This window comes from Caretta caretta, chromosome 3 (genome assembly GCF_965140235.1).
Source record: "Caretta caretta isolate rCarCar2 chromosome 3, rCarCar1.hap1, whole genome shotgun sequence".
Taxonomy (NCBI): domain Eukaryota; kingdom Metazoa; phylum Chordata; order Testudines; family Cheloniidae; genus Caretta; species Caretta caretta.
The window spans coordinates 889,427-1,026,041 of record NC_134208.1 but is presented as its reverse complement, the minus strand read 5'-3'; the positions used below and the strand labels follow the sequence as shown (position 1 = coordinate 1,026,041).

At 58.6% G+C, this 136,615-nt stretch overlaps 3 protein-coding genes and 1 non-coding gene across 5 annotated transcripts; 1 reads left to right on the top strand and 3 right to left on the bottom strand.

Moving 5' to 3' along the window:
• Positions 1-4,917: 4,917 nt before the first annotated feature.
• LOC142071673 (U2 spliceosomal RNA) lies at positions 4,918-5,105 on the bottom strand. The gene has a single exon (XR_012667906.1). It is a non-coding gene; the product is annotated as a U2 spliceosomal RNA (small nuclear RNA).
• An 18,761-nt stretch (positions 5,106-23,866) lies between these two features.
• Positions 23,867-59,635, top strand: SLC30A3 (solute carrier family 30 member 3). Its single transcript, XM_048846147.2, has 8 exons — positions 23,867-24,132; positions 37,445-37,653; positions 38,059-38,205; positions 39,342-39,495; positions 41,273-41,474; positions 45,594-45,699; positions 58,676-58,810; positions 59,232-59,635. Exons 1-8 carry the CDS (start codon positions 24,041-24,043, stop codon positions 59,375-59,377), a joined length of 1,191 nt encoding a protein of 396 aa, XP_048702104.2. The 5' UTR covers positions 23,867-24,040; the 3' UTR covers positions 59,378-59,635.
• Positions 59,636-64,939: 5,304 nt separating this feature from the next.
• On the bottom strand, positions 64,940-95,352 carry GTF3C2 (general transcription factor IIIC subunit 2). Of its 2 annotated transcripts, XM_075126244.1 has the most exons (19): positions 95,172-95,352; positions 92,925-93,306; positions 88,706-89,015; positions 84,552-84,646; positions 83,991-84,068; positions 83,568-83,666; positions 82,919-83,146; positions 81,922-82,033; positions 81,515-81,632; positions 73,205-73,236; positions 72,665-72,794; positions 69,598-69,729; positions 68,861-69,005; positions 68,461-68,622; positions 68,269-68,356; positions 67,790-67,918; positions 66,522-66,644; positions 65,943-66,050; positions 64,940-65,236 (listed from the first exon to the last, which is right to left on the bottom strand). In XM_075126244.1, the coding sequence occupies exons 1-19, from the start codon at positions 95,335-95,337 to the stop codon at positions 65,030-65,032; spliced, it is 2,844 nt and encodes a 947-aa protein (XP_074982345.1). In that variant the 5' UTR covers positions 95,338-95,352; the 3' UTR covers positions 64,940-65,029. The 2 variants fall into 2 exon arrangements, with proteins under 2 accessions (XP_074982345.1, XP_074982346.1); XM_075126245.1 differs by lacking the exon at positions 69,598-69,729.
• Positions 95,353-96,156: 804 nt separating this feature from the next.
• Positions 96,157-119,266, bottom strand: EIF2B4 (eukaryotic translation initiation factor 2B subunit delta). Its single transcript, XM_075126246.1, has 13 exons — positions 119,195-119,266; positions 118,592-118,635; positions 117,242-117,374; positions 116,538-116,747; positions 115,878-115,960; positions 114,637-114,728; positions 113,212-113,326; positions 111,664-111,740; positions 111,206-111,308; positions 98,616-98,743; positions 96,980-97,157; positions 96,697-96,877; positions 96,157-96,404 (listed from the first exon to the last, which is right to left on the bottom strand). The coding sequence occupies exons 1-13, from the start codon at positions 119,217-119,219 to the stop codon at positions 96,205-96,207; spliced, it is 1,569 nt and encodes a 522-aa protein (XP_074982347.1). The 5' UTR covers positions 119,220-119,266; the 3' UTR covers positions 96,157-96,204.
• Between the last annotated feature and the right edge of the window lie 17,349 nt (positions 119,267-136,615).

The following is a 136,615-nucleotide window of genomic DNA, read 5'->3' as shown; positions in this document are numbered from 1 at the left end:
GCAGCAGTCGGGGTCGGTGAGGGGGGGGATGGCGGGAAGGCCAAGGGGGGGCTCCACTGTGAGCTGAGACTGTGGGGGGAGCGGGGAGCGGGTGGCGGCTGGGGCAAGCAACTGATACTTTGGCGGGGGTGGCGGGAATGTGGATCTGGACCAAGAACTGAAACAGAAACAGCGTTTCCCGCGGAGACTCATCTGTTCTATGGCATCCTGTTAAGTCCTAATATTTCCTCCTCTGCGGGAGTTCATAGAATCATAGAATCATAGAATATCAGGGTTGGAAGGGACCCCAGAAGGTCATCTAGTCCAACCCCCTGCTCGAAGCAGGACCAATTCCCAGTTAAATCATCCCAGCCAGGGCTTTGTCAAGCCTGACCTTAAAAACCTCTAAGGAAGGAGATTCTACCACCTCCCTAGGTAACGCATTCCAGTGTTTCACCACCCTCTTAGTGAAAAAGTTTTTCCTAATATCCAATCTAAACCTCCCCCACTGCAACTTGAGACCATTACTCCTCGTTCTGTCATCTGCTACCATTGAGAACAGTCTAGAGCCATCCTCTTTGGAACCCCCTTTCAGGTAGTTGAAAGCAGCTATCAAATCCCCCCTCATTCTTCTCTTCTGCAGGCTAAACAATCCCAGCTCCCTCAGCCTCTCCTCATAACTCATGTGTTCCAGTCCCCTAATCATTTTTGTTGCCCTTCGCTGGACTCTCTCCAATTTATCCACATCCTTCTTGAAGTGTGGGGCCCAAAACTGGACACAGTACTCCAGATGAGGCCTCACCAATGTCGAATAGAGGGGAACGATCACGTCCCTCGATCTGCTCGCTATGCCCCTACTTATACATCCCAAAATGCCATTGGCCTTCTTGGCAACAAGGGCACACTGCTGACTCATATCCAGCTTCTCGTCCACTGTCACCCCTAGGTCCTTTTCCGCAGAACTGCTGCCTAGCCATTCGGTCCCTAGTCTGTAGCTGTGCATTGGGTTCTTCCGTCCTAAGTGCAGGACCCTGCACTTATCCTTATTGAACCTCATCAGATTTCTTTTGGCCCAATCCTCCAATTTGTCTAGGTCCTTCTGTATCCTATCCCTCCCCTCCAGCATATCTACCACTCCTCCTAGTTTAGTATCATCCGCAAATTTGCTGAGAGTGCAATCCACACCATCCTCCAGATCATTTATGAAGATATTGAACAAAACCGGCCCCAGGACCGACCCTTGGGGCACTCCACTTGATACCGGCTGCCAACTAGACATGGAACCATTGATCACTACCCGTTGAGCCCGACAATCTAGCCAGCTTTCTACCCACCTTGTAGTGCATTCATCCAGCCCATACTTCCTTAACTTGCTGACAAGAATACTGTGGGAGACCGTGTCAAAAGCTTTGCTAAAGTCAAGAAACAATACATCCACTGTTTTCCCTTCATCCACAGAACCAGTAATCTCATCATAAAAGGCGATTAGATTAGTCAGGCATGACCTTCCCTTGGTGAATCCATGCTGGCTGTTTCTGATCACTTTCCTCTCATGCAAGTGCTTCAGGATTGATTCTTTGAGGACCTGCTCCATGATTTTTCCAGGGACTGAGGTGAGGCTGACTGGCCTGTAGTTCCCAGGATCCTCCTTCTTCCTGGATTGGCACTACATTAGCCTTTTTCCAGTCATCCGGGACTTCCCCCGTTTGCCACGAGTTTTCAAAGATAATGGCCAATGGCTCTGCAATCACAGCCGCCAATTCCTTCAGCACTCTCGGATGCAACTCGTCCGGCCCCATGGACTTGTGCACGTCCAGCTTTTCTAAATAGTCCCTAACCACCTCTATCTCCACAGAGGGCTGGCCATCTCTTCCCCATTTTGCGATGCCCATCGCAGCAGTCTGGGAGCTGACCTTGTTAGTGAAAACAGAGGCAAAAAAAGCATTGAGTACATTAGCTTTTTCCACATCCTCTGTCACTAGTTTGCCTCCCTCATTCAGTAAGGGGCCCACACTTTCCTTGGTTTCTTCTTGTTGCCAACATACCTGAAGAAACCCTTCTTGTTACTCTTGACATCTCTGGCTAGCTGCAGCTCCAGGTGCGATTTGGCCCTCCTGATATCATTCCTACATGCCCGAGCAATATTTTTATGCTCTACCCTGGTCATATGTCCAATCTTCCACTTCTTGTAAGCCTCTTTTTTATGTTTAAGATCCGCTAGGATTTCACCATTAAGCCAAGCTGGTCGCCTGCCATATTTACTATTCTTTCGACTCATCGGGATGGTTTGTCCCTGTAACCTCAACAGGGATTCCTTGAAATACAGCCAGCTCTCCTGGACTCCTTTCCCCTTCAAGTTAGTCCCCCAGGGGATCCTGGCCATCCGTTCCCTGAGGGAGTCGAAGTCTGCTTTCCTGAAGTCCAGGGTTCGTATCCTGCTGCTTACCTTTCTTCCCTGCGTCAGGATCCTGAACTCAACCAACTCATGGTCACTGCCTCCCAGATTTCCATCCACTTTTGCTTCCCCCACTAATTCTACCCGGTTTGTGAGCAGCAGGTCAAGAAAAGCGCCCCCCCTAGTTGGCTCCTCTAGCACTTGCGCCAGGAAATTGTCCCCTACGCTTTCCAAAAACTTCCTGGATTGTCTATGCACCGCTGTATTGCTCTCCCAGCAGATATCAGGAAAATTAAAGTCACCCATGAGAATCAGGGCATGCGATCTAGTAGCTTCCGTGAGCTGCCGGAAGAAAGCCTCATCTACCTCATCCCCCTGGTCCGGTGGTCTATAGCAGACTCCCACCACTACATCACTCTTGTTGCACACACTTCTAAACTTAATCCAGAATTCTAAACTTAATCCAGTTCCTGAGACCTGTGCCAGTGGGGGGCTGCGGCCGGACTTCCCCTGAATGCTGTAAGCAAGGACAGGGCTGGGGGGCTGGGGGAGGTGCTTGCTGGTCTCCTGCCCTGGTGCCTTGATTCTTTGCTGCCCTTTGCAGGGTTTCTGCCAAGGGGCCCGGGCGTGGAGCTGCACCATCGCCAGACTGAGGGGAGCCCCAGGACTGCTCTGCCTGCGAGCCTGGCCAGTGGTCCTTGCCCTCTGGCTGCCCAGCACCTCCATGGGCCGCCCCTGCCCATGTGCCCACCCGCCAGGGCACGCTGCACAGGGCCGGTGGAACGTCCAGGGCTCCCCACAGCGGCCTGGACTGACCTGCTCTAGCCCGGGCTCCTGGGCCCCACCTCCTATGGGTCCTGCTCCCGAGGGCTCTGCTGGCCCCAGAACTGGGTTCCTCGCTCGGGCAGCTTTTATGGGCTGCGAGCAGTGGGGAGCTGAGGAGCATCTGCAGCCCCGGCGCCCCAAGCACCAGCAGCAGGAGAAGATGAGCGAGTGCCAAGGCTGCCGGTAACAGCATCCCCCTGCACTGCCTGGCTCTGCCTCTGACCTGGCCAGGGGGTGGGACCTCCGGGGGAGAGGAGACAGGGCTGGCACTTGCTGGGGGAGGAGCAGGGGCGGGGTCACAGACAGGAGCAGGGCCTTGTGGGAGGTGCACACCTCCAATTTGCTGTCTGGCCCACCTCAACCCCCCAACCAGGAAGAGCCTGGCACCGCCCCGGTCTCTCGCCATCACAGGGAATCCCATAATACAATCCCACTCATAAATGGCTCAAGCTCTGTTTTACTCTAATGTAGTGACTGTCCCAACTGCTCCACTCTTTGGAACAAATTGTGCGCACCCCCCCAACTGGCCTCAGTAGGACACCCCTACATCTCCTACTCCTGGGAGAATTCTGTGCCAAAAAATGTAAAATTCTGCAACGAAAAATGTTAAATTCTGCGCCTTCATACCTTAACAGATCTTGTGGTCATTGGGCGGTTTGGAGAGGTCTGCCGTGCCAGCTGTCTTCACAGAGCTCGGGCAACACACAGGGAGAGCACAAACATACAGCCGAACATCTAACCACAGGCTTCAGTTGTACCAGCAGACCCGTTAGATGGTTCTAGTGGCTCTGGGAGAGCAGTATGGAGAGGTTCGGCTGGGCAGGCATCTAGTGAGGTGTTGAAGTCCCACTGGGTGGTTTCTGCGGAGATGCTGGTCTCGCCGGTTGAGGTATCTTCCAGCACAGCAGGACAACGACCAACGTCAAGATCCTGGGCAGTGGAGGAGGTGGGAGAAATTCTCCTTGGAGCGTCCTTCTCCTGAGCAGCAGGCGAGATGATGTTTGTCATGGCTGTGATGTCCCAGAAGGCCGTCCTCGAGGTGCAGGATCTCCCTGCAGCAGCATCTCCACGGGTTTTCTTCAAAGAAGTGCTGTTTGTCCCAGCGACGCTGCTCATCTGTGACCTCCTAGAAGCACTGAGGGTCTTCTAGCGGCTGTTCCCCGATGGGCGTTCCACGGAGCAGCTGCGGTCCGAGCAGCAGTTGAAGGTGTCTGTGGAAGCAGTATGAAGATCTTCTTTTGAAGCAGGAGCAGTACAGTTCATTGTCAAAGCTGCAGTCTTCCTCAGGATAGCAGGTCGAGTCTTCCAGTAGCTGCAGTTTCTGCTGCAGTAATAAACTGAGAACAGATTTTAAAATGTTTTTAAAGTTAATGTTAAAATTATATAATACACAGGCTATATACGTGTGACCTTCAGAGTGATAAAAGAATAAGTATCATCCCCGTGACAGACCCTCAGTCCGGCATACATTCCTCATGCTGCTGAAAACATTCACAGCACAAAGCGGATCCCAGCTTTTTAAACAATCCATCAGGAACACACAGCAGCTCACATCTGTATACTCACACAGAATTACAACAGAAGCTTATAACAATATTTCATCATAAATAAACCAGAACTATAAAGATTTCAGAACAAAACGGTAATATCAAATCAATCCTGTCAGACAAACAGAGCTAAATCAATTCTGGTTTTTTAACCAGTTTATTCTCCCCAAGGGGAGGTGCACCATTCCCAGAAGCACTGCAATATCAGGTGAATGTGTGGAGTGGACAGACCAAGCTCCTCTTCCATCTCCCTGCTCCAAAAATCCATTTAATACGGAGTTCTCAGCTAGCAAAGGTGTCAGATATTAAATTGATCACAACAGATTGGAAAATTTTATTAAAGCTAATGTTAAAATTATATAATACACAGGTTAAGGGAAGAGCATCTGTACATCTGGGGGTAGTGCTTAGATTATCCACAAATACAAAGTTTGTTTTTAAAAATCATATGATACATATAGTGCATAATCAGCAATAACCCAAATGTAGGTGAATAGATTTAACTATTCAGTTTAGGTATCAGGAGCCGAATACTCGGGTACATCACTCATGAGTAGTTGTACAGAGAGTTGGTTGTGGAAAGCAATTAGAGGCATGAGTGGAGATTGTCCCTCAGTAATTGAGAATTAGGTAGGTTTGTCCATTTAGAAAATACAATCCATGAGGGAAGTCTTTCCGTTACTTTCCTGACTGCGCTTCTCATCGGCCTCCAGCTCCCTTCTGATATTGCCGATGTTGGGTGATGTGTTCTAGGTAGATGTCCCTCGACCACCTGATGGTGTCCAACACCATGAGTTGCTGCATCAGCCGAGCGTAGAGCTGACCGATTCCGCATTCTCTCAGCACTCTTTCATTACCAGGGTCCCATGCACCCATGGCTCCGACGATCAGTGCGTGTGTCTGGACCTGGTTACCACTAGCTCCCAGGGTGTCGGCAGAGGGGCGTATTTCTCCACCTTTCGAGCTTGGGCGTCGTGGAAGGCGGGGTCCTGTTCTCGACGGCACTGTGACATCCACCGTGGTGATAGTCTTCTGGTCCTCCTTGGTGATGACGATGTCCGGTCATGGCTGTCCGTTCCGGGGATGGCAGAGTTCATGGCCACCTTCCCCACGGGTGGCAGGATGGCTCTGACCTAGTCGATCTTGGATGGTGTTGTGTCGCAGCTGCCAGGCTCTGGAATGGTGCTTGTAGCTACAAAGGACGTGGGGTAGTGTCTTGTTGGCATAGCCGCACTTCCTGCATCGCTTGTCCTGATTCCCGTTTTGATATTGCACTCCATGTGTTTTATGGAAATATGCTAATGAGTGTAAATACGATGTAACTGGGACATGCTTCATGCAAAAGGTCTCTTGTAACGTATCATTACAAAGCTTATAACCTACTGAATGTGTTCATCCTATTTGTATGAATGCACCATTCTTGTATCTGAAACTAACTATGTGAAGTATAACTCTGAAGTCCTTTTGTAAGTATGCAAAGTGTGGGCCATTAATGATGGCTTGGAATCTTGATGGCTCCCATTACCCAGGACAATTGGTTGTAAATGCTCTGTTTACTTGTAAGCCTTCCTGTGTTCCTGTGAGTCAGGCCAGGAAGAATGGAGGCTTGGGGTCTCGCAGGATATGTGACCATATCACCTGGTACTGGAATCCATCTTAAACCTGGTGCTTTTCCATTTAAAAGGAGGGGTGGGGACCCAGAGAGACAAAAGATCCCCCCCCCCTTGTGCCAAAGCTATAAAAGGGGGTGGAACAGAACAAAGGGGCTGCCAGTCATGAGAAATCCCCTAGCTGCCACCTGAGCTGGAACTAACCAGGACCGTACCAGGGGAAAGGATTGGGCCCAAACTAGGAAGGAGTCTAGTCTGTGAAAGAAGTTTATTGGAACATCTCTGAGGGTGAGATTTACCTGTATTCAGTTTCTTAATGTATTAGGCTTAGACTTGTGTGTTTTGTTTTATTTTACTTGGTAACTTACTTTGTTCTGTCTGTTATTACTTGAAACCACTTACATTCTACTTTTATACTTATTACAATCACTTTTGTTTATTAACAAACCCAGAGCAAGTGATTAATACCTTGGGGAGCAAACAGCTGTGCATATCTCTCTATCAGTGTTATAGAGGGTGAACAATTTATGAGTTTACCCTGTATAAGCTTTATACAGAGTAAAACTGATTTATTTGGGGTTTGGATCCCATTGGGAACTGGGTGTCTGGGTGCTGGAGATAGGTGACCTGCTGAGTGGTTTTCAGTTAAAGCCTGCAGCTTTGGGGGTGTAGTTCAGACCTGGGTCTGTGTTGCAGCAGGCTAGTGTGTCTGGCTCAACAAGGCAGGGTTCTGGAGTCCCAAGCCATCAGGGAAAACTGGCTAAGAGATAATTCCAGCACATCAGATGACAGTCCCAAAGGGGTCTCTGTGACTAAACCCATCACACCTATGGCAGACGGCTCCATTCAGCGGGACACAATTGAGCTGGGCCCTGTGGATGAACCTCCAATCAGCAAATCGGGTGAAGCTTCCCCCGGGGAGGAAGTGGTTGCTGGCATCCCACTTGCATATTACTTTGAACGTCTTGCCCTGGTCTGGCTACTGCACCTGATCTCAGGCACAGAGGCCGAGAAGTGATACTTCTACACTGCAACACTACGCAGCCCTATCGCCCCCACAGCTTTCCACATCACCAGGAGGAGACCGCAGACACCATTAACAAGACTTGCAGAACCATTTCACTGAGTGAAAGTCACCGCCCCGCAATGACTCCCAGGCCAGAATCCACAGCAAGGTCCCTGTGCACAGAATCTGGATCAGAGACAGAAAATACTCTCCACCCAGTTAGTTTGGTGCCTCTCGCTGGTCTCCCTGGTTGCCCAGACATGGCTAATGTGCATAACTCCATCCACTTCCCTGTGATGTGCTCTGTCCCCGGGAGCTCTCACAGCAACACAGGGAGCAGACAGGTGTGCAAGGGGCACAGCAGCCCAGGCTAGTGTCTGCTCACACACATCTAGCTCTGGCACACAGCAGACACGTCCCATGTCTGTGAGCACCAGGCCAGGCCCTGGCTCTCCTGTGTCTAACCAGGGCATGTTTGACCTGTCCTGAGCTGGTTCGCAGCTGTCAGGAAAGCAAGAGTGGGGAGATTACCCCTAGGGGAATTCTGCACCACTGCACACATGCATAGTTAATGAGCCACGCATATTTTTAATTTTTTGCGCAAAAAAAAGTTTCTGCCAGAAAGTTGATGCAGTTCTGGGTTTTGCCCACCAGAGGGTGCTGTGGTGATAGAACAGAGCATTAGCACCCAGCCAGCTAAGGAAGAGAGAGAGCCTGCCTTCTTCACAGAGCCTGTCAGGTCAGGTCAGGAGACAGGGGCTATGGGGAGACAGACAACTTAGAGTGATGGGGGGTCAGAAAGGGGCTCATAAAGGCTAGTGGGGGAGGACAGACTGCAGCCGGGGCTGAATAGGAGTGGAGGCACAGTGCCACAGGGGGGTGGGAGATGCAAGGTCACATGGGGATGGTGGAGGGGGTGCAGGGCCACATGGGGATGGGGGGAGTGGGTGTCTGAGTGGGGGTGGAGGGTCACATGGGGAGAGGGGCAGGTGTGTCTGACTGAACGGGAGAGACTAGGAGTCTGCCAGGGTCTGCATGTGGGAATACCTCCCCCCCCAAAAAACCTGTTCCATACTTTTCTCACCCACACCCAACATCCCTCCAGGTTCACTCCCAGGCTCCTTCCCAGCAATTTACTTCCCTCTCCTTTAGCTCCTCCGTTACCCTGACCTGCCCAAGCCCCGTGCCTTTGCACTGCTTCTGAGGGGTGCAGGAAATACGGTTCTGTGTTGTAGTTTAAATGAATTATTACTCAGAGTTCTGTATTAATATGCCAGATAAGGAATCTATTTGTCAAAAAACATTTCCTGGCATCTTTTTTGTTGTCAGCATTGTTACAGACACTTCCTGACACGTATTTTGAAATAAATGACCAAAAATAATTGAAACTGGAGTGATTATATTGTGTTATTTTAACAAATAAAATATGCAGAATTTGAAAATATTGTGTGCAGAATTTTTAAATTTTTGTTGCAGATCCCAGGGTCCTGGGCCACGCTCCTGTCTGTGACCCCACCCCCTGCTCCTCCTCCAGCAAGTGCTAGCCCCACCTCCTCCTCTCCCCCACCCTGAGGCCCTGTCCCCTGGCCAGCTCAGAGGCAGAGCCAGGGAGTGAAGGGGGCTGCTGTTCTGGCTGGTGCCATGGTGCAGACAGCCGCAGCACTCCCGTCTTCTCCTCCTGCTGCTGGTGCCTGGGGCCCCGGGGCTGCAGATGCTCCTCAGCTCCCCACTTCCCTTCAACTGCTTGCAGCCCGTAAGAGCTGCCTGGGCGAGGAAGCCGGTTCTGGGGCCGGCAGAGCCCTCGGGAGCAGCACCCATAGGGGCAGGGCCCAGGAGCCCAGGCTAGAGCAGATCAGTCCAGGCCGCTGTGGGGAGCCCTGGACGTTCCACCCGCCCTGTGCAACGTGCCCTGGCGGGTGGGCACATGGGCAGGGGCTGCTCATACAGGTGCTGCCCATAGGCACTGACTAAAAATTAGCGGGTGCTTAGCACCCACCAGCAGCAGCAACCTCCCATGCCCCAGCGCCCCTCCCCAACCAGCAGCCCCACTGATCAACTCTGGCTCTGGATGAGCTGGCGGGGATGCAGTAGCTGGAGTATCTGGGGAGTGGGAAGCTGGAGTTGGAGCATGTGGAGTATCTGCATTCGAAGCAGGGATGGGATGGCAACCTAAGTTCCCTCTAAGCTGAGTGGCCGTGTGGCTGTGCAGCTGCCTATTACTCCCCACGCACGGGCTCAGGGATGCAGTGGGGAGAGGCACCTCTCCCTCCCCGGTCCCAGCACAGATCCGCCGGAGCTGCCAGGGAGGGGACCCCCTCCCTCGCCCAGCCCAGTCCGGTTGGAGCTTCCCCGGCCAGGCAGAGGCGCCTCGCCCCCAGCCCCGAGCTGCTGCGGTAAGAGGGAGCTCGCGGGAATCCTCTCTCTCCCCCCCACAGCCCCGGGGCAGCCTGCACCCCAAACCTCTCATCCCTGGCCCCACCCCAGAGCCCGCACCCCCCCTCCGCAGCCCAGAGCCTGCACCCCCAGCCAGAGCCCTCAGCTCCCCCGCACCCCAACCCGCTGCCCCAGCCCTGAGCCCCCTTCCACACCCCAAACCCCTCATCCCCTGCCCCAGCCCACCCCCACCCCCACAGCCCAGAGCCTGCACCCCCAGCCAGAGCCCTCACGCCCCCGCACCCTCTGTGCCAGCCCTGGGCTGCCTCCCACATCCCAAACCCCTCGGTCTCACCCCCGCCACACATCGCCTCCATATTGGTGCAGAGAAGAAAATTCATTCCGCACATGGATGTAAAAAATTAGTCTGGTAGAGTTGGCCTCTTCCGGTGCGAGATGTCCTTTGCAGGTGACTTGATACAACTTACATTTCTTCTGCATCTTGAAAGGCAGGTTGCAGAGGGCACACCGGAAGGCAATCCGCTTGCTATGGATTCTCTTGAGGTGTCTGCTGAGACCGCCAATGTGCTGGAATCCTCGGACCGGATGGCAGAGGGGGCAGAGGAGTGTGTCCGTGGGGAGGGGACACTGGAGATTGATGCAATCCTTCTCCCTTTCTTCTCCCTCCATTGGATGACAATATGTAATAGAGATGTTTTAATCAAACCAACATGTACAAGGTGATGGGTAATAATCTAGCCATGGAGCCACTCATTTGAGCGATCTCCAGCGGTCTAGGTGGTTTCAATCTATACGAAAACAGTGTGAATATCCTGGCCTACGCAGACAATCTGGTCCTGATCACAGACAACCCCGAGAGTCTCCAAGAAAAGCTGGACATCACCAGCCAGGCTGCCAACTGGATGGGACTCTGCTTCAATGCTAGGAAGTGCGCTTCCCTGCATATTGATGGCAGTAGGAGGGATTCGGTCCAGGAGACGCCATTTCAGGTCCAGAGTGAAACCATGATCTTCCTCCAGGATGGGCAAGCGTACCAACATCTCGGCACGCTGACAGGTTTCTGCATCCAGCAGACACCTGAGGATACCATTGCGGAGATCCTACGAGATGTGGCCAGGATCGACTCCTCCCTACTGGCACCATGGCAGAAGATCAATGCCTTGAACACCTGCCTGATCCCCTGTACTCATTTTTCCTGAGGGGATCTGCTGTGGCAAAGGTACCTCTGAACAAAGCTGACAACACCACCGGCAGCTGGTGAAGAAGTAGATGTTTCTTCCTCAGAGGGCCAGCAATGAACTGGTGTACATCTCGCACCAGCAGGATGGTGCCAACATCCCTCGAATGGGTGACCTGTGTGACATTGCCGGGATCACTCACGCCTTACGCCTTCTGATGTGCCCAGACGTCACGGTGAGGAACATCGTGGAGAGTGCTCTGCAGGATGCCGTCAAGAAGCGAATTGCCAGGACCCTCCTCCAACCAAGATGTCGCCACCTACCTGAGCAGCTTGCTGAAAGGTGAATTTGGAAGAGACGGGGGAGACTTTGCTTCGCTCTGGACTCGTGCCCGCAATGCTACGCAACGACTGGAGAAGCCTGTCAGCGCCACTGGATGTGGTGCGAGGAACGCCAGGAGCTGGGAGTCCTGGTGCCACCGGAGAAGAACACGGAGCCCACAATCCTCCGTCCGAGAGTTAGAACCACGCGGGAGAGGACCCTGAAAGGAGCCATCCTCTGCCAATATGTGGAAAACCAGAAGCTGGACCAGGGCAAGGCCTCTGAGTGCAAGTGGGACGCCAGCAACCACTTTCTCCCCGGGGGCAGCTTCACCCAATTTGCTGACTGGAGGTTCATCTACAGGGCCTGGCTCAACTGTGTCCTGCCGAATGGAGCCATCTGCCATGGGAATCGGGACAAGCGATGCAGGAAGTGCGGCTATGCCAACAAGACGCTACCTCACGTCCTGTGTAGCTGGAAGTGCCACTCCAGAGCCTGGCAGCTGCGACACAACGCCATCCAAGACCACCTGGCCAGAGCCATCCTGCCACCCGTGGGGAAGGTGGCCGTGAACTCCACCATGCCCAGAACCCACAGCCAACTGCGACCAGACAGCATCATTACCATGGAGGACCAGAAGAAGATCATCATGGTGGATGTCACGGTGCTGTTCAAGAACAGGACCCGGCCTTCCACGACGCCCGAGCTCGAAAGCTGGAGAAATACGCCCCTCTGGCCAACAACCGGAGAGCTACAGGGTTACCAGGTCCAGACACACGCACTGATCATCAAAGCCCTGGGTGCATGGGACCCTGGTAACGAGCGAGTGCTGAGAGAATGCGGAATTGGTTAGCTCTACGCTCGGCAATTCATGGTGTCGGACACCATCAGGTGGTTGAGGGACATCTACCTAGAACACATCACCAGACAGGGCCATCCTTAGGCATACACAGCATACGCAGCTGCGTAGGGCACCATGAAATTTGGGGCACCAAATTGCCCCAAATTTCATGGTGCCCTAGGCAGCTGCATGCTGCCTACGCGGCAGCACCAGCCCCGGCAACTGTAGAACTGATCAATTAAATTGTTTTTAATTGTTCACTTTATTAATATAACTTCATAAGTAAAGTTTTATGAATGAAACAACAACATTCATTCATAAAACCGGTTACTCCAATAACTGGCTAATTGAGTTTCACTTTCAATCCAATTGCTGCTTAAATCACTGAAACTTGCACTGCTCCAACATGACATCAGCCACTCGATCAGGGGCTCGTTAACGTGCACATCCACCAACGTGATAGACGCCATCATGGGCCAGCAATGGCCCTCTGCCATGTACATTGGACAGGGATGGCCCTGTCACTGGACATCGGGAATACCAGGAAGGATGAGCTGGAGGCCGATGTGAAGCGCAGTCAGGAAAGTAACGGAAAGACTTCCCTCGTGGATTGTATTTTCTAAATGGACAAACCTACCTCTCAATTACTGAGGGACAATCTCCACTCATGCCTCTAATTGCTTTCCACAACCAACTCTCTGTACAACTACTCATGAGTGATGTACCCAAGTATACGGCTCCTAATATTTAAACTGTATCGTTAAATCTATTCACCTACATTTGGGTTATTGCTGATTATGCACTATATGTATCATATGACTTTTAAAAACAAACTTTGTATCTGTGGATAATCTAAGCACTACCCCCAGATGTACAGATGCTCTTCCCTTAACCTATGTATTATATAATTTTAACATTAGCTTTTATAAAATTTTCCAATCTGTTCTGATCAGTTTAATCAGTCAGCCTCACCTCAGGCCCTAGAAAAATCATGGAGCAGGTCCTCAAGGAATCAATTCTGAAGCACTTAGAGGAGAGGAAAGTGATCAGGAACAGTCAGCATGGATTCACCAAGGGCAAGTCATGCCTGACTAATCTAATTGCCTTCTATGATGAGATAACTGGTTCTGTGGATGAGGGGAAAGTGGTGGACATGTTGTTACTTGACTTTAGCAAAGCTTTTGACACAGTCTCCCACAGTATTCTTGCCAGCAAGTTAAAGAAATATGGGCTGATGAATGGACAATAAGGTGGATAGAAAGTTGGCTAGATTGTCGGGCTCAACGGGTAGTGATTGTCACGGAGTGTGGGGGAGTCCAGGCCCTGCACCCCTCTTCCTGGGATTCACTGAGACTCTCAGCCAGCCAGTAAAACAGAAGGTTTATTGGACAACAGGAACACCGTCCAAAACAGAGCTTGTGGGTACACCCAGGACCCCTCAGTCAAGTCCTTCTGGGGGAGCAGGGAGCTTAGACCCCAGCCCTGGGGTTCCCTGCATTCCTCCACCCAGCCCAAAACTGAAACTAAACCCCCCCAGCAGGCTCTCTCCTGCAGCCTGTCTTCACATTCCTGGGCAGAGGTGTCACCTCCCCCGCCCCTTCCTGGCTCAGGTGACAGGCTCTCAGGTCTCCCCTCCCCAGGGCACATTCCCAGGTCAACACTCCCCTCTCCCTGCTGCGTCACATCATCACATCTCTCCCCCTTCGAGACCGAACTGAGTGGGGTCACTGAAACCAGTGACCTGGGGAAGTTCGGGGCCCCCTCTCCGGGACAGGGGACTGGAACACATGAGTTATGAGGAGAGGCTGAGGGAGCTGGGATGTTTAGTCTGCAGAAGAGAAGAATGAGGGGGGATTTGATAGCTGCTTTCAACTACCTGAAAGGGGGTTCCAAAGAGGATGGCTCTAGACTGTTCTCAATGGTAGCAGATGACAGAACGAGGAGTAATGGTCTCAAGTTGCAGTGGGGGAGCTTTAGGTTGGATATTAGGAAAAACTTTTTCACTAAGAGGGTGGTGAAACACTGGAATGCGTTACCTAGGGAGGTGGTAGAATCTCCTTCCTTAGAGGTTTTTAAGGTCAGGCTTGACAAAGCCCTGGCTGGGATGATTTAACTGGGAATTGGTCCTGCTTCGAGCAGGGGGTTGGACTAGATGACCTTCTGGGGTCCCTTCCAACCCTGATATTCTATGATTCTATGACAGCGCGTCCGCTATCAGGTTGGCCCTTCCCTTCATGTGGACCACGTCCACGTCATAATCCTGCAGGAGCAGGCTCCACCTCAGGAGTTTGGCGTTGGCTCCTTTCATCTGGTGCAGCCAGGTCAGGGGAGAGGGGTCGGTGTAGACGGTGAAGTGTTGCCTGAAGAGATAGGGCTCTAGTTTCTTGAGGGCCCACACCATGGCCAGGCACTCCTTCTCGATGGCCGCGTAGTGTTGCTCCCGGGGTAGCAACTTCTTGCTCAGGTACACGATGGAGTGTCTCTCCCCCTTTTCATCCTCCTGCATTAACACCGCCCCCAGTCCCGTGTCTGAGGCGTCGGTGAACACCACAAAGGGCTTGTCAAAGTCTGGGTTTGCCAGGACTGGGACACTGACCAGAGCCTCCTTCAGCGCCCGGAAAGCCTCCTGGCACTGCTCGGTCCAGACCACCTTGTCTGGCTTCCCCTTCTTGCATAGCTGAGTGATGGGGGTGGCTATGGCGCTAAAGTGGGGCACAAATCTTCGGTAGTATCCTGCCATCCCAATAAAGGCTTGGACCTGCTTTTTGGTGTGGGGAGCGGGCCAGTCTCTGATCCCAGTCTCCACCTTGGCTGGTTCCGGCTTTAGGCGGCCGCTCCCCACCCGATGGCCCAGGTAGGATACTTCCGCCATCCCCACCTTGCACTTCTCCGCTTTTACAGTCAGCCCAGCCCCCTGGAGTCGGTCCAGCACTTGAATAACCTGGGACACATGGTCCTCCCAGGTCTGGCTAAAGACACAGATGTCATCAATATACGCCACGGCAAAACTCTCCATCCCCCTCAGGAGCTGGTCCACCAGGCGCTGGAAGGTGGCCGGCCCTCCCTTGAGGCCGAAAGGCAGGGTCAGGAACTCACAGAGCCCCAGAGGGGTGATAAAGGCCGATTTCAGTCGGGCATCTGCATCCAGCGGCACTTGCCAGTAGCCCTTTGTAAGGTCCATGGTGGTAAGGTACCGAGCTCCTCCCAGTTTGTCTAGGAGCTCGTCCGGCCTGGGCATGGGGTAGGCATCAGATACAGTGATGGCACTGAGCTTCCGATAGTCCACACAGAACCGGACCGACCCGTCCTTTTTGGGGACCAGCACCACCGGCGAGGCCCAAGGGCTGGCAGATGGCTGGATCACCCCCAAAGCCAGCATGTCCTGGACCTGAGCAGTTTTCTCTGTGACTCAGAACGGGGAGCATCTTATCGGCGGGTGCGACCCTGTCTGCACCCGGTGGACAGACAGATTAGTGCATCCAGGATGGTTGGAAAACAGCTGTCGGTACGGATGCAGCACCCCCCTGACGTCAGCTTGCTGGGCAGGGGTTAGCTGATCCGAGAGGGGAATTGTTTCCAGGGGGGAACCAGCTCTGGTCCCAGGGAGCAGATCTACTAAAGGGTCATCTCCCTGCTCCTTCCACTGTCCACACATGGCCAACACCACATTCCCCCTGGCATAATATGGCTTTATCATATTCACATGGTACACCCGGCGGTGGTGGGCCCGGTTCAACAGCTCCACCACGTAGTTTACCTCATTGAGCTGCTTGACAACCTTGAAAGGGCCCTCCCAGGCGGCCTGTAGTTTGTTCTTTCTCATGGGGATGAGAACCATCACCGGATCCCCGGTGGCGTAGGCACGGGCCCGCGCTGTGCGGTCATACCAGACCTTCTGCTTCCTCTGGGCTCTGGCCAGATTCTTCCTGGCCAGGCCCATGAGTTCAGCAAGTCTCTCTCGGAAGATCAGGACATACTCCACCACTGACTCTCCATCGGGAGTGGCCTTCCCCTCCCACTCGTCTCTCATCAGGTCCAGGGGGCCCCTCACCCTCCTGCCATATAACAGTTCGAAAGGCGAAAATCTGGTAGACTCTTGGGGCACCTCCCTGTACGCGAACAGCAGGTGAGGTAAGTACTTGTCCCAATCCTGCGGGTGCTGGTTCATAAAGGTTTTCAGCATCATCTTTAGCTTCCCGTTGAACCTCTCCACCAGCCCATTGGACTGGGGGTGATAAGCTGAGGCCCAGTCGTGCCGGATCCCACATTTCTCCCACAAGCACCGGAGCAGGGCCGACATGAAGTTGGAGCCTTGGTCTGCCAAGAATTCCTTGGGGAACCCCACTTGGCTGAAAATGGTCAGGAGCGCATCGGCCACGGTGTCTGCTTCAATGGAAGCTAAGGGCACTGCCTCGGGGTAGCGGGTGGCAAAATCTACTACCCCCAGAATGTATTTCTTCCCCGACCGGGTCGTCTTGCTGACAGGCCCCATGATGTCCATGGCCACCTTCTGGAAAGGCTCCTCTATGATGGGCAAAGGTCTCAAAGCCGCTTTCCCCTTGTCCCGGGCCTTCCCCACCCTCTGACAGGGGTCACAGGATCGGCAATACTGCCGGACCGTGGTAAAGAACCCGGGCCAGTAAAAGTTCTGTAGCAACCTCTGCCGGGTGCGCCGGATTCCCTGGTGCCCTGCGAGGGGGATGTCATGGGCCAGGGACAGGAGCTTGCGGCGATACTTCTGGGGGACCACCAGCTGCCTCCTGATCCCACAGGACTCCACTTCCCTTGTGGGAGCCCATTCTCGGTACAGGAACCCCTTCTCCCACAGGAACCTCTCCTGGCAGCCTCTCCTCACGTCCGTACCACACTGAGGTTGGCCAGGTCCCTGAGCTTCCGCAAGGAGGGATCTTTCCTCAACTCGGCCTGGAACTCAGCGGCTGGGGAAGGGATGGGGACCGGTTCCCCCTCAGTGGCCAGGTCTGAGGCCACAGCCTCTCTGAGCCGTGCCCCTTGGCCCTCCCTTCCCACCAGGGTAGGGTCCTGTGCCTCTGGTGTGGTACCCTCCCCGAGGTCAGGGTGCAGTGCCCCTCACCGGCTCTGGCTACGGGTCACAACATGGGCAGTCTGGGGCTTGCTTGGCCAGTCCTCTAGGTCCCCCCCATCAAAACCTCAGTGGGCAAATGGTGGTGTACCCCCACATCTTTGGGGCCCTCCTTGGCCCCCCATTTCAGTTGTACGCTTGCCACGGGCACCTTAAATGGGGTCCTGCCCACCCCCGTCAGGGTCAGGTAGGTGTTGGGCACCACCCGATCTGGGGCCACCACCTCGGGCCGGGCCAGCGTCACCTCCGCGCCCGTAACCCAGTATCCATTGACCTTCCTCCCATCCACCTCCAGGGGAACAAGGCACTCACTCCGGAGGGACAGCCCCGCGCCCACCCTGTAAACCGAGCACCCTGAGTCCAGAGCATCCAGCCCTCTGGCGGAGCTGGCATGGGGTACTCTTCCCTCCTGAGCAGGTGGTAAACTGGCAGCCCCCCTTTCCTGGGTCGTCTGCCCCTCGGCCAGCTGGGTCCCTACCCAGTTAACCCTGGGTAGGTTCGGTCTGCTCAGTTTGTCCCTGAGCCTGGGGCACTGGGTCCGTACGTGGCCTCTCTGGCCACAGTGGTAGCAGCTCACGTTGGTCCCCTCGAGTGGGTCGGAGGGTCCTGACGCCAGGCGTTCCCCTTTGGAGGGGGTTCTCCCTATTTCCCTGCTGGGAGGCCCCCTGGTGACTCTCTCTGTGCATCGGGGGGGACCTGGTCTTTTGGGGCTCCTCCCAGCTACCCCCTGACTGACTGTTCAACAAAATCATCGGCCAGCTGCCCTGCGTGCTGGGGGTTCTCGAGCTTTTTGTCCACCAGCCACAGCCTCAGGTCGGAAGGGCACTGTTCATACAGTTGCTCCAGTACGATTAGGTCAAGCAGGTCCTCTTTAGCTCGGGCCCCAGCTGTCCACTTGCGGGCATACCCCTGCATCCGGTTGGCCAGTTGTAGGTAGGTGACCTCAGGCGTTTTACGCTGACTCCGGAACCTTCTCCGGTACATCTCGGAGGTCAGCCCAAACTCACGGAGCAGGGCCTGTTTGAACAGTTCATAGTCCCCTGCCTCCGCCCCGTCATTCGGCTGTACACCTCCACGGCTTTGGGGTCCAGTAAGGGGGTGAGGAACTGGAGCCTGTCTGCAGGGTCAACCCTGTGCATCTCGCAGGCATTCTCAAAGGCCGTCAGGAAGCTATCTATGTCCTCCCCCTCCTTACGCTGGGCCAGGAAGCACTTATCAAAGCTCCTTGCCGTCTTGGGTCCCCCCGCACTCACCGCAGCTGGGGCCCCACTGCTCCTCAGCCTGGCCAGCTCCAGTTCATGCTGTCTTTGTTTCTCCTTCTCCTGACGCTCCCTCTCCTTCTCCTGACATTCATGCTGACACTGCTTTCCATGATCCTCCAGCTCCCTCATTTTCATCTCCCTCTCCCATTCCAGCCGCATCCGCTCCAGGGATGGGGAGCTCCGCCGGGAGGATCCCCTGCTGGGTGCCGGGGTCAGGGTGCCCTCGGTATTCACTGGGCTTCCCCCAACCCCTTCCCCAGGCATAGGTAGGAAGGGTCTCGGGATGTCCTCAGCAGCAGTCTGACCCCTCCCAGCCCGGTCAGGTCCCAGGGCCCATGCTGCGTCCACTGGGAGGCTTCCCTCAGGGACAGGGATCGGGTCATCCAAGTGATCCCTCTCCTCCATCTGGGCAATCAGCTGTTCCTTGGTGGACCTCCCAATGCGCAGCCCCCTCTGCCTGCACAGCTCCACCAGGTCGCTCTTAAGGCGTTTAGCGTACATCTCCCTGCTGGCCACTCGCAGGCCAGGCAGCTTTCCACGGTTTCCAGGAAGAACCCCTCGTGTGCCAGCCCTTCTTGAGGTCACCACCTCTTTGCCAGGGTCGAGCTGCAGACTCCTCCGCCCCTGGGACCGCTCGCTGCAATCCCCCGGGGGACCCTGTTACTGCAAAAGTCCTTCTCTCTAGTCACACACTCCCAGGGGTTAACTGCCCCCTGGAACCGTCTCTCTCTGAATCTTCAGCACGCCTGGTCACCATCAATCCCTCTTCGTTTTACTGTTCCCCAGTCACTTACTGCAGGAAGCGCCGTTCACGGGGTGCAGTACATCCCACTACTACCACCAGTTGTCACAGAGTGTGGGGGAGTCTAGGCCCTGCACCCCTCTTCCTGGGATTCACTGAGGCTCTCAGCCAGCCAGTAAAACAGAAGGTTTATTGGACAACAGGAACACAGTCCAAAACAGAGTTTGTGGGGTACACCCAGGACCCCTCAGTCAAGTCCTTCTGGGGGAGCAGGGAGCTTAGACCCCAGCGGTGGGGTTCCCAGTAATTTGTTCCTCCACCAAGCACCAAACTGAAACTAAACTCCCCCAGCAGGCTCTCTCCTGCAGCCTGTCTTCACATTCCTGGGCAGAGGTGTTACCTCCCCCTCCCCCTCCTGGCTCAGGTGACAGGCTCTCAGGTCTCCCATCCCCAGGGCACATTCCCAGGTCTACACTCCCCCCTCCCTGCTGTGTCACATTGTCACAGTGATCAATGGCTTCAAGTCTAGTTGGCAGCCAGTATCAAGTGGAGTGCCCCAAGGGTTGGTCCTTGGCCTGGTTTTGTTCAATATCTTCATAAATGATCTGGAGGATGGTGTGGATTGCACTCTCAGCAAGTTTGCAGATGACACTAAACTGGGAGGAGTGGTAGATACGCTGGAGGGCAGGGATAGGATACAGAGGGACCTAGACAAATTAGAGGATTGGGCCAAAAGAAATCTGATGAGGTTCAACAAGGACAAGTGCAGAGTCCTGCACTTAGGACGGAAGAACCCAATGCACAGCTACAGATTAAATGGCTAGGCAGCAGTTCTGCGGAAAAGGACCTAGGGGTGACAGTGCACGAGAAGCTGAATATGAGTCAACAGTGTGCCCTTGTTGCCAAGAAGGCCAATGGCATTTTGGGATGTATAAGTAGGGGCATTGCCAGCAGATCGAGGGACGTGATCGTTCCCCTCTATTCGACACTGGTGAGGCCTCATCTGGAGTACTGTGTCCAGTTTTGGGCCCCACACTACAAGAAGGATGTAGAATAATTGGAAAGAGTCCAGCGGAGGGCAACAAAAATGATTAGGGGACTGGAGCACATGACTTATGAGGAGAGGCTGAGGGAACTGGGATTGTTTAGTCTGCAGAAGAGAAGAATGAGGGGGGATTTGATAGCTGCTTTCAACTACCTGAGAGGTGGTTCCAGAGAGGATGGTTCTAGACTATTCTCAGTGGTAGAAGAGGACAGGATAAGGAGTAATGGTCTCAAGTTGCAGTGGGGGAGGTTTAGGTTGGAAATTAGGAAAAACTTTTTCACTAGGAGGGTGGTGAAACACTGGAATGCGTTACCTAGGGAGGTGGTAGAATCTCCTTCCTTAGAGGTTTTTAAGGTCAGGCTTGACAAAGCCCTGGCTGGGATGATTTAACTGGGAATTGGTCCTGCTTCGAGCAGGGGGTTGGACTAGATGACCTCCTGAGGTCCCTTCCAACCCTGATATTCTATGATTCTATGAATATCTGACACCTTTGCTAGCTAAGAACTCTGTATTAAATGGATTTTTGGAGCAGGAAGATGGAAGAGGAGCTTGGTCTGTCCACTCCACACATTCACCCGATACTGTAGCTCTTCTGGGAATGGTGCACCTCTTGGGGAGAATAAACTGGTTAAAAAAACAGAACAAACGTTTTAAGTTATGAATGGTGCTGTTTTGTTTGCAATGTTAGTAGATTTATGGCTCATTCATAGCTCTTTTGCACCATGAGCTGAGAATGTGGGGCGAGGGGGAGGCTTCAGGCTTCTCCATTGAATGGCAGGCTCCTGACACCTGGGATTCCCCTGCCCAGTGGTGACAGCGGAGTTGGGGGGGGGGGTTGTCTTGCTCAGCAAAGACAGACAAAACCAGGAAAGTGCAGGTTTCCATTGTCTTCTTAGATACGCCCCTGATAGGGGGCCTGAGGCCCAGATGGCTGGGTGACATCCACACTGACATCCCTGTGAGCAGACAGGCCTTCCCTACACCAAGCAGCAATGCAAAATACAGGAGAAACCAAGGCACACACAGGAGCAATAAAAAGAACAGGAGTCCTTGTGGCACCTTAGAGACTAAGAAATTTATTTGAGCGTAAGCTTTCGTGAGCTGCAGCTCACTTCATCGGATGCATCCGATGCTCAAATAAATGTCAGGTTTCAGAGTAACAGATAAATGTGTTAGTCTCTAAGGTGCCACAAGTCCTCCTGTTCTTTTTGTGGATACAGACTAAGAGACGGCTGCTACTCTGAAACAGGAAACATAAAAGCACCAGGAAATTCTGACTTCATCTTGTGGGACAAAGAGGGGATTTTCTGTAACAGGTTTATAATGCCTATGTGTGCCTCAGTTTCCCCTGTATTTTGCATTGCTACCTAATATATTAAAAGGGTTAATGCTGAGCCAGGCAGCACATGTGCCACTCGCTGTCTGTGGGGAGTGATGGGGTCACTAAAGAACTGGCTGAAATCGACCCAGATCAACAAAGGATCTGGAGAGACTATGAGAAACCCCAACAATTGCCAGGAGCCCCCAGCAGACTGGCCTTGTGATGGAGCTGGAGAGCAAAGGGGAACAGCAGGCTGGAATAAGGGCTGTGTTTGGTGGGACTCCGCACCTCTCACTGGGGACCTAATGACAAGGAGACAGAGACTCAGAGACCGAGATGGGTCCGGTCCAGCTTGGTTGGCTCCTCACACTGGCTTGGCCGGGCTGGCCCATGGCTCCACCTTGGCCTCTCAGCGCTAGGGGCTGGCAGACACTGTAGCCAGGTGGCTGATCCACGGCTCCCCTGTTTGGGCAGGTGGCCGGTGTCGCTGCAGATCTGCCCCAGGAGCATCACACTCAGATGGGGCAAGGGACAAGCCTCCTGCAGGGGCCTGGCCGGGCTGGACTCGCTGCAGGAGCCACGCAGACAGATGGGGGTTGCTGTGGCCCAAGGCCCAGTCTCAGAGGCCACGGGCCTGCTCCTGTACAGCTGTGGGGGTCCCTGGGACCAAGCCCACCAAAGAGGTCGCTCCCAAAGGACTGGTCACAGGCTGGGCAGAGACCAGACCCTGTGAATCCAAGACACCGCCCACTGCCCAGCCTGCCACGTGACCCCTCACCCCCCAATGCGCGGCAGCTCCTCATCACCCCCCACTGCCCAGCCTGCCACGTGACCCCTCACCCCCCAATGCGCAGCAGCTCCTCATCACCCCCCACTGCCCAGCCTGCCACGTGACCCCTCAGCCCCCATTGCCCAACGGCTCCTCATCACCCCCCACTGCCCAGCCTGCCACGTGACCCCTCACCCCCCAATGCGCGGCAGCTCCTCATCACCCCCCCACTGCCCAGCCTGCCACATGGCCCCTCAGCCCCCATTGCCCAACGGCTCCTCATCACCCCCCACTGCCCAGCCTGCCACGTGACCCCTCAGCCCCCATTGCCCAACGGCTCCTCATCACCCCCCCTCGCCCAGCCTGCCACATGGCCCCTCAGCCCCCAATGCGCAGCAGCTCCTCATCACCCCCCACTGCCCAGCCTGCCACATGGCCCCTCAGCCCCCATTGCCCAACGGCTCCTCATCACCCCCCACTGCCCAGCCTGCCACGTGACCCCTCAGCCCCCAATGCGCAGCAGCTCCTCATCACCCCCCACTGCCCAGCCTGCCACATGGCCCCTCAGCCCCCATTGCCCAACGGCTCCTCATCACCCCCCACTGCCCAGCCTGCCACGTGACCCCTCAGCCCCCAATGCGCAGCAGCTCCTCATCACCCCCCACTGCCCAGCCTGCCACATGGCCCCTCAGCCCCCATTGCCCAACGGCTCCTCATCACCCCCCACTGCCCAGCCTGCCACATGGCCCCTCAGCCCCCATTGCCCAACGGCTCCTCATCACCCCCCACTGCCCAGCCTGCCACGTGACCCCTCAGCCCCCATTGCCCAACGGCTCCTCATCACCCCCCACTGCCCAGCCTGCCATGTGGCCCCTCACCCCTCACTAGCACTGTGCCCCCCAACCGCTTCCCCTCTCTGTCCAGCCGGAGGGCAACAAGCCCAAGCCACCAGCCAGGGGGCAGTGTCTCCCACTCCCTGCCCCCCCCAGTGACACTGTGTCTCCCACTGACAACTAAGGGGTACCTGCTTCCCCCACTAACCAACTAGGGAGCACTGTGCTCCTCATGCCCATCCAGGGGGGACTTTCCCCCCACCTCTGACACCTACCCCCTTCGGTCCCCTCATGTCCCCCCCAACAAATCCTGGGTCTGGCTCTCTGGGCGGGGCCCCAGCACTGTCTGGGGCGCGGTACTAGCTCTGGGGGCGGGCCCCAGTGCTGGGGACGGAAGGTGTGTTGGGTAGGGCATCTCGTTCCAGCACTGGGGGCGGGGCTCTGACTCTATGGGCGGGGTTTCAGAACTGGGGGCGGGGCTCTGGCTGTAAGGCGTGTGGCCAGGCCCTAGAGAGTTGCTTGGACTTAGGTGTGGGGCTGGCTCCGCGGCTCTGATGCTGCTCCTCCTGGAGGGGACGGGGACGTGACTCCCGATGTGGGGGCGGAGCTTTGGCTTGGGAGGCGGGGCCAGGCCACGGGGGCGGGGCTCTGTGTGAAGGGGCGGGGCTCTGCGGGCACTGCTGCCCGCACTCCGCTGCCCGCACACACCTGGTCCGGAGCCGCGCGGTGCCGGCTGCCCAGGGTCCCGCAGCCGGGGCCGGGGCCGCTCGCAGCCCCCTGGGGAGCCCGACCCGCCGGAGCTGGCGGGACTCGACCCGCACGAGCCGCGGGCTCAGCCCCGCACTGCCAGGGCGCAGCATCCGGAGCCGAGATGGACCCCGCGTCTGGGGCGAGGGACCTGGAGACCGCTCGCCTGGTGAGCGCCCTGGGCAGCCGCAGCGCCGGCACCCGGCGCCTCAAGAGGTAAAGGGGCCGCCAGCCCTTCTGAGATGCGCCCCACGGCCTGCCGCCCGGGGCCCCTCCATCCCTCCCTCTGTCCCCCCTCCATCCACCCGTCCCCTCTTAAATCCCCCTCCATCCCTCTCTCTATCCCCCCTCCATCCATCCCCTCTTAAATCCCCCTCCATCCCTCTCTCTATCCGCCCTCCATCCGTCCCCTCTTAAATCCCCCTCCATCCCTCCCTCTATCCCCCCTCCATCCATCCCTCCCCCTATCCCCCTCCATCCATCCCCTCTTAAATCCCCCTCCATCCCTCCCCCTATCCCCCTCCATCCATCCCCTCTTAAATCCCCCTCCATTCCTCCCCCTATCCCCCTCCATCCATCCCCTCTTAAATTCCCCTCCATTCCTCCCTCTATCCCCCTCCATCCATCCCCTCTTAAATTCCCCTCCATTCCTCCCCCTATCCCCCTCCATCCATCCCCTCTTAAATTCCCCTCCATTCCTCCCTCTATCCCCCTCCATCCATCCCCTCTTAAATTCCCCTCCATTCCTCCCCCTATCCCCCCTCCATCCATCCGTCCCCTCTTAAATCCCCCTTCATCCCTCCCCCTATCCCCCCATCCATCCCCTCTTAAATCCCCCTCCATCCCTCCCTCTATCCCCCCTCCATCCATCCCTCCCCCTATCCCCCCTCCATCCATCCCTCCCCCTATCCCCCTCCATTCCTCCCTCTATCCCCCTCCATCCATCCCCTCTTAAATCCCCCTCCATCCCTCCCTCTATCCCCCCTCCATCCATCCCTCCCCCTATCCCCCTCCATCCCTCCCCCTATCCCCCTCCATCCATCCCCTCTTAAATCCCCCTCCATCCCTGCCCCTATCCCCCTCCATCCATCCCCTCTTAAATCCCCCTCCATTCCTCCCCCTATCCCCCTCCATCCATCCCCTCTTAAATTCCCCTCCATTCCTCCCTCTATCCCCCTCCATCCATCCCCTCTTAAATTCCCCTCCATTCCTCCCCCTATCCCCCTCCATCCATCCCCTCTTAAATTCCCCTCCATTCCTCCCCCTATCACCCTCCATCCATCCCCTCTTAAATCCCCCTCCATCCCTCCCCCTATCCCCCTCCATCCATCCCTCCCCCCTTCCTCCATCCCTCCCCATCCCCCCTTCATCCATCCCCCTATCCCCCATCCATCCATCCATCCCCCCTTAAATTCCCCTCCACCCACCCCGTCCATCCACCAATCCGTCTGCACCCCCCACATCCACCCCTCCATCCATCCCCCCTGCCCCCTACATGCCCCCTTAAATCTCCCTACACCCTTCACCCCCCCCTTCCATCCCCCTACATGTCTCCCTCCATCCACCCCCAGCCCCTCCATCTCTCTGTCCTCCAGCCCCGTCCTATCCCCCGCCAGCCGCTCCGTCCGCTGCCCCATCACCCCCGCCAGCGCGGGGAGCCGGGCACGGGGCCAGGGCTGCAGGGACCCCGCCATCGGGGCTGCCTGTCCAGGCGCGGCTCTGCCATGAGACCGGGCGGAGGCGGGGATGCTGCCCCTGGACGTGACCCTTCTCCTGGGCAGGGAACCGGGAGCGCCCCGGGAGAAAGAAACCTGCGGCCCTCCCCGCTGCTGCCCCCCTGCTGTGCCCCGGCCCCGGTCCTCCCCCTGCATCCCCTCCCCACTGCGCCCCAGACCCGGTCCTCCCCCCCCCCCGCCTTCCCCCCCGCGCTGCGTCCCGGACCCCCGCCTCTCCCCCCATGCTGCGCCCCGGACGCAGTCCTCCCCCCCAAGCTCGCTGCGCCCCGGACCCCCGCCTCCCCCCTGCTTCTCCCCTGCTGCGGCCCGGAGCTCCCCCATCCCCCCTCCTTTCAGACACGAGCTCGGTTCCAGCCCAGCGCCCAGGACACGTTCCCTACAGAGACCCAGAGCCCGCAGCGGGCCCCACGGGGGGGGGGCACCACCCAGCCTCCTGCAGGGGCTGAAATGCCCAGGAGCCACCCCCCAGTGTGTGTCTGTAGGGGAGAGTCGGTCCCTCTGCCCCCTGTGTGTGTCTGGGGGGGTTTGGGCCATCTGCCACCCCCCCATGCGTCTGGGGGGGTCAGTCCCTCTGCCCCCCCGTGTGTGTTGTGGCAGGAGGGTCAGCCCCTTTGCTCCCCCCCAGTGAGTGTCTGTGGGGTCCTGTCTCTTGGTCCCCCTTTCCCCATGCCCTATGGTAAATGATTGTAGGCGATTGGCCTGCGTGGTTTGTGGGGTGGGGGGAGTGTCGGGGCTCCCAGGCTGTGAGGGCCGCTGGGGACTTTAGGGCTCTATGAAGGCCATGGTGCAGGGGTCAGAGCCCTGCTCTTCGGTGGGGAGGGGGGACTGGGCTCCGTGGGATCTCTGCAGGCGGCAGGAAAATGGGGGTGCGGCAGGAGCCGGGGACTGTCTGGGCGACTCCCCCCCAGGCCGCAGTAACCACGGGGTGTGATCCTGCTCTCAGGCTCGCTGCTGCGGTCGGCTTTGCTGGGCCACTGCACCAAACGCATGTGACTCCTGGCGCTGGGCTGAGAGCAGGATCCTGGTGGGTGGAAGCTGGGCCCTGGGGAGCAGCGGGCACATGCTCCTCACCCCCAGCCCCCAGCTACATCTGTATCAGCAAAGAGACCACGCTGCAGCTTCCGCAGGGCCAGGGGCGGGGCAAGGGGTGCCGGGAGGAAGGGGGGACATTAACCAGGGAACTGGTAAGGTAAGCACTAACAAAAGCTCCTGGAGCAGGCCAGGGGTGCAGCTGGGGAGGAAGGTTGGGGCAGGGCAGGGAGACGCAGGGGATTTTCCCCTCTCTGGATCCTACCGCAGGAGGTGGGTGCCACTGGGCGGTCGGCAGTACCCGTCTGGGAACCTGGCTGGTACTGCCAGTAAGATCTGCAGCCTCAGGGCATGGGGCCTTTGGCACAGACCCTCCCTGGCTGGTAGAAGGGCCCAAATACCCCGCATGGTAAGAGCCACTGAAATCCTGGGCTGTGGGTGACTCCAGCCCTGCACGGGTGAGGCAATGGCCACCTGGCGCCGGGACATTTCGTTTCTCCATGGGGGGCGCACAGATAGCCAGCCCCGCCAGGGCCCCTCCCAGCCCAGCCAGACTCATCACTCTTCCTGTCCCCGCGGGGCCTGGGCCCAGAGATAAGCCCTGGAGGCGAAGGGGAGGGGGGACTGGTGAGCTGATGCATGGGGCTGGAGATCAATGGGTCCATCCCGTGGGGGAGGGAGGCTGTCGCCTATCTCTGCAGCAATGGCTAGCACGGCACACGGCGGCCAGGCCACGAGCCCGAGAACGTGGCCAGTGCCACATCCTCACCGCTGCTGGTACCCACAGAAGCTAGACTGACCCTTGCTGCAGGCACCCCTCGGACAGCCGTGCAGAGCCCCCGGGGGCCAACAGCCAAGCCGGGCTGCCTGGGGGCTGCCCCCGGGCTGGGTGCGGTGCAGGGAGCTCTGTGCTAGGCCTGCACAGGGCTCAGCACCCGCCCCCCCACCGACACAGGGAGGAGGCCGGACAGCAGCTGCTGAATGGCCCCTACTCCTAGTGAAGACAGGCTTTACCATCGCGGGCACCTGTGTGAGCCCTGTCATGGGCCCACAGGGCCGGGCTACAGCCCAGCCTGGGAACAGTCCCTGGGAGGGGCCTGCAGTGACCCAGACCCCCGGGGTCTCGCTCTTCCCCCAGGGGAGCCACATGGTCTCACCACCTCCTGAGACTGGGCCCCTGGGGCTGCAGCCCCCTGCCCCACCCCGGGAGCTCCGGGCAGCGAGTCCAGGACAGATCCTGGGGGAGACGTGTCCTCTCCTCAGGGATCAGTGCCCCTCACCCAGCGTCTGCAGGGCCACTCGCCCAGCGCTGTGAAACCAGGCGGGTTTATTGGTCTCCTGGCACATGGCCCAGGCAGCCCCTTGGGCGGCCCAGAGAACTGACAGTTACAGCCCAGCCCAGCTGCAGTGACCCCCATGGTTCAAGCTCTGTCCCCCCGTCTGTCCGATCTCCTTTGTCAGACTCCCGGGGTGCCCCTGACTGCTCCCCACAGCCCACACTTAGCCCCCTCCACCCCCGGGCCTTTGTTCCCGAGCTGGGGGATGGGGCTCAGCCCCCTGCAGAGAGGCAGGGAATCCCCGTCTCTCTGGGTCGCTGGTCACCAGGTGTCCACGTCCTGGCCATGGATCTGCCCTTCTCTTCTCAAGAGCTGCATGGAGATGGGACCTAAGGGCCCAGGCCACCAAGCGCCATCCACACCTGTGTCTTTGCCTGCCCTGATAGCAAAGAGTCCCTTCCCCCCACTAGGGAACAATGCAGCATACAGGGGAAACTGAGGCATGTACAGGACTCATAAACATCTTACAGAAAATTCCCACTTCGTCACAAGCCTCTGCTGAGAGCTGGGGCGTCCGCACCCAGAGCTGTGCTTTCAGACCAGCACTGCCTCCCTCACACCTGACCCAGGAGAAGTGGAGGGACCTGCCCCCACCCGCCCCACTTGGCCTTGATCCGTATGCCCTGGGGCATGGCCCAGGCTTTGGGAGGTGCTGGTTTAAAGAGCGGGGTGGGAGCGCGGGGAAGGGGGGTTATGGGAGCAGGGGGAGTGCGGGTAAGGGGGGTGATGGGAGCGGGGAGGATGGGGGAATGACAGGGTCGGTTTTCAACTGGAACGCCTGGTGGAAAAGGGACCCTGCCAACCGGGCCGTTAAGTCTGCTTGGCGGCGCAGCGGGGCCCTGGGGCTAAGGCAGGCTCTCTGCCTGTCCTGGCTCCCCGCGGCTCCCGGAAGCAGCCACCAGGTCCCTGCAGGCCCTAGGCGCTCGGGCAGCCAGGGAGGCTCCGCGAACTTCCCCCGCCCCTAGTGCTGGCTCCACATCTCCCATTGGCCAGGATCCATGACCAATGGGAGCTGCAGGGGCGGTGCCAGAGTGGTAGGCAGGGAGATGGGAGAAATTGGAGAGCGGGGGGGGGGGAGCCCGCGGGCAGGCGGTGCAGGAGAACCATGTGGGGGAAGCCCACAGACTCTGGGTGGGGCTGGGGTGAGGGGGTTGGGGTGAGGGAAGGGCTCTGGGCTGGAGCAGGGGGTTGGAGTGTGTGTGGGGGGGGTCAGGGCTCTGGCTCGGGGTGTGGGCTCTGGGGTGGGGCTGGGGATGAGGTGTTTGGGGTGCAGGAGAGGCTGGGGCAGGAGGTTGGGATGTTGGGGGTGTGTGACAATGGTGCCCGTGGGAGCCAGCTAAGGTCATTCAGTCAGGGTGAACTGCAAACAGAACAGGGCGGACAACCCCAAACGCTGGTGGATATTCCACTCCTTAGATTAACCCAGCCAGCCCAAACCAGCTTCTATAGCCCCTCCCTGGGTACTCAGACATCCAAACAACGCAGTGCCCTTAAAGTGCCCAGCCTCCGGCCTCCATCCAGACACACATGTCAAACATAGGATGCTAAATTCTGAAAATCTTATTTCATCACAGAAAAGAAAAGATTCTCCTGACCCCAAAGGACCAAGCCCCAGACCCAGGTCAAATGATAACTCAGATCTTACCCCAAATACACGCTTACAGTCAATCCTTAGTAACTAAACTAAAATCTATTAAAAAAGAAAAGAGAGCGCATGCTGGTTAAAAGATCAATATACAGACAGACTTGGGTTCAGTTCCTGAGGTTCAGATACAGAGCAAAGCTGAGTTTGTAGTTGCCAAAAGTCCTTTTAGAAATAGTCCACGGGTTACAGTCCAATGTACATGTTCAGGGTGACTCCAGTCAGTGACTGGGGATCTCAATCCTTATGGCTCAGGGTTTCCCCTTCTTGAAACCCAAAGCAGATCGGAGATGAAGAAGGATCGTGTCCCAAGGTCTTTATATATTTCCTGCAGCCATTTGGCCTGAGAAAACAATCGGCTTCACTTTCCTTCTCCTAAACATCCTGACAATTAGCCCAGGGTAATTTATCCATTAAACAGTTCAGACACAGGTTATCACAACCTTCAAAGAGCCATATAGACAATCACACTATGTCACTCAAGTGTCTTCCTAAATGTTAATATTCCTTTTTTGATCTTTGACTCAAAGCCATGGTAATAGACAAGACTTGTTTGTTGACATCACAAGACCTGAGCGAACATCTCCCCTTCTCTCTCTGACAATGCCGGCTGCATTTCAAAGCTGTGTTCATTTACAGATCTTCCTAACCCTCTTTAGTATCTTCCTAACTAGTCTTTAAAGCTCGCCATGGGTCGGGTCAGTCTGGGAGTTCATTAACTCTTTCTGGCCCTGTCACCTTTCAATGAGATATTAAATTACACTCATAACGTTACAGGGGGTGAGGGCTCTGGGAGGAAGTTTGGGTGTGGGAGGGGGCTCCAGGCTGGGGCAGGGAGTTGGGGTGCAGGGGCCCCACAGCACTTATCGTGGCTCCCGGAAAGCAGCCGCCAGGTCTCTGCAGCCCCTAGATGGACGGGTGGCCAGGGAGGTGCCTCCTCAGGGAGCGTCTCCCGGCCATGCCCAGCCCTCGGCCCCATGGTTCTACCCACTAGCCACAGCTGCCTTGAGCAGCCAGGGTGGGGCCTGGCCCATGGGGCTCCTGGCTCTGGCCTGGGACTCAGGTGCCCTGCCCGAGCTCCAACCAGCCCAGGGATGCCAGTGCTGCCAGATCTGGGGGGCAGCTCTGTGGGCTCCCCGCTGGATCCCCAGTCCTGGGACAGAGCCCCCCTTCCCCAAGCCCCCAGGTGGCCAGCGACAGGCCCCGGGGGGAGGGAGAATGGGACGAGGGGCGTTTTAGGGGTCGGGAGGGACGTGGAGCTAGGGCTGCAGTGTGGGGCGAGGGGTGGGGGAGGGGAGCGTGGGAAGTGACACTGTTCTGCTGCCAGAATCACCAGCTGCTTTGTAGCTGGAGCCATTTGTGGGGTGCTGAGGCGTGAAATAACTAACCGCTCTCAGGGGAGCAGGAGCAAGATCGGCCGCCTCAAGACCCCTCTCCTGTCTGCAGTGCCGCTTGCCCCCGATGCACAGCTCCGTGCCCCCCAGCTCTGCCGGTGCCCCTCACTCCCAACCCGCAGCCCCCCTCCCCCGCCCTGGGTCTCCCATCCCCAGCTCTGCCGGTGCAGCTGTGGATGTGAGGATGTGACGCAGCAGGGAGGGGGGAGTGTAGACCTGGGAATGTGCCCTGGGGATGGGAGACCTGAGAGCCTGTCACCTGAGCCAGGAGCGGGAGGGGGAGGTGACACCTCTACCCAGGAATGTGGACAGAGGCTGCAGCAAGGAACCTGCTGGGGGGGTTTAGTTTCAGTTTGGGGCTGGGTGGAGGAACGCAGGGAACCCCAGGGCTGGGGTCTAAGCTCCCTGCTCCCCCAGAAGGACTTGACTGAGGGGTCCTGGGTGCACCCCACAAGCTCTGTTTTGGACTGTGTTCCTGTTGTCCAATAAACCTTCTGTTTTACTGGCTGGCTGAGAGTCTCAGTGAATCCCAGGAAGAGGGGGGCAGGGCCTGGACTCCCCCACACTCCGTGACAACTGGTGGTAGCGGTGGGATGTACTGCACCCCGTGAACGGCGCTTCCTGCAGTGAGTGACTGGGGGGCAGTAAAACGAAGGGGGATTGACGGGGACCAGGCGTGCTGAAGATTCAGAGAGAGACAGTTTCAGGGGGTGGTTAACCCCTGGGAATGTGTGACCAAAGAGAAGGACTTTTTCAGTAACAGGGTCCCCCGGGGGATTGCAGCGAGCGGTCCCAGGGGCGGAGGAGTCTGCAGCTCGACCCTGGCAAAGAGGTGGTGACCTCAAGAAGGGCTGGCACACTAGGGGCTTTTCTTGGAAACCGTGGGAAGCTGCCCGGCCTGCGAGTGGCCAGCAGGGAGATGTACGCTAAATGCCTGAAGAGCGACCTGGTGGAGCTGTGCAGGCAGAGGGGGCTGCGCATCGGGAGGTCCACCAAGGAACAGCTGATTGCCCAGCTGGAGGAGAGGGATCGCTTGGATGACCCGATCCCTGTCCCTGAGGGGAGCCGCCCGGCGGACGCAGCGTGGGCCCTGGGGCCTGACCGGGCTGGGAGGGGTCAGACTGCTGCCCAGGACATCCCGAGACCCTTCCTACCTAGGCCTGGGGGAAGGGTTGGGGGAAGCCCAGTGAATACCGAGGGCACCCTGACCCCGGCAGCCAGCAGGGGATCCTCCCGGCGGAGCTCCCCATCCCTGGAGCGGATGCGGCTGGAATGGGAGAGGGAGATGAAAATGAGGGAGCTGGAGGATCATGGAAAACAACGTCAACATGAGGAGAAACAACGTCGACATGAGCAGGAGGAGAAGGAGAAACAACGTCAACATGAGCAGGAGGAGAAGAAGAGGGAGTGTCAGGAGAAGGAGAAACAAAGACAGCATGAACTGAAGCTGGCCAGGCTGAGGAGCAGTGGGACCCCGGCTGCGGTGAGTGCGGGGGGACCCAAGACTGCAAGGAGCTTTGATAAGTGCTTCCTGGCCCAGCGGAAGGAGGGGGAGGACATAGATGCTTCCTGACGGCCTTTGAGAATGCCTGTGAGCTGCACAGGGTTGACCCTGCAGACAGGCTCCAGTTCCTCACCCCCTTACTGGACCCCAAAGCCGTGGAGGTGTAAAGCCGAATGACGGGGCGGAGGCAGGGGACTATGAACTGTTCAAACAGGCCCTGCTCCGTGAGTTTGGGCTGGTCCCCGAGATGTACCAGAGAAGGTTCCGGAGTCAGCGTAAAACGCCTGAGCTCACCTACCTACAACTGGTCAACCGGATGCAGGGATATGCCCGCAAGTGGACAGCTGGGGCCCAAGCTAAAGAGGACCTGCTTGACCTAATCGTACTGGAGCAGCTGTATGAACAGTGCCCTTCCGACCTGAGGCTGTGGCTGGTGGACAAAAAGCTCGAGAACCCCCAGCACGCAGGGCAGCTGGCCGACGAGTTTGTGAACAGTCGGTCAGGGGGTAGCCGGGAGGAGTCCCAAAAGAACAGGCCCTCCCCCCCCCCCCCCCCGCGATGCAGAGAGAGAGTCACCAGGGGGCCTCCCAGCGGGGAAATAGGGAGAACCCCCTCCAAAGGGGAACGCCTGGCATCAGGCCCCTCCGACCTGCTCGAGGGGACCAACATGACCTGAGCTGCTATCACTGTGGCCAGAGAGGCCACGTATGGACCCAGTGCCCCGGGCTCAGGGACAAATTGAGCAGACCCAACCTACCCAGGGTTAACTGGGTAGGGACTCAGCTGGACGAGGGGCAGACAACCCAGGCAAGGGGGGCTACCAGTTTACCACCTGCTCAGGAGGGAAGAGTACCTCAGGCCAGCTTCACCAGAGGGCTGGAGGCTCTGGACTCAGGGTGCTCAGTTTACAGGGTGGGCGCGGGGCTGTCCCTCCGGAGAGAGTGCCTTGTTCCCCTGGAGGTGGATGGGAGGAAGGTCAGTGGATACTGGGATACGGGCGCGGAGGTGACGCTGGCCCGGCCCGAGGTGGTGGCCCCAGATTGGGTGGTGCCCAACACCTACCTGAGCCTGACAGGAGTGGGTGGGACCCCATTTAAGGTGCCCGTGGCAAGCATACACCTGAAATGGGGGGGCCAAGGAGGGCCTGAAGGATGTGGGGGTACAACACCATTTGCCCACTGAAGTTTTGATGGGGGGAGACCTAGAGGACTGGCTAAGCAAGCCCCAGACCGCCCTGGTTGTGACCCGTAGCCAGAGCCGGTGAGGGGCTCTGCGCCCTGACCTTGGGGAGGGTACCGCACCGGAGGCGCAGGACCCTACCCTGGTGGGAAGGGAGGGCCGAGGGGCACGGCTCAGAGAGGCTGAGGCCTCAGACCCGGCCAGTGAGAGAGAACCGGGCCCCATCCCTTCCCCAGCCGCTGAGTTCCAGGCTGAGTTGAGGAAAGATCTCTCCTTGCGGAAGCTCAGGGACCTGGCCGACCTCAGTGTGGGACGGACCATGAGGAGAGGCTGCCAGGAGAGGTTCCTGTGGGAGAAGGGGTTCCTGTACCGAGAATGGGCTCCCCCAGGGGAAGTGGAGTCCTGTGGGATCAGGAGGCAGCTGGTGGTCCCCCAGAAGCAGACACCATGGCCGATGCGCTCCTGACCATTTTCAGCCGAGTGGGGTTCCCCAAGGAAGTCTTGACAGACCAAGGCTCCAACTTCATGTCGGCCCTGCTCCGGTGCTTGTGGGAGAAATGTGGGGTCTGGCACGACTGGGCCTCCGCTTATCACCCCCAGTCCAACGGGCTGGTGGAGAGGTTTAACGGGACGCTAAAGATGATGCTGAAAACCTTTATGAACCAGCACCCGCAGGATTGGGACAAGTACTTACCTCACTTGCGGTTCTCGTACAGGGAGGTGCCCCAGGAGTCTACCGGATTTTCGCCTTTCGAACTGTTATATGGCAGGAGGGTGAGGGGCCCCCTGGACCTGATGAGAGACGAGTGGGAAGGGAAGGCCACACCCGATGGAGAGTCAGTAGTGGAGAATGTCCTGATCTTCCGAGAGAGGCTGGCTGAACTCATGGGCCTGGCCAGGGAGAATCTAGCCAGAGCCCAGAGGAAGCAGAAGGTCTGGTATGACCGCACGGCAAGGGCCCGTGCCTACGCCACCGGGGATCCGGTGATGGTTCTCATCCCCGTGAGAAAGAACAAACTACAGGCCGCCTGGGAGGGCCCTTTCAAGGTCGTCAAGCAGCTCAAGGAGGTAAACTATGTGGTGGAGCTGTCGAACTGGGCGCACCACCGCCGGGTGTACCATGTGAATATGATGAAGCCATATTATGCCAGGGGGAATGTGGTGTTGGCCATGTGTGGACAGTGGGAGGAGCAGGGAGATGACCCTTTAGTAGATCTATTCCCTGGGACCAGAGCTGGTTCCCCCCTGGAAACAATCCCCCTCTCGGATCAGCTAACCCCTGCCCAGCAAGCTGAGGTCAGGGAGGTGCTGCATCCGTACTGACAGCTGTTTTCCAACCAGCCTGGACGCACTAATCTGACTGTCCACCGGGTGCAGACAGGGTCGCACCCACCGATAAGATGCTCCCCCTTCCGAGTCACAGGGAAAACTGCTCAGGACCTGGAAAGAGAGGTCCGGGACATGCTGGCTTTGGGGGTGATCCAGCCATCTGCCAGCCCTTGGGCCTCGCCGGTGGTGCTGGTCCAAAAAAAGGACGGGTCGGACCGGTTCTGTGTGAACTATCGGAAGCTCAATGCCATCACTGTATCTGATGCCTACCCCATGCCCAGGCCGGACGAACTCCTAGACAAGCTGGGAGGAGCTCGGTACCCCACCACCATGGACCTTACAAAGGGCTACTGGCAAGTGCCGCTGGATGCAGATGCCCGGCTGAAATCGGCCTTTATCACCCCTCTGGGGCTCTATGAGTTCCTGACCCTGCCTTTCGGCCTCAAGGGAGCGCCGGCCACCTTCCAGCGCCTGGTGGACCAGCTCCTGAGGGGGATGGAGAGTTTTGCCGTGGCGTATATTGATGACATCTGTGTCTTTAGCCAGACCTGGGAGGACCACGTGTCCCAGGTTAGACAAGTGCTGGACCGACTCCAGGGGGCTTGGCTGACGGTAAAAGCAGAGAAGTGCAAGGTGGGGATGGCTGAAGTATCTTACCTGGGCCATCGGGTGGGGAGCGGCCGCCTAAAGCCGGAACCAGCCAAGGTGGAGGTGATCAGAGACCGGCCCGCTCCCCACACCAAAAAGCAGGTCCAAGCCTTTATTGGGATGGCAGGATACTACCGAAGATTTGTGCCCCACTTTAGCGCCATAGCCACCCCCATTACGGAGCTATGCAAGAAGGGGAAGCCAGACAAGGTGGTCTGGACCGAGCAGTGCCAGGAGGCTTTCCGGGCGCTGAAGGAGGCTCTGGTCAGTGTCCCAGTCCTGGCAAACCCAGACTTTGACAAGCCCTTTGTGGTGTTCACCGACGCCTCAGACACGGGACTGGGGGCGGTGTTAATGCAGGAGGATGAAAAGGGGGAGAGACACCCCATCGTGTACCTGAGCAAGAAGTTGCTACCCCGGGAGCAACACTACGCGGCCATCGAGAAGGAGTGCCTGGCCATGGTGTGGGCCCTCAAGAAACTAGAACCCTATCTCTTCAGGCGACACTTCACCGTGTACACCGACCACTCTCCCCTGACCCGGCTGCACCAGATGAAAGGAGCCAACGCCAAACTCCTGAGATGGAGCCTGCTCCTGCAGGATTACGACATGGACGTGGTCCACATGAAGGGAAGTGCCAACCTGATAGCGGATGCGCTGTCCCGGAGAGGGGGCCCCGAACTTCCCCAGGTGTCTGGTCACAGTGACCCCGCTCAGTTCAGTGTTGAAGGGGGGAGAGATGTGAGGATGTGACGCAGCAGGGAGGGGGGAGTGTTAACCTGGGAATGTGCCCTGGGGAGGGGGAGACCTGAGAGCCTGTCACCTGAGCCAGGAGGGGGCGGGGGAGGTGACACCTCTGCCCGGGAATGTGAAGACAGGCTGCAGGAGGGAGCCTGCTGGGGGGGTTTGGATTCATTTCGGGGCTGGGTGGAGGAACGCAGGGAACCCCAGGGCTGGAGTCTAAGCTCCCTGATCCCCCAGAAGGACTTGACTGAGGGGTCCTGGGTGTACCCCACAAGCTCTGTTTTGGGCTGTGTTCCTGTTGTCCAATAAACCTTCTGTTTTACTGGCTGGCTGAAGAGTCTCAGTGAATCCCAGGAAGAGGGGTGCAGGGCCTGGACTCCCCCACACTCCGTGACAGCCCCTCACTCCCGACCCGCAGCCCCTGATAGCCCAGCCCTGGGTCCCCCATCCCCAGCTCTGCCGGTGCCCCCACTCCCGACCCGCAGCCCCTGTGAGCCCAGCCCTGGGGCCTGGAGCTCTGCTGGTGCCTTCAATCCCAACCTGCCCCCCATATCCCAGCCATAGGCCCCCTCCCTCCCAGCTCTGCCCCTCAGTCCTGACCAGCAGTCACCCCCAAACTGTTCCAGCTTTGGGCACCTCTGTGGAATCCAGGCTTGGGGTGATGTCCCAGGGCCACCAGTTCCCACACTTGCCAAGTCTCCTTTCCCTTTCTCCTGTGGCAGGCCCAGGCACCTGGGCAGTCAGGAGGACCCCAGCCGGGCTGGCGAGGTGGCAGCAGGTGCACTGGACTCACTCCCTTGCTACCTAGCAGCAGAGCTGGGTGGAGCCAGGGCCCCCAAAGATGAGGGCAGCCCCTCCTGGTTCCCAGCCCTGCTCTGGGCCCAGCGAGGCAGGGGGGCGAGGAGCCGGGCCGCCTTGTTCCGGCCAGGTGTCCCATGGGCTGCTGGAACGGGGGTGGCCTTTGCACTGACCTCCTTGGGTCTCAGTCTCTTCACAGGCTCCCAGAAGCCCTTCCCCGGCCTGCCCCCGGAGACCAGCCCTGCGGCTCCGTCCCTGGAGCTGGACGGGTGCCTGGCCAGGCACTGCCACCATGGACCCCGCTCCCCCAGCCAGAGCCGTGCGGAGCTGCAGGCCTGCCGGAAGCTGGGCATCGCCTGCGCCATCTGCTTCGTCTTCATGATCGGCGAGGTCGTCGGTAAGGTGGCAGCGGGGCCCCAGCCCGGCTTGTTCCTGGCCCTGCTCAGCCCGTGCTGCAGGACGTCCTGCTCTGCACGTTGCTCAAGTGCTGGCTGGCAGGCGCCCCCCAGATCTCTGGGGGCCAGGAGCCCAGTGCGGGCCCAGCGCTCACTGGTGCAGGCCCTGGGCCCTCAGCTCCGCGGGATGGGGCAGCTCCCCTCCCCCACTGCCAGAGTCCCCACATTCCTGGGAGTCACCTGGCTGGATCCCCCCGCCATGGCAGGCTCCTTGGCAGCACAAGGGGACGCTGTGTCAGGGCCCAGCGCCCTGTGGAAGGAGCCAGCCCCTGGCAGGCCGGGGCGGCCTGGGGCTGTGGGGGGGCCCTGCCGGGAGCTGGCGCTGAGCTGGCTAATCTCTGCTGCAGGCGGGTACCTGGCGCACAGCCTGGCCATCATGACTGATGCTGCCCATCTGCTAGCGGACGTGGGCAGCATGGTGGTCAGCCTGTTCTCCCTGTGGGTCTCCGCCAAGCCGCCCACCAAGTCCATGAGCTTCGGCTGGCACCGCTCAGGTAAGGGCCCTGCCGGGACTCGCTGCCCCCGCCCAGCCCCACAGACCTCCACCCCAACTCCCTGCCATGCCGGGGCCCGGGCTGGGGAGACCTGGGTGCTTATTTCACTGAGCCCGGGCAGCCCAGCAGGGCAGGGCCCAGCCTGTGTGTGTGGGAGTGCCCGTGGGGAGCTGGGGGGTGCAGAGCCTTCACCCCCAGGCCACAGGCAGACCCTCACCGCTGGCCACCTTGGTGCAACGCATTACCCATGATGCCTTGCCCCAAACAGGCTTCATGGACCCCCAGGGTCTGTGCTGTGCCCCGGCTAAGCGCCCCGTCCTTGTGCCAGACCCCCAGGGGGTCCCGCTCTCCCTCCGGGGGTCAGCCACGTGGCCTCACTGCCTCCAATCCAGAGCCCCTGAGCTCCAGCCCCCTGCCTCAGCCCGTAGCTCTGCCCAGCAAGTCCCGCCGAGCCAGACGCCCGGGAGAGACGTGGCCGCTCTGCAGGGCCCCCTGCGCCCGCCAGTGCCTGCAGAGACGCCAGGCAGCCTTTCCCCCAGAGCCGGTCTCGGCCCCCTGGGCGCGGCGTGGGGGGCCCTCGGCTTGCCCAGAGAAGTCGGGGTTAAGTCCCTGCTGGCCGACGCCAGGGCCCCTGTCAGTCTGTCTGTCTGTCAGTCCCAGCAGGTGAGAGCTGCCGTGTCTCTGGTGAGCCCAGCTCTGGTCCCGGCTCCTGTCACCTCTGCTCCATGGCCCTTCTCCTGCAGTGCCCTGCTGAGTTCCCAGCTCCGCAATCGGGCCCTCCCGTAGCCAGGTCACTGCTCCAGGCCTTCGGGTCCCACAGTCTGTCTAGAGCCTCTCTGATGGGCTGGTTCTAGCCAGGCCGAACAACCCCTGGGGCTGGCCCTAGGCTGCCCTGTGGCACCCCGTCTCCTCCCCTTGGCACCGTGTGCACAGCAGTGCCAGGCACGGAGGGAAACTGAGGCATACGCGGGCCCCACACAGACATTGCCAGCGTCCCTGCAGCAATGGGCACCAGAGGCAGGTCTTTAATCCTTTCCTCCCTGAGGGGCATGGATGGGTCCCAGCTGGGCTGCCCCCGGCCTCTCCCCTCCGCCCCACAGCTGCGGGCGGCGCTGACTACTGCCCCATGCCTGCAGAGACGCTGGGCGCCCTGGCCTCGGTGCTGTCCATCTGGGTCGTGACCGGAGTCCTGGTGTACCTGGCCTCAGCCCGCATCATCAGCAACGACTACGAGATCGACGCACGCGTCATGCTGGCCACCTCCACCTGCGCCGTGGGCATCAACGTCATGTACGTGGGCTCCCTGCCCCCCAGATCCCTGCCCGTGCCCCCCAACCCCAGATCCCTGCCTCCTAGATCCCAGCCCCCCATATCCCTGCCTGCCATCCCCCCATCCCCCTGGATCCCTGTCCCCCAGATCCCTGCCCCCTGGATTCCCAGCCCCCTGGATCCCTGCCCGCTGCCCCCACACCTCCAGCCCCCAGCCCCCTGGATCCCTGACCGCCCCCCCAACCCCAGATCCCTGCCTCCCAGATCCCAGCCCCCCAGATCCCTGCCTGCCGTCCCCTCATCCCCAGATCCCAGCCCCCCTAGATCCCTGTCCCCTGGATTCCCAGCCCCCTGGATCTCTGTCCGCTGCCCTCGCACCTCCTGCCCCCTGGATCCCAGCCCCCTGCATCCCTGCCCACTGCCCCCCAACCCCCAGATTCCTGCCCTCCGGATCCCTGCCTGCCCCCCCTAAACCCCAGATTACTGCCTCCCGGATCCCAGCCCCCCATGTCCCTGCCTGCCGTCCCCCCATCCCCAGATCTCAGCCCCCCAGATCCCAGCCCTCTGCCCCCTGGTTCCCTGCCCACTGCCCCCCCCAGATCCCAGCCCCCCAGATCCATGCAGCGACCACGTGCTCGGCTGCCCCAGTGGGTGTGGCTCTGTGCTCAGCTGGGTTCCCTTGGGCACTACAGGGCCGGCCGTGCCAGTGGGTGGGTTGGTTCTAGCCCGGACGCTCCAGGCAGCTCTGTCTCAAATCCCCACCTGATGGGCCAGAGCCTAGGGAGAAAAATCACACCCTCCCCGGGCATGATGCCACGGGGATCGGGCCAGTGCCACAGGGCGCTCATAAACACAAACACCCACATTTCTCACCCAGCCCAGCTGCTTAGCCCCCGCTCACACCTCCTGCTGCTTCAGGTAGAATAAACAAACAAACTTATTAACTATAAAGATCAATTTTAAGTGATTATAAATCAAAGCACAACAAGTCAGATCTGGTCAAATGAAACAAAAGCAAAATGCATTCTAAGCTGATCTTAACACTTTTCGTGCCCTTACAAACTTAGATGCTTCTCACCACAGGCTGGCTGGTTGCCCCTCAGCCAGGCTCTCCCCTTTGATCAGCGCTTCAGTCGCTTGGTGTCTGTAGATGTAGGTGGAAGCGAGAGAGAGCATGGCAAACATCTCTCCCTTTTATCATGTCCTTTCTTCCCTCTTGGCTTTGCCCCCCTCACCTTCAGAGTCAGGTGAGCATTACCTCATCGCAGTCCCAAACTGACCAAGGGAAGGGGGGGTGACTCCCTCGAGAGTCCAACAGATCCTTTATTGCTGCCTAGGCCAGTGTGATGCCTCATGGCATCGTGAGCCTTCCGAAGACACCCGACATGACAAACTTTGCATTGGATCCCACACAATCATTTTACAAGGATGAACATGGGGGGTGCTGGGTATTTCCCCGAAGTACAGAGCATCCCTGCCCCCCAATCACAGCCCCCTCACTTCTCCCATTCCTGCCTGTGCCCAGCCCCTGATCACAGCCCCCCAGACCTCTCCCATTCCTGCCTCTGCCCACCCCTCCCATCCACACCCTCCACCTGGCCTGTTCCTTCTCTGCCCAGCCCCGCAGTCAATGCCCATCCACCTTGCCCATTCCCCCCTGTGCCTGCCCTGGTGATGCCACACATCTGGCCTGGGGTAGGGAGCGGGCGGGCGGAGGGGCTCTGGGATCTGTTGGTGCCGCGGCCCCCGGGGCTCTGTGTCCGCCCGCGGTTGGCTCAGGCTCCCCACTTCCCTCCAGCATGGCCTACATCCTGCACCAGTCGGTCACGGGCCACAGCCACGCCCGGGGGTATGAGAAGATGGAGGAGAGTCCTGGCTGCGCACCCCCTGGAAGCCCCCTGCCCGGCAGCACCAGCGTGCGTGCCGCCTTCGTACATGTGGTGGGGGACCTGCTGCAAAGTCTCGGGGTGCTGACAGCTGCCACCATCATCTACGTGGAGGTACGACGTGAACAACCTCAGGCCTGCTTCTACTGCGTCCCTCCCTGCGCCGCCTGGCATCCCACTAACCGCGTCCCTCCCTCCGCTGCCTTCCCTCTCCTGTCCCCACTAACCGCATCTCTCCCTTCGCTGCCTTGCGCCCCCGCTAACCGCGTCCCTCCCTCCGCTGCCTTCCCTCTCCTGCCCCCACTAACCGCATCTCTTCCTTCGCTGCCTCGAGCCCCCGCTAACCGCATCTCTCCCTCCGCTGCCTTCCCTCTCCTGCCCCCGTAACCGCATCTCTCCCTCCGCTGCCTTCCCTCTCCTGCCCCCGTAACCGCATCTCTTCCTTCGCTGCCTCGTGCCCCCGTTAACCGCGTCCCTCCCTCCGCTGCCTTCCCTCTCCTGTCCCCGTAACCGCATCTCTCCCTCCGCTGCCTTCCCTCTCCTGCCCCCGTAACCGCATCTCTCCCTCCGCTGCCTTCCCTCTCCTGCCCCCGTAACCGCATCTCTCCCTCCGCTGCCTTCCCTCTCCTGCCCCCGTAACTGCATCTCTCCCTTCGCTGCCTCGCGCCCCCGTTAACCACGTCCCTCCCTCCGCTGCCTTCCCTCTCCTGTCCCCGTAACCGCATCTCTCCCTCCGCTGCCTTCCCTCTCCTGCCCCCGTAACCGCATCTCTCCCTCCGCTGCCTCGCGCCCCCGCTAACCGCGTCCCTCCCTCCACTGCCTTCCCTCTCTTGCCCCCGTAACCGCATCTCTCCCTCCGCTTCCTTCCCTCTCCTGCCCCCGCTAACAGCATCTCTCCCTCCGCTGCCTCGTGCCCCCGTTAACCGCGTCCCTCCCTCCGCTGCCTTCCCTCTCCTGTCCCCGTAACCGCATCTCTCCCTCCGCTGCCTTCCCTCTCCTGCCCCCGTAACCGCATCTCTCCCTCCGCTGCCTTCCCTCTCCTGCCCCCGTAACCGCATCTCTCCCTCCGCTGCCTTCCCTCTCCTGCCCCCGTAACCGCATCTCTCCCTTCGCTGCCTTCCCTCTCCTGCCCCCGTAACCGCATCTCTCCCTTCGCTGCCTCGCGCCCCCGTTAACCACGTCCCTCCCTCCGCTGCCTTCCCTCTCCTGTCCCCGTAACCGCATCTCTCCCTTCGCTGCCTTCCCTCTCCTGCCCCCGTAACCGCATCTCTCCCTCCGCTGCCTTCCCTCTCCTGCCCCCGTAACCGCATCTCTCCCTCCGCTGCCTTCCCTCTCCTGCCCCCGTAACCGCATCTCTCCCTCCGCTGCCTTCCCTCTCCTGCCCCCGTAACCGCATCTCTCCCTTCGCTGCCTCGCGCCCCCGTTAACCACGTCCCTCCCTCCGCTGCCTTCCCTCTCCTGTCCCCGTAACTGCATCTCTCCCTTCGCTGCCTTCCCTCTCTTGCCCCCGTAACCGCATCTCTCCCTTCGCTGCCTTGCGCCCCCGTTAACCGCGTCCCTCCCTCCGCTGCCTTCCCTCTCCTGCCCCCGTAACCGCATCTCTCCCTTCGCTGCCTTCCCTCTCTTGCCCCCGTAACCGCATCTCTCCCTCCGCTGCCTCGCGCCCCCGCTAACCGCGTCCCTCCCTCCGCTGCCTTCCCTCTCCTGCCCCCGTAACCGCATCTCTCCCTCCGCTGCCTTCCCTCTCTTGCCCCCGTAACCGCATCTCTCCCTCCGCTGCCTTCCCTCTCCTGTCCCCGTAACCGCATCTCTCCCTTCGCTGCCTTCCCTCTCCTGCCCCCGTAACCGCATCTCTCCCTCCGCTGCCTCGCGCCCCCGCTAACCGCGTCCCTCCCTCCGCTGCCTTCCCTCTCCTGCCCCCGTAACCGCATCTCTCCCTCCGCTGCCTCACGCCCCCGCTAACCGCGTCCCTCCCTCCGCTGCCTTCCCTCTCCTGCCCCCGTAACCGCATCTCTCCCTCCGCTGCCTTCCCTCTCCTGCCCCCGTAACCACGTCCCTCCCTGCGCCGCCTGGCGTCCCCACTAACCACGTCCCGCCCTGCGCCGCCTGGCGCCCCCGCTAACCGCGTCCCTCCCTCCCCTGCCTCGCGCTCCCGCTAACCGCGTCCCTCCCCCCGCTGCCTTCCCTCTCCTGCCCCCGTAACCACGTCCCTCCCTGCGCCACCTGGCGTCCCCGCTAACCGCGTCCCTCCCTCCCCTGCCTCGCGCTCCCGCTAACCGCGTCCCTCCCCCCGCTGCCTTCCCTCTCCTGCCCCCGTAACCACGTCCCTCCCTGCGCCACCTGGCGTCCCCTGCCTCGCATCCCTGCTAACCGCGTCCCTCCCTCCCCTGCCTCGCGCCCCCGCTAACCGCAGCCTTCCCTCTCCTGCCCCTCTTCCCAGGTCCCTCCCTCTGTGGGGCCACCTACCCCTCCTGCGTGGGCCCACTTCGCACAGACACTTGTGTGCCCTGCTCAGTGGCCCGAGGCTCTGGCCAGCCCCTGTCTCTAGCCCTGCCCTGCCCTGAGCTCCTGGAGTGGGAGCTGCTCTGTCCCAGGTGGCAGCAGGCCAGTGACCCTGCACTGCACCTTGGAAGGATGGTGCCTCTGGCAGGACACGAAGGAGAGTGTCACGTCAGGACAAATCGCTTAGAGCAGGGCAGTCACAGCCCCAGGCTGGGGTTTCTCCACCTCTAAGGCACCGAACCAGCCAGCCAGGGAGGACTTTGGTCTCACCCCACTGGCTAACCACAAGTCTGTGACGGAGCAGGGAGTGGGGAGTTTTGACCTGGGAATGTTGCGTGGGAGGTTTACTGGGACTGTCTGCATTGGTGCTGGATGGTGCTGGGATAGCAGGGGGTGACTTCACTTGAGGGATGATACCTGAGCCTCTCACCTGAGCCCAGGAGACAGTTGGGGCCAATAAGTCACACAAGCAATTCCCTTAGACACTCAGTTTCCCAGTATCTCCACCAGTGCCCCTCATTAAGGGGATAAATGGTGATGGAAACCAATACCCCAGTAAAAGGAAAAAGGTTCTCTCGATCCCAAAGGACCAAGCCCCGGACCCAGGTCAATATACAAGTCAGATCTTACCCACAAATCACACTGTTGCCAATCCTTTAGAATCTAAAATCTAAAGGTTTATTCATAAAAGAGAGAGACGGGAGCTAGAGTTGGTGAAATGGAATCACTGACACACAGCGATGGCCAAGTGCTTGGCTCAGGCTTGCAGCAGCGATGGAATAAACGGCAGGTTCAAATCCAGTCTCTGGAGAACATCCCCAGCTGGGAGGGGTCCTTCGGTCCTTGATTCAGAGCTTCAGTGTAGCCAAGTCCCTCCAGAGGTCGGAAGCAGGACTGAAGACCAGATGGAGGAGCTGCAGCAGGTTTTTACAGTCTCTTGCCGTGTGGTCTTTCTTTCTGTGTCCCAAGGACCAGCTGCCCATCCCATGGCCTGGAAACACCTCAGAGTTCAGTCCCTAGGCAGGGCCCTGCCTACCTGGCTGAGTCCCCAGGCGTGTCTGCCTTCTCTCAGAGGGTCAGTTGTGTCCCTGATGGTCCTTACTGGGCCGTCCAGCAGGCTAGGCAGAGCTGAGGCCAACGTGTCTGGGGTGTCCCCCAGAAGCAGAGCACAAGTTTGAACCACAGACAGGACAGAGCCAATATTCGTAACTTCCACTACAAAATGATACGCACATCCAGACAGCACAGTCCTAACCAGCCAACCATCACCTCGTCTGAGACACCTCATTTGACCCCCTTTATATAAGATTTGGTGCCACGACAGGACCTTGGTTGCAACAATGATCTATACGGTCCCAGTTCATGTCAATAACGTCATACACCTCCTGCCTGTCCCAGGGCTCTCTGGGGCTGGGTGCTGCCCGTGAGCTGTGGGGAGACAGGACCTGCCCAGGGGAAATAGACTGAGATCCCCACAGGCCCCCTCGCTGGGACCCTGGTGCTCAGCCCCAAGGAAGAGCCATATGCCAGCTCCCTATGCTGGGCTCTGCCCTCTGCTGCCTCGTTCCCTCTGTGCGCCCCCCCACCCAGCTTGAGGGGACAGTGGGGCTGGGCCAGGGACTCCTGGGTTCCACTCCTAGGTCTGACCCCTCACTGGGTGGGGCTGGGAGGTCGTGCAGCTCTGGGGATTCGCTGGCTGCCCAGGTGTAACCCCAACCATGCCCCTTGCAGCCCCGGTACAAGATCGCAGACCCCGTCAGCACCTTCCTCTTCTCCATCTTCGTGCTGGGCTCCACCATCACCATCCTCAGGGACGTCTTCCGGGTCCTCATGGAAGGTGAGCTGGGAGGGGGCACAGCGGGTATGGTGTCAGGGGGGCTCACGGGGCTGGGGGCAGAGGCTGCTGCTGCTGGGCAAGGGGAGCAGGCAGGGACAGGGTCAGGCTGAGGGACAGGGGTCATGGGGCAGGGGAAGCTGGATGCAGAGCCAGGGGACGGGCAGAGCTGGGGAGCAGGGGCAGACCGGGGGGCAGGGGCAGTGGGGCTGGGGGCCAGGGCAGGGTTGCTTGGCAAAGGGTCTCACTGAAAAGGGAACGGGGAGCTGGGCAGATTCTCTGCTGTGAAAACCAGAATTACTCTGAGCTACGGCAGCCAGAACCCACCCCGACAGATCGTCCCAAACCCCCCTCTGACCTCCCCACAACCCGCCCCTCTGCTCCCCAGAACCCCCCCGACAGATCGTCCCAAACCCCCCTCTGACCTCCCCACAACCCGCCCCTCTGCTCCCCAGAACCCCCCCAACAGATCGTCCCAAACCCCCCTCTGACCTCCCCACAACCCGCCCCTCTGCTCCCCAGAACCCCCCTGACAGATCGTCCCAAACCCCCCCAACAGATCGTCCCAAACCCCCCTCTGACCTTCCCACAACCCGCCCCTCTGCTCCCCAGAACCCCCCTGACAGATCGTCCGAAACCCCCCCAACAGATCGTCCCAAACCCCCCTCTGACCTCCCCACAACCCGCCCCTCTGCTCCCCAGAACCCCCCCGACAGATCGTCCCAAACCCCCCTCTGACCTCCCCACAACCCGCCCCTCTGCTCCCCAGAACCCCCCCAACAGATCGTCCCAAACCCCCCTCTGACCTCCCCACAACCCGCCCCTCTGCTCCCCAGAACCCCCCTGACAGATCGTCCCAAACCCCCCCAACAGATCGTCCCAAACCCCCCTCTGACCTTCCCACAACCCGCCCCTCTGCTCCCCAGAACCCCCCTGACAGATCGTCCCAAACCCCCCCAACAGATCGTCCCAAACCCCCCTCTGACCTCCCCACAACCCGCCCCTCTGCTCCCCAGAACCCCCCCGACAGATCGTCCCAAACCCCCCTCTGACCTCCCCACAACCCGCCCCTCTGCTCCCCAGAACCCCCCCAACAGATCGTCCCAAACCCCCCTCTGACCTCCCCACAACCCGCCCCTCTGCTCCCCAGAACCCCCCTGACAGATCGTCCCAAACCCCCCCAACAGATCGTCCCAAACCCCCCTCTGACCTTCCCACAACCCGCCCCTCTGCTCCCCAGAACCCCCCCAACAGATCGTCCCAAACCCCCCTCTGACCTCCCCACAACCCGCCCCTCTGCTCCCCAGAACCCCCCCGACAGATCGTCCCAAACCCCCCTCTGACCTCCCCACAACCCGCCCCTCTGCTCCCCAGAACCCCCCCAACAGATCGTCCCAAACCCCCCTCTGACCTCCCCACAACCCGCCTCTCTGCTCCCCAGAACCCCCCTGACAGATCGTCCCAAACCCCCCCAACAGATCGTCCCAAACCCCCCTCTGACCTTCCCACAACCCGCCCCTCTGCTCCCCAGAACCCCCCTGACAGATCGTCCCAAACCCCCCCAACAGATCGTCCCAAACCCCCCTCTGACCTCCCCACAACCTGCCCCTCTGCTCCCCAGAACCCCCCCGACAGATCGTCCCAAACCCCCCTCTGACCTCCCCACAACCCGCCCCTCTGCTCCCCAGAACCCCCCCAACAGATCGTCCCAAACCCCCCTCTGACCTCCCCACAACCCGCCCCTCTGCTCCCCAGAACCCCCCTGACAGATCGTCCCAAACCCCCCCAACAGATCGTCCCAAACCCCCCTCTGACCTTCCCACAACCCGCCCCTCTGCTCCCCAGAACCCCCCCGACAGATCACCCCAAACCCCCCCAACAGATCGTCCCAAACCCCCCTCTGACCTCCCCACAACCCGCCCCTCTGCTCCCCAGAACCCCCCCAACAGATCGTCCCAAACCCCCCTCTGACCTCCCCACAACCCGCCCCTCTGCTCCCCAGAACCCCCCCGACAGATCGTCCCAAACCCCCCTCTGACCTCCCCACAACCCGCCCCTCTGCTCCCCAGAACCCCCCCGACAGATCGTCCCAAACCCCCCTCTGACCTCCCCACAACCCGCCCCTCTGCTCCCCAGAACCCCCCCGACAGATCGTCCCAAACCCCTCTCTGACCTCCCCACAACCCGCCCCTCTGCTCCCCAGAACTCCCCCGACAGATCACCCCAAACCCCCCTCTGACCTCCCCACAACCCGCCCCTCTGCTCCCCAGAACCCCCCCGACAGATCGTCCCAAACCCCCCTCTGACCTCCCCACAACCCGCCCCTCTGCTCCCCAGAACCCCCCCGACAGATCGTCCCAAACCCCCCTCTGACCTCCCCACAACCCGCCCCTCTGCTCCCCAGAACCCCCCCGACAGATCGTCCCAAACCCCCCTCTGACCTCCCCACAACCCGCCCCTCTGCTCCCCAGAACCCCCCCGACAGATCGTCCCAAACCCCCCCAACAGATCGTCCCAAACCCCCCTCTGACCTCCCCACAACCTGCCCCTCTGCTCCCCAGAACCCCCCCAACAGATCGTCCCAAACCCCCCTCTGACCTCCCCACAACCCGCCCCTCTGCTCCCCAGAACCCCCCCGACAGATCACCCCAAACCCCCCCAACAGATCGTCCCAAACCCCCCTCTGACCTCCCCACAACCCGCCCCTCTGCTCCCCAGAACCCCCCCGACAGATCGTCCCAAACCCCCCTCTGACCTCCCCACAACCCGCCCCTCTGCTCCCCAGAACCCCCCCGACAGATTGTCCCAAACCCCCCTCTGACCTCCCCACAACCCGCCCCTCTGCTCCCCAGAACCCCCCCAACAGATGACCCCAAACCCCCCCAACAGATCATCCCAAACCCCCCTCTGACCTTCCCACAACACCCCCTCTGACCTCCCCACAACCCACCCCAACAAAACGTCCCAAACCCCCCTCTGACCTTCCCACAACACCCCCTCTGACCTCCCCACAACCCACCCCAACAAAACGTCCCAAACCCCCCTCTGACCTCCCCACAACCCGCCCCTCTGCTCCCCAGAACCCCCCCAACAGATTGTCCCAAACCCCCCTCTGACCTCCCCACAACCCGCCCCTCTGCTCCCCAGAACCCCCCCAACAGATTGTCCCAAACCCCCCTCTGACCTCCCCACAACCCGCCCCTCTGCTCCCCAGAACCCCCCCGACAGATCACCCCAAACCCCCCCAACAGATCGTCCCAAACCCCCCTCTGACCTCCCCACAACACCCCCTCTGACCTCCCCACAACCCCCCCTGACCTATCCACAACCTGCCCCTCTGCTCCCCACAACCCCCCTGACAGATCACCCCAAACCCCCCTCTGACCTCCCCACAACCCTCCCCTCTGCTCCCCACAACCCCCCTGACAGTTCACCCCAACCCCCCAACCTCCTCACAACCCGCCCCTCTGCTCCCCACAACCCCCCCACAGATCACCCCAAACCCCCCTCTGACCTCCCAACAACCCGCCCCTCTGCTCCCCACAACACCCCCGACAGATCGTCCCAAGCCATCACCCCTCTGAGTCCCTGCTGGGTGGCAAAGCAAAGTATGAGAGAAATTGAGGCACACGTAGCATTTATAAAAAATAGTACAGAAAATTCCCCCTTTGTACAAATATCTCTTTCCCCGTCACGACTGAACTGAGCAGGGTCCCTTTAACCAACATCCTGGGGAAGTTTGAACCCACAATTTGTTGGGGAAGAGTCAACATGGTTTTTGTAAAGGGAAATCGGGCCTCACCAATCTGCTAGAATTCTGTAAGGGGGGAAACAAGCATGTGGCCAAGGGGGATCCAGTAGATATAGTGTACTTAGATTTCCAGAAAGCCGTTGACAAGGTCCCTCACCACAGGCTCGTAAGCTGTCATGGGATAAGAGGGAGGTCCTCTCATGGGTCAGTAACTGGTTAAAAGACCAGAAACAAAGGGGAGGAATAAATGGTCAGTTTTCAGAATGGAGAGGGGTAAATAGCAGTGTCCCCCAGGGGTCTGGACAGGGCCCAGTCCTATTCTACATTTTCATAAATGATCTGGAGAAAGGGGTAAACAGTGAGGTGGCCAAATTTGCAAATGATACAAAACTACTCAAGATAGTTCACTCTTTGTAGTCTGCTTTGGAGTTACAAAGGGATCTCACTAAACTGGGCGACTGGGCAACAAAATGGCAGATGAAATTCACTGTTTATAAATGCAAAGTAATGCACAGTGGAAAACATAATCCCAACTCTACATATAAAATGATGGGGTCTAAATTAGCTGTTACCACTCAAGAAAGAGATCTTGGAGTCATCGTGGATAGTTCTCTGAAGACGTCCACGCAGTGTGCAGTGGCCGTCAAAAAAGCAAATGGGATGTTAGGAATCATCAGAGAATAAGAGGGAGAATATCTTATTGCCCTTATATAAATCCATGGTACGCCCACATCTTGAATACTGCGTACAGATGTGGTCCCCTCATCTCAAAAAAGATAGACTGGTGTCAGAAAAGGTTCCGAGAAGGGCAACTAAAATGCTTAGGGGTTTGGAACGGGTCCCATATGAGGAGAGATTAAAGAGGCCAGGACTTTTCATCTTTGAAAAGAGGAGACTAAGGGGGGATAGGATCGAGGTCTGTAAAGTCATGAGTGGGGTGGAGAAAGTGAATAAGGAAAAGTTATTTACTTGTTCCCATAATATAAGAACTAGGGGCCACCAAATGAAATTAATGGGTAGCAGGTTTAAAACAAATAAAAGGAAGTTCTTCACGCAGCGCACAGTCAACCTGTGGAACTCCTTGCCTGAGGAGGTTGTGAAGGCTAGGACTATAACAGGGTTTAAAAGAGAACTGGATAAATTCATGGAGGTTAAGTCCATTAATGGCTATTAGACAGGATGGGTAAGGAATGGTGTCCCTAGCCTCTGTTTGTCCGAGGGTGGAGATGGATGGCAGGAGAGAGAACCTGTTCGGTTCACTCCCTCTGGGGCACCGGGCGCTGGCCGCTGTCGGCCGACAGGACACGGGGCCGGACGGACCCTTGGTCTGACCCCGTCTGGCCACTCTGATGCGGGCTTAGACAGGGACGAGATGAAAAATCTTCACATCGTGTTTTTTATTTCCCTCTTCCAGCCTGCCAAGGGTGGGCCGAGGCTGCTGCACGTCTCCAGGGGCTCAGGGGGGACTTAACAAAGCTTGGCTAATGGTGGCCTGCTTGCCGTTTGAGCACCCTCCTGAGTGGGTGTGGGGCGGGGTAGGACTGTCTCCGTGGCTGGTGTCACGTGGGCAGAACGAACATCACCAGGGAGAGTAATACAGCATGTCACGGAGTAAACCCCTCACCGCCTCCTCAGTCCGAGGACCGGTCTGGGTGCCAGCTACGAGTTTGTCAGTTCTTAGCTATGCCTGCAGTCGTGGCACCGGGTCTACCAGCATCGGCCTCCAGCAGCTTTACCCTTTGCTGGGTCCTCTCTCACCCCTGGGCAGGACAAACCCATCTGGCCCTCGCCCTGCCCAGGGCTCCCCACGCTCAGCCAGGCTCTCAGCCATCACAAGACACAGCTCTGCCTCTGGCCCCCAAGCAAGGGCAGGCCAGGCTGGTGTAACGCCAGTGGACCCCGGTTGTTGGTGGGTGGGATCGAACCGGGGACCTCTGGTGCTTAAGGCATGAGCCTCCACCACATGAGCTAAGAGCCACCTGGCGCTTAGCTAAGGCTGTGGGTCAGACTCCTTTTCTCTCTCTCTAAGTGGTCTCGGGGCCACTCGAGGAGGCAGAACCCCACACCCAGGAAGTGTGTGGGTTACACTGGCTCCCTCGGGCACAGCATCCAGCTGAGGTTACACCTGAGACCATGGAACTCACAGTTCCCCTGTGGGTCTGGGGGTGAGTGGGACGAAGTGGGAATTTTCTGTAATATGTTTATGAAGACTGTGTGTGCCTCAGTTTCCCATGTGCGCGGCACTGTTCCTCAGCAGGTGGGAAGGTCTGGGGGCTCTGGGGCAGGTGAAGACACAGGTGTGGATGGCGCCTGGCGGCCTGGGCCCTTAGGTTCCATCTCCATGCAGCTCTTGAGAAGAGAAGGGCAGATCCAATGGCTGGGACGTGGACACCTGGCAACCAACCACCATGGATGGTCCCACCCCTCCGCAGGGGGCCGAGCTCCATCCCCCAGCTCAGGAACAAAGGCCTGGGGCAGTGGGGGGATAAGAGCTGGGGGCTGGAAGGAGTCGGGCTCTCACCTGGAGTCTGACCAAGGAGGTTGGATGGAGAGACAGACAGAGCGTGAACCATGGGGGTCACTGCAGCTGGGCTGGGCTGTAACCGTCAGTTCTCTGGGCCGCCTGAGGGGCTGCCTGGGCCGTGTGCCAGGAGACCAATAAACCCGCCTGGTTTCACAGCGCTGGGCGAGTGGCCCTGCAGACACTGGGTGAGGGGCAGTGATCCCTGAGGAGAGGACACGTCTCCCCCAGGGTCTGTCCCAGACTTGCTCCCCAGGGCTCCCGGGGTGGGGCAGGGGGCTGCAGGCCCAGGGGCCCAGTCTCAGGAGGTGGCGAGACCACGTGGCTCACCCTGGGGGAAGAGCGAGACCCTGGGGATCTGGGTCACTGAAGGGCTCCTCCCAGAGACTGTTCAAGAACCCCAGCCCTATTCGACATTGGTGAGGCCTCATCTGGAGTACTGTGTCCGGTTTTGGGCCCCACACTACAAGAAGGATGTGGATAAATTGGAAAGAGTCCAGCGAAGGGCAACAAAAATGATTAGGGGATTGGAATACATGAGTTATGAGGAGAGGCTGAGGGAACTGGGATTGTTTAGTCTGCGGAAGAGAAGAATGAGGGGGGATTTGATAGCTGCTTTCAACTACCTGAGAGGTGGTTCCAGAGAGGATGGTTCTAGACTATTCTCAGTGGTAGAAGAGGACAGGACAAGGAGTAATGGTCTCAAGTTGCAGTGGGGGAGGTTTAGGTTGGATATTAGGAAAAACTTTTTCACTAGGAGGGTGGTGAAACACTGGAATGCGTTGCCTAGGGAGGTGGTGGAATCTCCTTCCTTAGAAGTTTTTAAGGTCAGGCTTGACAAAGCCCTGGCTGGGATGATTTAATTGGGGATGGGTCCTGCTTTTGAGCAGGGGGTTGGACTAGATGACCTCCTGAGGTCCCTTCCAACCCTGATATTCTATGATTCTATGATTCTTGTTGAACCTCATCAGATTTCTTTTGGCCCAATCCTCCAATTTGTCTAGGGCCCTCTGTATCCTATCCCTACCCTCCAACATATCTACCACTCCTCCCAGTTTAGTATCATCCGCAAATTTGCTGAAAGTGCAATCCACACCATCCTCCAGATCATTTATGAAGATATTGAACAAAACCGGCCCCAGGACCGACCCCTGGGGCACTCCACTTGACACCGGCTGCCAACTAGACATGGAGCCATTGATCACTACCCGTTGAGCCCGATAATCTAGCCAACTTTCTATCCACCTTATAGTGCATTCATCCAGCCCATACTTCTTTAACTTGCTGACAAGAATACTGTGGGTCCTCTCACCCCTCGGCTTCTCCAGCCCCCGTTCACTCTTCCGCTGCTTCTCCTGGTTCTTCCTCGTCTTTTCGCTGCTTCTCACGGGCTGCTAGCCTCTGTTGCTCCAGCCAGAGCCCCTTCGCTCTCAGCTCCTACTCCACCAAATCCATCGAGGGCGAACCAGGACCGGCTGCTGCCTCTGTCACTCTCGGACCCGCTGGGAACCCCACTTGGGCCTGGAACCTGCTTCTCGGACTGACCATCCTCCAGCCGTGCAACCAGCTGCCCCTTATTGAGCTGCCGCACACGTAACGTCTCTCCCTGCCCCTGCACAGGCTTGCGACGTCCCCCTCAGGGAGGTGCTTACACGCCATTTTCTTGTTTCCTTTGACTACGCTTGTTTTCCTGCTGCACATCACTTACAGCAGAACACCACTGGTGCACTCAGCATCCCACCGCACCCACCACCTGTCAGGGATTGTCAAGGATCCTTCCCCACTCTGAACTCTAGGGCACAGATGTGGGGACCTGCATGAAAGACCCCCTAAGCTTATTCTGACCAGCTTAGGTTAAACGCTGCCACCACCAAAGTGTTACACAAAGAACAGGGGACGTGCCCACTTGGAAATGTCTCCCCCCAAAAAGTATCCCCCCAAGCCCTACACCCCCTTTCCTGGGGAAGGCTTGATAAAAATCCTCACCAATTTGTACAGGTGAACACAGACCCAAACTCTTGGATCTTAAGAACAATGAAAAATCAATCAGGTTCTTAGAAGAAGAATAATTTTAATTAAAGAAAAGGTAAAAGAATCACCTCTGTAAAATCAGGATGGTAAATACCTTACAGGGTAATCAGATTCAAAACATAGAGAATCCCTCTAGGCAAAACCCTAAGTTACAAAAAGCCACAAAAACAGGAATATCCATTCCATTCAGCACAGCTTATTTTACCAGCCATTAAAACAAAACAGAATCTAACGCATACCTAACTAGGTTTCAGAGGAACAGCCGTGTTAGTCTGTATTCGCAAAAAGAAAAGGAGTACTTGTGGCACCTTAGAGACTAACCAATTTATCTGAGCATGAGCTTTCGCGAGCTACAGCTCACTTCATCGGATGCATACCGTGGAAACTGCAGCAGACTTTATATACACACAGAGAATATGAAACAATACCTCCTCCCACCCCTTGACATCTTGACATCTGATTTGTGTCCATTTATTCTTTTACGTAGAGACTGTCCAGTTTGACCGATGTACATGGCAGAGGGGCATTGCTGGCACATGATGGCATATATCACATTGGTGGATGTGCAGGTGAACGAGCCTCTGATAGTGTGGCTGATGTTATTAGGCCCTGTGATGGTGTCCCCTGAATAGATATGTGGGCACAATTGGCAACGGGCTTTGTTGCAAGGATAAGTTCCTGGGTTAGTGGTTCTGTTGAGTGGTATGTGGTTGTTGGTGAGTATTTGCTTCAGGTTGCGGGGCTGTCTGTAGGCAAGGACTGGCCTGTCTCCCAAGACTTGTGAGAGTGTTGGGTCATCCTTTAGGATAGGTTGTAGATCTTTAATAATGCGTTGGAGGGGTTTTAGTACAAATCAGATGTCAAGAATTATAACATTCATAAACCAGTCGGAGAACACTTCAATCTCTCTGGTCACGCAATCACAGACATGAAGGTCGCTATCTTAAAACAAAAAAACTTCAAATCCAGACTCCAGCGAGAAACTGCTGAATTGGAATTCATTTGCAAATTGGATACTATTAATTTAGGCTTAAATAGAGACTGGGAGTGGCTAAGTCATTATGCAAGGTAGCCTGTTTCCTCTTGTTTTTTCCTACCCCCCCCCCCCAGATGTTCTGGTTTAACTTGGATTTAAACTTGGAGAGTGGTCAGTTTAGATGAGCTATTACCAGCAGGAGAGTGAGTTTGTGTGTGTATGGGGGTGGGGGGGATGTGAGAAAACCTGGATCTATGCAGGAAATAGCCCGACTTGATTATGTAAAGAGTTGTCACTTTGGATGGGCTAGCACCAGCAGGAGAGTGAATTTGTGTGGGGGGGTGGAGGGTGAGAAAACCTGGATTTGTGCTGGAAATGGCCCACCTGTTGATCACTTTAGATAAGCTATTACCAGCAGGACAGTGGGGTGGGAGGAGGTATTGTTTCATATTCTCTGTGTGTATATAAAGTCTGCTGCAGTTTCCACGGTATGCATCCGATGAAGTGAGCTGTAGCTCGCGAAAGCTCATGCTCAGATAAATTGGTTAGTCTCTAAGGTGCCACAAGTACTCCTTTTCTTTATACCTAACTAGATCGCTTATTAGCCCTTTACAGGAGTTCTGACCTGCGTTCCTACTCTGGTCCCGGCAAAAGCATCACACAGACAGAGAGAACCTTTGTTTCTCCCCCTCCAGCTTTGAAAGTATCTTGTCTCCTCATGGGTCATTTTGGTCAGGTGCCAGCGAGGTTATCCTGGCTTCTTAACCCTTTACAGGTGAAAGGGTTTTGCCTCTGGCCAGGCAGGATTTAAAGGTGTTTACCCTTCCCTTTATACTCATGACAGGGATGCACAGGGCTGGGCTATGCCCCAGCCTGGGAACAGTCTCTGGGAGGGGCCTGCAGTGACCCAGATCCTCCGGGGTCTCGCTCTTCCCCCAGGGTGAGCCACGTGGTCTCACCGCCTCCTGAGACTGGGCCCCTGGGGCTGCAGCCCCCTGCCCCACCCCGGGAGCCCTGGGCAGCGAGTCTGGGACAGACCCTCAGGGCTCAGTGCCCTTCGCCCAGCGTCTGTGGTGACACTCTCAAAGGGCAGGCGGACAGGCGGGTTTATTAGCCGCCTGGCACACGTCAGCAGGCGCCCGTGGTGTAGCCAGAGAGCTGAATGTTAAAGTGAGGCCAGTCTGGGCAGCCCAGCGCCCAGCCCCGCTGTCACAGATCCCATGTTCGGGCCGTGTCTCTGACTGCCTTCCTCAGTCAGTTCCCAGATGAGAGCCCTTAGCTTCCTGCAGAGCCCCCCGGGACCCCTCCCACCTCTCTGCCCAGCCCCTCGCTGAGCCTTGAGCCAGGAGTCGCTGGAGCTGGCGATGGGTCTTTGGGCCCCTCGATCAGCCAGCGCTGGGCTGACGCTGCTCATTCCACCCAGCAGAGAGGTGACGCCCACCTCGGGCTCTTAGCCTGCCCTGCAAGCCAACCGCACCCCTGCCCCACGCTGGGGAACAATGCAACGTACCGGGGAAACAGGCACACCTAGGCATCATAAAAAGAGCACAGAAAACTCGCCCTTGTCACGGGTGGGTTTCTAGTCGCCTGCCCTAGCCTGGGGTGGCTTTAGGGCAGCACCAAGAAGCAAAGGCTAGGACACAAGCCAGGCTGCTGTGGCATGGGTGTGGGTCTGGCACGCCCAGCTGAGCCCTGTGTCGCTCAAAGGCAGTGCTTGTCCCAGCCACTGGTCACCTCTCGGGCTCCCCTAGCAATTCCCCCCCGCCCCTCGAAAGCTGTCCCCCAGCATCAACCCAACCCATCCCAGCACCACCCTGACAACCCACCTCCCCCAGCATCACCCCGACAGCCCCCCAGCAATCACCCCCAACAACCCTCCTCCCCCAGCATCACCCCAACAGCCCCCCAGCATCATCCCAACATCCTGCCAGCATCACCCCCACCTCCAGCACCACCCTGACAACCCGCCTCCCCCAGCATCACCCCAACAGCCCCCCAGCAATCACCTCCAACCCCAGCAATCACCCTGACAGCCCCCCAGCAATCACCCCCACCCCCAGCAATCACCCCAACAGCCCCCCAGCAATCACCCCGACATTCTGCCCCCACAGCAATCAACCCACTATCCCGCCAGCAACCAGCCCCCCCCAGCAATCACCCCTTGCCCCCAGCAAGCACCCCCAATACCCCTCTAGTGCCACACCCCCAGCAGCCTGTCAGCCTGTCACCAAGCCTCAGGAGTGAAGCGACCCCCGGCTTGGCACAGGCTGTTGCAGGCTCCCATGGGTGCTCCACGTCCCCGCCTGAGCCTCTGGGTGCCAGTGCTCCTGGGACATGCATTGAGCTCTGTCCAGCTGAGCTAGACTCCTACTCACATCTCAGGGACTGATACGCCCCGGCTAGGCTTTGCAGTGACACCAGGCAGTGTTTTCCAAACAGAGCAGGGTTTATTAGTCACCTGGACACAGCACCAAGAAGGCCTGAAGTTAGCACAGAGAAACAAAGATTAAGCCATAGTCCAGTTGGCCAAGCCAGTGCAATCAGCCAGCCAAGCTGCTATGGACTCCATTTCAGGCTCTCGCTCTCTCTCCTTTCTCAGTCCCAGGTGAGAGGTCGGGGGTCTATGTGGAGGGTAGCATTTAACCCTGACACCTTTCCCTTTGTTCTTGACCTGGGGTGTTGGCTTGGCTTCCCTGCCGAGAGCTGGGCATGGGAAATCTCCTTCCTCTGGAGCTTTGCTGGCTGGGAATGTTCTGGGCAGTGTCATCGACATGGGTCGGCTCCAGCCAGCCCTTAATGACCCCCAATAACACGGCACAGCTCCTGCTCCACCCCCCCCCCCCCGTGCTGGCAATCCTGCTGCAGCCACTGGGCAGCAATGCAAAGTGCAGAGGGAAACTGAGGCACACATAGGGTGCATACACGTCCCACCAGCATGGGGAGACAAGCCTGGTTGCTATGGGGCTTTCTAAACTGGGGCCAGGGTGTGGCAAAATCCGGTGGCCGGAAACTGATGCCAGCCAGTCCATTGGCCAGCGGGCCCATGTGTTAACCCCAGGGCAGTGACCCACGGGCCCAAACAGCCCAGGGCACCAGTGCCTGAGGCGGCTCCTGGCTGCCTTCCAGGCCGACGCATTAGCCCAACACAGGTTCCCAGGCTCAGGGCGGGGTCGCGGACGAGGGGCTCTGCTGGTGGGAGCCAGGGGGGCAATGGGCCCGTCTGGCCTGAGTTCTGAGGACCTGGCCACCGCCGGGCTGGGCAATGGGAGGACGTGGGCAGCCTGGCCCTGCCAGGCTGGGGGGGACATGCCTCACCCTAGCTCTGGCGGGGGGCAGCCCCTAGGTCCTGGCCGCCCAGTGATCCCTGAGCCCAGCACAGGCCTCCCCATGCACATAGCACTCTCCAGCCCATTCCAGCTGCGCGTGATGCCCCCGCTCTGGGCGCCTCTCCTGCCCCCATGCCTGCCAGTGCCATGGGGCCACCCCAGGACAGCCTGGCCCCCCACAGCCTGCTCCAGCTCTGCTCTGGCTTCCCCTCCACCCACCCCGACCCCCAGGGCTGTGAGCAGCATCTCCAGAGAGCCCTGGGGTGCCCCTGTGCCAGGGCTGGAGCCCTGCCAGGCTGGGGGAGCTGCCTGCCTGAGCCCCCCGGAGCTGGGCTGCCCCAGTGCCAGGCCTCACCCTCCCTGCTTGGCCCCAGGGGCACCGCGGGGCGTCGAGTTCACCGCGGTGAAGGACGTGCTACTGGCCGTGAAGGACGTGAAGGACGCCCACAACCTGCACCTCTGGGCCCTGACCCTCAGCCACCACGTGGTGTCTGTGCACGTGGCAGTCGGTGAGTGCCCCCCCCAACCCCTCCCACCAGAGTGGCTGGGCGCCAGCTGTGGGGCACCCCTCCCCCACCAGAACGGGGTCCCTGCCCCCCACCGCCACCAGGGATGGGCTCCGTGCATGTTCCACCCTGGCATGTGCTCCCTGCAGGTCCTGTCCCCCCCCCCCGCCCCCCGGTACATGGTCCCTGCATGCCTTGCCCCCGATATGTGCTCCCTGCAGGTCCTGTCCCCCGCCCCCTGGTACATGGTCCCTGCATGCCTTGCCCCCGATATGTGCTCCCTGCAGGCCCTGCCCCCGGTAGGTGATCCCTGCAGGCCCCGCCTCCCCAGTACCTGGTTCCCGCAGGCCCCGCCCCCTGGTCCCTGCAGGCCCCGCCCCCAGGAGATGCTCACACGGGGCTGGGCTGCCCCCTTTGCCTGCAGATGCCGGTGCGGACATGGAGGACGTGCTGCAGGAAGCCACCGCCCAGCTGCAGAGGACCTTTGGCTTCGTCTCGTGCACGGTGCAGGTGGAGCGGTACCTGGAGGACATGGCCACCTGCCGCCAGTGCCAGGACCCCCGGGACTGAGCACCGGGCCCGCAGCACCTGGCACCCGAGAGGGAGACGCCCCAGCCCCCAGCCTCCGCTCTGCCCAGCGGGCCCCCACGTGCAGCCAGCGGGCTGTGGGGCTGCCCCATCAGGCCCTGGTCTTGGCTCTCTTTCTACTGCCAATGGGGCGCAAGGGCCAAGGTACCTTGTGCCAAGAGCCCCACCCACACTGCCCCAGGGGCTGCGCCCCACCGGGTGAGAGAGAGCCATGGGACTGCTGGAGCTGCCCTGCCCCCACTGCCACTGCCCTGCCCCCACTGCTGGAGCTGCCCTGCCCCCACTGCAGAGGGGCCATGCTGGGCCCGTTCTCCCCGTCTGCCTCTGCTGAGCTCTCGGGAAGGGGAGCCGTCGCCCCGGTGCCCATTCAGGCAGCCTGTCTTTGCGCAGTGGGGTGCGATGCAGAGCGCCCCCTGCAGGGTGAGAGTGTCACACTCCCTGCCCCCTGGCCCAGGACTGGGGCGGCTCTGCTCTGGGGCTGCTGCTACATTGCATCGCCCTACATTGCAGGGGCCCTGCACCCCCGGTCACCGCCAGATGCCCGTTGTTCTCTCCTGCTCCTTACAGAGCAACGGCCACACTGGGCCAGACCAAAGGTCCCTCTAGCCCAATGTCCTGTCTCCAGCCAGGGCCAGGGCCCCAGAGGGAGTGAACAGACCAGGCAATCACCCAGTGATCCCTCCCGTCGCCCATTCCCAGCTCCTGGCAAACAGCAGCATCAGCCCTGCCCATCCCGGCCCACTGATGGACCTGTCCTCCATGGACGTAGCTAGCTCTTTTTGAACCCTGTTCTAGTCTTGGTCTTCACAACATCCTCTGGCAAGGAGTTCCACAGGTTGACTGTGCGTTGTGTGAAGAAATACCTCCTTGTGTTTGTTTAAACCTTCTGCCTAGTAATTAATTGGGTGACCGCTAGTTCTTGGGTTATGAGGAGTAAATGACACGTCCTTATCTACTTTCTCCCCACTGGTCAGAATTTCATAGACCTAGATCATCTCCCCCCTTCGTCGTCTCTTTTCCAAGCAGACAAGTCCCAGTCTGTTTAATCTCCCCTCATACGGAGCTGTTCCAGACCCCTCACCATTTGTGTTGCCCTTTTCTGAACCGTTTCCAAGGCCAGTCTAGCTTTTCTGAGATGGGGCACCCAAGACTTGTCCCAAGGCAGCATCAGGCCACTAGTTACTGCAGCTGACTCTGCCGCAGGGCCCCTCAGCTGTGTGGGGAGTTAGGGAGCCGGACGGCCCCATCCTGCCCGCTGCAGCCCAGCCGTGCCTTGGTGGGGGCGGCTCCTGGGCTCAGGGCGAGCTTTGAAAGATCTCCAGCCCTCTAAGCAGCAGGGGCCTGGTCCCCGGGGGCGGGGCGGGGCTGGCTCACAGTCCCCTGGGGCAGGCCTGCACTGTCTGTCGTGCTCCCTGCCGCACCCAGCTGACTGCAGGGTGGGGGGCTACCAGGACCCCCAGAGAGGGGTATTTGCCCCCACCCAGGCTCCCTGCGTGGAACCCCTCCCTGGCAGCCCCCTGCCAGCACCACTGATAGGGTGGGGCCGCAGCACCAGGCTAGGGCAGAGGGGCTGTCCCGTGCCCCCCACCCCCACCCTGCAGTCCCTACCCAGGGGCCTCTCCCAGCCAGGGCAAATGCAGCTCCTGGCTTTGCCCCACTCACGGCCAGGCCTGGCCCCCTCCCCTTGCCTGATCCATGGCCCCGTGTCTGCCTGCCCTCCGCCAAACCCCGACTGAGCCGCTGGTGGGGCCGGGAGCCCTGGGTCATGCAGCATGACCAGGGGGCTGGATTCCCACAGAGCCCCTCGCTCAAAGCCCCCTGTGCTGCCAGAACGGGGCCAGGGGCCAGGAGCTGCAGCAACCGCCAGCCCCCCTTGAGCTCTGTGGGGAGCAGGACAGACCCACGCAGAAGTTTCCTTACACCTTACGGGGCTGCAGAGAATGGGGCGTGACCCAAGAGGGGGTGTGGCCCCCATGCTGGTGGGGAGGAGAAGTGGACAAGGAAGCTGGATTCCTGCTGGCAGTGCCCAGGCCAGGGAAGCAGCTGGGCAGGCAAAGCCCAGCCCCCCGCATCCCACCTGCTGCAGGCTGAGCCACAGCCACCGGCCAGGAGTGAGGCCTTGTGTGGGCCCCGCTCGGGCCCCTTTGGCCCAGAGCGCTCTCGTTCCATCCAAAGCAGGCGGCAGAGTTGTGGGACTGGCACCTGGCCAACACCATGGCAGCAGCCCTCGAAAAAAGCCAACGCTGCTGGGGACCATCAGGAGAGGGATGGAGAAGTCAGAAAATACCATGATGCCTCTGGATAAATCCATGGGACGCCCGCACCGGGAGCTCCGTGTGCAGTTCTGGTGGCCCAGCTCAAGAGGGACAGACTGTGTTACAACCGAGACCAGCACAGAGACGGGCAACAACAACGGTGAGGGGCATGGAGCAGGCTGGGTCTGAGGAGAGATTAAGACTGGGACCGTTCAGTGTGGAAAAGAGACGACAAAGGGGGAGACGATAGAGGTCATTAAAACCACGGCAGGCGTGGGGAAAGTAGAAAAGGACGTGTGATTGACTCCTCATAACCCAAGAACTAGGGGTCGCCCAATGACATTACTAGGCAGCAGGTTGAAAACAAACAAAAGGCAGTATTTTTTCACACAACACACAACGAACCTGTGGAACTCCTTGCCAGGGGATGTTGTGAAAGGAATTAGATATATTCCTGGAGGACAGATCCATCAGCCAAGATGGTCAGGGTCACTACGCCATGTTTGGGGCGTCCCTAGACCTGCTTGCCAGGAGCTGGGAATGGGCGACGGGGTGGATCATGGGCGATTCCCTGTTCTGTTTGTTCCCTCTGGGGCACCTGGCACTGGCCACTGTCGGCAGACAGGACACGGGGCCAGATGGACCTTTGCTCTGACCCAGTCTGGCCGTTCTTACATTGTAACATGAGCTGCCAGTGCAATGCTGTGGCCAAAAAAGCTAATGTGACCCTGGGGTGCACAAGCAGAGGAATTTCGAGTAGAAGTTGTGGTTACTTTCTCTTTGTATCTGGTATCGGTGCGACCACTGCTGGGATCCCTCGTCCAGGTCTGGTGCCCACAGTTCTGGAAGGAGGTTGATCAACTGGAGAGGGGTCAGAGAAGACCCAGGAGAATGATTAAAGGATTAGAAAACCTGCCCGATAATGATAGACTCCAGCAAAGAGAAGGTGAAGGGATGATTTGAGCCCAGGCTGGAAGTGCCAACATGGGGAACAAATATTTAACAACCGGCTCCTAGTCTAGCCAAGGAGGTGGAACGGGGCCAGGGCTGGAAGCTGAAGCGAGACACAGACTGGAGAGAAGATGTAAATGTTGAATGGTGCGGGGGAATTACCCATGGGAACCATTTCTCCAGGGTCTTGGTGGATTTTTTCACTCCAGAGGGGATGTTCTTCTAAGAGCGCGGCCCTGGGGCAGGTCCCGGGCCTGCGAGATGCAGGGGCTCAGACGAGAGGACAATGGACCCTTCTGGCCTGGGATCCCAGAAAGTGCCGGGCGCTGCCCTGCCCTAGGAGGGGCCAACAGGCCCAAGCCAGGAACCCCCCTCGGCTGCTGTGATGGCAGCAGTTGTGGTTCCCTGAACAAGCCAGGGAGGGGGCTGGCTCAGGGCCCCCCTGCCCCCTGCACGCCCCCGCTTTGCTTCGCACGCCCCCCCCACCAAGGTACTGCCGAGCCCCCTGCCGCGCTGCCCCAGCCCATGTCACGGCTTGGTCAGTGTCGCCCCGCGGGGGGTGTTGGTGTCCGTCACCCCATGCCGTGCGTCCGTGTCTGTCTGTGGGTCTGTCTGTGCCTGTCTGGGGTGAGGAAACCGGGGTCCAAACTGTAAGGCCGAGGAGACACCACCAAGGACTCCAATAAACGGTCGCCCTCAGACAAGCCCCCCATGGTCTTCGCTGCTGTTTGTGGGCTGCGCTGGCTACACGCAGCCCAGGATGGGGTGGGGGGGTAGGGGGCTCATGTGCCTAGCGGGGTGGGTCACAACCTGCCCTGTGCCAGCCAGTCGGCCCGGCTCTGTGACGGAGAGCCGGGGGCCCCCAGCATTGCCCTTCGCTGGCGGACCAGGCAACTGGCCTTTCAGAGGACAAGGCAGCAAGTGGGGCCCAGCTGTGGGGCAGGGGATCTCCGCTGGGAACAGACACCGCCAGGCCAGTAGCCAACACGAGCCGGGGCCAGGCGGGCCACGACCCCCTGCCCTGGGGCTGAGCCGGAGCCTCGAATCAGGGGCTGAAGCAAGGACAAGGGCCTCCTGCAGTGGGGCACTGACCAGACCTGGGGCACCAGGGCAGACTCCTGCCCGTCCCTGGGCCCCACCGCCACCATGTGCAAGCCAGGGGACTTTTCCGCCATCACCCGATCGCAAGTCAGACCCTGAATGTGCTGGCCACCACTGCTCCCCGCCAGCCTCACACTGCACCCTCCCACCAGCCCCACATGGCACTCTCTCACCTGCTCCCCACCAGCCCCACATGGAGCTGTGCCCACCACCTGCCTGCTCCCCACCGGCCCCACACAGCGTCCCACCCCGCCTCCTCCCTACCAGCCCCATCTGGTGCCCCTCACCTGGTCTCTACCAGCCCCACATGGCGCCCCACCCACCTTGTGTCCCCCCACCACCTCCCTACCAACCCCAACCGGTACCCCCTGCCTGCTCCCTACCAGCCCTGCCCACCCAGTACCCTACCTGCCCAGTTCCCCCGCCACTGCTCCCTACCAGCCCCATCCAGTGCCCCCCACCCTGTGCCCCCCACCTACTCCCTACCAGACCCGCCCAGCGTCCTGCCTACACCATGCCCCCCACCTGCTCTCTACCAGCCCCATCCGGCCCCCACATCTAATGCCCCCCCCACTGCTCCCTACCAGCCCCTCGCAGCGCCCCACCCATCCCCCGTCCCTCCTGCCCCAAGGAGAAGGAAACCACACAGACCCTTTAAAAAACAAACACTTTATTGAACAGTTAAGATCACAGAGGCTCAATGTGAGCGAGTTCTTGGCTCCTGGCTTGGGTGCGAGGTGCTGCCCGTACAGCCTGGGCCCGGCCCAACAGCTGCTCTGCAGCCTCCCCACGCGGTGCCCACAGCACCCCGCGCCCAGGTCGGCAGGAGGGGCCTGAAGCCGGACGCTGGGAGCCAGGCACACGACCAGACAGCAACAGGCACAAAACCACAACGCTACACACACACAGCATCGCCTGGGGGAGGGGCCCCTGCACAGAGCATCAGCACCCCCCTCCCCCCCAGGCTGGGTGAGGAGCCGCTGCAGAGCATCACCCCCCCCGCCCCCAGTTGGGTGAGAGGCCCCTGCACAGGTCCACCCACCCCAGCTCACAAGCTGGGTCAAGCGGACAGCCGAAGGGGCTATCCACAGTGATTGCCCGGCCGGCCGGCCAGCATGCCGCCCATGGCTCTCAGCCCATCCCGCGGGGGACAGATGGGCTGGGAGCTGGCAGGCCACATGATGCACTGAACCGGTCCCGAGCCTGAGCGGCTGGAGGCGGGACCCTGGCTGGGCTGCTGGGCATCTCCCCCCAGGCCTGGGGACCCCCCGGGAGGCGCTGCGGCATGGAGCATCCGGGCCAGGACTCCGGCCGGGCGGCCGGGTGGCTACTGTTCCTGCAGGAGGCTGTGCTCGGCGGAGCTGGGGCTCTCCGGCCTGTCCCTGTACATGGCGCTGAACTGGGCTCGGCACTCCTGGAGCAGCTTGTGGCCCACAGGGGAGGTGAGCCCCACCAGGCAGTGAGCCCGCACGATGCCCGACTGGCCACCCGACACCAGCCAGCCGTGAGAGTCCAGGTTGGGGCTGAAGCGAACCTGCCGGGAGAGGAGAATCAGGAGGGGCCTGCGAGGGGGCGGAGCTCAGAGGGATGGGGGCCGGGGGGGGGGCGTCACCAGCTGCCGCAGCAGCAGGTCTGAGCAGCACTCGTCTGACCAGAACAAGGGGTCGCAGCTCCTCCTTTGGGCTGCTCACGGGGCCTCGAGGCTGCCCCCCGCCCTATGAGACAGACAGACCTGCTGCACGGCCCTCCCGCGGGCTGCCCCCAGTGATGCCACTGCAGCGTGTCCTGGGCCCCTGCGCTGCGGGGGGCTCAACAACGCCGAGGCTTCAGGTCTCCTGCCCCCTTCCCAGCCCCTGCCCCACATGCTCTTCATCTCCACCTCAGTACTGCGGACAGGCTCTGAGAGGAGGGAGGGCAGGCAGCGGGTGGCAAGGGCTAGCCCAGCATCCTGCAATGGGCTCCTGCTGCAGCCCAGGGGGATCCTGCCCCCAAGTGCCCTGGGGTCCAGTCCCATCCCCCAGCACTCCCCCCGCCGTGAGGCTGTAGGAGCCAGTGCAGGGAGAGCACATGGAGATCCTGCTGGGACTGGCATGGTGGGGTGAAGGGGTACAGGTGGGGGGCTGGGCCGCTCCAGCACAGCGGGGGTGAAGGGAGACCAGCGGGGGAGCCGGGCTTCCTTGGCATGGCGGGGGGCAGGGGCGGCCAGGCTTCCCAGCACAGGGCTGCAGGCCAGCGCTCACCTTGTGGATGGACTCCAGCTGCATGCGGTCCAGGCTCAGCTCGGCCTTCACCTCCTGCTCGTGCATCCTGCGCGTGGGCTCCCGGCTGAAGAAGTTTTGGAAGCTGCGCTGGGGGGCAGGGTACAGAGTGAGCAGGACACTGAAACTGGGCCCCTGGGAAGGGCAAACTGGGGCCAGGGCGGGTGTCTGCCAATGGGTGCAGCCACTCCCCCAGCTCTTGGGCCCCAGCTAGCCATGAACACAGTGGCCTGAGCTCTCACAGTCCACTTGGCATGAGAGACCCACAGCTCGGAGCACTGTGGGGCACCCAGCCAGCCCGCACAGCCCCAGCAGGCCCATGGGCTGGGAGGGGTTGGGGGGGGTCTATAGGCCATGCGGCCTTGTGGGTAGTGCTCTGGACTGGCACTCAACAGAGCTGGATTCCGCTCACAACTCGGCCAGGGGCCTGCTCGCCCCAGCTTCCCCGTCTGCACAGAGAGCCCCCCACACACAGGAGGGGTGAGGGGAGCAGAGAGCTCCCCACACACACAGGAGGGGGGAGACAAAGGGGCTCCCCGGTTGTCCCGCTGGCGCCGGTACCAGGTCTGTGTCCTGGAAGCGGAGGCAGTGATCCTTCGTCATCTCGCTGTAGGTCCGGGTCTTCGGCCTTGGCTCCTCGCCTCCCGCAGAGCTGCAGGGCACCAGATCTGCTTTGTAGATGGGCTGGGGGAGGAGACACGTCCTGAGGGCAGGGCCATGCTGCTCCCACCCCCAGGGACTTGGCTGGGGCAGGCTGTCCCCCATGGGAGCCCGGTCTGGGGTGACAATGGGGCCCTGTGACTCCGGTCCGTGCCTCGGCTGCGGGCGCTGAGCGGGGCCAAACCAAGGGCCAGGGACGATGCTGACAGAGCTGGGGCACTGGAAGGTAACAACACGGGGCACAGTAATGAGGGGATGGGCTGCTCCCCCCACCGCTGGGGGGCTGGCGAAGGAAGAGCCGTGGGGATCCAAAACAGCTGTAGGAATGGCAGAGAGAGCGGCGCTGTCCTTGCTGCCCCCCGGGCCCTCGTCCTGATCCTGAGAGGTTCCTGACCAGGGAAGCAGAAAGGGGCCAAGAGGACATTGCCACCCCACAAGTTGAACCCTGGCCCCACACCTGGGCAGCTCTGGCTCTGAGACCAGCCAAGGGACTGTCTTACCAGGAGCTTTCCCTTCCCAGCCTCTCCAGGGGCCAGGAGAGAGTGGTTCAATTAAAGCCCTAGGAAGGTTTCCTTGTCGCTGGGGCCTGCCAGCTGTTCCTTAGTCAGAGGTCGTTATGGGTGGGGCCACGGACACCCCAGGCCGAGGCCTCTGGATACCTTGTTCCCCCCAGGTCAGGGCTGGACGGGGACCAGGTCACATTAACACGTCTGGCCCCTTTATTCACTCAGGCCCCCGCAGCGCGGCCCGAGCACACCCCTGCACCCAGCCCTGCCCGAACACACGGCTCCCATGGGCCCCTTGCTCCCAGGGCTGTGGGGGCATCCTGGGCTGCCATGGCTGAGGTGGACAGGAACATAGTCCTGTACTTGCCTTGTGCCCCATAGCCCCTCATGCACTACTGCCTCCAGCCCCATGGTCCTCCCAGCCGCTCACCCCCACATCCCCTCCATCCCACTGCCTCCAGCCCCATGGACCCATCCTGCCAAACCACTTGTCCACAAGCCCCACGACCCCATTCTGTCAAGCCACTTGCCCACCCAACTCTCCAGTCCCCCCACCCAGTTCAGCCCTTGAGCCCCATGGCCCCCGCCCGCCCTCACATGCAATTCACCCAGAGCCATGCCCTCAGCCCACTGGGCTGCTCCCTCAAGGAGAGAGACACTTACAAATCTGCGCTCCGAGGGCCGCTTGATGTTGAGCGGGTTCATGGCCAGGTCGGGCAGCACTGCGGCCAGCAGCTCCCCAGTGATGTCCCCGGCCGCCACAGCGTTCAGCCAGTCGGAGCTGGAGATGCTCTACCGAGGGAGACGGGAGCAAAGCTCTCAGTGCAAGCCCTGCTCCGAGACAGAGGGGCCCCAGCTGCCAAGTCAGAGGGGTGCCCATGTGGCAGGGCCTGGGCTGTCCCTAGCTGGCCAGGAAAGGGGAACGGGAAACCCCGCGGGCAGCGGGGTCCCGGCTCCACCCCGCCGCAGGCTCAGAACCGAGTGGGGGACGTGGGAGCCAGGGGCCCTGCTCCAGGCAGCACAGCGTGTCCCCGAGAGCCACACCCAGCAGAGTGCAGGAGCCGGCAGCCCCCCAAGGGCTACGGGGCACAGCTGGCTCCAAGCACCCAGGGACCCTGAACCCTCTCGCCACCAGCTCTTACCCACACAGTCCCCTTGCGAGGGGCCACGAAGTAGGCCTTGAAGCCCAGGTAGCCGGCGTCAATATAGTGGATTCCACACAGTCCATACCTGCAAGAGAGAGCGAGTGAGACCCCAGGGGCCAGGCAGCACTGGGCTCGGGCCAGGGCAATGCAGGGAGCCCCCAGGCCCAGCCCCAGGGGAGGGTCACTCACGAGGCGTAACAGTTGTCCTGGGCCACAGTGACGCCATTGTAGGGCAGCAGCCAGGTGATCTCGGTGGTCAGGAAACGCTTGATGCTGTTGATGGGTTCATAGAGACGCCGCAGGTCCCAGAACTTGATCTTCCGGTCATTCCCCGCCGTAACCAGAAAGTTGCTGAGAGCCAGAAGAGGAGCAGTGCTCAGAGCCCCGCGCCCCCACACCCCAAGAGCTCTGGGCCACCTCCCCATCCCCCCTGGGAGCCAGCACCTCAGGGCCAGCTCAGACGCCTGGCCCTCACGCCCTCCCCAACAGGTAACACTTCCCCCCAACCCCGTGGGGGTAGGGCCTTCCCTAGCCAGGCTGGGCCGCTCCCTGGCAGGCACCAGCTGCTCCTGCCCGGCCCACTGCTCACCTGTTGACTTTGCACCACTCGATGCTCCTGACGGCATGGTCGTGGGCAAGGAAGCACCTGAAGGGGTAGATCTTGAGGGAGCCATCGGGCTGCCGCACGCGCTGCAGCAGGGACTTGGTGGGCAGGTTCCAGATGGCCACGGTGCCTGGGGGAACACACCGAGATGCCCGTGAGCCCAGCACCGGCAGCCCACAGACCTCGGGAGCCCCCATCCTGCCAAGGGGAAGCATCGGGGCTAGGGGGCCTGTGGGAATTGTCGGATTTCTATGAACTATCTTTATGACTCTGTAGAGATCCGCTTGGCACTGCTGCTGTGACGCTGACAGACCAGGTGTCAGCTCATGCCCAGGCCCCGAGACTTCACCTGAACGCTGACCAACAGACAGCCGGAACCTGCCCGACTCACCTGCACTAGTGCTGCTAACACGGGGTAAGTTTATACCAAGGTGTTCAGACTTTGAGACGCCTGCAGAATGCTGCCTGTGGTCCTCTCCCTTCTGACATCTGTGCCCCACGGGACAAGGGGGTAGTAAGTGTTTGCATTGCAACGCTCTACCGGTGCAAGTCATCACCCAGGAAAGCAGCATTAATTCATGGAAAATGCTGGCTTCCTACAGAAGGCACTATCCTGTCCACCAAGGCGTCCCATTGAGCACTGTGAACTAGCAAGAACAAAGCCTTTGTTAACTGCCTCCCCCGGCCCCACGAAGGAGACGCATGAGAACTCCTGGTCTCACCTTGAGCTCTGGGGGAAGGGGATAAAAATCCCTGACAAGAAGAAACGGTGTCTCTGTGCTGCTTGGACTTTGCGAGGGCGAGGATGTCTAAGCGCAAGCAAGGGTTCCCCTGCTGCTCAGCTTGGGCTTGCCCTACAGGACACAGAGAGCTTGCTTGTGACAGCAGCTTCTACCACCTTTATTGCATTGTCAGTATGGTCCCCACTTCCGTATTGTTTGTCTGATGTATGATCTCTGGTTCTTTGATTGTTTCTGACTGTTACGTAATTAATTTTGCTAGGTGTAAATTAAAGTGGTGGGGTGTAACTGGCTAGAGAATTTTGTTACAATGTTAGGATTGGTTAGTAAAATTTTAGTAAAATGATTGGTGAAGGTAGAGCTAAGCAGGACTCAAGTTTCACTGTACAAACTGGGGTCCAAAAGGAAGTTCTTTGGGAACCGACTCCAGGACACAGCCCCAAGATCAGAGCTGCCAGACCTCAACACCCTGCCAATGACACCGCGTAGAAACTGGAATCCCCCAGATGGACCTTGTCATAAATATAGCGGGAAGGGTAAACCCCTTTGAAATCCCTCCTGGGCAGGGGAAAGCTCCTCTCACCTGTAAAGGGTTAAGAAGCTAAAGGTAACCTTGCTGGCACCTGACCAAAATGACCAATGAGGAGACAAGATACTTTCAAAAGCTGGGAGGAGGGAGAGAAACAAAGGGTCTGTGTGTCTGTCTATATTCTGTCTTTGCCGGGGATAGACCAGGAATGGAGTCTTAGAACTTTTAGTAAGTAATCTAGCTAGGTACGTGTTAGATTATGATTTCTTTAAATGGCTGAGAAAAGAACTGTGCTGAATAGAATAACTATTTCTGTCTGTGTATCTTTTTTGTAACTTAAGGTTTTGCCTAGAGGGGTTCTCTATGTTTTGAATCTAATTACCCTGTAAGGTATCTACCATCCTGATTTTACAGGGGGGATTTCTTTATTTCTATTTACTTCTATTTTTATTAAAAGTCTTCTTGTAAGAAAACTGAATGCTTTTTCATTGTTCTCAGATCCAAGGGTTTGGGTCTGTGGTCACCTATGCAAATTGGTGAGGCTTTTTATCCAACATTTCCCAGGAAAGGGGGGGTGCAAGTGTTGGGAGGATTGTTCATTGTTCTTAAGATCCAAGGGTCTGGATCTGTAGTCACCTAGGCAAATTGGTGAGGCTTTTTACCAAACCTTGTCCAGGAAGTGGGGTGCAAGGTTTTGGGAAGTATTTTGGGGGGAAAGACGTGTCCAAACAGCTCTTCCCCAGTAACCAGTATTAGTTTGGTGGTGGTAGCGGCCAATCCAAGGACAAAGGGTGGAATATTTTGTACCTTGGGGAAGTTTTGACCTAAGCTGGTAAAGATAAGCTTAGGAGGTTTTTCGTGCAGGTCCCCACATCTGTACCCTAGAGTTCAGAGTGGGGGAAGAACCTTGACAGACCTGATCTTGAGTGGCCCTCAATAAAAGTTCATCTGTCTTATTGGGAGTGGTGAGCACTGTATGCATAGTGTGTGTAGTCTCTTTTTGGTGATTGTTAATAAATAGAGGTTAAGTAGGATATTATTGTGTAAGGCTCTTTCACTGGCAAAAGACCCTGCAAACTTGGGAGGGTTACACCTGAGTCCTTGGAACGGGGTGAGGGCGGGTGCCCTAGAGTGTTAAGCAGACAGGGGCAAACTACGGCCCACGGGCCACATCCGGCCCGCAGGACCCTTCCCTCTGGCCCCCGAGCTCCTGCCAGGGAGCGGGGTCAGGACAGGGTTGCAGAGGAGCCAGCCCAACTCCCCGCTCAGCAGCAGCCTGGTGAGTGGGGCACAGCCTAGCCCCTGGCCCCTCCCCTTCTGCTCCCCTCCCTCCCTCACAGTCACAGTTCATAGAATCATAGAATATCAAGGTTGGAAGGGACCTCAGGAGGTCATCTAGTCCAACCCCCTGCTCAAAGCAGGACCAAGCCCCAATTTTTGCCCCAGATCCCTAAATGGCCCCCTCAAGGATTGAACTCACAACCCTGGGTTTAGCAGGCCAATGCTCAAACCACTGAGCTATCCCTCCCCAACCAGGTTAGGGTTAGTTCACGGAGTTCAGGAGGGTGGGGAGGCTAGGAGCACGGGGGGGTTGCAAGGAGGTGGTCAAGAGGCCTGGGCCCTGCTGCCAGGGATGGGGCAGAGCAAACCAGGGCCCCCCTCCATCTCCAGCATGCTTGGCCCCTGTCCCCAGCAGCCAAGCCCAGACAGGGAGCGAGCTGCCAAACGAGCAGGGGAAACAGACAGGGAAAGGACTGAGCCCCCCCTTTCCCCCACCCCACAGGTAACGTGGGGCAGGGAGAGCAGGGAGGGTTGGATAGGAGGTGCGGGGGCCCCAAGGGGACGGTCAGGGGGTGGAGAGCAGGGGAGATTGGATGGGGCAGGGGTCCCGGGGAGCAGGGGAGATTGGATAGGAGACGGGCATCCCGGGGGGATGGTCAGGGGGCAGAGAGCAGGGGCTTTTGGATAGGATGCAGGAGTCCCGGGGGGCAGTCAGGGGTGGGGAGCAGGGAGGGTTGGATGGGGGAGGGAGTTCCGAGAGGCTGGAATGGGGGCGGGGGCCGGGCCACGCCTCGCTGTTTGGGGAGACATAGCCTCCCCCATCCTTCCCTACCCGGCCCTCCAGACAATTTCTATACCCGATGTTTGCCCACCCCTGGTGTGAGGTGACACCCGAGCCCTGGGAACAGGGCGAGGGGGGGCCCCAGAGTGTGAGGTGACACCCAAGCCCTGGGAACGGGGCGAGGGGGGGCCCCAGAGTGTGAGGTGACACCCGAGCCCTGGGAACGGGGGGGGGGCGGGAAGAGGGCGGCCCAGAGCGTGTGAGTAACAGAATTTTGTGCGGGTAACACTCCTGCCCTGCAGCCACACCCTGTCCCCTTCCCACCCCTGCCCCCAGCCACCCTGTCCAGTGCCTACCCTGCCACCTGCCTGCCCATCCTCCTGCCCTGCCAGGCATCTCACTCAGCCTTTTCGCACCCTGCCCTGCCCGTCCTAGGGCCAAGCGGGAGGCTGACTCACCATCGTAGAAGCCGGCTGCCAGGTGCTGGTGGGGCTTGGAAGGCATCCAGGAGAGGCTGAAGCACTGGCCGCACTCAGACGAGTTCCCGGCCTGGATGGAGCCAACCTGCAGGGTGGCGATGCACTGCACCTGTGGGTGCCAAGGACACGGTCTGGGTTAGCAGAGTCCTGGTGCTAGTCAGCCCCTCCAGGCCCCCTTGCCAGCACCCACACCCATGGCACCAGCCCCATGGAACCGGGCGTCATGCAGCACCATGAGCTGCACAACCACCAGGGCTAGGGCCCTGCGGGACCCAACTCCCATCCCCCTGCTAGACTGGGCCCCCACAGGGGGAAAAGCCCTGTGCTGCTCCCATTCCACCTCCCAGCCCCATGCTCCCCAGGGGCCAGGACCCCTGCTGGGGCTCAGCATTGGTGCCCCCTAGCAACCCAGATTACACCTGCAGTCCTGGTCCATGGGGCGGAGAGCATGGTAGTGAAGGGCTGCCAGGAACGGGGGTATGGGCTGAGCCCAGCGCACCAGCACCAGCAGACACTCACCTTGCAGATGGTGTGCTTTGGGAAGGGCCCACCTAGGAGAAAGGAGAGAGCAGGACAGTCAGAAAGGGCAGGAGCTGTGCCAAGGGCTAGCTGAGCTAGGTGAGGCTGCCCCAGTCCCTAAGGGTCCACACTGTCCTGGGGACCTGTGGCCTGGCAGCTTGGTTGGCCTGGGATGTGAGGGCTGGAGGAATCATAGAAATGGAAGGGACCTCAAGAGGTCATCTAGTCCACTCCCCTGAACTCAAGGCAGGAACTATGCAAAAAATGAGGTTAGTTAAACAGAAATTAAAAGGTACAGTGACTAGAGTGAAATCCCTACAAGCTGCATGGACACTTTTCAAGGACACCATAATAGAGGCCTCAACTTAAATGTATACCCCAAAATAAAAAACACAACAAAAAAACTAAAAAAAAGAGCCACCGTGGCTTAACAACCATGTAAAAGAAGCAGTGAGAGATAAAAAGGCATCTTTTAAAAAGTGGAAGTCAAATCCTAGTGAGGTAAATAGAAAGGAGCATAAACACTGACAAATTAAATGTAAAAACATAATAAGAAAAGCCAAAAAGGAGTCTGAAGAACAGCTAGCCAAAAACTCAAAAGGTAATAACAAAACGTTTTTCAAGTACATCAGAAGCAGGAAGCCTGCTAAACAACCAGGGGGGCCCCTGGACGATCGAGATACAAAAGGAGCACTTAAAGATGATAGAGTCATTGCAGAGAAACTAAATGAATTCTTTGCTTCAGTCTTCACGGCTGAGGATGTTAGGGAGATTCCCAAACCTGAGCAGTCTTTTGTAGGTGACAAATCTGAGGAATTGTCACAGATTGAAGTGTCACTAGAGGAAGTTTTGGAATTAATTGAGAAACTGAACAGTAACAAGTCACCGGGATCAGATGGCATCACTCAAGAGCTCTGAAAGAACTCAAACGTGAAATTGCGGAACTATTAACGATGGTTTGTAACCTGTCCTTTACATCAGCTTCTGCACCCAGTGACTGGGAGATAGCAAATGTAATGCCAATATTTAAGAAGGGTTCTAGAGGTGATCCTGGCAATTACAGACCAGTAAGCCTAACGTCAGTACTGGACAAATTAGTTGAGACAATAGTAAAGAACAAAATTGTCAGACACACAGAAGAACATAAATTGCTGCGCAGAAGTCAACATGGTTTCTGTAAAGGGAGATCATGTTTTACTGATCTATTCAAGCTCTTTGAAGGGGTCAACCAACTTGTGGCCAAGAGGGATCCAGTGGACACAGTGTACTTAGATTTCCAGAAAGCCTTTGACAAGGTCCCTCACCAAAGGCTCTTACATAAATTAAGTTGTCGTGGGATAAGAGGGAAGATCCTTTCATGGATTGAGAACTGGTTAAAAGACAGGGAACAAAGGATAGGAATAAATGGTCAATTTTCAGAATGGAGAGGGGTAACTAGTGGTGTTCCCCAAGGGTCAATCCTAGGTCCAATCCTATTCAACTTATTCATAAATGATCTGGAGAAAGGGGTAAACAGTGAGGTGGCAAAGTTTGCAGATGATACTAAACTGCTCAAGATAGTTAAGACCAAAGCAGACAGTAAAGAACTTCAAAAAGATCTCACAAAACTAAGTGATTGGACAACAAAATGGCAAATGAAATTTAATGTGGATAAATGTAAAGTAATGCACATTGGAAAAAATAACCCCAACTATACATACAATATGATGGGGGCTAATTTAGCTACAGCTAATCAGGAAAAAGATCTTGTCGTCATCGTGGATAATTCTCTGAAGACGTCCATGCAGTGTGCAGCAGCAGTCAAAAAAGCAAACGGGATGTTAGGAATCATTAAAAAAGGGATAGAGAATAAGATGGAGAATATCATATTGCCTCTATATAAATCCATGGTACGCCCACATCTTGAATACTGCGTACAGATGTGATCCTCTCATCTCAAAAAAGATAGACTGGCATTAGAAAAGGTTCAGAAAAGGGCAACTAAAATGATTAGGGTCCCATATGAGGAGAGATTAAAGAGGTTAGGACTTTTCAGCTTGGAAAAGAGGAGACTAAGGGGTGATAGGATAGAGGTCTATAAAATCATGAGTGGGGTGGAGAAAGTGAATAAGGAAAAGTTATTTATTTGTTCCCATAAATAAAAGAACTAGGGGCCACCAAATGAAATTAATGGGTAGCAGGTTTAAAACAAATTAAAGGAAGTTCTTCTTCATTCAGAGCACAGTCAACCTGTGGAACTCCTTGCCTTAAGAGGTTGTGAAGACTAGGACTATAACAGGGTTTAAGAGAGAACTGGATAAATCCAGGGAGGTTAAGTCCATTAATGGCTGTTAGCCAGGATGGGTAAGGAATGGTGTCCCTAGCCTCTGTTTGTCCGAGGGTGGAGATGGATGGCAGGAGACAGATCACTAGACCATTACTGATTATCTAGGGAGGTGGTGGAATCTCCTTCCTTAGAAGTTTTTAAGGTCAGGCTTGACAAAGCCCTGGCTGGGATGATTTAATTGGGGATCAGTCCAGCTTTGAGCAGAGGGTTGGACTAGATGACCTCCTGAGGTCCCTTCCAACTCTGATATTCTATGATTCGGTTCACCCCCTCTGGGGCACGTGGCATTGGCCAGTGTTGGCAGACAGGATACTGGGCTGGATGGACCTTTGGTCTGACCCAGTATGGCCATTCTTATATTCTAAGTATTATCTAGACCATGCCTGACAGGTGTTTGTCCAACCTGCTCTTAAAAATCCCCAATGACAGAGATTCCACAACCCTCCCTAGGCAATTTATTCCAGTGCTGAACCACCCTGACACATAGGAAGTTTTTTCTAATGTCAAACCTAAACCACCCGTGCTGCAATTTAACATGGTCCAGCCTGGCCAGCCTCAGAGCTCCCTCAAGCCAGGCTGCTGTGAGATAACCTTGGTTTATTGTGTCTGTCCCTTTTCCTAGATCCTGAGGCCTGAAAGGCCCTTGTGAGCAGCTAATCTGACCCCGTGTCCCACAGACAGGCCAGAGATCAGCCACCCAAGGATTCCTAGAGCAGAGCTTAGAGAAAAACAGCTGATCCAGATTTCAGAGTAACAGCCGTGTTAGTCTGTATTCGTAAAAAGAAAAGGAGTACTTGTGGCACCTTAGAGACTAACCAATTTATTTGAGCATGAGCTTTTGTGAGCTACAGCTCACTTCATCGGAAGTTCATTCATCAGCTGATCCAGACTGAAACATTGGCCGTGATGGAACATACATCAGAACCCTTGGTCAGTTGTTCCAATGGTTAATGACTCTCCCTGTTAAACATTTACACCTTACTGCCAGTCTGAATGTGTCTGGTTTCAGCTTCCTTTCTCTGCTAGACTGAGTAGCCAGTTATTCAATTTTTGTTCCCCATGTAGGGGTATAGGCTGTAATCAAGTCACCCCTTCACCTTGTCTTTATTAAACTAAAAGAGACTCCAGAAGCTCAATTGCTTTAAGGCAGGCTTTCTAAGCCTTCAGTCATTCACATGCCTCCTCTCGGACTCCTCTCTAATTTATCAACATCCCTCCTGAAGTGTGGGCACCAGACCTGGATACAGGGTCCCAGCAGCAGTCGCCCCAGAGCTAAACAGAGGTTCAATAACCTCTCTGCTCCGACTCGAGATTCCCCTGTTTATGCTCCCAGCTTGGTATTAGCCCTTTTGGACACAGTGTTACACTGGGAGCTCATGTCCTGCTGATTGTCCACCACGACATGCAGGGTAGAGTCCCTCAGCCTGTAAGTCTGGCCTGCAGCCTTTGCTCCTAGTTGTACATTTACATTTAGCCATACTAAAATGTACACTGCTTGCTTGTGCCCCATGTCCCCAGGGATCTAGATCGCTCTGTGTCACTGACTTGTCCTCTTCATTATTCACCACTCCCCCAATCTTTGGATCATCTAAAAACTTTATCAGTGTTTGGGTTTGTTTTCTTCCAGGTCATTGATAAAACTGTTAAATAGTGTAGGGCCAAGACCCCATCCCTATGGAATCCCACTGGAAAGAAACCTGCTTGATAATGAGAACCCCCATTTACAATTACCTTTTGAGACCTACCAGTTAGCCAGTTTTTAATCCATTTAATGTGGGACAGGTTCATTTTATATCATTCTAGCTTTTTAATCAAAATGTTGTGTGATACCAAGTCGAATACCTTAGAGAACCCTAAGTATATTAGGTCAACACTATTACCAGGATCAGCCAAGCCTGTAAGTGCCTAATAATATCTATAGATCAAGTTAGTTGGACCAAATCTATTTCCCATAAACCCAGATGAGTGCCATGAATTACATCATCCTCCATTAATTCTTTATTAAGCTGTGTCTGTCAGTCCCGGGGAGGGCAGCTGTGTCTGAGCTGAGCTCGTCCCAGCCTCCTGGGACCTCTCAGTCCATTGTCCTCCTCCTGCAGAGCCCTGCTGCGTTCACACATTCCGCCACCAGAACGGCCCCTGGATAGATTCAGTCCCCGGACCTCCCCCTGCCTTGATGGAGCCTCCACTGCCGTGGGCTGGCTTTAGCCAGTCCTTAATGCCCAGTCATGTGACACAAACACCTAGCCTCCAGGTCTGCCCCAGGGCAGCTTTTTACCCCTTCTGTCCCCATGGGGCAGCAGTCCCTAGGCCAGGGAGTCACAAATTCCCAACTCTGTAGGGGAGGCTGGGATGGCAGCTTCACCCTTGGGCCTAGGCACAGGGTGCTCAGCTACCTATAGGGCAAACTGGGGCCAGGGGGTGGGAGTCTGACGATGAGGGACCAGGCCTCTGGCTTTTCTCATACTTTGGCAGCCCTTGTGTAGCTCGTCCTGCCAACAGTCACCCAGCAACTTGAACTGAGGTGCCACCCCCCAAATATGACTACCATGACCCCTCCCCCATTACAGCCTCTCCCCTAGGCCCAGCCACGCAGCGCCAACCTGCCCAGCAGACATAACATTCCTGCCCTCCCAACTCACCCAGCGGGCTGGGTGCCCTGGGCCTCTCTCCCAACCCACCCACCCAATCCAACAGTCTGCCATGCACCTCTCCCCAGCCTGTCCAGTACAGCAGGAAACCTCTGGCATGGGTAATGAAGCCACCCCATTGTTCCAGATACAGACAGCAGCCCACCCCAAGGAGGTGGGGGGAGCAGATCCCTGTGAGACCAGCAGGTCTAGCAGCCACTCCCTGCCCCACGTGCCCCCCATTCCTCCCACTCAGACATGACAGGCAGCAGACAGGCACTTCAATTACTGCACGGAGCAGAGCAGTCATGCATCTTCTCGGGTGCTTCAATTACAGATGGCCAGCTTGTCAATTACCTCCTCCAGGCGGTGGGGAGGGGAGGGGAGCAGTGCCCATGGCAGCCCCTCTGCCCACTACCCCGGGAAGGGGGGGTGCATGGAACAGGGGGAGAGCAGTTCACATTGACCTGGGGATCTCCAGCACCAGCAGCCCCAAGGCCATGGCGGCTGGGCTGGACTTAGGCCAGCGGGGATAGCTCCCCCACGCTGAGCCCAGAGCTGTCTGCACTGCGCTACAGCAGCACCAGGCCAGCAGGCGAGCCCCCACCTCACAAAGGGGGCACTGTGCCAGCAGGGATTAATCTGCTAGCCCAGGGGGATCAAACCAGGAGGCAAAGAGTGAACCCCTGTAGCTGGCTGCCTGAGGGCCTGGCAGGGATGCTCTGAACTACAGGGGCTTTGCCAGAGGAGCAGGGCCCAGTCCCCACCGGGTGCCTGGAGTGGTTTCAGGGGGTGGGACTGCAGATGCTGATTAGCCCTGGCACAGGCCTGCCCCATGGAGGAGCGAGTGGGCCTGGCTTCCCATTGTTACAGCACCAGCAGAGGAGACACTGGTCAAGGCTGAAGGAGCACTGGCCATCCATCACACCCAGCCCCCGCAGACAAGCCTAGTTACAAGCATCGTTAGCTGACTGACTTGGCTGAGAGCACCGAGGCCCCTCCCAGCCCAAGGAGGAGCGGGAGGAGCTCCCCAGCACTCCCATCCCCTAAGGCAGGCCCCACATTCCCCAACCCAGCTCAGGCTTCGATGACTCCCCAGGGAGCAGCTGGGGCTCCCGGCCCCCCCCCGTGGACAGCTCTGAGCGGGGCCGCCCCCAAGCAGGAGCATGGGGAGCCAAGAAGCCGCAGAGCTGCACCTCCCAGTCTGGGCCCCTTTCCTGCAGACGGTAGCACCCTCTGGTGGCCACAAGGAACAGCCACACCTCACCCGCACTGCCCCAGGTGCCAGGGCCGCAGTGCTCCGTGTGTGAGGTGCCTGCTCCCCTACCCAGCCAGGTGGGGACGTCGGTGGGAAGCCCAGCTCCCCGTCAGTCTGTTCGCCTTGGCAGCCCTCTCGGCAGGCAGGCTCAGACCCTTGCGGGGTGGGCACTGCCTTAGCTGCAGCAGGGCTCCCAAGCAGGTTCTAAGCCCGCCGCTGGCTCTCGCTGTCCGGCAGGGAGGCCTCGGCCAGGCTGCAGCATGTCCGGGGGCGCAATGCGGGTACAATGCTTCGAACGAGGGGCCCTGGGAAGGGCCTGGTGCACGAAACCAGGGTGCTAACATGACCAGCTCATCACCGAGACCCCCACCATGGGCAGAGCCTCCCAGGGGCACACCCCTCTACCACCTGGCCTGCCTTGGCCCGGCCCAGCTCCTCTCTGTGCAGCACCCAGCCTGACCATTTGGAGAGGGAACCCCCATGAACAAGGAAACATGGCCAGACTGGGGGAGAGTCAGCCAGGCCAGGAGGGGAGGAAACGCCCCACAGACAGCCAAGGGGCACAGCCAGGCTGGGCTAGCTTAAGGAGAAGCAGCAAACAGCCCTAGAGGTGCTGATGGATGGCTCCCGCCTGCCAGCGGACAGAGGTCAGACACCCAACCTTGTCCTGCGTCCCCTTGGCTGAGCTCGACCTGCTGACCAGGGCAAGCTTGGCTCGCCCGAGAGTGGAGGACGGGTCCAAGGGAACGCGCTGAAGTGGGCTGAGTCCTTCCTGGAGGGATGCACCCAAAGAGCAGGGTTGGGAAGGGCCGCTCCCCCCAAGCCCCTCCCTGGCTGTGCGCCGCAAGGACCAGGTCTCCCTCGGGCCCGTCTCAACAGCCACCTGCAGCCGCCAGGTGAGCCGGTCAAACGCAGGGGCTCCAGCACCCCCTCCCGCTCTGTCTGCCCTTTGCCACGTTCCACCCCACACGACCCCCAAGATGGCCCCGGGCCTGGAGAACAGTTGGCTGGCAGCACCCCCAAGCCAGGCTGAGGAGTTCTGGCCCCAGTGCCATCTCCATGGGTGAGGGTCAGGTCAGTCCCTGGCCTGGGAGATGGCTGGATTCCTTGCTGAGCTCTCACACAGCAGCACCCAGCAGTAATGCCGACAACCAGCTCTGGCTGGCTATGAGCCCTGCCCCATCCCGGCAGATGAAGACTCTGCCTCAGTCACTCCTCTGGGGTGGGCTACAGCAGCGCAATGGACCTGGGCATGGAGGTGCCAACCCCTTCAGAATGCTGCAGCAGGTCCCCTCAGCACCATGGCTACCGCCAATCTATCAGCCCTGTCTCTGCGCTACGCTGCCTTCCCAGGCTCTTCAAAGCAAGTCCCAGGGCTCAGCCTCTCTCTTCAAAGCACTGCGTAGACTGGGCTCCCGGGACCCGGAAGACTGTCTGAAGCGCTGGACAAAGACAGCAGATGACAGCTTTGCTCCTCTGGCCCAGCGGAGCGCTCAGCAATTCAAGGACAGCTGGTCTGTGCCAGAGATGGGACATTTACAGGGGTGGGCCCAGACTGTGGAGTGAACTCACCCTGAAGCAGCCTCCCACTTCCGCTCCAAGGGAAGAGCGCGTTGCTTTAACCTCCCTTCTCTGATACACACCCCATAGCAGGGACGTCTAGACCCCAACCGTTACCAAACCCAAATGCTGCATGGCACATGAACAAACCTGGGGGCTGCTGTGGAGTCACACTGCTCAACGCAGGCGAGGCACTCCAATACCGGTGCAGAGCGCGGGGCGAGAACCTGGCTCGAACAGCCGGGCCCCACCAGGGATTAGTCTGCCAGCAGAGTGCAGTGCGGTGTGAGAACCTCGCTGGGCTTCACCAGGGCTGGGAAGCTACTGTGTCAGGCCACATAGCTGAGCGTGGGCTGACACAGGGAGCCGCATGGCTGCTTTGGGGGTGCCCTGAGGCTCACACAGGCCCAGGATCCATGGGTGGGGCCCTGGGCATTGCATTTCTCAGGGTTTTCCCAGAGCCCCATGCGCTGCCCTGCCAGGGTTTCAGTACTGTCACCCCACCCCTCTCCGCCCCGCGGCACAGCTCTTCCTACCTTTTACCTGGGCTCTCTTGTGAGCGAGCAGTCCCTCGGGGTGCGGGAGGCTGTACACGAGCACTTTGCCGTCAGAAAAGGCTGCCGCCAGGAGGCCCAGCCGGCTCATCTGAGGGGGCTGGAGGGACAGACGCACAGGCTGAGGAGCCAGGCTCAGGCTCCTGGGGAGACTCACCCAAGGCACCCCACCCCCCGCCGGGTCATGCTGAGCGCTGCAGTGCAATGGTTCCATTCTACGCCCAGGAGCGGGTGCAATCCATGGGCATCGCTCTGTGCTGGGGGGCAGCCACTCCACAGGCTGCTCGGAGGGGAGCGGGATCCGTTTCTGGGGGGCCCACTGCTGGGGTCATCCCCAGAGCCCTCATGCAGGCAGACCCAGCCTCCCCCCTGCTCCACCACACCCCTACCTTCCTGCAGGTGGTGGGCAGCTCCCAGGCTCCGCTGGGGCAGAACTTCATGTCCCAGATGCAGCCGTGGTCGGCGGTGATGGCATAAGCCAGCCTGGCTTTGGTGGCAGAGCTGCAGGCACAAGCGAGTTAGGGGGGGCCTGGCTGGTGGGTGTCAGGAGCCCCCCTCCACCCGCACAGGGGCATAGCTCCAGCTCAGCCCCCAGGCACATGGGGCAGGCAGGGAGAGCCCTGCAGTGCTCTACAACTGCTGGCTCTGCCACCCAGAGCCCCCACCCTGGGCACGGGCCAAGCCTCCAGCCGGGACCAAGGAGGTAAGTCATGCCCTCCCTGCAGAGCAGCTCCCGGGCGCCTGGGTCACGGTTTCCCACAGCACTCAGCCTTGGCCTCTGCCCAGGACTGGGCCACTGAGCTCCAGGGTGCTGGAGTGAGTGACGGCCTATGCAGGGCATGGCCATGTGCCCCGAGGAGCGTGGGGGTGAGGCCCCAGGCCCACATCCCATGTGGGGGAGGAGGCCCTGCTCCACTCCCACGAGCAATGCATTTGCCACCCCTGCAGACTATGGGCTCGCCACCCCCAACTCTCCCATGGCTCTGGGCTCGGCTGCCCGCCCCCCTCACACATGGGCTCTGGGCTTCTCCGCTTACTCTGTCCCCCAGGGCTCTGCACTTCCCACCCCTGCAGGCTGTGGGCTCACCACCCCAACTCTCCCCCCGCCAGGGCTCTGGGCTTGCCTCCCAGGGCTCTGTACCGCCCCCCCTCCCCCCTGCACCACCCCCAGGCTCTGAGCTCATTCCCCCCCACCCCCCAAGCTCTGAGCTCCTCCTTTCCCCCCCCCCAAGCTCTGCGCTCCTCCTTCCCCCCACCCTGCAGCACTCCCCAAGCTCTGCGCTCCCCCTTCCCCCGACCCTGCACCAGTCTCGGCCCTCACTCCCCACCCTGCACCACCCTCCAGGCTCTGCGCTCACCAGAGCCTCTCCTGCACACACGACTCACCCTGCCTCCGGCTGCAGGATACCCAGAGCCCAGAGCTGTAGCAGTGCAGGGCCTGTGTGGAGCTCGGCCAGGCTGTGCCTTTCGTCCATGCCCTTGTTACAGTACAGCGCCACGTACTGGGGGGCGGCAGAGCCCTCTGGACACGGGCACCACTCCATGGCCCACACTGGGCCACCCACAAAGAAGGACACGTCCAGGCGCTCCTCGTGGGGCTGCAGGGAGTTGAACCTGCCGAGGGGAATGGGAGCAGTGGGTAAAAAGCAGACGGGAGGGCAGGAGGCATGGCCAGCTAAGGGCTCTGCTGTCCAGGGGACCATGCAGAGCAAGGCAGGGCAGCTGCAGGCTGGCTTGACACTGCGCCATAATCGAGCCGTGCTCTGGGGGTGGGAGCCCTGCCTGGACCTGAACCCAGTGCCCAGGGTACAATGCAAAGGGAAGCCTGCAAGGAGGGACAGAACACACTGCAGGCTCAGCTGGCCCTGCTGCCGGGGGCCTCGATTCCCAACAGCTCTGGGCGGTGGCTGCGCTGGATCTCAGGGGCAGAAGCCGCTCTGGGGGGTTGCCAAGACCCAGCAAGTCATTCTGGAGTAGGCACAACCCTCCAGCTGCCAGCCCAGCTCTGGACAGTGACCCTGGGGCTTGCTCATACCTGTTGATGCGGTACAGGACACCGTCTTCTTCAATGCCCTCCCGCTGGATGGAGAAGAGCGGAGACTTCATCTCTCCCGGCAGGTACTGGGCACATTCGCTGAAGGGGCAGAAGGAGAGGAATGAGCAGCCACTGTCTCCTCTCTCAGGGACTTGACTTGGGAAACAAACCCGGCTTGGGGCCCCAGCCCATACCTCAGCAACCCCCTCCCCGGGGCTCCGGCCCGACCCTCGGCAACCCCCTCCCTGGGGAACTGGTCCAGCCCTCTGATATCATCAGACACCTGACAACCATCAAGGTCAGTATCGGGAACTGCCCCTATGTTGTGCATTCACCCCTTACCCACTGCTCCCTTGCCAGCCCCAAGGCAGGGGCTGCCCCATGCCCACATTCGCCCCAGCCTGCGGAAAACTATTCACCTACCTCTCGGAGAGAAACGTCCACTTGCGTGTGGAAGGGAGCCAGTCGGGAAATTCCCAGGGGGAGTAGTGCTGGTCCCTCCTGTGGAGCACAAGGCATCAGAATCCCACATGCCCCCGCCCAGCTGCTCTCCTTGCTGCTACACGCCCAGGCTAGAGGCAGAAGCCGCAGGCTGGGGCGTGAAGACAGTGGGGAATTCGAGCCCAGCCTGGCCCCAGTCCGTCACCCCTGAAACTCATCACCCCAGAGATCCTTCTGCCAAGGGCTCCTTGCCCCTCTCGAGCCACCTGTGCTGCAAAGGACCCTGCAGGCCTCTACCCATGGGGCAGCCCTGAGTGAGACTGATGCATCCAGCCCCGCCACCCCAGACTAAGGGGCAAGGGAGCCTTAGCCATGCCACTGCAGGCAGGCTGGCCCTGCATGATAGGACCACCTAAAGGGCCCCGGGACAGACTGCTTGCAGCCCCTCCAGCCCAACGGGTCACCCAGCCTGTCGCAGCCCCAGGGCCAGGCGCTCACCTCTCAGCACCCCCCCTAGACCTGCGCAAGGGTGGCCATACTCACAGGCTGTGGGTGATGCTGGGACACTTCCACACGGGGGCCATGATGGAGTTGTGGAAGCCATTGGGAGCAAGCCCTCGGCACTGGGGCTTGGACTTCTGAGCATAAGAGAAAGCAGGGTTAGAGCAAGACACTAGTTACACAGCCATGCCAAAGAGATGACCCAGCCCAGGCCAACTCTCGAGACACCCATGCCCTTAGCCCCAGCTAGTTCCCTGCCCAACCCACCCACGCCCCCAGACGCAACCCCCCAACACACCCTCCACCCAGCCCCAGAAACAGAGGGGGGATGCAGCCATCCCATGGAGCCCCTACCCTGCCTCCCTCTCCAGGGCTGTGTCTGCCGAGAGCCCCTGCTCAGCCCGCTGGCTCAGTCGGAGCACAAAGGCTGCTGCAGGCTGGAGAAGCGCAGGGACCAGCAGATGTGTGCCCACACCCCAGCCTCAGCCCTGTGTAGTAAGATGTGGCCCTGAAACATAAACCCTTATATCAGAGGCCTGGTCTGAGGCCTGAGCTAAAGTAATGGTCAAGACTTTGCTAACAAAGCGCAGTTAAGCTGTGATCCAAAGGCAGGCCCTGCTCATAGAAGCTGGCAAGGAAAGGGCTGATGTTGCAAAATACACATACCTAAAAGGTCCTGGACCCTAGCGATATCCGAACACTCTGAAACTTGCACATTCCACACATGTAACAAGGAACAGGCCGACCCATCCCAAAGACAGGGGCAAAAGGGTACTATGATGGATAGAGTGGTTTTGTTCGAACCAACATGTACAAAGTGAGAGGTGGCACCTTACTGCGTAGAGAGATTGCACCTCGATACGTCAGAAGTGATGTGTAACTTGTCTGTACCTGTGCATAAGATGCATCCCTGGGGCGGTCTCTCTGACCAGCCTAGGGGGCAGTGGAGAATCCCGCCAGGGACTGAGCTGTGTCCATTGCCAAGGAGCACATAGGGACTAACAGAACTGTAGACATCTGATCCGGGGAGCTAGAGATTGTGTTTCTTTTGACAATAAACCTGGCCGGGTGCCATCGTACCTTATTGGAGTCTGTGGTCATTGGGGGTTCTCTTGGGGTCTGCTGTGTCAGCGATCTGCGCAGAGCCGGGGCAGCACACAGGGAGAACACACACGCACGCACACAGCCGACTGTTCTCAACATTGGATAGAGCAGAGCACCACACCGGTGGCGTCTGACAACACCCTGGTCAGTGTCAGTCTCAGAACCTCCAACCCAGTAGACAGGAAGAACTGGCCCAGTGCAAACAAGCAAGGGTCTGTAATTAACCTATCGGCTCCAGGCCAGCCAAAACCCCTGAACGGCAGGGAGATGCAGCCAGCCAGCTCCAGACCTAGATCTATAAAAAGGGGAAAAGTGACCTGGGCACGTACAGCTCCGTTTCTGAGCTCAGGAAATGCAAGGTGGGTGCTGGAGAGCCTGCGACTGACTGGCCAACCTGCCTTAGTACAGCAGGCCACCCCCTGCACTACAGTCACAGTACAGACCAGCTTTCTGGTTAACGCCGACTCCGGCAAGCGTCCGGCAAGCGCGGCAGGGTAGTGCCACACGTGGGATCACTGGAAAAAGGGGTTCCTGAGACTCAGCCCTCCCAGGACAACAAGGGCTTTTCTTAGGGTTGCCACATTCTGCCAACCTTTTGGGGCTGGAGCTGGGAGTCAAAGCAGGGCTCTGGCCCTGGCAAAGAGTTACCCCTGGGAGCGCCTGGCACCACTGATCCAAGGAGCCGCAGTCCCCAGCCTGTTTAGCTTTCCTGCGATGTCAGAGCGACACAGATCACCCTGAGCAATTGTAGACAGAGGAACAGGAGGGCTTGCAGCCTCAGCAGTCTCTCAGTAGCTGCAGAGCTCCAGGGCTAAGCAGCAGCCTCTGATCCTGACCCAGCCATCCCAGGTCAGGTCTAATCCGAGGGCAGAACGCTGGAAGAGGCCAAGACGACGGCATGTAGCTTACACCTTTCTTTCTAGGGATGTAAGCAAAGTACTCTGGAAAAAATCAGACTCTCATCCTGGGAAAGGGAGTGGGCTCAGGTGAGGGGGTGAAGATTTCGGATGGATGGCCTGGGACATGGGAAAGAGGTAAGGAGCTGGGGAAGAATAGGGGCAGGGCACCTGTCAGCCCCACATTCTCCCCTCCTGTGTGTGCATCAGGATCCAAGGGTCCTGTGCCCTTCTACAGGGTCTCCACCCCTGCCTCCCCTCACATAAGACAGTATCTGGGGGGCCTGAAGCCCTCTCCCTAATCTCCCATGGATGTGCTGCGATCTGGGGGGAGGGGCTTCTCTCCTTAGCTTCCTGGAGGACAGCAGCCCCTCTTCCTGCTCCACATGAGCCAGCACGTAGGGAGGTGCCTTGTCCCTGGGCTGGGGAGCTCCCAAGAGGCATGGTGGGCGCATGAGCCTAGAGCACACTGCTAAGACTGGGTGAGAACTGAGACTGGGCGTACTTGCTGCACATCACAGGTTTCTGAAGCAGGAGGTGTGGGGATGGGAACAGCCACTGAGATGAATGTGATGGCCAGTCAGGATTAGGTCATCTGGGGAACTCCAGCTTCTGCACCATGTGGTTGGTAGGGTGTTGAGGTCTGGCAGCTCTGATCTTGGGGCTGTGTCCTGGAGTTGGTTCCAAAGAACTTCCAAAAATGGAGCAGTGCACAGCAGAGCTATAGGTTTAGGCTTTACTTGTCTCCATTCAGCTGAGCCCATCACACTGGGACGAATGGGCCACTTCACACCACTCAGAACCTCCTACACTTTCAGGATTCTCCAGTGCTAGGAGTCTGGATTTAGCAAAGCTGCTGCTGACTGATTAATGCTTTTTGTACACCACTGGCTTCTCATGCACTAATGGCTTAAAGGGATGGGAAGGGGAGGAGGGTGAGCTGGGAAGTGGGGGGATTGTTACTTGGGGGGATGGAGAGAGACACACCAGTCTTCTCTCATATGCTTAGTTCCTGTAACCACCATGTATTAAAGCAGTCAGATTCTTGGGGGACAGCCCACGGCTGGGCGAATTTCTCCTCACAGTCCTGCTGGGAACTACACGTTACAAACATTTCAAAGCATGACCATTATGCCGGGTCCACTGTAACAAAGTGCATGGTGGGGACAGGACTTATGATTCACGTAGCAACCGTGTGGGTTAGTGGTGAGAGCAGTGGACTGCGACTCAAAGCTTAGGCTCTATTCCCAGCTCTGCCACTGACCTGATGAGTGACTTTGGCCAAATCTCTATGCCTCGGTTTCCCTATCTGTACAATGGGGACAATGATTTTTCCCTCCTTGAAATATAATGAAGAACACCATGAAAGACTTAGGTTATCCCCTTTATTACATGGCCACAGCAGCATCTGGATTGCACACCTACGTAATGACCACTACTTAAATGACCACTAACTCCTACCCATATCACTCCTCCTCCAGGAACTCAGACGGGAGCAGGCACAGAAAAGAGCTGCTAGGCTGATGAGCGGAACGCAGGGCCTGTCTTATGGGAGCAGGCTGGCAGAGCTTTGACTACCCGAGCAAAACGCAGGATGAAGGGCAGGGAGATCTGACTGCTCCCTGGGAATACAGCACGGGTAATGCCCAAGACAGGGGAGAGCTGCTGAAGCTAAAGGCCAAATCTGGCACAAGACCACCCAGGAATAAGGTGACAATGAACCCGCTGAGGCTGGAGAGGAAAAAATATTGGACCATCAGAGGAGGGAGGGTTGGGAACAGATTCCCAACAGCAGCTGTGGGAGCAAACCACCTCTCTGGCTTTAAGATGGAGCTCGACAAACTCACAAAGAAGCTGCCTGCAATCTCAGGGGACCAGGAGCTCCCTGCCAATCCTAGGCCCTGTGTTCAAACAGGGAGTTTGAGTCACTTTAAACCAGCAGCTCTGCCTCCATGCCATGTCCCAGAGCCCCCTCCCCCTGGGGGGACTGCTTCCTTCCCCCACAGCCATGCTCTATATACCCGGGGCGAGGGTGACCCCTTTCCCACTCTACCCCATACACACTGGAGGGGGTGGGTGGGGAGAGACCCGGAACGGACGACACATCAAGGCCCAGTGGCCACCCCCCTCCCCCTCCTACAAACATTAACCCAGGGCTGGTGTGACAAGGGGGCAACGTGAATAGGATGCTGTTACCCCTGCTGACTGCATCCTCAGGGTGTGGCCCCGGACAGCCTCTGGCTCTGACTCAGAGACCTCGCTGAGCAGGACATCACTCTCCTCCTCCTCCTCCTCTGCCGCCTCCAGCAACACCTCTTTCGAGGGCACAAAGTCCACATCCTGGGAGAGGTCATCGTCATCAGCCGCCTTCTCCTCTTTCCTCCTCCTGCTCCGGCGCTTCTTTCTCGAACTGTCAGACTCTGGTTCCTGGGGGCCCTCGTTGGGAGCCAGGGGCTGGTAGACCGATGTCAGCTCCTCGGCCAGCTCCTGCAGGTAAAGCAAGGCCCTGGGGGCACCAAAGGGATCACTGGTAAGAGAGCTGCCCTGCCCCCTCAGGGCGTCTCCCTGGGCTACAGTCATTGGACCTGGTGCTCTGGGAAGGAGCATTTCTGCCACTGATGCCCAGAGGGACTAGGCTGCACCAGGACTGGAGACCCAAACCTTACCAGCAAATTCCCGCACCCCAGCCAAGCTCTGCATTCAGGAAACATGGCTTGCCCCTCTAGGGGAAAACTTACACTGCGTCTGAAAGCCAAGCTTCCCCCACAGGAGTGCCAACAGAGCCCAGCAATGCTGCTCTGAGTCAGCCAGGGCCACCAGAGACTGGGAGCACCACTGCCCTCCTTTGGCTGTTCCCATGTTTCATCTCCATGGTGTTCTCATTCAAGCTGAGACCATCACATGGATGGGCTACATCACACCCTGCAGACCGTCCCAAGCTTTCCAGGTTCTCCTATGTTGGGAATTTGGATATAGCAGAACTGTGGCTACTTTTCTCACAGTTTCTTTATGCACAACTGGCTTCTAACTAATGGCTTAATGGCACAGGAAGGGGAGGAGGGTGAGCTGGCAATGTCGGCGGGGCCACATATTTGGAAAGTGCTTGTTATACATTGCAGGGAATGGAGAGACAGGCACCAGCCTTGTTTCACAGGTTTAAAGTTCCTGCAACCATCACGTAATAAAACTGTCACACTCTTGGTAGCTAGACCAGCCGTGTTTGAGATCTCTCTCTGCAGCCCTGGTGGGAACTGAACACTGCAAATATTCCAATCATGGCCATTATTCCCAGCCCACGATAACAGAGAGCAGGGGGTGGGCCACTTAGGGAATGTCTACATTGCACTGTAAGCCTGTGCTTGAGCCTGGGCTCTAGCCTAGCCTAGCCTCCTCTCCCCTTGTGTCTACACTGCAATTGCTTGATCCGGGTCCCAGGATTCAGCCAGAAGTATCCCACAATTCCATGGGACAACCTCCTTAGTCCTCTCTATCCCAACAATCTGCAATCCACTATATTGAAAATGGAAGCCCCCCCCTTCCCCCCCTATGCTAACAGCAGCAACTCAGGTCAGCATTAACCCATTCTCTACTGATCACCAATCTGGAAGCGCACTGTCAGAGAGCTTCCTGGGTCTGCAGTGGAGAGCGAACAGATCAAACCTTTTGCAAAGTGAGCAGCTTCAACCTTCCTGTAACGTGCAGGGTGGGACATAAAGTTTTCCCCACACGGTCCTAGTGCTAGAGCGGCCACATTTCAGGGGGATGAGGATGCTAGGGAGTCGGGGATAGGGTCACCTCGACTAGGGTCTGCGCACTGCAGTGTGGACACTGGAGCCCTAGGATCAAGCACAGATTAGAAAAGTCTTAATGTAGGGTTAAAATACAATGTAGATGCTCAAGCCCAGGGTTCCCTAGCTCAGATTAGCTGACTCGAGTCCCACTAACCCTGGGCTTACATTGCAGTGTAGACATACTGTCTGGCATCACATCACTAACCCACACGGCTGCTGATGGGGACACAGGAGCCCTGGGCTCTATTCCCAGCTCTGCCACTGGGCCAAATTTGAGATGTACTGATGCAAAGTGCTATGTCAGGGCTAAGTGTTATCATTACCTGACCACAGTAGTGTCTGAGCTGCACTCCTACATCTGCCTAAGTGACCGGAACTACCAACACCACATTCGAAGAAACTAGGAAGTTCACTGACTAAAATGTCAACAATGCAGAGGCGCGGTTGCCTGGTGGTATCTTGCGCCTTTCTAGAATGTTGAGTTCACCAAAACTCCAGCTTCCGAAAGCCAGGAAATGCTGAGTTAGGGTACGCACCCATGCAGCCTTAGCTCTGCCCTCTTTGAGCAATGCCCCAACAGACTCATTGCATGCTTACTCACAGTCTCCCTTTGCATTGTATTGAACAGGAGATCATTCAAACATGGCTTGCTCCATGGAAAGACCACCACCCTGCTAAATTTCACAGAGCCTTCACCCCTACGCACATGGTGCCATCCAGCACTCTGCTTTCACTCACCCTTCATTTAACCCACACTCACCTCACACAAACTGCTGGCAATCCCCATTGCAAGAAAACCCGTGTCCTGCTCCCGACAAAGCCTACACAATGCAATACTGACATGAGGGCTGCTGAATCTCCTAAGGCACACAAGTACCTCTTTCCTTCAATCACACACACAGGGATCATGGAGAGGGGCTCACAAACACCCCAGAGGGCCACAGCCCCCCAGATCGCCTCATATTACACACTCAGCTCTGCCAAACTGCTCCAAATAACGTATCCATCATTCAATACAGCTATACCTAACGCAGGAGCTCCCCGTGGCTAGTGCCTGCTCTGGGGTGGGGGGGCAGAATAAAGGTTACGGAGGCATGCACTGAAATTCTATTTCCTGGGTTTGAGTTTTACCAAACTCGATGATGTAGAAGGGCACCAGATGTTGCCAGGCAACCTTATCTCTGGGCTAAGGACTGTTTTGTCAAGAATTTTCAGATGAGAGTTGCTGAACCAGCAGGTGTCCAGCCCCTCAAGCTCTCCCACCCCCAGCCCGGACTGTCAGCATCCCATGGCCATTTCCTGTTCAGCCAGCAGCACTGCCCTCCCAGGGGCCCCTCTGAGGACAGGACAGTGAAGTCAGACCCACACACAGCCAATACCAACCCATGTCCAGTGTGACTCTATATGCTCTGCAGGGAACACACGTGTGTGTTTGGGGGGGTGACGGCAGTGAGTAACTGCAGCTCATGGGAATGGATTCCCCGGTCGGTCCGCTAACCACAGCCCAGCACACAGCATGGCAAGCAGCTGCCCTACAGATCCCGTCAGACAGTCTATTGCATTGAAAACCAGCCCCCCAGAGCACAGTCAAAGCTGGCCCCTTGCTGCTGTAGGCACACAAGGGGCAGGGCCCTCCCCAGCTCAGAGTGCTTCACTGGGCAGCCCAAACCACCTCCACAGCAGTTTTATGGCTGTTCTTGTGACTTTCCCGGGCGCCTTCCCAAGAGCGCAGACAGGGAAGTTCTAGGGTGAGGTGGAGATGAACCTCAGTCACCACAGAGCAGCTGAGCAGGCTGGGGGGCACAGACACCTTCAGAAAGGGCAGCAAGGAGCTCCACAAGGAGCCACTCCTGCATCACAGACTGCAAAACAGCAGCTATCCCCTCTCTGCCCCACACAAGGCACCCTGGGCTGCAGCTCCTTCAGGTCTCACACCAGAGAGAGAAATCCACAGACTGCAGGATCCCCACTGGATCCCAGCAAGCTAGGCTCAAACCAAGCCTTCTGTTTCCAGGCAGACACATGCCAACCTGGCCCAGGCATGGCAGACTATAGGGAATCTGCGTCCTCCAGCTCAAAATTCCCAAGAGTCACTGTTGGGCAGAGACCAGAGCTGGCCACGTCAGGCCAATGAGCAGCATGCTGGCAGATCTAATCCTCTTCCCCAGCTCTAGAGGCTTACAATGCCTGCAGGCTCGCCAGGTGCCCGAATGCTGCATGGGATGCTAGCTCCCCTGGAAGGGCCTCGGGGGACCCAGCCAGGACAAAAGTCCCAAGTGGAGTTAACAGCATATAGTCGACAACGGCACCCACTAGGCTCTCCCTGCTGCATCCACAATGGCAGCGATGACCCCGCAAGGAACAGAACCGGCCTCAAGAGCACCATGCTCACATGCGCAGCCTCACTTCCTCCTATTGATTCTTTGTAGTACCGTAGGACCTAGGAGCCCAGCCACAGCCCAGAGCCCAATTGCACTAGGAGTTGTATAAACCCAGGACAAAGAAATGATGCCAGCTCTGCCCCCAAGGGCACTCTTACACTGGCATTAGCACCCTTGCCCTCCTCCCCCCACCCCACTGCACTTCTGTGCTAGGAGCCCTCCTCCCCCCACACCCACTCTTACACTTTAGCTGCCCGCCTCTTGGGGCGCTCACTGGGCGTGGCCTCCAAGCCATCAGGTGCCTCGTTGCTCCCCAGTACCTTCTGCACACAGATGGGCTCTGGCGTTTGGCAGTCCAGACCCTGCGACAGCTTCAGCAGAAGCAGCTCTGCTTTGGACTTACGGCCTCGTTTCTTTGGCACTTTCATGGGCGAGGTGGGCCCATTCTCCGAGGTCCCAGCGGCCTCCCCATCCCCCTCAGCCTCTGCCCAGGCTGGACACTTGCGGGCAGGCCGTTTCCTTTTGGATTTTCGGCTTCGGACAGGCTTCCTCCTGGGCATGGCAGCTGCCACCTCCCCTTCGGGGTGGGCTGAGACCTCCCAGCCCACCAGCGCCGGAAGCTCACCTGGCCAAAGAGAAGAGGGCCAGATGTCAGTGATGTGCAGCTCAACTCACCATTCACCTCTCCCCACTCAAAGCTGCCTTATGGCCCACAAGCCACCAGTGTGGGGGTGACAGGGCACCACTCCCCAGCTTGGCAGACACGAGGGCCCCAGGTTCCAGCAGCAAGCAGGGCACACCCACTCTGCCCCTTCCCAGGAGCACTCCTCAGACACAAGGACCCCTCTGGGGAGAGGGGCTCCCTCCAAGGCCAGGCGCCAGACAACGAGCTGGCTTGGATTGTTTCATGTTTGACAGGACCTTGCAGGACGAAGGAACCCTGGGTTATTTGAAAGAGAAGAGGGCACCAGCAGAGCACACGAGGTGAGCGACAGGTGAGGTCAACAGGACTGCAGAACTCAAGAGCGATAGCTTAAGAGCCAAGACTAGAAGCCACATCACTCCATCCACAGTCCCTTCTGGCCCAGCTGCTGCCCGTGCCCTCACTCTCCAGTGCCAATGCTTAGCACCTGCCTGGCCCTTCTGCAGCTGCCAACTGCAAGGTACTCAACTAGCGAGTAACCCGAAGCAGCCGCATGGGCAGGCAGAGCCAAGTCCACCTATCAGGTTCTGTGGTCTAGTGCTCTGAGATCACGGAGAGCTGGGTTCCGTTCCTGACCCTAAAAGCTTTCCATGGGGCAAAGCTCACCCAACTCCCTCCCGGGGGGGGGGGGGGGGGTGAGACCTCATTTAAACTGGGAAGCACAGGAGATTATTGAGGGTGAAGTTCTCAGGTAAGGAGAAATGGAGGACCAAGATGGGTCTCAGTTTTCCCCCAACAGGGCCTAAATCAGGAGATTCCATGAGCTGAGCTGGAGCTCAATGCAGCTTGCCAGCACTCAGAAAGCTCCCCAACTGCACGCAGAGAGAGGGCGATTTCCACTGATCAGTCCCAGAGCTCTCCAGACTTCAGCAGCAGGCAGATTCTCACATGGGAAAGTCATTCACATGGCCTCCCAATCTGAACAGGGTTTGATTCAAATTCTCTAAAAGGTCCTGAGCCAAGACCTCACAGGCCCATAGATGGACACTTCAGAGAGTTATGCTACGGCAACCCAAAACGGGGGGCTTGCAACAGAAAGGCTCAGACAACCTAATGAGAGCTGGCACCCTGGCTATCCCAGAAACCACCACTGAAATGCAGCCACCTGCGGGGAGCCGGGCAGCTGCTTCACCCGGCAGCGCTTTAGAGCAGCCATTGAAGGAGCACGGGGGACCGGGGGAGAGGAAAGGCGCCCTTAGGGTGCAAGCACAGGCCTTGGACTAGGAAGCCGGAGGTTTATCCCCTCCACTGCCACCGACTCATAAACTGACAAGGCCCTTCCCCTCCCTGCCCCAGTCTCCGAGCGAAGCAATGGGGGCCGCGTCGGGCCGGCCGAGGCGGGGAGTAGGCCCGGCGGAGCCGCGGCCGGCGGGGCGGGGCGGGGCGGGGCGGCGCGGGGGGACCCCAGGCGGCCGGCGGGGCGGGGCTCCCCGCGCAGAGGCCGGGCCGGGGAGGCGGCGGCGGCGGGTACGTACGGGCGGCGGCCTGCGGGGAGCTCGGCTCCGGCCGCTCGCTCCCTGGAGACCCGCGTCCTCTCGTGCGGCGGCGGCGGCCCGGCTCCTCCCGCAGCGCGCCCGGGGCGGACGGTCCCGCGGCGGCCTCCGCGGCGCAGGGCGGCTCCGAGCGCAGGGACCCGCGGGGGCCCGCGGCCGCCCCCATGGCCCCGGCACGAGCCGCCATCAGCGCCCGCGGGCCTCAGGCCGGCGCCGCCCGCATGGCTCCGGGGCGGGCTCCGGGGGTCACGCGGGGCCGAGTCCGGCCGAGCCGCCCCGCCCCGCCGCCCTCACCTCGGCTCCCGGCGGCCCGCGCGGAACCGGGGGCTCCAAGATGGCCGCTCCGCAGGCGCGCGGCAATCGACGCGCGGCGCTCCCTGGCGTCACTTCCGGCTGCGTCCCCGGGGAACGGATGTTGCCCGGCTCTCACAATGCCCCGCCCTCGCGCCCAGATCTGCATGCGCGGCCCCGCCCCTCGCCAGAGCCCGTGGGGGGCGGGGCCGGTTCCCCTGGGGGCAGGCCGGGAGGGGGGCCGGGTACCCTGAGAGGAACCCGGGGGGCGGGGCCGGTTCCCCTGGGGGCGGGGCTTGGTACCCTGAGAGGAACCCATGGGGGCGGGGCTGGTTCCCCTGGGGCCAGGCTGGGGGGCCTGGGTACCCTGAGAGGAACCCGGGGGGCAGGGCTGGTTCCCCTGGGGGCAGGCTGGGAGGGGGGGGCTGGGTACCCTGAGAGGAACCTGTGGGGGCGGGGCCATTCCCCTGGGGGCAGGCCGGGGGGGGGGGCGGTTCCCCTGGGGCCAGGCTGGGGGGCCTGGGTACTCTGAGAGGCACCCGTGGGGGCAGGGCTGGTTCCCCTGGGGGCAGGCCGGGAGGGGGGGGCTGGGTACCCTGAGAGGAACCTGCGGGGCGGGGCCGTTCCCCTGGGGGCAGGCAGAGGCGGGGGCTGGGTACTCTGAGAGGAACCTGTGGGGGCGGGGCCATTCCCCTGGGGGCAGGCCAGGGGGGCGGTTCCCCTGGGGCCAGGCCCGGTTGGGGCTGGGTACCCTGAAAGGAACCCATGGGGCAGGGCTGGTTCCCCTGGGGGCAGGCTGGGTGGGAGGCTGGGTACCCTGAGAGGAACCCATGGGGCGGGGCCGGTTCCCCTAGGGGCAGGCCGGGGCGGGGCCGGGTACTCTGAGAGGAACCCGTGGGGCGGGGCCGGTTCCCCTGAGGACAGGTGGGGGCCCATGCAGTGCAGCTCTGGTCCTGTCCCCCAATCACGCAGTTCCAGCAGGCAGCCGTGAGATCAGCAGGGTTTATTGAGGGTCCGTGCAGCCCCCATTCCCCCACTACTGCTCCACGTTCTTGACACGCAGCACGACGGGCACCGAGGTGCACGGGATCATGCCCAAGTCCGTGATCACCAGGTCCACCAGCTCCGGGGGGGTCACGTCATAGACCAGATTGAGAAGGCGCAGGGATGAGTTCTCCTTCCAGTTACGCAGCTGGGCTCCTCCCTTCCCAGGCATGATCAGGTCATCGGGGTCATCTATAGAGACATGCTACAGGGTCAGGCATGGGAGGAGCTGCTTGGCACGGGGATAGCTCCCCATGACTTCCCTGACTGGCCGGAGGAACCGGCTAGCACTCGGACAGCCCCCCAGCCAAAGGAGCTGGCTGGCACCACACAGCCCCTCCCTGCCCCCCATGACTTCCCCGACTGGCCAGAGGAGGATGCAGTGCTGGGACGTGCCATACACTGGTCAGTCTGGCTGCACGGTGGCCAGCAGCTGCTCTGAGGGGAGCGGAACCCACGGCACGGGAGGACGCAGGGCACGTACCCAGCTCGTTGGAGACAAAGGAGTCCGTCTGCACCCGCTCACAGAACTTGTAGGTCTCGCAGCACACCAGCACAGGCACGTTGTAGGCCTTGGACACCAGCGCGATCTGGGACGTCCCCACCCGGGACATGACGGAGCCGTTGGCCAGCAGTGCGTGAGCCCCCAGCAGCACCTTGGAGACCTGCGGGGGGAGCACGTCAACTAGCACCAATCTACGGCTGTAGCAGGCCCTGCCTCCATCACCCTAGCAATGCCCTTCCCCTCAGCACAGCTGCCTGCTCACCTCGGGCAGCACGTAGGAGATGGCGCTGATCATGACGTAGGTGCAGCGGATGCCCTTGCGCACCAGCCTGCGTAGTGTGTCTCGGCCCTCCAGCCGCGGCCGGCTGTCCACCACAATCACCCGGAAGGCACAACCGTTGGCATAGGCGTCACACAGTGTGCGGTTCACTAAGGAGGAGCTGACAGGACACCACAAGTGAATTCATGGAGCTTAAGGCAGGAAGGGACCATCTAGACTAATTGGCATATCATGGTTTTGGTAATTAAATATTCATGGTAAATAGGCCCAATGGCCTGTGATGGGTTTTTAGATGGGGTAAGATCCAAGTTACCCGGGAAAGAATTTTCTGTAGTATCTGGCTGATGAATCTTGCCCATATGCTCAGGGTTTAGCTGATCGCCATATTTGGGGTCGGGAAGGAATTTTCCTCCAGGGCAGATTGGAAGGCCCTGGAGGTTTTTCACCTTCCTCTGTAGCATGGGGCACGGGTCACTTGCTGGAGGATTCTCTGCTCCTTGAGGTCTTCAAACTACAATTTGAGGACTTCAATAGCACAGATATAGGTGTGAGGTCTTTTTTAGGAGTGGTGGGTGAAATTCTGTGGCCTGCATTGTGCAGGAGGTCAGACTAGATGATCATAATGGTCCCTTCTGGCCTAAATATCTATGAATCTATGAATCTATGAATCACAGGTCAGAGAAATTCATCCAGTTACCCCGACACTGAGCCCAATAACATGCGTTAGGCTAACGCACACTCAGAACGGCAGCCAGTCTGGATCTGAAGCCATCGACAGAGGGAGACTCCACCCCTGCCCTTGGCAGTTTGTCCCAAGAATTCATAACCCTCCTGGTGAGAATTTTGTGCCTTCTTTCTAGTTTGGATTTGTTGGGCTCCAGCTTCCAGCCATGGGTTCTTGTTCTGCCTTTCTGCACTAGATTGAAGAGCCCTCACTGTTCTCCCCCCGGTGAAGGTGCTGTAATGACACTGTAACGAAGTCACCTCTCACTTTTCTTACTGAACTAAACAGATCAAACTCTTTAAAGCTCATTCTGCTTCATTCCAAATACTGAACAGAAATATTTATTGAACAGTTCTGCCTTTTCCACATCATTAACAATATTACCAAAATCTCCATCTAGTAATGGGCCTGCACCATTGCTTGGATTTCTTCTGTTCCTGATATATTTGAACTCCTTATTATCCTTACCCCTGACAGCCATTGATTTTTCCCTGAGGTCTTTAGCCTCCCTTATCAATTTTTTACACTTCTTAGCTTCTAGTTTATATCAATTACTATTTATTTCCCATTTGTTATATGTTGCTTTTTTATTTCTTACTGCAACCTTCACTTCCCCACTGATTCAGGATGGGCTTTTAGGCACAGTTGTTCTCTTCTGCGATTGTGGAATCATGGATTTTTAGTTATCTAAATAATTTATCTTAAAGAACACCTGATTTCCATTCACATTTTTCTGTATACATTTTCCTTCCAGTCAACTTTGCTCATGGGCATTAGCCTTTGGAAGTATCTGTATTTTTGGTTGGGACTGTCCAGTTTGCCCACAGTGAACATAAGGAAGGCTCCTCCACCCTGGGCCAGATCATCTGCACAGGGAAACCCCCTCCTCCATACCATCCATACACCAGGATGACATCACGGTCACTGATCTTCTCGAAGGCATATTTGGAGATAGCTTCGGCTGCCAGATGGATCTTCTCCCTCACGTATCCTTCGATGCTGCCCTGCAGTTTCCCCTTCGCCTGGGGAGAGGCAGTGACAGTCACACTGGGGCCTGAGAGCCCTGACATCTTTCCCTCCGGCTCATCCCACAGCTGGCCATGCTCCACATTCCTACCAGGAGGGAGCACTCCCATCCCACCTACCCAGGGTGCCCTGACTGGGCCTAGCAGCCGCAGGCCCCCAGCACGTGGTTTGGGAGAGCCCCTCCGCACTGGAGGAGGAAGGGAAGGGAACGGGTCTGTGCTGTACAATTCAGCCAGGGCAGCTCCCATTCCCCCATCCCATCCTCATGAGCAGGAGCCAGGATGCACTGCATGGCACAGGCCTTACCCTGAGTCCAAAGGACCCATCACCCCACAGGGCTGGAGAGGAAACCCAGGGGGGTTACTCCCTCCAGCAGGGAATAGGCTGGCTCAGAGCCACTGCCATTCCTGTAGCACCTGCCAGCTATGAGGCTCCAAAGCACTCTCCCACCACCCCACCCATATGGAAGTGCAGTCCCCTCTGGGACGGAACTGGGCACCAGTAACAGCCACACAGAAATGCTGCAAAATAGATGAGAACAGCAGGTGAAGGAGGATCCTCTATGAAACAACTGCAGGGGGTTAGCTCAGCTCAACATAAACTACCTGGGCTTGAATTTGGCCAGGCCACAGGAGCTAACACTCCAACTCTGACAGACAGCAAGTGGCAAGGATCTTTAATATGGTCGGTCAGGCCTTTGCCATCTGAGTGGGACAGAGCCCTCTACAACCGCACTGGGGCCAGCGCTGACTGCAGGGGGGAATGTTCCCTGCAGCACAGCACCCGTAGCTCTGCATCGGGGCCAGACCTGACTGCAGGGGGGAATGTTCCCTGCCGAGTCCCCTGCCCGTTTCCCTGCAGCACACTGCTCGTAGCTCTGCACTGGGGCCAGCGCTGACTGCAGGGGGGAATGTTCCCTGGCGAGTCCCCTGCCCGTTTCCCTGCAGCACACTGCTCGTAGCTCTGCACTGGGGCCAGCGCTGACTGCAGGGGGGAATGTTCCCTGGCGAGTCCCCTGCCCGTTTCCCTGCAGCACACTGCTCGTAGCTCTGCACTGAGGCCAGCGCTGACTGCAGGGGGGAATGTTCCCTGGCGAGTCCCCTGCCCGTTTCCCTGCAGCACAGTGCTCGTAGCTCTGCACTGGGACCAGCGCTGACGGCAGGGGGGAATGTTCCCTGCCGAGTCCCCTGCCCGTTTCCCTGCAGCACAGTGCTCGTAGCTCTGCATTGGGGCAAGCGCTGACTGCAGGGGGGAATGTTCCCTGCCGAGTCCCCTGCCCGGCTCCCTGCAGCACAGCGCCCGTAGCTCTGCACTGGGGCCAGCGCTGACTGCAGGGGGGAATGTTCCCTGCCGAGTCCCCTGCCCGGCTCCCTGCAGCACAGCGCCCGTAGCTCTGCATCGGGGCCAGACCTGACTGCAGGGGGGAATGTTCCCTGCCGAGTCCCCTGCCCAGCTCCCTGCAGCACAGCGCCCGTAGCTCTGCACTGGGGCCAGCGCTGACGGCAGGGGGGAATGTTCCCTGCCGAGTCCCTTGCCCGGCTCCCTGCAGCACAGCGCCCGTAGCTCTGCACTGGGGCCAGCGCTGACTGCAGGGGGGAACGTTCCCTGCCGAGTCCCCTGCCCGTTTCCCTGCAGCACAGCGCCCGTAGCTCTGCACTGGGGCCAGCGCTAACTGCAGGGGGGAATGTTCCCTGCCGAGTCCCCTGCCTGGCTCCCTGCAGCACAGTGCCCGTAGCTCTGCATCGGGGCCAGCGCTGACGGCAGGGGGGAATGTTCCCTGCCGAGTCCCCTGCCCGGCTCCCTGCAGCACAGCGCCCGTAGCTCTGCATCGGGGCCAGACCTGACGGCAGGGGGGAATGTTCCCTGCCGAGTCCCCTGCCCGGCTCCCTGCAGCACAGCACCCGTAGCTCTGCATCGGGGCCAGACCTGACGGCAGGGGGGAGTGTTCCCTGGCGAGTCCCCTGCCCGGCTCCCTGCAGCACAGCACCCGTAGCTCTGCATCGGGGCCAGACCAGACGGCAGGGGGGAGTGTTCCCTGGCGAGTCCCCTGCCCGGCTCCCTGCAGCACGGCGCCCGTAGCTCTGCATTGGGGCCAGACCTGACGGCAGGGGGGAATGTTCCCTGCCGAGTCCCCTGCCCGGCTCCCTGCAGCACAGCGCCCGTAGCTCTGCATTGGGGCCAGACCTGACGGCAGGGAGGAGTGTTCCCTGGCGAGTCCCCTGCCCGGCTCCCTGCAGCACAGCACCCGTAGCTCTGCATCGGGGCCAGACCTGACTGCAGGGGGGAACGTTCCCTGGCGAGTCCCCTGCCCGGCTCCCTGCAGCACAGCGCCCGTAGCTCTGCATCGGGGCCAGACCTGACGGCAGGGGGGAATGTTCCCTGGCGAGTTCCCTGCCCGGCTCCCTGCAGCACAGCGCCCGTAGCTCTGCATCGGGGCCAGACCTGACTGCAGGGGGGAATGTTCCCTGCCGAGTCCCCTGCCCGGCTCCGGGCAGCAGGAGAAAGAGGAAGTTGTTGACTCAAATGCAGAGCTGTGTGAAATGGGGGACAGGGTGCGGAGGAGGCGGGAGCCAAGGCAGGAGGGGGAACACGCCAGGTTGAGGGGTGGATATAGGCAGAGGGAGACAGAGGCAGGATACTCTTGAACTTGAGTCCCCCGTCTCTTCATTCATCTGTGATCAGCCAGCAGCAGGAAATCCACCGGCAATGGGAGTCTCATCCCCTGTAGCGCTGGGGCAGAGAGCACCCTGCGAGCTGTTACACCCCTGCTGGGGCGGTGGTTCTGCGAGATGCTGGGTGTAGGCAGTGCCGGTCCCTCTGGACGTAGCCAGGCGCCTCGTGCACATGGGATGTAACGTTTTAATAGCCATGTGCCTCAGGGCTACACATGCACCCCAGCCCCCTTCCTGCTCCCGTGCCACGGGAGGGGGGCAGGGCGGCTGTGACGGTCCCTCGCAGCTCGAAGCCCCTGGTAGCTAAGGGCTCTGAAAGCAGGGACAGAGGGTGGGTCATGGGATCCACACGGACTGCATCATCGCGAAGCACCCCAGCTCCGGCCCAGTAAGTAACCGGTCTCTCCGAGCACAGGCCAGCATGGAGCCCGCTGCTGGTGACTGTCAAGCAGTGCCCCTCACGGCGGGGGAATGAAGGGCTCCAGCTGGCCAGGACTAGAGGACCTGGCTCAGACCGGGCATAGGGTTTGGCAAGGTCCGCGGGTTACATGCAGGTCCCTGATCCTGGCGCGTGTCTGAAGCAGACGGAAGAGCTGCCTGGGCTCTGAAGGAGAGCGCCAGCGTGTTCGGTGGGGAGGCGCACCAGCCAGCTGGTAACGCAGCCAGGGACAGCCTGTGATCCACTTCGATATTCTTCATGAAGAGATGGCTTGGTCCAGTGCTCTGGCAATAAATGGATGGGGGAGTCGGAATGGTTTGGTCAATACAACAAAGCAAAGCATCACGCGTGTGGTTTCTTTTCTCCTGGCACCGAGTGCGGCAGGGGGAGGAAGTCTGGCAGTGGACTGGCTCATTCAGATGGAAATCTGAGACCAACTCAGCTGTGAACATCAGCTAAGGGCTCAGCACACCTTGCCCACAGGGAGGCTCGACAATATGTCCCTGAAGTCACAGCCACTAGCAAGACCAACTTCAGAGTGAGGTGGTGCAGGGAACGTCCTGAGAGCGGCTCGAACGGAGGTACCACGACTCTCAGGAGGACTGAATGGAGGTCCCAGACAGAGGCAGGTTCTCTGATCAACGCAGGAGTCCCTTGGAAATCTCGATACTGGGGAGAGGGGTGTGTGAAAAGACCAGGCACAACCGCACAGATGGGCAAGCTGAAATGCTGCGAGGGGCGCGTTAACAGAGCGAAGTGAAGGCCAGCCTGCTTCCAGTGTAACAGGGAGTCCAGGATCTTTGGTACTGAAACTTGGGCTCAGAACAAATTGGGCTGGGCTGCCACATTGAGACCACCTTCCACTTAGATGAGTCCATCGGTCTGGCAGATATTTTCCTGCATTCGATCAGGATTTCCTAGGCCCAGAGGGAACAGTGCCTACCCGCAGCACTGAGTCAGCCCACAGCCAATATCAGGTGCAGCGACCACAGGTCTGGATGCAGCAGCTGGCCACAGTGCTGCGAGATCAGGTCCAGGAGCTGGATCGGCGGCTTGACAGACATTTGTCACAGGGCTGTGAGCCACAGCTGTCTTGCCCGACAGGGCAATGAGACGGACTGTGGGAGATCACCATGGGAATCGGGGACCAGGTGGAACGGGGTGCAGCAGGCTGTTCCACTGCAGGAGGACGAGCTCTGGGGACAATCCTGGGCTCAGTCCTTCTTGGGAGCCAAAGTTCTGAGCGTCAGCATCGTCCGTGGTGGCGAAGGGGCTGCTCACAGACTGCTCACGAAACCCTCTGGGTTCTTGCTGGCTGCCATGGGGGATGGTAGGGCCAGCGGCGTCACCTTGTTTGGATGGCGTCGAGTCCAGACCCTGACGGCCTCCGGACGTGTGAGGAGCAGGCCTCCCCTTTTCGATGCTGGGTGTGTCATGCAGGAAGCTCTGCAGGGCTGAATTCCAGTGGACAGGGAGGAATGTCACACCGGCCTGAGCTCCAAGACATTCCCTCCATGCCAGCCGGGGACCAAGTCCCGTGAATCTGTAAGTGACCCAAGTGAGGCCCCAGCCTGAGACATTCGTGATCAGTGTCTTCATCGGTGAGGGGATGGAAAGGGCAACCCTTTCCAAGTGTGTGTGGGGCCCAAGCACCGGCAGCTCTGCCGCGACATGCTGGGGCAGACACGTCCCTGCTATCTGAAGGCTCAGTAGAGACGAGACTGACCTGATCCAGACTCAGAGGGACCGCAGCTGGCGTCTGGCACGAGACTTCCTGAGCATGCATGCTAACATGCGAGCTAGCGCTGCCAGCCATGGCTGTCCTGGCCCCAGCCATGAAGAGTGAGTCCCTGCCGTGCTGGAGCCCACCCTTGGTCATGCATGACTTTTCTGGCTGGCGTCGACAAGGCTCCCGTGAACGCTGTGCCCAGGAGGGTGAGACATTACTGTTAGGATCAAGGCCTCTTTGTTAGCCTGAGAGAGAATTTGGGGTTTGATCTTTGATATTCTAACTAACATGTGTGAACAAAGACGCTGTGTGTTGCATCTGCCCGCTATCGATGGGGTTTATTGCACAATGTGAAAAGACAAGGAAGAGAGGTAAAGTGTTGCTGGGTATGGTGGGAGTTTAATGTAGGAGCATACACTTGAAGGCTGCCCGACTCCTCTCCCAAGCCAAGGTTAAGCAACTGGTCAGGAGGGGCAAGGGGAATTGTGTGCGTGCGGGGGGCATAAGAAACACTAAAAGCCAAAGAAATAGTGACCCTGCCCAAAACACAACTTCACTCCCTACCCTTCCCAAGAGGTGGTACTGAAGCCCCCAGACTCAAGGCCCCCCAAGACAGAATATGATCATAAGTTGTAAGGGGTGGGACTAGGACCGGGCACTACAGGTCAATTTGGGCCTGCTAAGAAGAAGGAGGGAAGGGAAAAAGGCTCTCCCAGTGTGCAGAGCTCTGGATATGCTTGCTTGATCAACCCCAATTAACATGGCATTGCCTGCACTTCGGACTCCTGGTCTTCTGTCTTCTGTCTGTGGGACAAGGGGCGGGGGAGCGGAGGGGAAGCCCCTAACAGTTATTAGTAATAGTTCACCAGTGGGGGGGACAGGGACAGAGCACGTTCCAAGCCTACTACTTCCGCCTGCTGCGACTTGCCTCCGAGCAGCAAGTCCGTAAGTGCCCTGACTTCTCAGGGGAGCCGCGACCAGCGTGAGGCATTTCCTGGAGACTCTCAGGGCCGCAGGGAGCCTGAATGGTAACGCTTTGATCCCCCACGAACATCTGGGTCTTCCTGTGGGCCAGCTGGGTGGCCGTGTCTTGAAGCCAGGAGCCATGCACCAGCCCTGGGCTGCAGAGGTGGAACCATGGAGGGAAGTGTTGCTGTCCTGAAGCAGTTCAGTCTCCTCTGGCCATGCATGAAACAAAAGCCCCCTTTCGTCTTCCAGAGACTACGTTCAGCATCCGTTGTCTGAGGTGAGATCGTCCCACGCTCAACGGAACGGGCAAGGCAGCCCCCAAAGACTGGCTCCTGATGGGACCTGCACTGGAGCCAAACACTCCCATCAAGTCTGCAGTGGGGAAGGGTGGGTGACAGAGGATATCACAATAGTTTTTACAACGGGTACCGTGGCTGCCTGCCCTGGGAGAAGAGGGGAGCCTGCTGCCTCAGTTGGGGTTTTCTGTAGGGCAGAGGTGGGCAAACTACGGCCCGCAGGACCATCCTGCCCGGCCCCTGAGCTCCTGGCCCGGGAGGCTAGCCCCCGGCCCCTCCCCCACTGTCCTCCCTCCCCCGCAGCTACGCTGCCGCATGGGCAGTGCTCTGGCTGGCAGGGCTGTGCGCTCATGTGGGGCGGCGCGTCTGCAGACATGCTGCTCTGAGTGGCCTGGTAAGAGGGTCGGGGCAGGGGGGTTGGATATGGGGCAGGGGGTCCTGGGGGGCAGTCAGGGGACAGGTAGCAGGGGGCAGTTGGATAGGGCAGAGGTTCGGGGCGGCAGGGGCAGGGGATGGGGAACAGGGAGGATTGGATAGGGGGTGGGGTCCCGGGGGCCCTGTCAGTGGGTGGGGGTGTGGATGGGGTGGGGCAATCAGGTGACAGGGGGAGTTGGATAGGAGGTGAGGTCCCGGGGGTGGTTAGGGGTGGGGGGTCTCGGGAGGGGGCGGTCAGGGGACAAGGAGCGGGGCGGGGTTTGGATGGGTGGGAGGTTCTGAGGGGGGCAGTCAGGGGGCGGGAAGTGGGAGGAGGGGGCGGGGGCCAGGCTGTTTGGGGGTCACAGCCTTCCCTACCCAGCCCTCCAGAAGTTTCGCACCCCGATGAGCCCTCGGGCCAAAAGGTTTGCCCACCCCTGCTGTAAGGGGTTGGTGTGTAGATTCTCAAGGTGGCTCTGAAGTCATCGAAGTGAGCACTGGGTCACTTCCTTTGTTGAAGAGCTCTATCCTCCCGAATGGGAGCCTCACATGGTGTCACGGATCCACCGGATTGACTGTGCTATGCTGTGGCCTTTCCTGAGAGCACCCCGTCAACGTGCCAGACCCCAAAGGGCCACCCTTTTCCACAAGGGTTGGCCGTGCACCCTCAACGCCTCCAACACTGAGCCTCCATGCTCCAGCACTCCTGCTTCTCACCATGAGCTCTACCCAGCCAGGCCAACTCAAGCAGAGCCCTGTTCAGAAACTTCCAGCCCCTCAGGGATCTTTGGGCACTACCTGCAGCAGCTCCAGGCAGCCTTTCCAAAGAGAGCTGGGTTCCCAGTCACCTGGACACAGCCTCAGGAGCCCTTCGGTTAGCAGAGAGAAACACAGGCTAAGACAGGGTTCAGACTGGCCAAGTGCCTCTTTTTCTGTGAGCTGAGCTCTTACCACAGCGGCCTCGCCTTCGCAGAGCCTGCTGAGTTCACCCCTGCCTCCTGCGAGAGCCACCTGCTGTTAAGTCTCCTTTGTTCAGAGGCTGGGATTCCCGCTGTCTTTCAAAATCACCCCTTGATACAGTCAGTTTCAGCCAGTCCTTCATGACCCATTCGCCTCCCCCTAGCCAATTCCACAGACACCTCCAGTCTCCTGCTCTGCTCCCGGGCCGCATTTGAGCCCTTCCCTAGTCACTGGCAGGCAGTTCCCGGGCAGTAAGTCACTGCTATGCCCCCCTTCAATAACTTCCCAGACGCATCACACACGGCATGCTGCATCTCTCCTGGCATTCCTGAGGCTGACAGGAGGCCCAGCTCCTGGTCAGAGCCATGGCCTGCGACCTTGTGGCCATGTCAGAGCCTGAACGGCTGCTCTGGCCACCTCTCATGACTCCTTTAAGTCCTCCTGGCACCCTGTGGCACTTCCAGCAGGACGGGGTCACCCTCTCCAGCCCCAGGAACTTAGATTTGGTGAACACCCCCAGCAGTCTGCCACCCAGCGCTGCAATGAAGCAGTTGAGGAGACCTCGCGCCTGCACACATCCAGTTTTGGGGGGGTCCTTGTCCATTTTGTCTATTTTGATTTTCCCACACTGCTGTAGTTACCCCACAATCCTGGGTTTGGGTGGGAGTCAAAGGGCTCCGTTTTTCAGAGGTCTCTGATCTGACTTCACCTGTTCAGAGGTAGGGTGGATAGTGACTGGACCCCCCGACTGGCTCCAGTGTGCTTTCTGTCACAGGTGGAACAGTTCTGACCAGGGCTGACGCAGTGAGGGAGTCAACATTTGTGAGATTCCTCTCGTATGGCCATCACTTGGATATCCAGGGTCTCCGCCATTGAGCCAGGACATGCTGGAACGCTTCCGTCATCAACTACTAGGCAAGGGCTGGTCTGACCGCCTCCTCCAGCAGAGGCTGGGGCTCCCAGGGTTTCTCCAGTGCTCTCCATCCTGGAGACGGTGGTCTGGAGACGGTGGTCTGGGCAGCGAAGCCACCGGGAAGAGCTCGATCTCCTTCTCCTAGACATCCCGGAGGGGATCTGCTGGGGAACATGTGGGATGATGAGCCGCACGGAGCCAGTGTAGCATGGTATACAGGTCAGCTCAAAGCCACTCTGGCCTCCTGTGAGAGGGGTCCCCGGTACCACCTCTAGGCCTCCGTCAGACAGACGCGGGGAGGCGTCTCTGCTTGGTGCTGGGAAGAAGGCACAGTTTGGTGAGGGTGACGAGGCACATTCCTCGGCCAGTGCCACAGGGGAGGCCTCTGCTCCAGCTCTGCACCAGCGGTGGCCCAGCAGGGATCCCAATGGTTCAGTGAGGGCATTCCCGGGGCACTCTGTCAGTGCCACGTGACTTAGCCCTGCTCTCCTGGCAGAGCGCGACGGCAGCCTGCCCTCTCCTCCCAACGGGGCGACGTCTCTGTGCTTGGAGTCGTGCCTGTCTCTGCTTGGCCCCACACTCCTGCCTGCTGCAGCGATGACAGTGTCTCTGCTGGCTCCGGCTCTGTTGGGGCCGGTGCCAAGGCAGTAGCCAGCCTTGGGCTGAGATAGCAGCAGGGGGTGCTGACAGCGCTGGGGCAAACAGCGTTGGTGTCACCCGTGCCGATTTGCTAAAGTTGTCTTGCTGCCCGGGCATGGGTCTGCTCGCAGGGCACGCGCTGAGGATTAGCCTGTGGGCTCCTTGGAGGGAGGTGGACATCTCCTCCAGGTCTGAGTGACACGCACGGACTGCTCGAGCAGGTGCATTTCAGCCACGCCTCCCTCGACTTGCAAGTCCTTACCCCCTGTGCACCTAATGGGGAAGTGGCTCTGCCCCAGGCAGAAAAGACATCAGCCATGTCTGTTGGCAGGGGACCGAGCCCCTAGCAGGAGGGGCTTGGCTTACACCCTGCAGGTTTAGAGTCTAACACATGGTCAGTGCAATGCGCTGCCTCCCGCTGCATGGGGGATGGACAGCAGAAATGTCCACAGGAGAGAGCGGAGCGACACGAAGAGCAGGTGAAGCAGCAGTTTGTCACCGAACTGGGTGTAGAAGAGGAGTCTGAAGGAAGGAGAAAGTCAGCAGGCGAGCGCTCGCCAGGCTCCTTATCTCTGGCACGGGTGGTCTGTAACTTCTGCCTGCTTCGAAACGTACAGTGGAAAGTAGGTCAAGTCATTTTCCATAAAGAATGTTATCAACAGATGCAAGAGAACCAGAGAGAGACGGGAGTAGCCTGCACCAAGAAAGCCATGCTGATCCAATCCAAGGAGTGTTGACCTTCTAATGGTTAGAAACAGAGATCAGGCCTAATTGGTGGACAAAATAACGAGGGGATGAGCTCTTCCCCTACGGCTCCCCTTGTGGGTCCTTCAAGAGACTTTGGGAGGGGGGGAGAAGACAGACAGAAGGATGGGGAGGAAGAACAGATGGTGACTACTCAACTGAGCTTCACCATCATGGCTGCTACCTCCACCATTTCCAGGGACCCTGGGCCTTGGTCATCCTGCCCTTAGAGGCGTCCTGACCAGAACAGGCCAGACAGAGATCCAGACAACATCGCCACCTCCACCGGCCATAGTCGAATCCCAGATACCACCTGGGATGAAGCGGGATTGGACTTTAACAGCAGCAGCAGCAGCTCCAGCTCATCGCAACGCACTTCTTTTCTGCCCATAACGACAGCCGATACCGTCGAGAGAGGGTCAAACAGCTGGGTGAATTTCCTTCTAAAACCCTCTCCGGCTACAGGGCAAGGGAACAAGGGATGCTGTTGGAAGGAAAGCCTGATTGAATGCTTTATATTTCAAACACTTTAACTGTTTGCCCTTCTTTTCTGTAGCTGTAATAGCAGGTGAACAGGCTGTTTAATGGGGTGTTTGCCCTGGTTCTGGGCAGGCTGAGGTCTCTGGATACCAACCCCTGCCCTGCCCCCGGTTCAAAACTGTTTAATGTTGGATGGTGGCTGGGTTCTGTTACCACCTTTGGCCCATTTGCTCCATCTAAATTAATACAACAGTGGCGCGAGGGAACCGAGGGAGGGCTGCTGACTCGGCAACCAAGCAAATGCCACTTTGATGTCAATATGTGCCATGTGAAGGCCCAGCCCCCATGGCCCCAGCGCTCCAGACGTCCCGACTAGACCTTGGGGCCTCTCACCACATGGAACATGTTAACACTGAGCAGCACTGGGTACAAGACAGCCCTTGTCAAAGAACTCTCACGCTACAAGATCACAATCCCTGGCACCACAAAGTGATTATCACTGTGGAAGAGGCAACCTTCCTCCACCCCAGGGCTCCACACCCAGTTCCAGACGTGTCACTTGTTATCAGACACCGCGAGCGCACTCCTTACCCTCCCAGAACCCCACTTCTCCAGCCCTACACAAACCCCAAAAAGGTTTTAGTTAAACTACAACAATTCAGCCCTCGGGAGTCTGAGCAGTTGTGGCCACAGGCAGAGAACTGGAGAGACCAAGGTGCCCCCAGGGCTGTGGCCCCTGCAGTGGCAGAGAACTGATCAGGTCAGACATGCCCAGATGATCCCAGCAGGCGATCCAAGCCCCACACTGCAGAGGGAGATGAAAAATCCCCAAGGCCCCTGCCAACCTGACCTGGGGAAAATTCCTTCCCGACCTCGAATCTATCCATCAATTTGACCCTGAGCCTGTGAGCAAGACCAGCAGCTGGGCACGTAGAAAGGATTCTCTGCACCACCCCAGAGCAATGGACCACCCTGCATAGTGTTCCATTTCCAGCAGTGGCCAGTCTCCGATGCTTTAGAGGAAGGCGAAAAAAACAGAATCCACCCTGCCACCTGTGCATTGAGGGGAAAATTCCTTCCTGACCCCCTGCAGGTCGGTGGCCGATGACACAAAGCATGAGATTTGAATATAGTCGCTGCCACAATGCAGAGCTGCAGGTGTTACGAGCGCACGGAAATCACTGCAGGCAGTCCTGTTCTGCTGCCTTCTCTGAGGATGCATCTACACGGCACCGCTCCTGGGGCAGCACGTAGGTTAAGGTAGGTACACGCTGGCTGCGTCCACACTGTGATGTGTAGCTGCACGTATCGGTAAAAGGCCCTGGCAGGTGGGAGGCAGCAGGGAGCTGCGGGAAACGTTCCCCACTGTAGGGAAAGATTCCTGCAACAGGGAGCTGCCGGAGCCTTCCCCCACGGCTTCCCAGCTGCCGGAGCCTTCCCGCACTGCCGGAGCCTTTCCCCACAGCTTCCCTGCTGCCGGAGCCTTCCCCCACTGCCGGAGCCTTCCCCCACAGCTTCCCTGCCGCCGGAGCCTTTCCCCATTGCTTCCCAGCCGCCAGCGCCTTTCCCCATTGCTTCCCAGCCGCCAGCGCCTTCCCCAGCTGCCAGAGCCTTCCCCAGCTCCCTCCCATCCACTTCCGGAGCCTCTCCCTGCAGCGGGGTAGGAGTCTAGCGGTGGGACACTACAATGCTAAGAACATCAGCATGGATGGGGTGCTGCGTGGGCGAGCCCAGCCGTGTAGGGTACGTGCCCCCGTGCGTACTCCCAGAGGTCAGGAGGGTCTGTATTCACCTGAGCAGAGCTCCCTGGCCGCAGTCCTAGTTATACCAGTGCTGGGGGCTGGCTGTGAATGTATTCTACACGCAGTGTGCAGTGCAGATGTACCCTGAAGTTCCTCTGGTCCTGATGACCCTACGTAACTCAGTGTCATCGGCACATTCTGCCCTTCACTGCTCCCCCAATTCCCATCATCAATAAATACATTAACGAGATCTAGTTCAGCACCTCAAGGCCTCCGTTTGCCTTCAGCCGTGATGGAAGGTGACCATTTACTCTACCCCGTGTCCTGTCTCCTAACCAGTTTCTGATCCCTGGCAGTACCTGCCTCAGCCCACAGCGACTTAGTGTCTTTACAGCCCCTTGAGCAGGCCCCTCCTGTAGCCTTGGTGAACCCACAGACCCCTCTGCAGGCTTCCTGCTCACCTCCTCCTCTCTCAGGGTGCTGGACAGGCCTGAGATCTCTTTCTTGAGGTACTTAATGGCATTGCCCATGCTGGCGGAGAGGGGCCGACACTGGTTCAGGAAACTGCAGAGAGGAGACAAACGCTGAGGGGCACGGACTGGAGCCAGATCTGGGGGGCAGGGAGCACTCAGTGCTGGGGGGGGCAGGCAGCACCCCCAGGGCGGGGGAGCACCTAGGCTCATTAATGGGGATTAGCAGCTTTTCAGCATCTGCAGAGAAGCCCCTGCCCAGTAATACCCAGCCTGGGCCTGGCGGGGAGCAGGAACAGCAGGCTGGGGGAGAATGGCAGCGCCAGTGGAGATGACCAGCCTGGACTGGGGGGGCCAGGGGAGAACCACAGGCACGGTACCCATATGAACTGCAGCCCCAAGAGCCCCTCCCTTGGAAGATCCTGCTGTCCCATCTCTCTCGGCCTCACCTGATGTAGGGCTTCAGCTTGGCCACCAGGTCTCTTGAGAGCTCCTCGCTGGGTGGCGTTGAGTAATCCCGGATCACCTGGAACAAGCAGGGCAAGAGACCATGACACCCAGGCACCGGGACAGGGTATCCCGGCTTGGCAGAGGAGTGGAGGGGGCAGGCAGCCGGGGCTCATCTAGGGAGAGCAGCAGGTACCCAGGCGTGTTAACTGGAAACATCTCCCAGGAGCAGGCATGGGCAGGGGGGACATGGAGAGAGACTGGGCTGGTGTGGGGCGGAGGTGGCGTACCCGAGCCCATGCTAGCTCAGAGTGCTGTCATGGGGCGAGGGGCAGGGCGAGCTGGGAGGGGGCAGCTGGGACAGGTTCTGAGGAGGCGGAGGAGAAGGGAGGTGCTGAGCTAGCAGTGAACTGGGCTGGGCTGGGCGGCGAGGTGATCAAATACAGGAAGATGAGAAGGAGGAGCTGGGAAGTGCAACGGAGGGACAGAGGGAAGGTTTTAGGGCCCGAGGAGCAGAAGAAAGCAGAGCTGGGTATGTGAACAGGCACTACCAGAGACGGGAGGGCATGGGAATAAAAACTACAGACGTGCTGGAGAAAGTATCAGGGAAAGATGCTTGGTGAAAAGGGAACTGATCACAAAGCAGATCCTGGAACCAGCAAACGAGAAGCCCGCCCTCCCCAGGCCTGCAGCGTATGGACTGAGCGTGACAGGTACTGAAGGAAATGCGCCCAATGGGCAGGTGAGGGCCCACTAGGTGCAGGAAGCCCGCTTGTGGATACACGCCGCGGGAAGAGATACAGCCGCAGGACAGCGATTCTAAGGAGAATGGCAAGCTGAAGAGAGGCAAAGAGCAGGACAGCCAGCGTGGAGCTGGACTTCCAGCCCAGGGGAGGAAAAGTTCATTCTCCGGAGTGACCCGGACTGTCGCTGATCCAGCTCCGTGTTCTTGGACAGCGTGAGGAAGAGCAGCGTGCGCGAGGCTAGCGAGTGGGGAACCAAAAGCTTATCGTCACAAGCAGTGAGTACTCGGTAACGGTCTAGGTATTTCTGCGCCTGGTACAGTGGTGGGGTTTTCCCTTATAAACTTTTAAAAATGTAAACGATCCGTTTTGTCTTGGTTTGCCTCTGCTCAGTTAGCACAGCCTGCCTCGCCGGTCACTGCAGAGGGGCATTGGCAGAGCGGGAGAGCAAGGCTTCCAGACGACGGGGGGGTGGGGCAGTGGAGGGTTGGGGTGCTTGGGGCTGGAGCACCGGCAGAGCTGGGGGGCGGGGCAGGGGGCACCCGCAGTGCTGTGGGGGGAGGGGGGCAGTTAGTCAGGCTCCGTGGCGGGCAGCTGCCAGCAGCCCCACCCGTTCTGCCCTCAGGCTGGGCTGCGGCACCATGCAGGGCCTGGCCTCACCAGCCTAGGGAGCCGGCACACGACAGACTGGCGCAGCTCGAGGGAGCGAGGGGCCCGGGTCCAGGCCCCGAGCCAGGGCAGGACGCTGCCTCTCAGCCTGCGCCCCTGGGGGGAGCCGGCACTGGTGCAGCGGGGGGTCAGCGGTACCTGTCTGAAGACTTGCAGCAGGGCGAGGCAGCGTGCATTGGAGCCGTTCAGCAGCCCCTGGGAGTACTGCAGGCCGAGCCGCACCACGGCGGGATGGATCGCCGTGGAGGGGATGCTGGGGACACAGGGCACAGATGAGAGGCCTTGGAGCTGGGAGGCTCCACCAGGGAGGACGGGGAAGGACCCTACGGCCCCCAGTGCTGGGTCACCTCCCCAGAGCTTCCATGGTGAGCCCCCAAGCGATCAACCTGTCAGTGAGAGGCACATGTGCCCTTCATGAACCAGGCCACCCCACACACACACACAGGGTATCCCCATCAGCTCCCCACAGGGCATCCCCATCACCCCGTAACCCCTGCGGACACCCAGGGCATCCCCATCACCTGCACACCCACCCAGGGCATCCCTGACACCCCATAACCCTCCCACACCCACCTAGGGCATCCCCATCACCTCCTCCCAAGGCATCCCCATCACCACCACACTCACCCAGCACATCCCCGTCACTCTGTAACCCCCACACACAACTAGGGCATCCCAGACACCCCCCTGCACACACCCAGGGCATCCCCATCAGCCCTGCACACACCCCCAGGGCATCGCCATCACCCCATAGCCCCCACACACACCTAGTGCATCCCCATCACCTCCCCCCAGCACATCCCCGTCACCCCCACACCGCATCCATGTCACCCCCTAACCTCCGCGCACACCCAGGGCATCCCCATCAGCCCTGCACACACACCCAGGGCATCCCCGTCACCCCATAATCCCCATGCACACCCAGGACATCCCTGTCACACACACTCGGGACATCCCCGTCACCCCATAACCCACCCAGGGCATCCCCGTCACGCCTCCTCCCCCCCCCACACACCTCCAGCACATCCCCATCACCCGGCCACGCACACACCTGGGGCATCACCCTTTGCCCCACACTTGTTCCAGGCCAGGGCTCCCTATTTGTCACATATTCCCCTAACCATCCAGGTTACCGCGTCCCCCAGACACCCCTACACACAGTAGTAGGGTGCCCCCCTCACCCCATACCCCTCCAACACACACTGGGTGCCCACTTCATTCCATATCACCACCACCCCACACACACACACACAGCCAGTACGTCCCCTGCCCCATACCCTCCCCACATGAGGCAAATGGGATATCCCGGCCAACCCACCCCAACTGGCCATGGCTCACCCTTCGCCCTGTAGCCCCACCGGGGCAGCAAGACCTGCCCCTGGGGTGGGCACACAGAGCTGGGCAGCCCACAGCAACAGGGCGTCGCCCCAGCTGGGGCTCACCAGCTTCCCCTCATCCAGGAAGGACACACGGAGGCCAGGCTGCGTGGGCACAGCCCAGCCCAAGAGCACAGGCTGCAGCAGACATCTTCACCAGCCTCAGGGCCGGGCGGGGAGCACAAACCTCATCTGCTGGGTCAGCGGCCTCTTCCGGCTGTACTGGTGCAAGTGGGAGAAGAGATTGACTTTGGCGCCATAGTCTGGCCTCAGAGGAACCTGGCACGGAAATTTCAGAGCACGCTGCTTCAGTGCAGGTCGGCAAAGGCCCTCTGCCAGACACAGCCTGCCCATGGCACACCCCCCACCCTGCCCTCTCCCCTACCAGGCACCGCCCACCTGCCCCTGCCCCCTCCCCCATGGGCACAGCCTGCCCATGGCACACACCCCACCCTGCCCTCTCCCCTACCAGGCACCGCCCACCTGCCCCTGCCCCCTCCCCCATGGGCACAGCCTGCCCATGGCACACACCTCCACCCCTGCCCCCAACCCCGCTGGGTGCCGCCCACCTGCCCCTGCCCCCCCCAGACACCACCCACCTGCCCCCTTCCCAGTGGGCACAGCCTGCCCATGGCACATCCCCCACCCCTGGCCTCACCCCTGCCAGACACCGCCCACCTTCCTCCTCCCCAGTGGGCACAGCTTGCCCCGGCGCACTCCCCACTCCTACCCCGCCAGGCACAGCCCCGACACCCCCTCGCTTGGCACAGCCAACCTGCCCATCAGGAGGTGAGCCAGCGATTAGGGCCTAAGTGTATGTAAAGGATCCATATACACATTGATATCACATGCTGCTTAGGAACCTACATGAACAAGCACCTGGCCAATGTAACCTATACAACGGGGGTGCCTGGGATTACCCTTTGGGGAGCAGTACCAAACACAGCCATTTGGCTTACCTGGAACCGTCCCTGATATCCAGGCACAGAACAGGGACGGGGCTACGACAGGTCACGACGGCCCCACCAAACAGAACCAGCGAGGCAGAGCCCCAAAGCCCCTGACCAGCATGGAGACAGGCTGGTTATCGTTAATAAGCAGATGAGTGAGTTCCCTCACTTGGCGTGAAGGGAGACCCTTAGTTTGGGTCACAGCCGAACGCACCAGGGAGGGAGCGGGCAGAGCCCCTGGGTATAACAGAATGCGCTGAGACGGAAGGATCTGCATCCACACACCTTGTCTGTACCCACAGCCACCCCACCCGCCTGCCCCGCCTCCGTTGCCACCCAGCCTGCCCCATGCCCCTATCTCCTGCCCCTGACCCCCACTGGGCACAGCCTTCTAGCCCACTACGCCCGCCCACCCCAGGCGTCCCCCTTCACGGAGACGAGACCACATGGCATGTGGCAGTGCCCGGGCACCCTGTACCTGCTGTCGTTCCAGCTTCTTCGCCAGTCTCCTCTGTGCTGCTGGGTCGTCCACCTGCACGTGGTCCGGTACCCGCTTCACCACTAGCAGGAGCAAGGAGAACAGGCTGAGCTGGGGGCTAGGGCATGACCCTAACACGGAGCCACCCAGGCACCGGGGGAGGGGCACAACCACACTCCACGGTGACCCAGGCATCCTGGAGGGGCGGAGGGCAACAAAGAGCATGGGGACCCGGGAAGGGGGTGGGGGACGAGGGCAAAAGCACAATCACAGCGACCTGGGCACAGGGGAGATGCAGCAGCACCATCCAGGGGGTGCTGAGCTAGACCCCCCCTCCCCGCCAGCTCATCCAGGGGATGCTGTGTCAGACCCCCTGCCAGCTCACCCAGCGGACACTGCTCTGGGCTCCCTGCCAGCTCACCCAGGGGATGCTGTGTCAGACCCCCTGCCAGCTCACCCAGCGGACACTGCTCTGGGCTCCCTGCCAGCTCACCCAGGAGGCGCTGAGCCAGAACCCCCACCAGCTCACCCAGCCCTACCCTGGGGGCACTGCCCCGGGCCACCCACCAGCTTACCCAGCCCACCCAGGAGGCGCTGCTTTGGACCCCGGGCGCTGCACCGCACCCCTTTGAGCCCACAATGCTGAGGGGAATGCCTTACTGGACTGGGGCTCGCTGGGTGGCAGCCTGGGCTTGGCCGGCGCAGCTGCCGGGGTCGACTCCACTTTCTTGGTTTGTTTCAGGGCGCGGTCAGCCTCCTGCTTGGCCCGGCGCTCTGCTCGCAGCTCTGCCTTGCTCTTCCCCACCGCCGGCTTCTCACTGCCAGCCAGGCCTTCGCTGGGCACTGGGGCCAGCATGGGGGGCGCAGCCCCTACAAGAGGAGAGACTGGTCAGCGTGCAGGAGCCTCCTGCACCCCCAGGATCCAAGGAGCGAGCCGGAGCCAGACAGAGCTCGAACCCCGGGGGTCGCTGCGGCTGGGCTGGGCGCTGGCTGCCCAGAACGGACTCTGCTGGAACCACTTCTCTGTGTGCCAGGCCACCGATACACCCGCCTGTCTGCCCGGGCTGGGTGCCCCTGCAGACGCTGGCAGTGGGGTGCTGCTCCCCCAGATGGGACACGTCTCCCCCAGGGTCTGTCCCAGACTCGCTGCCCAGGGCTCCCGGGGTGGGGCAGGGGGCTGCAGGCCCAAGGGCCCAGTCTCAGGAGGCGGTGAGACCACGTGGCTCACCCTGGGGGAAGAGCGAGACCCCGGGGCTCTGGGTCACTGCAGGCCCCTCCCAGGGCCTGCTCCCAGGCTGGGCCGTAGCCCGGCCCTGGGGGTCAGTGACAGGGGCGCGCTGAGAAGGGGCAGCCCCCCGCTGTACCTGGCGGCTGGCCCTGCGGGTGCCCAGGGAGGGAGGGCTCAGCTGGCTGCCCCTTCTCATCTCTCCGCTTCTTCTTCTGCTGCTTCTTCTCCTTCCGCAGCTGCAGCTTCTCCTCCTTGGAGAGCTCCTGGGCCTGGGGGGGGCCACAAGTCAGCCCGGCCCCCTGTGGGCAACCTGCCCCTCCCCCGGCTCTGGGGGCAGCCTGACCCTGCCCCCCACCGGCCGCCCAGCCCCCTCCTGCAGCCAGACCAACCCCCACCCCGGGGGCAGCCCCCCGCCGGCCCCCCAGCCCCCTCCTGCAGCCAGACCAACCCCCACCCCGGGGGCAGCCCCCCAGCCCCCTCCTGCAGCCGGACCAACCCCCACCCTGGGGGCAGCCCCCCGCCGGCCCCCCAGCCCCCTCCTGCAGCCGGACCAACCCCCACCCCGGGGGCAGCCCCCCGCCGGCCCCCCAGCCCCCTCCTGCAGCCGGACCAACCCCCACCCCGGGGGCAGCCCCCCAGCCCCCTCCTGCAGCCAGACCAACCCCCACCCCGGGGGCAGCCCCCCAGCCCCCTCCTGCAGCCGGACCAACCCCCACCCCGGGGGCAGCCCCCCGCCGGCCCGCTGGCCCCCCAGCCCCCTCCTGCAGCCAGACCAACCCCCACCCCGGGGGCAGCCCCCCGCCGGCCCCCCAGCCCCCTCCTGCAGCCGGACCAACCCCCACCCCGGGGGCAGCCCCCCAGCCCCCTCCTGCAGCCAGACCAACCCCCACCCCGGGGGCAGCCCCCCAGCCCCCTCCTGCAGCCGGACCAACCCCCACCCCGGGGGCAGCCCCCCGCCGGCCCGCTGGCCCCCCAGCCCCCTCCTGCAGCCAGACCAACCCCCACCCCGGGGGCAGCCCCCCGCCGGCCCCCCAGCCCCCTCCTGCAGCCGGACCAACCCCCACCCCGGGGGCAGCCCCCCGCCGGCCCGCCGGCCCCCCAGCCCCCTCCTGCAGCCAGACCAACCCCCACCCCTGGGGCAGCCCCCCAGCCCCCTCCTGCAGCCGGACCAACCCCCACCCCGGGGGCAGCCCCCCGCCGGCCGCCCAGCCCCCTCCTGCAGCCAGACCAACCCCCACCCCGGGGGCAGCCCCCCGCCGGCCCCCCAGCCCCCTCCTGCAGCCGGACCAACCCCCACCCCGGGGGCAGCCCCCCAGCCCCCTCCTGCAGCCAGACCAACCCCCACCCCGGGGGCAGCCCCCCGCCGGCCCGCTGGCCCCCCAGCCCCCTCCTGCAGCCAGACCAACCCCCACCCCGGGGGCAGCTCCCCGCCGGCCCCCCAGCCCCCTCCTGCAGCCGGACCAACCCCCACCCCGGGGCCCCTCACCTGTCCGTCTGAGGGCGTCTCGCGGCTCGGCAGGGGGCCGGCCCCTGAAACGGAAGAGCGGGGAGTGAGGGGGCTTGGGGGGCGAAACGGGGGGGCGATCGCGGGACGGTTCGGGGGGGCTCGCGGGGCGGTCGATCCCGGGGGGGCGGTTGGGGGGGCTGATCGCGGGGCCGATCCCATGGGGGTTCGGGAGGGCTCGCGGGGCGGTTGGGGGGGCCATCCCGGGGGGGCTCGCGGGACGGTTCGGGGGGGCTCGCGGGGCGGTTGGGGGGGCCATCCCGGGGGGGGCTCGCGGGACGGTTCGGGGGGGCTCGTGGGGCGGTTGGGGGGGCCATCCCGGGGGGGGCTCGCGGGGCGGTCGGGGGGCTCGATCCCGGGGGGGGCTCGCGGGGCGGTCGGGGGGGTCGATCCGGGGGGGGCTCGCAGGACGGTTGGGGGGGTCGATCCCGGGGGGGGCTCGCGGGGCGGTCGGGGGGGTCGATCCGGGGGGGGCTCGCAGGGCGGTTGGGGGGGTCGATCCCGGGGGGGGCTCGCGGGGCGGTCGGGGGGGCCATCCCGGGGGGGGGCTGGAGGAGGGGACCCCGGCCCGCCGCTCGCTCTCACCGCTCCGCCCGCCCCGCTCCGCCATCGCTGCCGCCTGCGCCGGGCCCGGCCGCTCACAGCGCCGCCCCCGGCCGGAGGGGGACCCGCGCCGCGGGAGGGGTGACCCCCCCCCCCGGCCGGCCGGGCTCTGGGGGTAAATCCCCCCCCCCCCCGGCCTCTGCGGGTAAATCCCCCCCCCCGGCCGGCTGGGCTCTGGGGGTAAATCCCCCCCCCCCGGCCTCTGCGGGTAAATCCCCCCCCCGGCCGGCTGGGCTCTGCGAGGTAAATCCGCCCCCCCCGCGGCCGGCTGGGCTCTGGGGGTAAATCCCCCTCCCCGGCCGGTCGGGCTCTGCGGGTAAATCCCCCCCCCGGCCGGCCGAGCTCTGGGGGTAAATCCCCCCCCCGGCCTCTGCGGGTAAATCCCCCCCCCGGCCGGCCGAGCTCTGGGGGTAAATCCCCCCCCCGGCCTCTGCGGGTAAATCCCCCCCCCGGCCGGCCGGGCTCTGGTGGTAAATCCCCCCCCCCCCACGGCCGGGCTCTGCAGGGTAAATCCCCCCCCCCCCCGGCCGGCCGGCTGGGCTCTGCGGGTAAATCCCCCCCCACGGCCAGCTGGGCTCTGCGGGTAAATCCCCCCCCACGGCCAGCTGGGCTCTGGGGGTAAATCCCCCCCCCCACGGCCGGGCTCTGCGGGTAAATCCCCCCCCCCACGGCCGGCTGGGCTCTGCGGGTAAATCCCCCCCCACGGCCGGCTGGGCTCTGCGGGTAAATCCCCCCCCACGGCCAGCTGGGCTCTGGGGGTAAATCCCCCCCCCCCACGGCCGGGCTCTGCAGGGTAAATCCCCCCCCCCCCCCGGCCGGCTGGGCTCTGGGGGTAAATCCCCCCCCACGGCCGGGCTCTGGGGGGTAAATCCCCTGCCGGCTGGCTGGGTGGGGGAGGCCCCCCCGGCTGGGTGGGGGAGGGGTGAACGCCCCCGGCTGGGCTCCCCACCCTCTGCCAGGAGCTCATCGCAAAAGCTTTGGCCACGTCTGCCCCGCTAAAGGCCTGTCCTGGCCCCCCGGGACCCGCCGGCCCATGGGGCTCCCATCTCGCCCACAAGCCCCAGCCAGATTTGCTGCATGGCGGCCGCACTGGCCCACGGCCCCTGTCCCCTGCAGCCTGCCCCACGCCATGGGGGGAGACGAGCGCCCGGCGATGGGTCTCCGGGGGAAGCTGCAGAGCACAGCTCATGGGCCATGCTAAATGCAGGAACGATGCCAGCTTGGGTCACGAAGCCCCAGCCCCCTCTGTCCACTCCAGCCCCAGGCAGCTTCCCTGCATCCCCACTGGCTGCCCTGCCCCGTCCCTTGTGCCCAGTGTGCTTCGGGTCGCCAACCCCCCCGGTTTCCCCAGGAGTCTCCCGGAATCGGCCTCAATCTCCCAGGGGCTACTGGAGCCAAACAGGGAGATTTTAGGCTGCTAAAAGTCCGGCGGCACAGGGGGGCTAAGGCTGCCTGCCTTGGCCACATGCTGCTCCTGAAAGCAGCCAGCACATCCCTGCAATCCCTGGGGGGCAAAGAGGGTCTCGGCAGACGCCACCGGTGTGGTGCTCTGCTCTATCCAATGTTGAGAACAGTCGGCTGCGTGTGTGTTCTCCCTGTGTGCTGCCCCGGCTCTGCGCAGATCGCTGACACAGCAGACCCCAAGAGAACCCCCAATGACCACAGACTCCAATAAGGTACGATGGCACCCGGCCAGGTTTATTGTCAAAAGAAACACAATCTCTAGCTCCCCGGATCAGATGTCTACAGTTCTGTTAGTCCCTATGTGCTCCTTGGCAATGGACACAGCTCAGTCCCTGGCGGGATTCTCCACTGCCCCCTAGGCTGGACAGAGAGACCGCCCCAGGAATGCATCTTATGCACAGGTACAGACAAGTTACACATCACTTCTGACGTATTGAGGTGCAACCCTTCTGTCATGGAGTCCCCGGGCGATGCTCTGGAACTGCTCCCCATAAAGCCAGTCAGGACTCTGGGGAGGTCTCCTCTCTGGGAGCAGCCTGTCTGCAGGACCCACAGCTCACACAGCTCACACCTTCCTGGGTCTGACCTCGGGGCATTCAGCCTCCTCTGCCCCTCCGTGCGCTTCCCACAGTGAGTCCGCTCAGGCGGGCTCCTGGGGAAGCCAGAGGGTCCTGTCCCCCAACTGCACAGTCAGACGTGACTCTCAGCCAGCCAGTAAAACAGAGGTTTATTAGACAACAGGAACATGGTCTAAAACAGAGCTTGTAGGTGCAGAGAACAAGACCCCTCAGCTGGGTCCATTTTGGGGGGCCGTGAGCCAGACAACCCCATCTGCCCTTCACTCCACGTCCCCAGCCAGCCCCAAACTGAAAACTCCCTCCAGCCCCTCCTTCTCTGGGCTTTCCCCTTTCCCGGGCCAGGAGGTCACGGGATTCCTTTGTTCTCCAACCCTTTAGCTCCCATCTTGCAGGGGGAAGGGCCCAGGCCATCAGTTGCCAGGAAACAGGGTGTCGACTATTCTCTGTGTCCAGACCCAGTCTTAGAAAAGCTGGACGTGCACAAGTCCATGGGGCCGGATGAGTTGCATCCGAGAGTGCTGAAGGAATTGGCGGTTGTGATTGCAGAGCCATTGGCCATTATCTTTGAAAACTCGTGGCGAACCGGGGAAGTCCCGGATGACTGGAAAAAGGCTAATGTAGTGCCAATCTTTAAAAAAGGGAAGAAGGAGGATCCTGGGAACTACAGGCCAGTCAGCCTCACCTCAGTCCCTGGAAAAATCATGGAGCAGGTCCTCAAAGAATCAATCCTGATGCACTTGCATGAGAGGAAAGTGATCAGGAACAGCCAGCATGGATTCACCAAGGGAAGGTCATGCCTGACTAATCTAATCGCCTTTTCTGATGAGATTACAGGTTCTGTGGATGAAGGGAAAGCAGTGGATGTATTGTTTCTTGACTTTAGCAAAGCTTTTGACACGGTCTCCCACAGTATTCTTGTCAGCAAGTTAAGGAAGTATGGGCTGGATGAATGCACTACAAGGTGGGTAGAAAGCTGGCTAGATTGTCGGGCTCAACGGGTAGTGATCAATGGCTCCATGTCTAGTTGGCAGCCGGTATCAAGTGGAGTGCCCCAGGGGTCGGTCCTGGGGCCGGTTTTGTTCAATATCCTCATAAATGATCTGGAGGATGGTGTGGATTGCACTCTCAGCAAATTTGCGGATGATACTAAACTGGGAGGAGTGGTAGATACGCTGGAGGGGAGGGATAGGATACAGAAGGACCTAGACAAATTGGAGGATTGGGCCAAAAGAAATCTGATGAGGTTCAATAAGGATAAGTGCAGGGTCCTGCACTTAGGACGGAAGAACCCAATGCACAGCTACAGACTAGGGACCGAATGGCTAGGCAGCAGTTCTGCGGAAAAGGACCTAGGGGTGACAGTGGACGAGAAGCTGGATATGAGTCAGCAGTGTGCCCTTGTTGCCAAGAAGGCCAATGGCATTTTGGGATGTATAAGTAGGGGCATAGCGAGCAGATCGAGGGACGTGATCGTTCCCCTCTATTCGACATTGGTGAGGCCTCATCTGGAGTACTGTGTCCAGTTTTGGGCCCCACACTTCAAGAAGGATGTGGATAAATTGGAGAGAGTCCAGCGAAGGGCAACAAAAATGATTAGGGGTCTGGAACACATGAGTTATGAGGAGAGGCTGAGGGAGCTGGGATTGTTTAGCCTGCAGAAGAGAAGAATGAGGGGGGATTTGATAGCTGCTTTCAACTACCTGAAAGGGGGTTGCAAAGAGGATGGCTCTAGACTGTTCTCAATGGTAGCAGATGACAGAACGAGGAGTAATGGTCTCAAGTTGCAGTGAAGGAGGTTTAGATTGGATATTAGGAAAAACTTTTTCACTAAGAGGGTGGTGAAACACTGGAATGCGTTACCTGGGGAGGTGGTAGAATCTCCTTCCTTAGAGGTTTTTAAGGTCAGGCTTGACAAAGCCCTGGCTGGGATGATTTAACTGGGAATTGGTCCTGCTTCGAGCAGGGGGTTGGACTAGATGACCTTCAGGGGTCCCTTCCAACCCTGATATTCTATGATTCTATGACCCCTGAACACACCTGCCCTCTAGGGCTCTGCAATGATCATACACCCTTCTCCCACCTCCTAGATACTTAAGAACTGCCTAGGGGAAACTGAGGCCCCCTCACACTATTCAGAGGAAACATTAAGAACAGTCCCACTTCGTCACATCTCTCCCCCCTTCGAGATCGAACTGTGTGGGGTCACTTTAGCACGTGACCTGGGGAAGTTTGAAGCCACCAACGTTCCCATGGATGCCCCAGCATCTCTCCCATTCCTTGGTAGGAGTTACACCAGGCCCTTCCAGTTTCACGCCCTCCCTTAGGTAGGGGGTGGTCGATAGCACTCGCAGGCCACATGTGGGAAGGTCTATGCGGCACGTGCTCTTTGGCCACCCCCAAAACCCCAGGGGGTCAAACTGGGATTGGGTCTTCTCCCCAACAAGCTGGCCAAACACAGCCACTTGGTTATAGGACTGTTTAACTTTCTTAACAGCTTTCACCTCATCTGAGACCTTCTCAAAGCTCTCCACACTGGGTCTTTCAACAGGACAGTCAGTGGATCCATTCACAACAGAAAATTTCTGGCTGTTAGGAACTGAAACTTTCTTGATTAAATCACTTTCACACCCTTCAGTTGCAGTAAACTGCTTGCAAAGACTCCATGAGGATTCCTTTCCCTAGGGCTTTTCTATGCAACAATTCACCCCTCACAGAAATTCTGCTCTTACCCTCTTTACCGAGGGCTTGCTCTAGAGGAACACTTTCCTGAGCAACCACAGACTCTTTCTGGGTCTCCCTTACATCCAGAATTACCTCTGGCCCATCCGGCGGATTCCTACACAATCCCCTTTCAGGCAAACTGACAGACTTCCTAGATAAAAGGTCAGAAGCATTCTCCTTCCCTTTGCCACATACAAGTTCAGGAATCTTTTCCTTCTTGCTACAGGTTTCCACACCCTCAGTAGGTAACACAATCACATCACCTTTCTGCTCTCCTTGTGCCCTGGCTAGGATCTCACCCTGATTAGACAGAGTTGCTGCACCCTTTCCCAGCCACACACTAGCAACAGGCAAAATACAAGCACCAGAATTGTCTGGGCTCTGGGATTTTACATAGACGACTAACTGGATGCGACCTAGTTACAGTGCCATTCTCCTGAGCAGACACAAACTTAGGACCCTTCCCTTCCTGGGCTTTAGCTGAATCCAGAACCAGCTCTGAGACAAGTGCACGACCCTCAACCGTCACAGGCTGAAAGGCCCCTTCTGTCTGCTCCACAGACAAAGAAGAGCCGGACACACTTTCTCCTTTCCCAGACACACAGCTTGGGAGCTCATTCCCCTTCTCCCAGCACACAAGGCTGGTCACAGACAACTGCTTGGAGATCAGGGTAGCTCCTTCCATAGGCAAGTCAATACCCCTGACAGACACAGGCACGTTTCCTTCCCTGTCCCAATTCTCCACCCAGCTAACAGGTAAGGTCCAGGGACACTCATCTTCCACTCTCCTCGCCTTCCCACCCTGCTGACTAGACACAGCCATCAGCTCACAAGGCTGCCTAGGCTCATCCAGACTTTCCTTACCCAGCACCTTGCCACTCCCAACAGATCCCCTGCCCTGCCTGTGTCTCCCCCACTCAGCTGGGGTCTCAGCTCCCCCCTTGCTCAGCGCTGCTTTCCTCACTGCATCAGAGCCAGCGTGAGCCCCCTCTCCAGTGTGCAAGGGGGCAGGGAGCATCTCTCTGTCCCACCCAGCCCCAGGAGTCTGGTTACAGGCAGGCAGGTAGCCTGAGCCTAGCCGCTCCTCCCCCATGCCAGCCAGGTCATCTGCACCTTCACTGACCATTTCCCTCTCCACCGATTGGTTCCCTGGATTCAAATTCAAACCCTTGGCCGTTACAGGAGCAGGGCCTGGATCCTGTCCCAAAGAGACACAGTCACCCCACAACAGGGTCTCGCAGCCAATATCCCAGAGAACCCCAACGACCAGCCAGCCCCACCCCTCCTGGGTCTGCACAGGGATCTGGGCCATAGGCAGGGTGAGGGGCTTCGTCCCTGGGACCCTCACACAGCCCCTCAGCATCTGAGGCTGCACCACCCAGGGCCTGACAACAGTTCTCTCTGTCCCAGGATCTCACCACCCCATTCATGTCTCCCCATTGACCATCACCTTCCGCTCCCACTGGGGGTCCGAGGGGCTTGGCCCCAGGAAACTCCACACAGACATATAGGTTGGGGTCAGGAGTGGGACCTGTCATAGAATCATAGAATATCAGGGTTGGAAGGGACCTCAGGAGGTCATCTAGTCCAACCCCCTGCTCAAAGCAGGACCAATCCCCAATTAAATCATCCCAGCCAGGGCTTTGTCAAGCCTGACCTTAAAAACTTCTAAGGAAGGAGATTCTACCACCTCCCTAGGTAACACATTCCAGTGTTTCACCACCCTCCTGAGAGAACCTGGATTTGTGCAGGAAATGGCCCAACTTGATTATCATGCACATTGTGTAAAGAGTTGTCACTTTGGATGGGCTATCACCAGCAGGAGAGTGAATTTGTGTGGGGGGGTGGAGGTTGAGAAAACCTGGATTTGTGCTGGAAATGGCCCAACCTGATGATCACTTTAGATAAGCTATTACCAGCAGGACAGTGGGGTGGGAGGAGGTATTGTTTCATATTCTCTGTGTGTATATAAAGTCTGCTGCAGTTTCCACGGTATGCATCCGATGAAGTGAGCTGTAGCTCACGAAAGCTCATGCTCAAATAAATTGGTTAGTCTCTAAGGTGCCACAAGTACTCCTTTTCTTTTTGCCTCCTAGTAAAAAAGTTTTTCCTAATATCCAACCTAAACCTCCCCCACTGCAACTTGAGACCATTACTCCTTGTCCTGTCCTCTTCTACCACTGAGAATAGTCTAGAACCATCCTCTCTGGAACCACCTCTCAGGTAGTTGAAAGCAGCTATCAAATCCCCCCTCATTCTTCTCTTCTGCAGGCTAAACAATCCCAGTTCCCTCAGCCTCTCCTCATAAGTCGTGTTCCAGACCCCTGATCATTTTTGTTGCCCTTTGCTGGACTCTTTCCAATTTATCCACATCCTTCTTGTAGTGTGGGGCCCAAAACTGGACACAGTACTCCAGATGAGGCCTCACCAATGTCGAATAGAGGGGGACGATCACGTCCCTTGATCTGCTCGCTGTGCCCCTACTTATACATCCCAAATTGCCATTGGCCTTCTTGGCAACAAGGGCACACTGCTGACTCATATCCAGCTTCTCGTCCACTGTCACCCCTTGGTCCTTTTCCGCAGAACTGCTGCCTAGCCATTCGGTCCTTAGTCTGTAGCTGTGCATTAGGTTCTTCCGTCCTAAGTGCAGGACCCTGCACTTATTGAACCTCATCAGATTTCTTTTGGCCCAATCCTCCAATTTGTCATAGAATCATAGAATATAAGGGTTGGAAGGGACCCCAGAAGGTCATCTAGTCCAACCCCCTGCTCAAAGCAGGACCAATTCCCAGTTAAATCATCCCAGCCAGGGCTTTGTCAAGCCTGACCTTAAAAACCTCTAAGGAAGGAGATTCTACCACCTCCCTAGGTAACGCATTCCAGTGTTTCACCACCCTCATAGTGAAAAAGTTTTTCCTAATATCCAATCTAAACCTCCCCCACTGTAACTTGAGACCATTACTCCTCGTTCTGTCATCTGATACCATTGAGAACAGTCTAGAGCCATCCTCTTTGGAACCCCCTTTCAGGTAGTTGAAAACAGCTATCAAATCCCCCCTCATTCTTCTCTTCTGCAGGCTAAACAATCCCAGCTCCCTCAGCCTCTCCTCATAACTCATATGTTCCAGACCCCTAATCATTTTTGTTGCCCTTCGCTGGACTCTCTCCAATTTATCCACATCCTTCTTGAAGTGTGGGGCCCAAAACTGGACACAGTACTCCAGATGAGGCCTCACCAATGTCGAATAGAGGGGAACGATCACGTCCCTCGATCTGCTCGCTATGCCCCTACTTATACATCCCAAAATGCCATTGGCCTTCTTGGCAACAAGGGCACACTGCTGACTCATATCCAGCTTCTCGTCCACTGTCACCCCTAGGTCCTTTTCCGCAGAACTGCTGCCTAGCCATTCGGTCCCTAGTCTGTAGCTGTGCATTGGGTTCTTCCGTCCTAAGTGCAGGACCCTGCACTTATCCTTATTGAACCTCATCAGATTTCTTTTGGCCCAATCCTCCAATTTGTCTAGGTCCCTCTGTATCCTATCCCTCCCCTCCAGCGTATCTACCACTCCTCCCAGTTTAGTATCATCCGCAAATTTGCTGAGAGTGCAATCCACACCATCCTCCAGATCATTTATGAAGATATTGAACAAAACCGGCCCCAGGACCGACCCTTGGGGCACACCACTTGATACCGGCTGCCAACTAGACATGGAGCCATTGATCACTACCCGTTGAGCCCGACAATCTAGCCAGCTTTCTACCCACCTTGTAGTGCATTCATCCAGCCCATACTTCCTTAACTTGCTGACAAGAATACTGTGGGAGACCGTGTCAAAAGCTTTGCTAAAGTCAAGAAACAATACATCCACTGCTTTCCCTTCATCCACAGAACCAGTAATCTCATCATAGAAGGCGATTAGATTAGTCAGGCATGACCTTCCCTTGGTGAATCCATGCTGGCTGTTCCTGATCACTTTCCTCTCATGCAAGTGCTTCAGGATTGATTCTTTGAGGACCTGCTCCATGATTTTTCCAGGGACTGAAGTGAGGCTCACTGGCCTGTAGTTCCCAGGATCCTCCTTCTTCCCTTTTTTAAAGATTGGCACTACATTAGCCTTTTTCCAGTCATCCGGGACTTCCCCGGTTCGCCACGAGTTTTCAAAGATAATGGCCAATGGCTCTGCAATCACAGCCGCCAGTTCCTTCAGCACTCTCGGATGCAACTCGTCCGGCCCCATGGACTTGTGCACGTCCAGCTTTTCTAAAAAGTCCCTAACCACCTCTATCTCCACAGAGGGCTGGCCATCTCTTCCCCATTTTGTGATGCCCAGCGTAGCAGTCTGGGTCTAGGTCCTCTGTATCCTATCCCTGCCTTCCAGCGTATCTACCACTCCTCCCAGTTTAGTATCATCCGCAAATTTGCTGAGAGTGCAATCCACCCCATCCTCCAGATCATTTATGAAGATATTGAACAAAACCGGCCCCAGGACCGATCCCTGGGGCACTCAGCTAGATACCGGCTGCCAACTAGACATGGAGCCATTGATCACTACCCGTTGAGCCCGACAATCTAGCCAACTTTCTACCCACCTTATAGTGCATTCATCCAGCCCATACTTCTTTAACTTGCTGACAAGAATACTGATGGGGAACCCGATCGTGAAGACCCTCGTCTGGTTGGGGACAGGAGTCTTGGGGATGCCTGGCTACCACTCCAGCTGCTCCCAGATCCTGTTATAGCCCCATTTGGGGTCAGGAATCTGTTCCTTAGAGCGGTCATCCTCCTCCAGCTGCACGATGAACTGTGCTTTGGTGAATTTTCCAACACTCAACCCTCTCTTTCTGCACGGGGTTACAATGTCCTTCTTAAGGAGACGGTGACAGGCCATCACTCCGCTCTTCCCAAGTTGTTGTGGACTCACAGGCCTGTGTGCTCTCAGCTCCCCACGGTTTCCAGGGAGAACCCCTAGTCTGCCAGCCCTTCTCGAGGTCACCTCCTCTTTGCCAGGGTCGAGCGGCAGACTCCTCCGCCCCTGGGACCGCTCGCTGCAATCCCCAGGGGGACCCTGTTATTGCCAAAGTCCTTCTCTCTCCCAGGGCCAAGCCGCAGGCTCCTCCGCTCCTGAGACTGCTCACCGCAGTCCCCAGGGGGACCCCATTACTGCACAGTCCTTCTCACTGGTCACACACTCCCAGGGGTTAACCACCCCCCGATACCGCTCCTCTCTGAGCCTTCAGCACGCCTGGTCCTCGTCAATTCCCCTTCGTTTTACTGCTCCCCCGTCACTTACTGCAGGAAGCGCCATCCGCGGGGTGCAGTAGATCCCACTGCTGACACCAGTTGTCACGGAGCCCCTGGGCGATGCTCTGGAACTGCTCCCCATGAAGCCAGTCAGGACTCTGGGACAGTCTCCTTTCTGTGAGCAGCCTGTCTGCAGGACACACAGCTCACACAGCTTCCACCTTCCTGGGTCTGACCTCGGAGCATTCAGCATCCTCTGCCCCTCTGTGTGCTTCCCGCAGCGAGTCTGCCCAGGCGGGGACCTGGGGAAGCCAGAGAGTCCTGCCCCCCAACTTCGCAGCCAGACGTGATTCTCAGCCAGCCAGTAAAACAGAGGTTTATTAGACGACAGGAACATGGTCTAACACAGAGCTTGTAGGTGCAGAGAACCAGACCCCTCAGCTGGGTCCATTTTGAGGGGCAGTGAGCCAGACAACCCCATCTGCACTTCACTCCATGTCCCAGCCAGCCCCAAACTGTAACTCTCTCCAGCCCCTCCTCCTCTGGGCTTTGTCCCTTTCCGGAGCCAGCAGGTCACCGGATTCCTTTGTTCTCCAACCCTTTAGCTCTCACCTTGCAGGGGGGAAGGGCCAGGCCATCAGTTGTCAGGAAACAGGGTGTCGGCCATTGTCTATGTCCAGACCCCTGCACACACCTGCCCGCTAGGGCTCTGCAACCATCATACACCCTTCTCCCACCTCCTAGATACTTAAGAACTTCCTAGGGGAAACTGAGGCACCCCCACACTATTCAGAGGAAACATTAAGAACAGTCCCACTTCGTCACCCTCTACGCAGTAAGGTGCCACCTCTCAGCTTGTACATGTTGGTTCGAACAAAATAACTCTATCCATCATAGTACCCTTTTGCCCCTGTCTTTGGGATGGGTCATAGAATCATAGAATATAAGGGTTGGAAGGGACCCCAGAAGGTCATCTAGTCCAACCCCCTGCTCGAAGCAGGACCAATTCCCAGTTAAATCATCCCAGCCAGGGCTTTGTCAAGCCTGACCTTAAAAACCTCTAAGGAAGGAGATTCTACCACCTCCCTAGGTAACGCATTCCAGTGTTTCACCACCCTCTTAGTGAAAAAGTTTTTCCTAATATCCAATCTAAACCTCCCCCACTGCAACTTGACACCATTACTCCTCGTTCTGTCATCTGCTACCATTGAGAACAGTCTAGAGCCATCCTCTTTGCAACCCCCTTTCAGGTAGTTGAAAGCAGCTATCAAATCCCCCCTCATTCTTCTCTTCTGCAGGCTAAACAATCCCAGCTCCCTCAGCCTCTCCTCATAACTCATGTGTTCCAGACCCCTAATCATTTTTGTTGCCCTTCGCTGGACTCTCTCCAATTTATCCACATCCTTCTTGAAGTGTGGGGCCCAAAACTGGACACAGTACTCCAGATGAGGCCTCACCAATGTCGAATAGAGGGGAACGATCACGTCCCTCGATCTGCTCGCTATGCCCCTACTTATACATCCCAAAATGCCATTGGCCTTCTTGGCAACAAGGGCACACTGCTGACTCATATCCAGCTTCTCGTCCACTGTCACCCCTAGGTCCTTTTCCGCAGAACTGCTGCCTAGCCATTCGGTCCCTAGTCTGTAGCTGTGCATTGGGTTCTTCCGTCCTAAGTGCAGGACCCTGCACTTATCCTTATTGAACCTCATCAGATTTCTTTTGGCCCAATCCTCCAATTTGTCTAGGTCCTTCTGTATCCTATCCCTCCCCTCCAGCGTATCTACCACTCCTCCCAGTTTAGTATCATCCGCAAATTTGCTGAGAGTGCAATCCACCCCATCCTCCAGATCATTTATGAAGATATTGAACAAAACCGGCCCCAGGACCGACCCTTGGGGCACTCCACTTGATACCGGCTGCCAACTAGACATGGAACCATTGATCACTACCCGTTGAGCCCGACAATCTAGCCAGCTTTCTACCCACCTTATAGTGCATTCTTCCAGCCCATACTTCCTTAACTTGCTGACAAGAATACTGTGGGAGACCGTGTCAAAAGCTTTGCTAAAGTCAAGAAACAATACATCCACTGCTTTCCCTTCATCCACAGAACCAGTAATCTCATCAGAAAAGGCGATTAGATTAGTCAGGCATGACCTTCCCGGGTCGGCCTGTTCCTTGTTACGTGTGTGGAATGTGCAAGTTTCAGAGTGTTCGGATATCGCTAGGGTCCAGGACCTTTTAGGTATGTGTATATTTTGCAACATCAGCCCTTTCCTTGCCAGCTTCTGTGAGCAGGGCCTGCCTCTGGCTCACAGCTTAACTGTGCTTTATGTTAGCAAAGTCTTGACCATTACTTTAGCTCAGGCCTCAGACCAGGCCTCTGATATAAGGGTTTATGTTTCAGGGCCGCATCTTACTATACCCCCCCTCCCCCTCATCCCGAGCGCTGACTCCACAGCTCCCATTGGACGGGTCCTGCGGCCCATGGGAGCTGCGGGGGCGGTGCCTGCAGGCAGGGACAGTGCATGGAGCCCCCTGCCCCCCCCCCAGCGGCCACAGAGACATGCCGGCCGCTTCTGGACCCACACACCACAACCCTCTGCCCCAGGTTGGTAAAAATGAGTGAGGGTGAAGGAGAGCAAGGGACAGAGGGAGGGGGAAATGGAGTGAGCGGGCAGGACCTCAGAGAAGGGGTGGGGCAGGGGGTAGGGGCTGGGCAAAGGTGTTTGTGTGATTAGACTGGGGAATAAACATGGGGAAATAGTTTTACTTTGTCTCTATTCAAGCCTGAGTTAATGGTGTCCAGTTTGCAAATTAATTCCAATTCAGCTGTCTCTCCTTGGAGTCTGTTGTTGAAGTTTTTTTGTTGAAGAATTGCCACTTTTAGGTCTGTAATTGAGTGACCAACTTAGGTTTGAATAAAGACTGGGAGTGGATGGGTCATTACACAAAGTAAAACTATTTCCCCATGTTGATTCCTCCCCCCCACCCCCCACTGTTCCTCAGATGTTCCTGTCAACTGCTGGAAATGGCCCACCTTGATTATCACTACAAAAGGTTTATTCCCCGCCCACCCACTCTCCTACTGGTAATAGCTCACCTTACCTGATCACTCTCCTTACAGTGTGTAGGTAACACCCATTGTTTCATGTTCTCTATGTATATAAATCTCCCCACTGTATTTTCCACTGCATGCATCCGATGAAGTGAACTGTAGCTCACGAAAGCTTATGCTCAAATAAATTTGTTAGTCTCTAAGGTGCCACAAGTCATAGAATCATAGAATCATAGAATATAAGGGTTGGAAGGGACCCCAGAAGGTCATCTAGTCCAACCCCCTGCTCGAAGCAGGACCAATTCCCAGTTAAATCATCCCAGCCAGGGCTTTGTCAAGCCTGACCTTAAAAACCTCTAAGGAAGGAGATTCTACCACCTCCCTAGGTAACGCATTCCAGTGTTTCACCACCCTCTTAGTGAAAAAGTTTTTCCTAATATCCAATCTAAACCTCCCCCACTGCAACTTGAGACCATTACTCCTCATTCTGTCATCTGATACCATTGAGAACAGTCTAGAGCCATCCTCTTTGGAACCCCCTTTCAGGTAGTTGAAAGCAGCTATCAAATCCCCCCTCATTCTTCTCTTCTGCAGGCTAAACAATCCCAGCTCCCTCAGCCTCTCCTCATAACTCATGTGTTCCAGACCCCTAATCATTTTTGTTGCCCTTCGCTGGACTCTCTCCAATTTATCCACATCCTTCTTGAAGTGTGGGGCCCAAAACTGGACACAGTACTCCAGATGAGGCCTCACTAATGTCGAATAGAGGGGAACGATCACGTCCCTCGATCTGCTCGCTATGCCCCTACTTATACATCCCAAAATGCCATTGGCCTTCTTGGCAACAAGGGCACACTGCTGACTCATATCCAGCTTCTCGTCCACTGTCACCCCTAGGTCCTTTTCCGCAGAACTGCTGCCTAGCCATTCGGTCCCTAGTCTGTAGCTGTGCATTGGGTTCTTCCGTCCTAAGTGCAGGACCCTGCACTTATCCTTATTGAACCTCATCAGATTTCTTTTGGCCCAATCCTCCAATTTGTCTAGGTCCTTCTGTATCCTATCCCTCCCCTCCAGCGTATCTACCACTCCTCCCAGTTTAGTAGTCCTCCTGTTCTTTTTGCAAATACAGACTAACATGGCTGCTACTCTGAAATTTATAAAGTTTTGCGGACGATACCAAGCTGGGAGGGGTTGCAAGTGCTTTGGAGGGTAGGATTAAAATTCAAAATGATCTGGACAAACTGGAGAAATAGTCTGAAGTAAATAGGACAGCATTCAATAAGGACAAATGCAAAGTCCTTCACTTAGGAAGGAACAATCAGTGGCACACGTACAAAATGGGAAATGACTGCCAAGAAAGGAGCACTGCGGAAAGGGATCTGGGGGTCATAGTGGATCACAAGCTAAATATGAGTGAACAGTGTAACGCTGTTGCAAAAAAAGCAAACATCATTCTGTATTAGCAGGAGTGTTGTAAGCAAGACATGAGAAGTAATTCTTCCGCTCTACTCCACGCTGATTAGCCTCAACTGGAGTATTGTGTCCAGTTCTGGGTGCCACATTTCAGAGAAGATGTGGACAAATTGGAGAGAGTCCAGAGAAGAGCAACACAAATGATTAAAGGTCGAGAAAACATGACCTATGAGGGAAGACTGAAAAAAATGGTTTGTTTAGTCTGGAGAAGAGGAGACTGAGGGGGGACATGATAACAGTTTTCAAGTACTTAAAAGATTGTTACAAGGAGGAGAAATTGTTCTCCTTAACCTCTGAGGATAGGACAAGAAGCAATGGGCTTAAATTGCAGCCAGGGAGGTTTACATTGGTGTCATGGAGTCACCGGGCGATGTTCTGGAACTACTCCCTATGAAGCCAGTCAGGACTATGGGGGAGCCTCCTCTCTGGGAGCAGACTGTCGCCAGGGCAAGAAGCTTACACAGATTTGACCTTCCTGGGTTTGATCTTGGAGCATTCAGCATCCCCTTTTCACATCTCCTTTTCCCACAGCATGTCCACCCGGGCAGGGCTCCTGGGGAAGCCAGAGGGCCTTGCACCCCCACTCCGCAGTCAGACGTGATTCTCAGCCAGCGTAAAACAGAAGGTTTATTCGTAGACAGGACCACAGCATAGAACAGAACTTGCTATTCCAGACATCAGTGACTTTCAGCCAAGTCCATCTTGGGAATCCTGAGCCAGACGCCCTGGATTCGCCCTCTTCCAGTTCCCCCAAGCAGACTGCCAGCCTCCAGCCACCAGACCTCCTTCACCCCCCCTTGGTGCTCCTCCTCCTTCTCTTTGTCTGGGAAAAAGGTGTCACCTAGTCACATCCCCCATCCTGGGTCTCAGGTTACATAGCTGCAAATAGCTGGGCAGTCTCACCTGCCCTGAGGGCCTCAGCAAAATCACACCCAATTCCCACCACCGAAGTATTTGTGCAGTACACAGGGAAACTGTGTGTGGAAAGGTTTCAGAGCAGCAGCCGTGTTAGTCTGTATCCGCAAAAAGAAAAGGAGGACTTGTGGCACCTTAGAGACCAACAAATTTATTTGAGCGTAAGCTTTCGTGAGCTACAACTCACTTCATCGGATGCATGGAAACTGACTGTAAATGAGGACTGGCCTGTCTCCCAAGGTCTGTGAGAGTGAGGGATCATTTTTCAGGATAGGTTGTAGATCCTTGATGATGCGTTGGAGGGGTTTTAGTTGGGGGCTGAAGGTGACGGCTAGTGGCGTTCTGTTATTTTCTTTGTTGGGCCTGTCCTGTAGTAGATGACTTTTGGGTACTCTTCTGGCTCTGTCAATCTGTTTCTTCACTTCAGCAGGTGGGTATTGTAGTTGTAAGAATAGAGATAGAGATAGATAGATCTTGTAGGTGTTTGATAGAGATCTTGTAGGTGTTTGTCTCTGTCTGAGGGGCTGGAGCAAATGCGGTTGTATTGTAGAGCTTGGCTGTAGACAATGGATTGTCTGATGTGGTCTGGATGGAAGCTGGAGGCTATGGGTACAGCTATGGGTACCCCCCTGGCCCCACAGTATGCCAACATTTTTATGGCTGACTTAGAACAATGCTTCCTCAGCTCTCGTCCCCTAACGCCCCTACTCTACTTGTGCTACATTGATGACATCTTCATCATCTGGACCCATGGAAAAGAAGCCCTTGAGGAATTCCACCATGATTTCAACAATTTCCATCCCAACATCAACCTCAGCCTGGACCAGTCCACACAAGAGATCCACTTCCTGGATGCTACGGTGCTAATAAGTGATGGTCACATAAACACCACCCTATACCGGAAACCTACTGACCGCTATGCCTACCTACATGACTCCAGCTTCCATCCAGGACACATCACAGTGCTGGGGGTGCATGTGTGTGTGAGACAGAGACACACACCGTGTGTGTGTGTGTGTGTGTGTGTGTGTGTGAGAGAGAGAGACACACACACACCCACACAAACACACACACACCATGTGTGTTTGTTTGTGAGAGAGAGACACACACCATATGTGTGTGAGAGAGAGAGAGATGCGCATTGCCCCTTTAAGTACACTGACCCCAGTCGAAGTACATTGCCTTTTTAAGTAGATCAGCAAGTTGAGACAATAGCTGCTGCCAGCAAGCTCCCTCTGTGCTGAGCCCTGCCGTGTCCCCCCGGCTGTGTGAAGACGGGGTGCAGGAGCGGGGGGAGGGGGACACCCTGACATTAGCACACACACCTGTGCACAGCAGGCAGGAGGCTCGGGGAGCAGCGCCAGGGCAGGGGGGTCGGTCCGGCTGCAGGAGGGGGCTGGGGGGCCTGCCGGGCGGCTGCCACACAGGGAACATAGGGGAGCGGGGAGCTGATACGGGGGGGCTGCCGGCCCACCCTGGTTCCAAGCCCCCACCTGCTGCAACAGACTGCTCTTCCTGGGTCATGTGGGAGCAAAACGAGCATGTTCTCGAATAGATCAGTGACATTGTCGTACAGGAAACTGCTCCCTCTAGCAATGTGTTACTGGGGATGTACGGAGCGTGCTCAGTATCATTGCTGAAGCCACTGCCCTTCACCCTGCCCTTATTAGCCATAAGATTCTGCTGACTGCTTTGGACGGGGGTTAAAAAGGGGCAAAGGGGGAAAATCAGGGGAGGGGGTGGCCAGGGTCTGAGCAGGAGACAAAAATCGACTGGTCGGGGGGTCAAGCAGCTGGAGGCAGGGTTAGGAAAGGGGCTAAAGGGCAAAATCAGGAATGAAGGAGGAAGGAGATGGAGTTAAGCCCAGGGATGAGGCCGGGGCAGAGGGTGACAGAGGGTAAAACCCCGGCACAGGCATGGGCAGAGGGGGTAACAGTTACCCT

Bases quoted from the DNA above. Each gene is read 5' to 3' on its own strand.
- SLC30A3 (XM_048846147.2), top strand. From the start codon at position 24,041: ATGGACCCCGCGTCTGGGGCGAGGGACCTGGAGACCGCTCGCCTGGTG. The intron at 24,133-37,444 runs GTAAAGGGGCCG...CTTGGGTCTCAG, and splicing joins GGCACCCGGCGCCTCAAGAG to TCTCTTCACAGGCTCCCAGA. The intron at 37,654-38,058 runs GTAAGGTGGCAG...TCTCTGCTGCAG, and splicing joins CATGATCGGCGAGGTCGTCG to GCGGGTACCTGGCGCACAGC.
- GTF3C2 (XM_075126244.1), bottom strand. From the start codon at position 95,337: ATGCAGATCTGGGCGCGAGGGCGGGGCATTGTGAGAGCCGGGCAACAT. The intron at 93,307-95,171 runs GTGAGGGCGGCG...CTCTTTGGCCAG, and splicing joins GCGGGCCGCCGGGAGCCGAG to GTGAGCTTCCGGCGCTGGTG. The intron at 68,357-68,460 runs GTGAGTGACCCT...TCTCTCTTGCAG, and splicing joins CAGGACAACTGTTACGCCTC to GTATGGACTGTGTGGAATCC.
- EIF2B4 (XM_075126246.1), bottom strand. From the start codon at position 119,219: ATGGCGGAGCGGGGCGGGCGGAGCG. The intron at 117,375-118,591 runs GTGAGGGGCCCC...GGCCCCCCCCAG, and splicing joins AGACGCCCTCAGACGGACAG to GCCCAGGAGCTCTCCAAGGA. The intron at 113,327-114,636 runs GTTTGTGCTCCC...CTGTGTCCCCAG, and splicing joins CCGCTGACCCAGCAGATGAG to CATCCCCTCCACGGCGATCC.